Source organism: Mirounga angustirostris, unplaced genomic scaffold (genome assembly GCF_029215605.1).
Source record: "Mirounga angustirostris isolate CCGP_5_RB_7025 unplaced genomic scaffold, mMirAng1.0.hap1 SCAF_5, whole genome shotgun sequence".
Lineage (NCBI taxonomy): Eukaryota > Metazoa > Chordata > Mammalia > Carnivora > Phocidae > Mirounga > Mirounga angustirostris.
Genome location: NW_026991713.1, coordinates 96,170,988 through 96,305,819, shown reverse-complemented (window position 1 = coordinate 96,305,819; position 134,832 = coordinate 96,170,988). Strand labels below are relative to the sequence as shown.

Below are 134,832 nucleotides of genomic sequence, written 5' to 3'. Positions count from 1 at the left end.
CAAATAAAATCTTAAAAAAAAAAAAGAGCAAGACAGAATAATCAGGGAGAAATCAGTCATTTATATCCCATGTACTGTGTCAAATGCTTTCTCTGTACTAACTCAACAGATTTCTCACCGTTCTGAGGTATGGACCCATGTCCCGACTGCCATCAGTGCCTAGAAAGGCCCATTTTACAAAGTGGGAAACTGATGTTGAGAGATTAAGAATCTTTTTTTTTTTTTTAAAGATTTTATTTATTTGATAGAGAGAGACACAGCGAGAGAGGGAACACAAGCAGGGGGAGTGGGAGAGGGAGAAGCAGGCTCCCCGCAGAGCAGGGAGCCCGATGCGGGGCTCGATCCCAGGACCCTGGGATCATGACCTGAGCCGAAGGCAGACGCTTAACCGACTGAGCCACCCAGGTGCCCCGAGAGATTAAGAATCTTTCCCAGTCATAGCTAAGTAGTGGAGCCAGGTCTTGCTCATGCCAGGCTGTATTCACCATTTCATTCCTCTAGATATTCAGTCTCCCACCAAATATCAGCCATGGGGGAAATAATCGGAGTCTTGACCATGTCCCCAGGATGTTGGGCCAAGGGCTGAGGGGATGGCTGTTGTGAATGAGGCCGGGCCCAGTTGGAGAGCTGACCAGAAATGAAATGTCAGCTTTTTTCCTGAGAGTTCCTTTCCTCTCTCTGTCCCCTGGCCCTCACCCAACACCGGTAGACAGCTCTGGAAGTGCCAGGGGGCTGGTTCTTGAGCACCTCACTTGGCGGCGGCTGCGAACTATTTTCCCACAACATATCCTTACTCACAACTAGTCACAGGCCCTAGGAATGAGTGCTGGGCTGAAGGGTGGTCCTCACCCAAGAGCAGGGGTGAAAATTAGTTCATGTGTCTGAAAGCTAGGCTCTACATGGGAGAGCTTGTGAAACACTAGGCTGACTCACCTAGACAGAGATCAGGGCAACCCTTGCCCTGCTCCGGGCCCCACTCAGAACCATACCCATGAGTGCGGGCCCTGTGACTGCAATCCAGGTTGGCAGGTTGGGCATGAACTATAGCCTAAGGTTTTATAGGTTCCCCTACCGGGAACTTCGTAGCTGATGTCCTGGGAAGTGGATGACCTGCCCAAGACCACTTGGCTAGGTTGGCGGCGGAGCCGAGGACCCAGCCTCTGGGCATCCTTTACAGGGCTGGCGTGCTTTCAACGTGGCCTCCTCAGGAGACTGAGGAGAGCTGCTCCCACTCCCAGAGGAAGTAAATACGTGTCTATTTGGACAGAGCCCAGGTGACCCTTGAAACTGAGGGCTGTGTTCACTTTGAGTCCCATTATCTACAGTCAGCAACCCAGGTGGAGATGAATTCTCTCTACGGGCACCCCCTCCGCCCCCCTGCTTTTCAAAAGTTCGCACTACGCCCCTTCACTCTTACAAAAAGACCAACATTAATACCGGTTTTGGCTACCACAAAGAAATATGAAGGGGATTTTTGCTCATACGAGACCGAGTGAAAACAGCTGTCAGCGTTGGGTTTGCAGCAAGTTAGAGAGATGGCGCGCACCCTGAGCCGGAGAGCGGCCCCACCAAGCTCCTGCCCCTGGAACCATCCTCAGCTCCTCTGCATCCAGCCTAGCTTTGAACTGCCTGTGAGCTTTATTTTGTGCATCCCTTCACAATTTCAGAAGAATCTCAAAATTTCAGAAAGATTCCAGAGGTCGTATTTCGGGTCCGGGAATGCTCAAGTACTTTTCCGTGTGAGTTAATGGTAATCGATTCACTTTATGCCATTTCAGCTTACAAAAGTTTTTGCAGGAACACTCTGCTTCTGATAGTGGAGGGAAACCTGTAGCTGTTTGACTTCTGAGATTCCTGGATTCTTTCAGCCACCGGGGCTGATTCCCTTAACCCTGCTCATGCATCTTCACAGCCCTATTGAATGAGATTTGGCACCTGCCCTGAAATACAGAGTCAGTGCCCAGTTATTGCACTCAACTTCATCCCTCTGCTCATTCAGCAACTAGACAGATGTCTGGAATCTGTTTGTTCGCAGAGGACATGGGAAAGGTCCTCCCTTCCTTGAGAAGAGCCAAAGCCTTGAGTTGTGTGTTTTTTAAGTAAGCTCTAGACCCAACATGGGGCCTGAACTCACAGCCCCAAGATTAAGAGTCGCATGCTCTACTGAGCCAGCCAGGCACCCCCATTGTTTTGTTTTTTCACTTTGATTTACCACAAACTGAAAAGAACTGAAGATTTTTATAAAGAAGAACCCACCATCAGACCCTTACACGCATCCACCATCATTAAATAAGTTCCCAAGAACAGAGTGACCCATTTGGCTGGGCCAGGTCAAGCAAGAGTGAACATCTTGAGAAATTTGAGCACCTCATGCCCTTCTAGTACCGCTCAGGTTCCAGATTAGTTTTCTTCTCTGGTCTCCTTCCCTGGGCTCAAATTCTCAACAATTGAGGGTGGAAGAACATTACCGACCCCAGAGTGCCTCCCCCTTAAAGGCCTGGGCCTTCCTGCTCGGTACCACAAGCGTCCCCATCCACAGTCCGGGGGACAAACTCTGCCCAAGGGTCAAGGGGCAGCAAACTCCCCAGGCGCCTAGGAGATATGCCCTACACTGCCCCCGACGTGTGAAGTGACAGCAAAAGCAAGGGAGACAGCCACAAGGCAGCGGCTAACGTTTTCACCCACCAGCCCTAGTCCTGCTGACTTCCGCTGCTGCTTTCCATCTGCCAGGGCTCTAGTCCCACTGTCATTTGAGGTACTGGGCTTGAACTCAAGTTCAGAAGGCCACATGTGGAGACAGAGGGAAGGTAAGAAGGGGACTGGGAGACAGGAGGGTTGAAATTGAACGGGGACAAGATCAAAAGTAAAGCCAGAATCCTCCTTGGTCTTTTTTTTTCCATTCTCCTTTATTCCATAAACACCTAGTTACAAGTTGCACAAATCAAAAAATAAAGGCAGAGAAAGGTATAGGGAAGAGTTCTGTGATGTGCAGGGGTGGGAAGGGAGGAAAGGTTGGGAGCCAGTCCTCTCCCTCCACAAACAGCCCCGGATGAGGGCTATGGCCCCTGCAAGGGGGAATCTGAGGAGGAGGTGGGCAAAGATCCAGGGTAGCTGAGGGATGGAGGAAGCCCCTAAACCCAGAGCTCACCCCGAAAGCCCCTTCAATGCATGACAAGGGTAGAATGGGGACGGGGAGGAGGTTCAAAGATGGAGCAGCAAAATGAAAAATCAAGTTAGCAGATACAGGAGAAGTGGAGTCATCATGGTAGGGGCTTAAAGAAGGAAAAAGTAGGTAAAGGGGGCAGTGAAAGGTTCTCCCTGAGACCCCCAGGGAGAGGTGGGGGCCAGCTTGCTTGTTAATTTAATATTAAATTGGGAGTGGGAGTTGGAGAGGAAAAAGTTATTTCAGGGGATGATTTCTCAGCCTCTCAGCCTGTACCTGGAAGGGGAAGAGAGAAGAGCACAAGTCAAAAGAAAGACAAAATATAAAAGCCAGGAGTCGGGTTTAATCCCCTCTTGCAGTGAGAGCATCCTTCTCTTTCTATACCGAAGAAAACTACCACCGAAGGCAGCATTTGCCGTGCACCTGGACGGCTGCTGCCCCGTGGCAGAGGCCTGGCACAGTATGCTCCTCAACCCCCCTCCGTGCTCCACACCTCGCCTGTTCCTCCCCCTCCATACTTACAAGAGAGGCTGAGGGCCTAGGGCCCTCACCAGTCATAGCGGCGGGACTGTCGGGAGGGGGAGTCCTCGGGTCCCTGTATAGCCAGGCGGGGAGGCCCCTCAGCCCTTCGTCCCCCACCCCCTGAAGCCTCATGCCGTCGAAATTCCAGAGGGCGCTGCTGCCGGAATCGGGATGTCTCCCTTCGCCACTCATCATCAAACGCTGCGGCCTCACCTAAGAGCACAGAGACCAGACGTGACAACTGAAATTGATAGGCTGGCTTCTGGAAGCAGATGCAAGAGTGAGCCACAGCCTTCTAAGATGAAGAGACACGGCAAAGGTTGAAAGGGTTACGTGTGGGGATGTGTTGAGAGAGAGCAGCAATTTCTTTTCTTAGTATTTTGGGGTTCAGTATGGTTCCACTAGCTAATTAGCCAATAGTGATTCCGATATGGAAGCCACCAGCAAGCCTGAGGCATGACTACTGAAGAAAGAAATTAGGAACGGCATACATATTTAGTTAAGGAGCATCATCCCAGGCACACAGTAAGTATTTAATAAATATCTGTTGACTTGGGGGGCAAAAAAAAACAGAGGGAAGAAAAAACTGATCCCGACAGTTGGCCCCTCCTTGGTAAGGACATTGCCAGCACCTGACTTAGCCCCTGAAGCTGACAACAAGGCTCAAGTGAGGTAAGACCAGAGGGCCCACCCCTAACTTTACCAAGAAATATGTACAGAGGTAGGGAGAGAAAGTTTCTATCTCCTAGCTCACAGGAACCGGCCCGGGGGCTACTGGCCCAGGAGTCAGAAAGGGTGATGGAGTGGGAAGGCAGGCTCACTCTCATCCAGGTTGATATAATCCTGCCGCTCCTCCTGGTCCCCTGTGCGGTGGTTTCGGGAGCGCTGGAGGATGTGAGCCCGGTCTCGGATGTGGTGCCCAATGGACATCTGCTCTAGCCCACTGTCTGAGTCCCGTACAGTCCTCCGGGTCTCCCGGATCTGGGATGAGGCAGAACACGGCACACTCAGCCACCCCTTCCAAAGCCCTGGCGACACCAAGCCAGGACAGACAAACCACCCACAACCCAGTCCTGAAAAAGGAAGCCCGGGTTTCTGGGCATGCCATTCCGTTCTGCCTGCTCTGGGAAATGAGAGGCCCTCCAACTCACCCCGCCTGGAGCTGAGCGCATCTCTGATGTCTCCTGGTAGACCTTCGGGGCACCATCTCCCGTGTTGGAGTAGGAGATGACAGTGGAGGATGAAAAGGTCTGGCAATTGCCTCCAGCTGTCATGTGTTCCTGAGGAGGGAAAGGTAGGGCAGGACTGAATGGCCCCTCTGGGGGAGGGGTCCCACACATCCGCTGCCTGCTCCTGTCCACAGCTCTCTCACAAAACGTGGGAACCGAGAGAACATCAGGACTCATCAGTGCCCCCCAGTTCCTCGGAGTCCAACAACAAACAAGAGGGACCTGACGACGTGGAGCCTTAATTGCACACTGAAGAAGATCGCTGCCCGTGCTTGCTACCCAGGCACGAGAGCAGGTAAGGGAACCCAGTGGCCTCTGGGTTCCGCGACTTCATCCAGCTTGAGCCCTTCACCAGCACACTCTTCCCTGCCCCTGCCCCAGAGGACTCAGGACTCAGGTGGCTGCCAGCCACCACGGAGCACAAGACTGCAAGAGCGTATGGGGCAAGAGCCTCACCATGTTCCCAATCATGTCGTTCATCATCCCAAACATGTCCATGAAGCCACCCGACTGCAGCAAAGAGATGGAAGAGAGAGTCAGGAAAGCACCGTCAGTGCTCAGATGGTCTCCTTTAGGTACCCTCTAGACAGACACATGGCTACACGTTCCCTTCCTCTTCTTCCTCCACACGCAGCAACTGCTCGGTCTCTTCATTAGCATGATCAGAATATGGAATGTTCTCTTTGTGTTTCCCTTCCTGTGTTACTATTGCTGCCTTCCTCCTCAGTCTCTACGGCTGCTCTGATCCAATTTTCTTTATCCCGACTGTCCTGTTTCCTCCTATCTTTAGGAAGCACACCCAAGTAATGGATTCCAACCTACAAAAGGGTTGGCCATAAAACTGTAAAAACAACAACAAAAAACTTCTAAAAGCCATCTTTGTTGGCCCTTCAACTGCATCTCCATCCTCAGAAAGACAAACTTTGCCAGGCAATTACATTTTCCTAATAGGTATGGCTCCTAGAATGCAGGAATCAAGAAGTTAGCATCTTTAACCCACACGACTCCTAGCACACAACAGGCCCAGAGCTTTGTGAGCACTATAAAAAGATTCTAGGGTTACCCATAAGGCTATTCCAGAGAGCCACATTTGGAAATAACATCTAAGGGTATACAGTGTGTTTGAGAATGGAAGGACACAGGACATTAGGACTCACCATTCCCAGCATCCCAAAGGGGGAGACAGCCCCAGCCTACAGGAAAACATAAAGAACAAATTAGAGACCACGTCCTATCTCACTACAATCGCAAACCGAGCCCACGGCCTCAGCTTTTTTTCCATCCTCCTCTCAAAAGGGGATCACAGAGCCCTTTTGCCAGACCCCTTCCCCCACTCCTAAAAAAGATCACTCCACTTGCTAAGTTGGCTGAAGTGCAAGAAAAATCAAGGACTTTACTAACCACCCTCCAGCATTTCTTTGGGTCTCAGGCATGTCACAGCACCATTACCTGCATCCTACGGCTGGCGGGCCTGGTTCCAGGCATGTTACCATCTGTGATGCTGAGAAAGGGGTTATACCCAAAGCCACCTGACAACATTCGGTTCATATGCTGCCGATGAATAGCGAAGGGGTCCCTGTGGAGTGAGTATACAGTGTAGACGGCTGAAGGGCCAAGCAGTCAACAACCCCTGCAAACCCCACCCCCCGCCCCCCCACCCCTCCCACCCCCGCGCCGGCAAAACGGAAAAGTCCTAGGGAAACAGTGGCACAGATGCCTAGTTCCTCTCTAAGTCTGAGCTGGAACTGAGTATCCAGCTGGTTCCAGCCAATGCCAGCAATGAGAACCCAGATGTCTGTCTGAACTACTTAAGAGACCTGAAGTGGAGTAGGATGAGCGCTCTAGAACAGGAGGGGGAGGGAATACTCACATCAGGAACATGGGATCCTCGGGCTCCACGTCCCTCATGAAGCGGAACATCCTGATTTTAGCTCCAGGGGGCTCCACACTGTAAAGATGTGGAGGCTCAAATACTCGGAGGTAGCCAGGCTTCTGCACACCCGGCTCAGTGTGGGGTCTCTCAGAACACTGTCCCTTCCAAATGCTGTAACCGACCTCCGCAAACTCCAGTGAGACCCTTCTCCAGGTGGCGTTCGGCACCACCCTCAAGGGAGAGAAGAGCTCTTCAAACCTCTCAAGGAGGGCCGTGGAAAAATTTCCCAAGCTTCGCAGTTTTCTGCCTCTCCCCACTCACAGCCATCCTCTCCCCAGAGCCCTGGCCAGGAGCATCCTCCCTCCCCCTGACGCCACTGTTCCGGATGCGAATCCCGAAGGCTGGCCCTCGCTCCAGCAATGACCCCAGCCACCTCGCCCCCTTCTCACCCCCCAGCCGCCTGCCTGGCCTCCCCCGGGCGGGCCTCACTATCCCCACCGCCCCTGCCCGCCGCTCCCCCGGCCCCCGCCTCCCCGCCGGGCGAGCAGGAGCGGCGGGCCTGGCCCTCTCCCCTCCCCGCATCCCAGGCTCCCAGACCCCGCAGCCCCGCGGGCCCGCTCCCGCCCCGGCCCCGGCCGCCCGTTCTGCTCGAGCCTCACCGGTCCCCGACTCGGGCTCAGCGGCCCATCCGGCCGGTCTCGCCTCTCGGTGCGCTGCAGGATCGGGGGTTGCGGCCCGGGGCGCGGGATTGGTCCGGGCTGGCTCTCCTCGGCCTCCCGCGCCGCCTCCTCCCACGGCTGCCACCTCCGTACCCCCCCCCGTCGGCCCACGGAGCCCGAACCACGGCCAGGCCCGGACGGAAGTGACGTCACGATGGGACAGCCCGCCCCGGGGCCGGGCCCGCGGAGCTCCGCCTACTGGCGGGCGAGAGGAGAGGGCTGGGGCCAGCTCCCGGGGCGGCGGAGCGGGGGGCCGCGGGGCCCTCCGGGGACCAGGGGAGGGAGGCCTCATCGCCAACCTGGATTTGGGCTCTGTGGACAGGAAGAGGCTCCCTGTGAGGGTGCGGGGGAAGAGCAGGGGCGCCCCTTCCTCGGGAGGGACTGGGCGGGGGAGGGCGGTGCGGCACGTTCCCTCGGGGGAAGGAAGAGGACGAGGGGCAGATTCCCATGGGGGGGAGGGGCGGGCTCCCTGTGGGCGACGAGGTGGGGCGGATCCTGGGGGGAACATTAAGCAGATTTTCTACCCGAGCGGCGTTCAGCCCGAGAGGGAGGAAGGGCGGCCGTTCTGCGGGGGAGGCGCTAAGGGCCAGTCCCATCGGGAGGAGGCGCGTTCCATGCAGGGGCGGGGTCCTCGGAATGACGTAGAGGGGGAGGTGACAGTTATGCCCCAGTCTAGCTCTGGCTTCGAGAACTCCGGCGGGGCCGAAGAGATTCCAGGTTGGGAGGGCAGGCCGCCAGGTGGCGCTCTTCGGCCAGGCTGAAACTACAGGTCTTCGGGAACCGGCGTTGGCGAGGTTCCTAGACCCCTCAGTTACCCTGTGTGAAGGGTCGGTCTGGGCAAAAGTTGTCGTTCTGAAATCATTTAGTTTAGTGCCAGTCTCTCCCCTTTGTTTTTTTCTAACTGCTGTGTCCTCAAGAACTCTCAGTCCCACACTGATCTTTCTTGCCTCTAGTCAAGTAGGTAGGTCAAGGGTCTAAAGTCTGGAAGAAGAAAGAGGTGGAGAGCTCCATTAACCAGGATCACCCAGGGGCGGAGCTGAAATCAGACCCAGAAGACCCAACTCCAAGGCCAAATATTGAAACTTTGACATACTAAATGTCTTGCATAAAATCTGGCCCAACTGGCGAGAAGCGCCCTCCCCCAGGGTGTCAGGGGAATTTGGACCGTCTACGATGGACTTTAAACCAGACTCATCCAAACTCTAGCTCTCCCTGGTTCTTTACTCTGGCTGGTAGCCATATTAGTGCTATGTGGAGCCTGGCAATGCCAAAGACTTGTTCCCAATACTTCCCTAGGGGTGAAGGGGGGGGGGTCCCTGGTGACTCAGGAAAAGGTACTGGGGGGAGGGCTTCTCAGGTTTCTTTGGACTTGATCATCATTAAAGAGGGAAAAACAATAGTGGAGACAGAGGGGAACAGATAATTTAGAAGCTGTCATACTGGCAAAACCAAACAAAGATGAAGACAGAATAAAAGAAAATTTGCTTTTCATTGGTAATTCTGGGGAACTTAGTTAAATCTTTTCAATTTATTCTCCAGATCCTCTGTGTCTGGACATCCCACCCTGCAACTGCCCCTTTTCCTCTTGCCTCAAAGGCAGTTTGACATGTGATCAGGTATTCTCTCAGTGAGAGTCCTGTGGCCCAGGCTTAAGTAAGTGTGGTCCCTCACCTTCCAGCTTCTCCATAATGTCCAACCTTCACAGAATTGGATAGGAGATACAACTTAGCTTCTGGCCTCCTCCTTTCTCCATTCCTTGGTGCTCTCTATCTACTGCCTTTAGGTGCCTAGGAACCTTTCTCCCCTTCCTTATAAAACATAAATACCAGATATCAGTCATATTTACCTTTGCCTGATTTTAAATATTTTATTTATTTATTTATTTGACAGAGAGACAACACAAATAGGCAGAGTGCTAGGCAGAGAGAGAGGGAGAAGCAGGCTCCCCGCTGAGCGGGGAGCCCCATGCGGGGCTCGATCCCAGGATCCTGGGATCATGACCTGAGCTGAAGGCAGCCGCTTAACCAACTGAGCCACCCAGGAGCCCCTACCTTTGCCTGATTTTAAATCGGTGTATTACCTCGCCTAGGAGTATTTACAGATTACAACTTAGCTTCTAACTATGAGAGAAAGTCCCAAACCTGGGCTTTGTCTGAGGTTAAAAAGAAATTCTTGAATAGGTGGGGATGAAGAAGGAAGTGCAAGAGGTAATTTTCAGAGTCCCCAGAGACATACCACATAGGCAACCATCTACTCCAAAAATGGAAGGAATGTAATTTTACAAGTAATTTTTATGTCCCCCACAACCAGAGTTTGTGTCTGTCTCCCTTCTCCCTTCCCTTCCCTGTCCCTCCCTCCCATTCCTTCCCTCCCTTTCTCCCTCCCTCTCTCCCTCCCTTCTTTCCTTCCTTCCTTCCTTCCTTCCTTCCTTCCTTCCTTCCTTCTCTGTCCAATGAACTCTGAAGAACAGAAATTTCTGAGTCACTGGAGTGTCCTGTATAAGTTGTAGGAGGGAGAGTGGGCCCTGCCAGGAGTGAGGTTTAAGGAAGGAGGATAGGATTTGGGGAAGGAAGAGAAACAACGTGGTTCTTAACATTCGCTGCTCTATCCGATGGAGTCAAAGTCAGAAGGTCCTTGTGAGAGTAGAGCTGGGCCAGAAAAGGGACCCTCTTTAGATGTGAGGTCATACATTTGGGGCAATCCCAAGACAGTTAGATATTGGAACAGAGTGAGGATGGGGCAATGATGTGCGAGTTAGGGGAGACTGGATTTCCTGCCTGAGCCAAAGTGAATGGGTGTGACTGAGTGTATGTGTGTATGAATACGGGCATATGTCTTAAGGAAGAGAGAAAAAACCTGAAAATTAGTGCTGAGTTGCCCTAGATTGAGTTGTACTGTGGACACCAGGTCAGAGTAAGATTAAAAAGTGACTCAAAAGCATTTTTTTTAAAGATTTTATTTATTTATTTGACAGAGAGGGACACAGCGAGAAAGGGAACACAAGCAGAGGGAGTGGGAGAGGGAGAAGCAGGCTTCCCGCGGAGCAGGGAGCCAGATGTGTGGCTTGATCTCAGGACCCCGGGACCAAGACCTGAGCCGAAGGCAGATGCTTAATGACTGAGCCACCCAGGTGCCCCTCAAGAGCATTTTTTTTTTAAGATTTTATTTATTCACTTGAGACACAGAGATACAGAGAGAGAGAGAGCATGGGGTGGGGTGGGGAGGCAGAGGGAGAGAGAGAAGCAGGCTCCCCGTCGAGCCAGGAGCCTGACGCGGGGCTCGATCCCAGGACCCTGGAACCACGACCTGAGCAGAAGGCAGACGCCCAACCATCTGAGTCACCCAGGCACCCCCCTCAAGAGCATTTTTTAAAAATCAACTTTTCAGCTTGTTTTCATATCCACATCACTCAACAAATATTTATGGAATGCCTACTATGTGTCAGGTAATATTCCTGGCTTTGGAGATACAGTAGTGACATAGACAAAAATAAAGCACGGGAGAAGGGGGACAGAGGAATAGGCTATTGGTTGGGAAGTGGTAGTTGCTTTTTAGGGTGACTAGGGAAATCCTCACTGATCAGATGACATTGCAGCAGAGACCTAACAAGCTCAGGAAAGCTGAGGTGAGAGCATTCTGGGCAGAGGAAACAGTAAGTACAAAGGCCCTGAGGCAGAAGTATGCTTAGTGTGTTCAAGGGACGACACAGAAGCCAATGTGACTAGACTGATGTGAATGAAAGGAAGAACAGTAGTAAGAGACAAGTCACAGTGAAAGAAGGAAGCCAGATCATGTGGGACTTTGTAAGACCTACAGAAGGATCACTCTGGCTGTTGTATGGAGAATAGATTATTGGGGGGACAACAGCAGAAACAGAAAGACCTATTAGCATGCTGTTGCCATAATCCAGGTGAGACCCTGTGATGCCTTAAGAGTAGATTCAAAACAGCAGAGGAAGAGTGGTCAGATTCTAAATGTATTTTGAAGATGGAGTCAACAGAATCGGCTGATGGATGGATGTGGTATGAGGGAGAAGAGTCAAGAATGAGTCCAAGATTTTTTGACCTGGACACCTAAATGAGAAAGAAATGACCATTCTGGAGCACCTGGGTGGCTCAGTTGGTTAACCATCTGCCTTTGCATCAGCCTTCTTGCTCAGCAGGGAGCTTGCTTCTCCCTCTGCCTGCTTCTCTCCCTGCTTGTGCATTCTTTCTCTCTCTGACAAATAAATAAATAAAATCTTAAAAAGAAAAAAAAAGAAAAAGAGGGGCGCCTGGGTGGCTCAGTCGTTAGGCATCTGCCTTTGGCTTGGGTCATGATCCCAGGGTCCTGGGATGGAGCCCCGCATCGGGCTCCCTGCTCGGCGGGAAGCCTGCTTCTCCCTCTCCCACTCCCCCTGCTTGTGTTCCCTCTCTCGCTGTGTCTCTCTCTGTTAAATAAATAAATAAATAAAATCTTAAAAAAAGAAAAAGAGGGGCGCCTGGGTGGCTCAGTCGTTAAGCGTCTGCCTTCGGCTCAGGTCATGATCTCAGGGTCCTGGGATCGAGCCCTGCATCGGGCTCCCTGCTCAGCGGGGAGCCTGCTTCTCCCTCTCCCTCTGCCTGCCACTCCCCCTGCTTGTGCTCTCTCTATCTCTCAGTCAAATAAATAAAATCTTAAAAAAAAAAAAGAAAGAAATGACCATATACAAGTACTGATTTGAGAATATACTGAATATATTGAAATCGTATCTGGCTGTAAGATCCTGATCATGTGGCTACACGGGATAACTGACCCAGATGGTCTTACCTTTAGCAGCTAACCATCTAAAGTAGGAGGAGATGTAGAAATAAGTGAATTCCATACCCACTTTGACCGCAAGGTATTAGTTGTTAGACCATCTTGAGTGGATATGCTAATGTGAATGGTCAGCTTAGAATTTGAAGTTTTAAGTCTTAAGAACTTCCTATTGTCTGATCTTTTCAAGAAGATATCCAGAAGGGGCAAAAGACCTTGTGATTAGCATGGACATTAAGGGCTGAAGTTTGAGCTATACCCGTGTGACAGTTCATGTCAAAATCTACTGAGCTCTTACTCTGTGCCAGCGTAGTGCTAGGGCCTGGGGATAAAAAGGCAAGGAAGGTGTGGTCTCTGCCCAACCAGCTTCACAGCCTAGTGAGGGCGGGCAACATGGAATCGATTATAATCCTGTGATGAAGGCTGCAGTAGAAAGATGTATATTAAAGGGGAAAGGGGCACCTGGGTGGCTCAGTCGTTAAGCATCTGCCTTCGGCTCAGGTCATGATCCCAGGGTCCTGGGATCGAGCCCTGCATTGGGCTCCCTGCTCTGCGGGAAGCCTGCTTCTCCCTCTCCCACTCCCCCTGCTTGTGTTCCCTCTCTCGCTGTGTCTCTCTCTGTCAAATAAATAAAATCTTAAAGAAAAAGAAAAGGGTAAATGTGGTTCAGAAGAGGGCGTGAGTGACTTGGGGGCTGGGGTGGGGAAGCCAGGAGAGCATTCCAAGCAGGAAATGTGATCAATGCAAAGGCACAGAGGTATGCTCCATTTGGGAAGAATTGTAAGGAGTAGAAACATTGATGAAGCAAAACTTTTGAGGGAACAGTGCTGAGAGATAAGGGTATATAGGTTAGGCTTAAAGGGACCAGACCTCGAAGGGCCCTGCTTACTTCTGGACTTCATCCTATAGGCCTGGGGAAGCTATCAAAAGGTTTTATGTAGGGAAATGACAATAGTCTATTTGTATTTTATTTTATTTTTATTTTTTAGTCGATTTGTATTTTAGGTAGAAAGTCAGTTTATGCATTTCAGGAAACATTTTTGAGCTTCTACCATATGCCGGGTGGGGAGGTAAGTGCTGAAGATACACAAATTCTTTTTTTTTTTTTAAGATTTTATTTATTTATTTGAGAGAGAGAGAATGAGAGAGAGCACATGAGAGGGGTTAGGGTCAGAGGGAGAAGCAGACTCCCTGCCGAGCAGAGAGCCCGATGCAGGACTCATCCAGGGACTCCAGGATCATGACCTGAGCTGAAGGCAGTCACTTAACCAACTGAGCCATCCAGGCGCCCAAGATACACAAATTCTTAAATCATGGTTGGAAACTCGAATGAATTAAGTCAGCACGTGATGTTGACCCCTGGAACAGAGACAGGACTGAGTCTGGAGAGAAGGGGAGGCACTCAAGGAATCTTTAGGAAGTCAGATGCAAAGGAGCTGGGGAGGGAAAGAAAAGGTGGTCTTGGGTGACCCTCCTGGCAGGAATGAATGGGTGGAGGATAGTATCTTTAACTGAACTGGAAAGTGAGAGAATCTCAGTTGGATCATGTGGGGTTTGAGGAGCTCCAGAGTATCGAGGGATTGATGACCAGAAGGGAAGGAGTCTCAGCGCTAGAGGTGGAGGATCGTGAGTCCCTGGCGTTAGAAGTTTCTGCTGGCAATGGGACCGAAAACCAGGAAAGTCCATGTGGAATCGCAAAGGGAGACTGTGAAGGGTAAGAACAGGACCCCTGAGACTGGAGTCACCTGGAAGTGTTCAGGCACCACTGTCATTGCCTCCTCCTGGTTCCTGAGTCCTCCCTCCGTCTTTTACCCTCTGGGCAAAAGGAGTCCCTAACTGTCACTCCAGATAACATTTCCCCTAGACTTTTCATTTCTATTCTCTGTCCTCTGCCTCAGGCACCTGGTCTGTTTAACCCTTAAAAGTGTGGGAACCCTGGACAGACTTGCACCTACAGTAAAGTATATGACAAGAGCGGCCCAGATGACCTTCAACACGGCAGCCAGAGCTGCTCTCGCCATTCTATCCACAGAACACTGGGGATGGAGAAGGGCAAGAAGGTGGAAAAAGAAGAGACAGTTTATGGCTGAGGTCTAAAGTGGTGCTGCTGTCCAATATGGTAGCCACTAGCCACAGGTGGCTATTTAAATTTAATTAAAATTAAATGACATTAAGAAATGCAGTTCCTTAGCTGCACTAGTCACATTTCAAGGGTTCAGTAACCACACGTGGCTAGTGGCCACTGTATTGGAACGTGCAGATATAGAACACTTCCATCGTCACAGTAAATTTTATTGGGCAGAGCCAGAAAGCATCTATAGATTGTGATCTTCCTTCCGGACTTTTCTGAAGGCCCGTGAAGGCTTGCTGAAAAGCGTATGCAAGGAGGAGAAATTGAAAGGAGGGCAGTGGCAACTATGCTCGGTCTAAAAATGAAGGAGGTCAGGAAGAGGGTGTGGAGAATTAGAAAGCCAATCGGAACATCTGGAGGAGACGTAGGAGGGTAAAACCAATTCTTTTTGCTGGGGAGAGGATTCCCAGGGAAGTAGGAAAGCCACGTAACTTTTGGTTGTGATGATAGCATAAAAGACAGTGGCCACCACATCAGTAGTTACAAGATTCCAAGTCAGAGGGGGGCTACTCAAAGAGAGGATGTTGAGAGGGCTCTGCGAATGAGGCCAAAATGGTGTGTCAGGGCTACGAAGTCAATGATTTATTGAGCTCTTCCTCTTTGGTGCCCAGCATCGTGGTACTTATTAGGCACAGGAGAAGGAGACAATCAGTAAGGGTGGAGGAACCACGGGAGGCTGTTCCGAGCTGGGAACAATGTATAAGGATTTGTAAAATCAGGAGAGATCCGGGAGGCATTCTAGAAAAGTGTACCCATGGAGACAGTGGGCTGTTTGCCTGGTGGAAAGAGTGCTGGATGCATGTCCCTTTTCAAAGGTTTTTTGTTTGTTTGTTTGTTTTTTAATTTTTAAAGATGTTATTTATTTATTTTTTTGAGGCAGGGGTGGGGGGCGGAGAGAGCACAAGCAGGGGGAGTGGCATGAGGGAGAGGGAGAAGCAGGCTCCCCACTGACCCTGGGATCATGACCTGAGCTGAAGGCCAATGCTTAACTGCCTGAGCCACCCAGGCACCCCTGCCTGTCCCTTTCCAGGCTGTACTTTGAGCTCTCTCCATCTATTCCTTGAGGGTAGGGACCATCTCTTTTTCAGCTTCGTGTCCCCATCATATAGCACAGTGTCTGACACTGAGGAGGAGCTCCCTAAGTTTGTTGAAGTGCAAGAGTTCAAGCTTGGTGCAGAGGGCAAAAAGAAAACTGAGAATGAAAAAAGTTTACCTCTACTTAATACAATGTGACAGGGTAGTGTTCCTGATGGATGTGCCTGAGTGTGGTGAAGAGGCTCTCTTAAGGAACACTCCTGCAGGCAACAAACGCAAACATGATCAAATTTAGGCTGGTTTAGGTCTCTCTCTAGGAGTCCCTCTCCTCTCAACTCTCCACTGACCTGAATTTTGAAAAGATTAAAAAAAAAAAAGAAAATGAAAAATGAAGACTAGAGAATGAGTTATACTGGAAGTGGAATGGGGATAAAAAAGTACAGTGAGGAGTGGGGAGGTTCAACTTTCAGGTTTCTGTCGTCCAGTGCCTCCAAGGATCACCAGGGCTTCCTCAGCACTTAACTTATCAGAAAAACAGGCAAGCTGAAAAAACTCAGGAAGCTGGAGACAAGGAAGAATTCACTTAAGAATGAGATGGCAAGAGCTAGGATTGAACACCTTTCACACAGTAGTGAGTTAAATCTCTAGGATGTCAGGCCAGCAGTCATGGTCTCCAGGGGGCTCATGCCTCCCTCGTTCTCAACTGGCTTCCTTCTTCCCACCTCCAGAAAATGTGTAAGAAGCACCAGGTTTCCCCATTCAACTAGTGGGAGAAATTCTCAGTTGGACTGAGGAGTAATGGAACTCTAGGAATAGGAAAGCCTCTACAAGGTCCCAGAAGTAGTTCTCTGGAAGGAGCACACACAAGCTGGCATCATTTACCACCACTGGCCCCAGAGGCCCAGACAATAACCCTAAGGACTATGGGGTTAGGCTTTCAGCATCCCACTCGCTCCAAATTCATCCCAAGTTCCACTTCTAGCTTCTTTCTCATGAAGCCCAGACGTCAGGAGGCCGGGTCTGTTGTCCAACCAGGCAGGAAAGGATAAGAGATGCTTCTCCCTGTGCAGGAAGGGAATTAGATCCAGGCCTTCTGCTTCCTGGATCTTTTTCCTGTGGTCCCTCGGGACCCTAGTGTCCAAACTCTTAGATTCTCAAGGCACTCCCTTGGGCCTTGGGGCAGGATTCCCATTCTCTGCCTCTCCATCTCCCTGGAATTTTCCACTGCAGCTGCCTCCGCTCCCAGACACCCCTCCCTGGGCAAAATTCCCGGCTCCCTCCGCCTCCCCTTCCTAATCACACCTCATTCCCACCCCCAGCCCAGAGGCCCAGCCCACAGTCCGGCCCACTCCCCACGCTAACCCCGGTGGTCCCAGTTTGAGAAATGGGAGGCCAGGCCCTTATACGAGGGTGACAGGGAGGGTCCCAGGCTCTCTCCAGGGCTGGGAGAAAGGACAGTGGAGGGGCTGGTCCCCTGTGGGGCTGGAGTGGGGGGAGTGGCCCTCCTCAAATCCCCATATAAGGCAGGGCAAGCAGTTAGACTCCTGGATTGGCTGATTCAAATGAGCATTCCACCTGGCAACAGTGTTTCTATTGGCTCTCAGGAAAAATAGGAGGAAGGTGGATGGAGGTTGTTGGTAGCGGTGATTGGGGGGGGAGGGGAGTGGAGGTGACCGGAGTGGGGGGCGGTTACCAGGGCAACAGGGTAAGAGCCCAGCAGGGTGTCCGAGACGGCAGGCGGGGCTCGGAGGTGGAGAAGGGGAAGAGGAAAGGAGGGTGGGAGGGAGAGGAAAGAGACTGACGGGAGGGAGCGAGACAGGAAGACTGGGTGGGGGGTAAAGGAGAGGGGAGAGGGAGAGAAATGAAGCAGGAGAGTACAGAGATGGAGAGGGTCCGAGATCGCTAAAGACATCCCTGAGTGAGTCAGAGAAACAGACTGAGATAGAGATGGAAAGATCTCAGAGAAAGATGATCAGAGTCCGGCAAGGAAAAACCTGGGTGGGGCTCCAAGATTTTTGAAGAGATGCAGACTGAGAAACTGATAGGAAGAGTGGGAAAGAGAAATTGGGAGGTGTGAACACCATAGGACCAAAAGATGGCATATTTAAGCACTCAGATACCAAATGATGATGATTGATCAGTGTGTCTTTCTTGTTAAGAAAATGAAAATGATAAGACAAATAACGATAATGATAGACAAATATGGGAGGGCACACACACCAAGGATATCTTTTTCCAAACCCTAGCCTTCCACTCCATCCACCTTCCTGACCATTAATACACCCAGCTCCTGAAACCCCCAAGCTTCTCAAAATGATCCAAAGATACTGAGACTGCAGGCCAGGAACTGAGGATGAGTGGAACGGGGTGGGGTGGGAACTCCAGACCTTGCAAAGGAGGCAAATACAATCCAGAAAGGCTGGGGAAGATGGCAGCAGAGGAAAGAGAAAAGCAAAGAGAGGGAAAACGTAGAAGATCAATCAGGACCTGAAGAGAAGAATAGGGGGAAATCTTCGAAGGGTATAGGGCCAGGTGTCAGACTCAAATGATACAGGAACAGTGTGGTCCCGGACAGGGGGGAAGGAGATCAGAGATGGGAGGGTTGAAGAGGGGAATGAGAAGTGGAGAAGAGGCAACAGAAGAATGAGAGACGTGAAGGATAAGTGGTTGTGAGGGAGGGGTCTGGGTACAGATGAATGAGCAGGGATGAAGAGAAAAAGACCAGGCAAAGACGAGTGAGATGAGATGGGCGAATAAGAGCGGTCCAAGATGGAAGAGAATGAAGGAGCCTGGAGGGCCTCTGACTCCTCTAGATCTCCAGAAAGATCCAGGAAGGGAGGAACCCAGGCGGGTTCACAAAAGTCAGCCTCGGGCAGGACAGAGGGTGGGTTGCCCTTTTGGCCCTCCCATCCCCTCTTAAGGCCACCCAGAGAAACGAGATGCAAGACGAGAGGGGAAAGCCAGCGTGATGTGGAAGTATCCCCGCCACCCTCTTCCTCTTCTTTAAGCTTTTGGTTTCTCAAATACCTGCCCGGCCTCTCCATCTGCTTTTCCCACCCCATCCCTTGGCAAAATCTCAGGGTTTCTTGGGGGTGGGGGTGGGGAGGGTCAGTAGGATTCTGGCCAGCCCTCCAGTCCGCCCCCAAAAGACAGACTCCACTTTCGCAGATAGTAGGTCGGGATTCGGAGAGGTCCCTCCCCGCAGGAACCCCACCCCTTCCCACCTCCTCGCCCCACTCCCTTCTCCGCGACCGTCAGTCTCTCCATTTCCCCCTCCTGGTCCTGTCCTCCCTCCCGCCTCTCGCGCGCTCCCTCCCCTCGCTTTCATCCTCCTATCCCCACCTCGCCAACCTCCGCTTTCATCCCCCTCCCCTCTCCTCTCCTCCCCGCTCCCGCCAGCCCCACCCCTGGGAAGCCCCTCCCGTCGGGCAGCGCCGCCTTTATAAGCGGGTTCCCTGCCCGGGGGCGGCAGCGGCTGGTCGGCGGCAGCTCTGCTGGTGCGGGGGCGGCAAGCCGAGGACCGAGCGACCGCGGCCGGAGCGCGCCGGCCACCGCCCGCACCGCCCTTCCGCCCGCCCTCCGGACGGCCGCAGCCCTGCGGGTCTCCGCTCCAGACCCACCCCCGCCCCACCCCGCGCGCCTCTGCCGCCTCTTCCAGAGACCCAGCTTGCTGAGCGGCCGCCGCTGCCGCTGTCGCCGCCGCCGCCGCCACCGCGCCAGGTTCCGGCCGCGGCCACCCTCCGCCGTCCAGGGCCCCTCCGTCCCGGCCCCGGGACCCCGGCTCCCCGCCAGCCCCGGCCCCGGCCCCGGCACCATGTCGGAGAAGAGCGTGGAGGCAGCGGCCGAGTTGAGCGCCAAGGTACGGGCGGGGACGGCGGCGGCCCGAACCCGGCGCGACCCCCGGGCTCCGCACCGTCTGGCGCCCCACGCCGCCCCCGACGGCCCCACGCTGCCCCGGCGCCGGGTCCCGGCGGACCCCACTCCGCCCTCCCCACCCCCTCCCTCCCCTGCCCGGCGCTGCCTACCCCGCTTCGCGCGGCTCCCGCCAGCGCCCTCTAGCTTCCTGAGCGCGGCGCGCCGCGGCTCCGGCCTCGCCGCTCTGCCCGCGCCCGGCCCCCGCCGCCGTCCCCACCCCTCCCCGGCTCCGGCTCGCGCGCCTCTACCCCGTCCGCTTCCCGTCGGAGCGCGCCGCGGCTCACTTTACCGTGCCCCTCCCCCGCTCCCTCTCTCCGCGCCCCGTTTCCCCGTCTCTCCTTCCAGTCTGACCTCACCTTTCCTCTGCTAAGCGGTTTGACATCCTCCAGAGTAAACAGGACTCTCCCGGGAGGCTGCTCTGCTCTCGGGCCCCTCCCCTCGAGGCCCAACCTCTCGGACGGCTACTGCCTCCGTCTGTTTTCTCCTTCTCTCCTTTCCTTCCGTCTGTATCCATTTCTTCCCCCATTGGCCTTCAGCTCTCTTTTCTCTCCATAGCCTCCTCCAGCCTCTCCCCCTCACCCCCTACACACACTTAAAGAGTCTTGGATTCCTAAAAATCATGAAGGGGGCGAGAATCGCTTTCGAGAAAGCTGAAGCTCAGCGTTGCATGGCATTGCATCGAGCCGTCCTTGCTCTCATCGGCTCCCTTCCCTGGCCCCATCCCTTTGCCCTTGCTTCTCTTCCAGCCTTCCTCTAATTTCCTTAGGGAACCTGCTGAGTATCGCTTTGGGAAATTAATTCGGCCAGCGTTTGGGGGCTGGGAGCCCGACTTTGGTGGGGGGTGGGGTTGGTTGTTGAGGAGGTCACAGAGGTCTCCTAGAGGCCCCCCGAAGTGAAAGGGGGCCACCAACGGGATTAAAGGCAGTGGCAGAGAGGGGCTATGTGTGAGAGCCGATAAGGTGTGCCGTGGGGCCCTCCGGTGGGCTGTGTGGTGGCATGTGACTTCGCTGAGTAGGTGTCTTTGTATGTCTGAAATCCAGCGAGTGTGTGGGACTGCCCGTGTCAGTTACATGTGTGCATGTGGAGACGGGGATGTTCTGGAGCCATGTTGCTGCTTTGTGAGTGCCGAGAGGCTCCACTGCCCTCTTGTGCGGTCTCGAGAGTGTGTGCCAGAATGCCCAAACACCGGGCCATGTGTCTCCGGATCTCGGGGGCGCTTCTCTGTTGCCGGGCGTGTGAATCGGTGTCAGCCTGTGTCAGCGTGTGGGCCTGTGTTGAGTAAATGAGGCCAGAGAGCTGCTTAGCACAAGACCTTGCTCACATACCCTCCTGGAAAAGGGATCATGGAAGGACAGTGACCAGAAGGACGGGACAGGGGAGGAGAGGGCCCGGCCCCTTGGACTTTGGTCTCTGGTAGGCTCCCTCCCTCCCTGCTCTAGAATTCTCCCTCCCTCCCTCTGTCAGCCTGGATGGGAAACTCAGGCCAGGGCAGCACAGACCTGGTGCTGGGGCCCCCAGAGAGAAGCCGACCAGCTCCTGGCTCTCCAGGCCTGGCATGCAGGGGAAAGCCTACCAGGTGGTAGGAATGCCCTATGGACCATGTGGCCAAGAAATGAGGACAGGGAAGTGGCAGGAAGAAACGGAGCTAGAGTGAGAGAGGCCTGTGTCCTGTGTTCCCCTTAAAGGGAGAAGGGAATTGGGTGTCCTTCCAGGTCAACCATTCTGCACCAACCCCTACTGCTGTCCCTGATCCTGGTCCAGAAAGGACACACCCTCCAGGGTGATCTACTCACACAGAAAACTTCCATCCAGGGCGCCTGGGTGGCTCAGTTGGTTAAGCGACTGCCTTCGGCTCAGGTCATGATCCTGGAGTCCCTGGATCGAGTCCCACATCGGGCTCCCTGCTCGGCAGGGAGTCTGCTTCTCCCTCTGACCCTCCCCCCTCTCATGTGCTCACTCTCTCTCATTCTCTCTCTCTCAAATAAAATCTTTAAAAAAAAAAAAGAAAAAACTTCCATCCACATGGAATCAGATACGCAGAGTTGTCACCAACACCAGATCAGATCACACAGGGACATCCACAGTTGATCGGCGCCTGCCATGGGCGCTTGGGGAGGGGGTTGGGAAGAGGACTGGAATCTAAACTGGAAGAGCCCGTGTGGTGTCCAGAGAGAAGGGACCCAGGAGCATCCCCGTCTGCTATAGCAGAATGGGACATTAAAGGTGTGCCCGCTGGGCTCCTGGGGTGAAGGAGGGAGGGTACTCCAGACAGGTACCTTCTCCATCTACCATCTCATCTCATCCCAGCCCGGACGCAGACCTTGTTTGTCTTCATCTACCATGGCCAGTACCCTCTCCCTTCCATGTTGCCTTTATCCTCCTGTACTGCCATTCCCCCTGGAAGTGGTTACTTCTACCCTTCTACCATGCCAGTGCACACACCACGGGCACACCACACCACCCGCCGGGTGTAGGGAGGAAGAAACTACTCGAACTGGTTTGGAGTAGGTGTGCATCATGCTAGGGTGCTCCCCTGTTCCCGTCGTGTTTGGCCACGTAGGAGCCTGAGGAGTAGGGGGACACACGGACAGAGAAACAAAGGCATTCGAGGAGGCTGAGGGGGAAGCTGGGAGAGATGCCCAGGAGAGAGAGTACTCAGGAAAAGGCCCCAGAGGTAGACAAAAGGCAGAGCAGGGCAGGCAGCGGGAGGGGGCAGGCCAGGAAGGCGGAGGGACCTCAAGAGGGGGTGGGGCATGGGGCTGTGAGCAGATGGAGGGGATTTGCTTTGCTGAGCTGAACTCTTCAGCCCGTGAGGTTTTGGAGAACTTGATGGGAGTGATGAGCAGTGACGTTGGCCGGCCATTCCTCTGTGTTCATCACTTTCCCTCCTCCCTTGAGTCTTGGGGATGGTGTCTGGTCCCAGCCCCCTTGTGGCCTTGTGGACCCTGGGACCTCTCTTCTGCCTCTGAGCTGCTGTAGCCAACTCCTTCCTTCTCACGGTCCTCTTAAGATCACTGCAGAGGGAGAACGGGGCGAGAGGGACCGGCTGCGGCTCATTTGTGGTGACAGGAAGGTGACCTCTTTCTCTCTTGTAGGACCTGAAGGAGAAGAAAGAGAAGGTGGAGGAGAAGGCCAGCCGAAAAGAGCGAAAGAAAGAAGTGGTGGAGGTGCGGAGGGGTCAGGTGGAGGATACTCGGAGTTCCCCTCCACTTACCTGGGGGTGGGGGCGCTGGGTCCTGCCTCCGCTCTGGCCCCTCCCACCCTTCTGGCCCCTCCCACCCTTCGGTCCCGACGCCCCTGCACCCCTGCCATTGGTGGTGGTGGAGGCACGCGACCAGTCTGACGCCGCTCCCTCGCCCCTCACCCCCTCACCCCCGGTCCCCACAGGAGGAAGAGAACGGAGCTGAGGAGGAAGAAGAAGAAACTGCTGAGGACGGAGAGGAGGAGGATGAAGGGGAAGAAGAAGGTGGGGAGGCGCAGGGGAGGCTGGGCTCAAAGGAACAGAGTCAGGGTGGGTTTGAAGACCTGAAGCAGGGCTGAGGGCGACCACAGGGGGTCTGTGCCAGAGCTTCCTGCCCTTCCCCAATGACCCGTTTCTGGCTCCTCAGATGAGGAAGAAGAAGAAGATGAGGACGAAGGGCCCGCGCTGAAGAGAGCTGCTGAAGAGGAGGTTTGGGCTGGGTTGTGGGGCCTGAGGGGCTGTCAGGGATGCAGCAGGGGCTGGGAGTCCTTTGGACTTGGACCTGGATCCCTGTGGTGCACGGGTGGGGGCTGGAGCAGGGCAGGGACAGGGGGAGGTCCCTCTCCCATTTTGCAGCTAACCCCAGCTCTCCTTCCACAGGATGAAGCGGATCCCAAGCGGCAGAAGACAGAAAATGGGGCGTCGGCATGAGCCCCCTGCCAATGGGCTGGGGGTGGGAGGCCCCTCCAGGCCTGGAGGTGGGGGTGAGAACAGACGAGTGCAGCCACTCTTCACCTGGCTCGTGGCTCTGGACCCTGCACCAGAGCTGCCACCCTCTTTGTCCCCAGCCTTTCTCATGTCCGCCTCTCCAGACACTGCCCCTTCTATTCTCACTCTGCCATTGTTCCACCTCTTGACCTGCTCCATCTGAGCTCCCCAGCTGGTCTCCAATCGCTCCTCTCCCTGACCCTGCTCTCTCCCTCCCTCCCCGACCCCTCCTCTGGTAGCCTCTCCTTCCTCACCTCTGCATCCCAGCCTCCTGTCCTGTCCATCCCTACCCTGCCTGATCCCTGGGTCTCCCTCAGATCCCCTTCTCTCAGACAGCGCCAGGCCGGGGTGGGGCCAGGGTTGGGGCCGAGCCCCACAGCTGCCCCCCTCCCTTCTCCTCCCCTTTTTGTATAATTTAATAAAGAAACGGTCGCGCTTCTGTTTTTAACCTGTCTCCTGCTTTCCCGGGGCAGGGGGAGGGGGGTGGCAGATGTCACATTCCATCAGGACCCTTGCCTTCTATGAAAAAGCAGCTGTACCCTTCTACCACCTACCACTCAAGAAGACAAGATCAGCACCCCAGGGGTGGACATGGAGCTCGCAGCTTCTTTGAGAACTAACTTCTTTCCTGGTTTTGGATTCTTGGGGATGCTCACCCCCAGCAGAACACACACACACTTCCCTGCTAGCCCACACCAGGTCTAGACACTGCTGAGCCCAGTGGAAAGCTACCAGCTCTTGTTGTGCTGAACCAGGCAAAGAAGTAGCCTCAGAAACAGGAAGTCCCGCCCTTGAAGTGGGAGAGGGCTGGGAGGCCTGGGTCTCAGCCTCCTGGGACCTGGAGAGAGAGTTGTCTGGCATCAAACGTGTCCACCTGGTAGTGAGGAAGTGAGCACTTGGTCAGGCAGGGGAGAAGTCTGGGGCCTCTTGTGGGTCCCAGGTGTGGTGCAAGTTCTTGGCACCCATGCTCCACCTCTCTGGGCTGGGCTCCTCTGGCTGGGTGGGGTGGGGAGCAAGAGTTCCCTTCTCTCAGACTTCCTTCCCTAGTTCTGTCTCAGTTTTTCTTGAGTTTGATCTCTGTTGCAGGATTTCTGCATTTCTCCATATCCCTTGCTCTGTTAGTTCAAAACCTCTGGATTGGGAGAACCTGCTGAGTACACAGTGATCTTGAACTGGATGGGTGTGTGTGTGTGTGTGACTCATTGACCCCACCATTCTTCGAGAGGACATCCATAACTCACCCAGAGTCTGGACTACAGACACACCTTTTGGCTTCATACTCCATAACTGACCTTGGTCAATTAATCTTTGAGTTGCCTCAGTTTCTTCATCTGTATAATGGGGGATATCAGATTTCATGAGTTACTATCTGTAAAGTATCCAATACAGTCCCTCCACCCCGTATCTTCACTAGTATATAGTGAAGGCTCAATATAATGTAGCTTTTCTTTTTCTGAGGACTTGGGGTGCCCCTCCCCAGACCTACCATTTTTTAGGTCTGCTTTATTCCCAGGAGCCATGGGATGGGTGGGGAGGCAGGCTCATGCTAAATGAAAGTCCTGGGAGGTTAAGGGAATGAGGGAGGAGATGAGTACCAAGGGAAGGGCTTGCCAAGAAAATGTTGAGACTGGAGCAGCAGCTTAGAGGTGGGCAAGCAGGTAGTTCCAGGCAGAAATGGCTTGGAGAGAATGCAGAAGGTCCGCGGGAAGAGGAATAGTCAGAAGGGTGGGGGAGGGTTCGGCGGGGACACCCAGGACCGAGGAAATAAACAAGGGGAGCGCCACCACAGAGGTGGAGGGTAATGCTGCTGGGAATCAACCCCCTCAGACTTTCCACTGCGAAGCGAAACCGTGAGCCTTGGGGTGTGTTGGGGGGGGCAACGGGGAGGGGAAGTGGGGAAGGTGGAGGGAAGGCAGAAGGACAGGGTTGTGGGCCCTGGGAGCAGCAGAACTGCCTCCCAGCTCAAGACAGCCACCTTGCCTCCACTCTACTCTCTGCCACTGCCCTGCCCATTTGCTGGAACCCCCCGACTCCCCCTCCCAAACTCCTGCTGCCTGATCTGGCCGGCTTGCCTCTGGATTCCAGCCCTCTAGTCATTGGTTCTTCCCTCTATCTCCAGGTCTCTGTCCTTGTCCCTCTTCTAGATTCCCTTCCTCCACCCCATATCTTTGCAACACACTCTTTTGTCCATCTGCCCCTCCTTTCTTTCTGACCTCTTCCCTTTGGGGGGCTCAGCGTGGCCCAGGCCTAAGGGAGATGTGGGAGGCTCAGTTCCTGGTTCTTCTGCTTCTGCAACTGCCGTGGGTGGCTCCAGGTAAGACGGGGCTGACCCTCTGGGAGGGCTGCCCTCCAGACCCATGGGTGGGGGAGGGGGTGGTCAGCAGGGATGTCTGGACCTCACAGATGCCAAGTTCCTTAGCTTGGGTGGATTCTTCTAATGCCTTGCTTGGGGCAGTCTTTCTGCCCCCAAAGCCTCTTGTCAGTCTTCCCGTTGGGTGGGGAAGGGACAGAAACCCAAGGTCTTCCTCAGCCCCGTTTCTCCTTCAGGTAACTGAGGCTCCTTCTCTACTCCTAAGTCTTTTAGCTCACGGCCCCTCCCCTTGGCCTCTTTTTTCCTCCCCAGTGGAGGCTCCAGGGTCTGGGACAGAGGTCCGGGTGGTGTGGGCCCAGGAGGGGGCTCCGGTCCAGCTCCCCTGCAGCCCCACAGCCCCTCTCCAGGATGTCAGCCTTCTGCGAACCGCAGGGGTCACTTGGCACCACCTACCAGACAGGTATGCACCCCTAACTTGGGCAACAGGACCCCCACATCCAACAGCAGTGGCATCCAGACTCATAACCCCAGGCCCAAGCTAGCCCTCTGTCTCCTCCCCTGAGCTGTCAGTTCCTCTGAAGCCAGAGGCTCAGCTCCCCCCGCTGCCTTTCCTGTCTTTCCTCCGAAGCCTGCTCCCCTCACACCTGCATCCCTTCTACACCTGCCTCTCCAGAGAGTGGGTGGCGCTGGCCCGACCCGAGGGGAGACGGGGATGAGGACGGTTAGCGGGCCAGAGATCTTCCTTTTGGGTGCCTTTCCTCATCCTCGAAGGGGGGTTGGACCGCCTCTTGCCCCGGGCTTGTTACCCCTCGCATTTCTCAGTGCCGTCCCTCTCTCCTGCCCAGCGGTCCTCCGGCGCCCGCGCCCAGCCTGCGCCCCGCCGCGCCCTCCGCCCGGGGCCCGGGTCCGCGGCGCTACGTGGTGCTGATGCTGGCGGCCGGCGGCCTGCGCAGCGGGAGGCCCCCCCTGCAGCCCCGCGTGCAGCTGGACGAGCGCGGCCTCCAGCGCGGGGACTTCTCGCTGTGGCTGCGCCCGGCCCGACGCGCCGACGCCGGCGAGTACCGCGCGGCCGTGCACCTCCGGGACCGCTCCCTCACCTGCCGCCTCCGTCTGCGCGTGGGCCAGGCCTCCAGTAGGTGGGGGCGGGCCGCTGGGAGCGGGGCTGGAGCCGGGGCGCCGCGGTCCCTGTCGCCCCGGGAGGCAGGAAGGGCCGGGGCAGGGGCTGTGCTTCCCGGGAGGCGCCCTGGGCCCCGCCCGAGAGCCCCCGGAGGGGAGCGGGAGGGGGTGGGGAGCAGAGTGGAAGGGGCGCCCCCAGAGAAGCACGTGTGTGGGGAGAGGACCCTCTGGAGAGACTGTCTCACCCCTGGAGCTCCCCTCCCCCACGCACCTGGGAGTGCCAGGATGGAGGAGGGGAGGCACCCCTGGGTTGGGGGGAGAGTGCAAGGCTAGAGTGACTCATTTCAGACATCTGTAGCTCAGGGGGTGGGCTGAGTGGGGATCCTCAGGCAAGGCGTGGAGAAAGGGAAGGGTCGACCATGTCAACCAAGGATACTGGAGGCCTGGGGGGGGCGGGGGGCGTGTGCAGGGGAGGGAGGCAGGAGATCCCAAAACATCCATTTTAAGCACCTCCAGGTACCAGGCACTGGACTGGTGGGGGTTGGGGAAGGGGGGTTTGCGGGCGGTGGTCGGAGGACGGTTGGGGAGGAGAAGACAAGTGTTGGCGGTGGGGCTAATCAAATCTTCTTTATCCGTGAGCAGTGACTGCCAGCCCCCCAGGGTCCCTCAGGATCTCCGACTGGGTCATTTTGAACTGCTCCTTCAGCCGCCCTGACCTGCCAGCCTCTGTGCACTGGTTCCGGGGCAGAGTCCCTGTTCACGAGTCCCCCCATCACCACATAGCTGGAAGCTTCCTCTTCCTGCCCCAAGTCAGCCCCTCAGACTCTGGGCCCTGGGGTTGCATTCTCACCTACAGAGATGGCTTCAATGTCTCCCTCACGTACAACCTCACCGTTCTGGGTAACTCCTCCAGTCTGCCTTCACCCTTGACCACAACCCCTCTCTGCCCCCCATCACCTCCCCCTGACTTATGGGTCCCCAGACCAGGTCTTCGGCAGCTAGCGCCCACTGTGAATGCTCTGGGCCTCACGGCCCCACTCCCTTTTACCTCGCATTGCAACCTTTCAGCTGCCTTCCCCACTTCTGGCTTTTCCCTGGGCCATCCAGCCTCACTGGGCCACCTTTGGCCTCCTGGTGGCCCGGCCCACATGAGGGGCTCTGAACATCCTCAGTTCATCCACATTACTCTGCTCCCTTGCACTCTTCGGAGCTGGACCACCTCCTTTGCTCTTCTGCCTCCCGTCCCTGCCGCCCCAGTGCTCCAGCCTCTCTGTACCTCCCCCTCTCCACTTCAACTTTGGCTTCTCCTTCTTTCCCAGGTCTGGAGCCCTCAGTGCCTCTGATGGTGTATGCTGGAGCAGGTTCCAGGGTGGACCTACCTTGCCGCCTGCCCCCCGGTGTGGGGACCCAGTCTTCTCTCACTGCCAAGTGGACCCCTCCCGGGGGAGGCCCTGACCTTCTGGTGGCTGGAGACCATGGCAACTTTACCCTCCAACTGGAGGCTGTGAGCCAGGCCCAGGCTGGGGCCTACACTTGCCACATCCATCTGCAGGGAGAGCAGCTCAGCGCAACGGTCACTCTGGCAGTCATCACAGGTCAGCCCCAGGTGGGAAAGGATGAGCTCCCATCGCAGGGGAGCTGGGACAGGGAGGGCAGGCCGGCGGGCCAAGACTGGGCAGATCCGCCTCATGATACAAGGCCACCGTGTGCAAGTTGCAGAGGCTGCCCTGGTGGCCTCCTCTTTTCTCGCCCCCACATAAAGAACCGAAACTGAAAATCTCCCCTGAGTCACTAGGTGAACATTCCACTCTCCTCTAAGGGACTCCCCTGCTCTGAATTGGGAGGAGGGTCTGAGAAGTTAGAAGGAGAGGTGGCAAAAGTTTGAATGGTTCAAAAGAGGTGGACTCTATTTCTAGAATCCTCATCTACTTGGGGACCAGTGCTTGGCTTAAAGTTGCAGGAAGTGGCTTGGATTTGGGAGGAGTTAATAAATCAGTCCCTTGGTCAGCAAATATTTACTGAGCAAGGACTGTTTTTTTTTTTTTTTTTTTTTAAGAGAGTATAAAACAAACACAGAAAAACAACAACAACAACAAAAAGCCAAAACTCAGAAAGCATGTGTTGATGGATTGGTAACTAGGAGCCACAACAGCTCAGCTGTGTCTGTAGTATTCACCTGGGGTCACTAAACAGTAGCACCTCGTAGTAGGTGCTTAATAATGTACATTGGTTGAGTGAATCAGTGAGTACACTGACAGGTCATACATCTCCCAAGGGCCAATGCTGATAGCTCTCCGTCGATGTCATACCCATACCCCAGCCTCACTCCGAACCCCATCCTTTCCTCACACCACGTGTCCTCTTGCTGACTTAGCCTTTCTGTCCGTAACTCCACCTGTATCCCACTCCCCTGAAACTTGGCCTCCTGTTTCCTCCACATCTAGTCAGCCCACAAAGCCTCCCAACTTTGTCCGTCCTAGGTCTTCTTGAGGGTCCGCTGTTTCCGGTTAGTTGTCCAGGCTCTCTGCACGACAGCTCACTGGGAGAGATTGTTGCCCCTGTAGAGAAGGAATTTCTCAAATCACAGGCCTGGGAAGTGCCAGCCTCGGGGTCTAAGGTCCGGTGTCTGTGTTGCCAAATCCTCAGGTGGCTCCACCACTCTGCTCAGCTCAAGACCCTTCACCACTGGTGTCCTCCTACCGGCCCTCTCTCTCACCGTACAGCTTTGAGATGCTCTGTCTGTAGACGGATGGGTCAGTTCACTATTCTCTGAACATTGAGAAAAGGGGGCAGAGTTCATTTAGGGGCCACCTCAAGGCAGGGGGCACTGATGTGAGCCAAGTCATGGAAACAAAAAAAGTGCAAGGTATATTGGGAGGGGGGCAACACACCTGACTGATCTTGGGGTTTCTGAGCATTTGAGTGGGAAGTCGTGTAAAAGAATCCAAGATGGTATTTGTTACGTGATCCTTCCGGGCCAGTTTGAGTTTGAACAGTCCCGGAGGGCAGTAGAGAGCTTGGAGGCTGTTAAGCTGCAGAGGGATCTGCCGGGAGCTTTGTCTTGATAAGATTGATTTGGCCCTGACCCCGAGCTCCTCCCCTCAACCTCACCCAATCAGAGCCCAGGTGAGAGCCTGAGTGCCAGGCGATTGAGACGGGGGGAGTTGAATCTATGGTTTCAAGTAAGGGGGTCGGGCCCCCAAAGATCTCTTCCCTCTGATTTTCTCAGTGACTCCCAAATCCTCTGGGTTACCTGGCAAGCTGAGAAAACTGCTTTGTGAGGTGACCCCGGCGTCGGGACGAGAGCATTTTGTGTGGAGCCCCCTGGATAAGCAGTCTTGGAGAGGTTCCCCGGGACCCTGGCTGGAGATGCAGGAGGCCAGACTCCTTTCTCAGCCCTGGCAGTGCCATGTGTACCAGGGAGAGAGGCTTCTCGGGACAGCGGTGTACCTCACTGAGCCGGCTGGCCCAGGTCTGAGACCCCACACGTTCGGGACCAGTCGTCTTGACCCCACTTTCCAGACCCCTCCCCACCCGCATTCCAGATCTTTTCTTTCTAACCTCCGACTCTTGTCCAGGCCCCAACCCACTTCTGTCATTCATTAGCTAATGATCCTGGATAAGTCCCTCAACTCTGGGCCTCATTGTCTGCGGAATGTACGAGGGTGTGGCAAGATACCCTTCCAGCTATGACCCAGTACCTAATGCTATACTTCTTCTGTAGGTGCCCAGAGCTCTGGGAGGGCCCCAGGTGCCCTGAAAACAGGCCATCTCCCTCTCTTTTCCATCCTTGGTATCCTCTTTCTGCTCCTTTTGATGACTGGAGCCTTTGGTTTTCACCTTTGGAGAAGACAGGTGAGCCGGGGACACCCCTCAGCCCCCACCGGCCACTGGCTTCCCCTCTTTTCAGTTTTCTTTTCTTTTTTTTTAAGATTTTATTTATTTGACAGAGAGAGACACAGAGAGAGAGGAAACACAAGCAGGGGGAGTGGGAGAGGGAAAAGCAGGCTTCCTGCTGAGCAGGGAGCCCGATGCGGGTCTCGATCCCAGGACCCTGGGATCATGACCTGAGCTGAAGGCAGACGCTTAACAACTGAACCACCCAGGCGCCCCTCTTTTCAGTTTTCTGAGTGCTGTCTGGCACCCCTTCCTCAGGGAAGATGACCAAGGCAGACTCCTCATCCTGCCTTGAGAGCCCCCCTCTTCATAAGCCTCTCCAGGGACTCCTTGTGCTTGAAGGACCCAAGGGAGGCTTGAAGGGGCTGAGAAAAGGCCTGGGACCAGAAGGGGAGGGCAGGGGCCTGGAAAAGAATAGACTCATTCAGTATCCTCCTTATTGTCTTTCCCTTCATCCTTCTCCGCACCCACCCTCCATGTCTTCCCACAGTGGCATCCAAGAAGATTCTCTGCCTTGGAGCATGGGACTCACCCACCTCAGGCTCAGAGCAAGATAGCGGAGCCTGAGCCGGAGCTGGAGCCGGAGCCGGAGCCGGAGCCGGAGCCGGAGAAGCTCTGACCTGGAGCTCAGGCAGCCCGCAGATCTCCACAACTCAGCCCAAATAAACTCCCTGTCAGCAGCAAGCCTGAGTCTGGCTCCTTCTGTCCAGGAAAGGTTCCTGTGTCTGCCCAGCCTCTGGGGGCTCCCTTCTCCCACCTCAGCCTTCCAACCTACTTTCCCCAGCCAATCTCTCTTATCTTCCTCTTTTCTGTTCCTGGCCTCTCCGTGATTCTTTCTGCCTTGGTCTTTCTCTTGCTGTCTCTCGCTCTCTCTCTCCCAGGTAGTCGTTTTTCTGAAGCTCCAAAAGCCCTCACCCCTTACCTCTACAGCTCTCTTCTGCGTCCTTTGCTCATGTTATGCTGGCTGCCCTGGTTTCCTTTGTATTTTTGTTCCCCTGGCCCACCCCACCCCACACTTGGCTCCATTTCACATTGTCCTTGGCCCTTTTGCTGCAGTGCGCGCGCGCAGACACACACACACACAGACACACACACACACACACACAGAGGAGCCCTGTCATGTCACGTCCTCCAGGGGATCAGGTCTTGCGACCTTTCTGGGCAGCTGGCTGAGGTTCCTGCTTGCCTCCTCCCCACCCCCACGTTCCCTGGCTCTGGGCAACCTGTGTGGTCCCAGGCACGAGAACACACTGCCACCCAGTGGCCACTGTTTGTCATGCCATGGGAGGTCACTGGGCAGGCGGGGGCAGGCTGGAGGAGACCAACAGCGCAGTGGTCCAGGCGGGCCCAGATCCCTGCGAGCCGGCACCACCTCTGCGGTGTTCACTTTGTGCGGTCCGCGTCTGAGTGTGCACCAAGCAGCGGTCACGTCCCCTGGGCACTCTCCAGGAGAGGGACCGAACCATGCCCGCCCAGGACACAGAGCCCCGGCCCTGGCAAGGTTACGATCCAAGTCTGACAAAGGGGAGCGCTGCGAACAAAGGGCCCCGTGGAGAGAAAAATGGCCAGCAAGACAGCTGGTTGTGGCACAGCTGTGGGAGTCCAGAGACCTGGCTTCGGATCCTATCTCTGCTGATGTGACCAGAGCTGACCTCCTCAGCCTCGGTTTCTTCCTATTAAGTGGAATAATGATAACGACCCATGAAAAGGGGTTGCTATATCAAATGGTCAAAGGGCATTGAAAACTGAGGTGCCCCCGAGTATATGATGTACTTGTCGGGTTCCCCACTTGTGAAGGAGGTAGCCGGCCCGTTCTGGTCACGCCGGGAAGGGTACCCAAGCCCCACAAGCATACCTGCCTCCCTCGTTGTCTGTCTTTGTCTTGGAAAGAACATTCCCCTGAGGCGTGCTCACTGTCCTTCAGCAGAGCACACACACAGCTTTGGCCCCCCGCACCACCACCCCCACCCCCCGGGGAAACTAGACCTCCATCTGTGATACGCGCAGGGCTCTGGACTCAGCTGCACACAGCTCTGCCAGGGAATGTTAACCCTGGACAGGAGGAAACAAAGATTGGACGGGAGTGGGAGTGAGCCTGCAGGAGCAGGAGACGCATGGTGGCAGACACCCTACTTCGTATCCCACCGAGCCTGGGTGCCACGTGCACAGTGACACAAACCAGGAGGCTGAAGACATATCCCTGTGGAGACACAATGGCGCGAGACTTGGGGACAGAGGGGTACCTTTGTTCTGGGCAGAGCCTCAGAGGGCGAGGGGCACCCTCTGAAGCCTGAGTAATGAACCATTTAAAGCAATCTGAGTTTCTGAGCCTTAGGATGGTGGTAACCCTTGCCTTGTCACAGGAGGAGAAACAGTGACAAGGAAAGAGGTGCTGACACTCACCAGAGATCATCACGTTGTAAGGTGAAGTCCTGAAGTTCCTTCAAGAAGCCTCGAAAGCATCATCCCCACCGTTTACTGTGGGCTGGGGACAGCTGCTGAGGAGACCCCTCAGGTCTGCCCTATGACCCTGCTCTCCATAGCAGTAGTGGAAGCCCCCATGTTTTATTTTATTTTATTTTATTTTATTTTTTTGCCTCATGTTTTAATGGGGCAGGGGTTTCCTGGAAAGTTCTGTGGGTGGCAATTTTCCTTTCTACTGGGTAACAACTATGCCCTTTGGGCTTATGAGAGTAGTCATCAAGGATTCACCGTCGTCTATGTGGGGACTTCCCCGTGCTCCTGAACGAAGGGGACAGGGAGGGGACAGAGGCAGAATGAAAGGCCACCTCGTTCCTCTACCCACTAAGAAAGAGAAGAGCAAAGGGTAGAAGGAAGAGGGGGCATGAGGCTTTTGCATACAGGGCTCCTTCTTTCATTCTTACTCCTTCCTCTGTGGGATCTCTCCTAGGGGTGACACATTCCTGCTCCTCCCCCTTCCCCTCCAAAGCCCCATTCCCCATCTGGCAGGATAACCTCCGACCCTTTTACTGTCCTCTTAAGGCCCCCAAAGAGCTAGGTGAATTTATCTTGCATCTCCAAGTTCATTGGCAAACCAGTGTTCCAGGTTGGGGTCCTGGAGGGGAAGGGACACGAAGGAGGCGGGGAGCTCAGGAAACTTCAGTGGGGGCTGGGGTGGTGGATCATCTTAAACCCTTGTTAAAAAGAAAGGAAGTGGGGTGCCTGGGTGGCTCAATAGGTTAAGCTCAAGTCATGATCCCAGTTCCCTTCTCAGCCGGGAGCCTGCTTCTCCTTTCTCTGCTGTTCCCCCTGCTTGTGCTCTCTGGCTCTCTGTCAAATAAATAAGTAAAATAAAAAATAAATAAATAAATAAAAGGAAGGAAGCAAAAAAAAAAAAAAAAGATGCTCTATTAGTTACCTATTGCCACATAACAAGCCACCCCAGAAGTTAGTAATTTAAAACAATAAACATATGATCTCACACCGTCAGGAAGCTAAGAGCAGCTTAGCTGAGTGGTTCTGGTGCAGGGTCTCTTGTGAGGCTGCTAAGATGTGGGCCAGGGCTGTGGTCATCTAAAGGCTTGGCTAGGGTGGAGGATCTGCTTCCAAAAAGGCTCCCTCAGGTGGCTGCTGGTCAGAGGCTGTATTTCCCCCGTGAGTGGGCCTCTTCATAACGCTGCTCGCTGCAGAGCAACTGGCTTCCTCTGGGGGAGAGAGTGGCCAAGAAAAAAGCTACCATGTCTTTATAACCTCATCTAGAAAGGGATACACCATCACTTCTGCCCTAGTCTATTGGTCACACAGACCAACGCTGGTACAACGTGGGAGAGGACAACATAAAGCATGAATTGGAAGTAGCAGGAAGCACTGGGGGCCATCTTGCTTATGACGGCTTGGCTATCGTGGGGGAACAGTGCCTGAGAGAGAGAGAGAGGCCAAATGAGGAGAAGGAGCGTCTCTGAGTTCCTCCATCCCTAGCCTTGCAGTGGGCCTGACAGCCTCTTCTACTGTCTACTGTCCAGAGGTTCTGGAAGCCAAATGAGGTCCAGGGTCTTGCCAAGTCAAGTGTGTCAGGCAAGAGGCCATACTGTGCTCATTCAGACCCGTGGTCACATTTGCCAGTGTGCCCCCCACTTTGACTTGGTCTTCTCATGTCCCCGGACCAGGGCAGACACAAATTTCCCTGCCCCACCATCCCCACCAGGCAGAAGTGTTAGGGTTCAGGCCTGAGTCCCTGCTGTTGCCGCCCACCCCCCTCCAAAGGAGACGAACAAAGAGCTTAGGTGTCCCTGCTCAGGCCCCGCCCCCAGGTGGAGTTAGCCCTTTGAAGGGAATGGCATTGGGCTGAGGATGGCTTCTAGCTGCTGTGGCTGACAGTTTCTCCAAGGGCTGCAGGTGCAAGCCGGCTGAGCCCAGGCCGAGCTCTGAAATTTGTCTGCTCCAACCTCCCACGGGAGGCGGGAAACCCAGGAGCCTCCCCCCGAGTTGCCGAACATGGTCATAGAGCTAGGGACGAGAGGGCTGGGGTGGAGGTGGGTCAGGCCTCCAAGACTCTTGTTTCCCAAACAACAGCCTCGATCACCCCTCCCCCCGCTCCCCCATCTCCAAGCCCTGCCCCCAGCCCCCTTTGCAGAGGGTGTCGGTGCAGCTGCAGAAGGTTCTGGTAAGGAGGCCACCACAAGACTGCACCTGGGGCTTCCAACTCCTTACTCCACAGGCTGCTTTACCCCTTCTCCACCAGCCTGGTCCGTGACACTCCATCAGCAGGTCACCAAGTGGGTTTCACTCTTCTCCCCATCTTTCTCCCACCTTGGGCTCCTTCCCCTCCTCCAGCCTGGAGACAGAATACACACAGCAAAAGTAGCTCTCTACCAGGAAGCAGGAGACTTCTGAAAATCCCCATGTTCCATGCTTACAGGCCTGTGATGGAGCAGTTTCACTTCAGTTTCTTCTTCTGCAGAAGGGGGAACAGTAATACCCACCAAAATGTCTGACATGTGCAAATGTATGTGAAAGTGCTTGGAAAATGGAAAATCACTCAGTCGATGTGAGGGATCATGGTGGCGTGAAGCCTCAGGAAGCCCCAGACGTGCTTGTCACCCTCCTACCCCTGCATCACTGTGGGAGAAGACTTCTCTTAGCTGTCAGCCTGGCCTTCCTTTTTGTTTGTTTGTTTGTTTTTAAGCAATCTCTACACCCAGTGTAGGACTCAAACTCATGACCCTGGGATCAAACTCAATCCCAGGACCAAGAGTCTTGGAGGCCTTCCAACTGAGCCAGTGAGGAGCCCCCATCTTGGTCTTTCTTAATGCAGAGGAGAGGCGGTGGGGGTAGGGGGGCCATCCGGGGCTGGGGCCCCAGCAGCTAAGTTGGAATCCCAGTTCCACCAATATAGTTTACCAGCTCTGTGACTATTAGCAATTTTCTTAAACTCTCCGAGCCTTAGTTTCCTCATCTGTGTGATCTGGAGAAAAGCAGTTATGCCCTCTCATTGTCATGAGGATTACATAAAACCTACAACCATATAAAGCACATAGCAGTCCTAACCGCTCAGCAGAAACTTCCTCTCTCCTCCTGTTATCTTTTCCTGCTTTGGAAACCCCAGAGGGAGAGCCAGGTTCTTGGGGCCTGTTAACTCCTGAGAATCCAACTTCATGGGCGCACAAGGTCACAGACACAAGGGCTGGACAGCATCACACAATCCAGCTGGTCATCGGTTGCAAATTGGTGGCCCTACGCTAGATCCAGCCCTTCGGAATGCTTGGTTTGACTCACTCAAGGTTAGAACAACAACAGAAAAGTAGGTGCCAATATTAAAATTAGGGGATATCATATAAATGTTTGGTTTTCCAGCTTCCCTTGAAAGTTTGGCAGAACAGGCAGGCAAGTCTGAGTTTGCATCCTGGTGCCACCTCTCCTGTCAACGCAGCTGGAGCTGTGCGGTCAGTGGCTGCCCTCATTACAAGACGCCCATACCCTCCAGGTGACCCACCTCAGTCCCCACCCCTCCCTACGTTTACAGCCAGCCTGCTTTCCCACTCATGTTACCTAGCAGGCTCCTGTAGTCATTTGGTTTTGTGATCCTTGGCTTTCCATTCATTCATTCATTCAAAAAGGATTCAACAGGAATTTAAATAAAATAAAATAAAATAGGGGTGCTTGGGTGGCTCAGTCAGTTAAGTGTCTGCTTTCGGCTCAGGTCATGATCTCAGGGTCTTGGGATCGAGCCCCATGTTGGGCTCCCTGCTCAGCGGGCCTGGGGGAGGAAGATGAGCAGTTAAGTGTTTAAAGGGTACAGAGCTTCAGTTGGGGAAGATGAAGAAGTTCTGGAGATGGATGGTGGTGATGGCTGCCTAATAATATGAATGTACTTAATACCACAGAACTCTAGGCTTCAAAATGGTTAAAATGGTAAATGTTATGGTATGCATATTTACCACAACAAATTTAATACCAATAAACATCAATACAATCAATACAATTCTATTTCTTTTTAAGAGAGAGAGTGCACCCGCGTGCCCAAGGGGGGGTTGGGAGTGAGGATGGAGGGAGAGAATCTTAAGCAGGCTCCACACTCAGCATGGAGCCCAACGTGGGGCTCAATCCCAGGACCCTGAGATCATGACCTGAGCCAAAATCATGAGTTAGATGTTTAACCGACTCACCCACCCAGGCGCCTGTCAATATTTTTAATAAAGGATTCAGTACGTAATAAGGGTCTACCAGGCCCAAGGCACTCTGCTGGTTGCTAAGTAAGACAGATGTGGTCACCACTTGAGCCTGCCAGAAAGACACTAAACAATAATTTCATAACTATAACACGTGCTTGCAAGGGAGAAGAAGCATGGGGTACTGGGAGATCCTACCTTATTAAGGAAAGCTTGTTTCAACTGAGTAGCTTGAGAGGAGGGGTCACATGCAGAGAGGATAGCGAAGCAACAAGATCCAGACACACAAATTCTGCTACGAAGTGCGGGGTGGGTCGGGGGGTGCCCCCTCACCTACCTTACCTCTGAAGCACCTGCCTCCAGACTTCTTTTAGGTAAGAAATCACCTTCAGTCTCAGTTAAGCCTCTATCATGTTGAATTTTCTTTCACTTGCAGCAGAACCCAATGCTCCCTGATACACACTACCCAGGGAAGCCTTTCTTGATCTCCCAGTTGAAATAAGGTTCCCTATAATAAGATCCCCAGCACTCTGGGCATCTCTTTTGTAGCATGTGTCCAGTTGTGATGACATTATTAATTGTTTAGTTTCTATGAAACAGGCTGGAGTGGTGACCACATCTAGCTTACTTATTACATCCCCAGCACACACAGAGTGCTTTGGGCCTGGAAAACACTTGAAGAAGGGTGCCTGGCTGGCTCAGTCGGTAGGACCTGCAACTCTTGATCTCGGGGTTGTGGGTTTGAGCCCCACACTGGGTGTAGAGATTACTTAAAAATAAAATCTTAGGGGCGCCTGGGTGGCTCAGTTGGTTAAGTGTCTGCCTTTGGCTCAGGTCATGATCACAGGGTCCTGGGATGGAGCCCCACGTCAGGCTCTCTGTTCAGCGAGAGCCTGCTTTTCTCTGTCCCTGCTGCTCCCCCTGCCTGTACTCTCTCTGTCAAACAAATAAATAAAATCTTAAAAAAAAAAAAAAACAAACACCAGCTTGTTGAATATATGAATGAACGGGCAGAACTGGATTAGTTCAGAGGTTAGAAACTTAAATACCGGGCGCCTGGGTGGCTCAGTTGGTTAAGCGACTGCCTTCGGCTCAGGTCATGATCCTGGAGTCCCGGGATCGAGTCCCGCATCGGGCTCCCTGCTCGGCGGGGAGTCTGCTTCTCCCTCTGACCCTACCCCCTCTCATGTGCTCTCTCTCTCTCATTCTCTCTCTCTCAAATAAATAAATAAAATCTTTAAAAAAAAAAAAAAGAAACTTAAATACCTATTAGGACCGGTGAGGTAATGTAAATGAGAAAAGCAGGCAGGCTATAAACAAGTCTGAGGCAGAGGCTGAAGCCTGAGGAGGACACACACCCTCCCTGTAAGGACAGCCCTTAGAGGTTGCACCGAATACTTGCACTTACATCCATTAACTGAAATTGAGTCATTTAGCCACATCCAGATGCAAGGGAGGCTGGGATTCAGTATACATTAAATCTGGGCAGCCATGAGCTCAGCTAAAAAAGGGACGGTTCTGTTAGTAAGGAAGAAAGAGACAACATTTTGGGGACAATGAAAAGTCTGTGCAGAGAAATAGCGAAGATCTGAAGAAGGAAAAAAACTTTCCTTGATTAGTGGTCCTCAAAGTGTGGCCCGTGGGGGGGAGGGGTCCCTGAGACTCTTTCAGGGAGATTTTGAGGTCAAGCTACTTCCATAAAAATAATAAGACACTATTGGCTTTTGTCACCATGTTGACGTTGCGATGATGTTGCAAAAGCAATCGGGGTTAGACGGCTGCCTTAGCACAAATCAAGGCAGCGGAGCCAAACGGGGCTGTAGTCATTGTGCTCTTCACTGCCAGGCACTTGCAGTGAAAAAAGAATAAAAATATTAATGCCACTTTCACTTAAGAATGCCTTTGATGAAGCAGTAAATATTAATGTTATTAAATCTCAAACGTTGAGTACACTGTGTTATAAAATGAGAAGTAGCATGACTCCTTTCTGCTGCAAATGAATCACAAGGTTGTCTCAAGTGGAAATGCCTGCATCAGTTGTTGGAGTTGCAAGCTCAACTAGTCACTCTTTTCATGGTAGGGGAAGGGCATGGTCACATGGGCACATTTAAATGAGCACTCAGGCTGTTGGTGGAGGATGGCCTAGAGGACGAAAGAATGGGGATGCCAGGAGACAGTGAGGAGGCAGGGCTTTGGTCCCGGCACAGGATGGGGATGGCACCTGGGGTTGGAATGGATGGACCAGTGGTGGTGGGGCAGAGTGGCTTGGATAGACTTCTGAGAGAGTTCAAAGGTAACATCCACAGGAAATGGCAAATAAACACATGGGAGGGGTTGCATGAAGGAGTCAGAGAGTATTCCCAGTTTATTTGGCCTGAGCAGCTGGGAGGTGGCAAAGCCCTCGCTGAGTGGGGGACTTGCAGGAGAAGTAGGTCTGGAGGGTAGTGGTAAGCAGGTGATAAGTGTACTGTGGGACATATTGGGTTTGCTATGTGTGGTGAGCGTCCAAGTGGAGATGTCCAATGGGCAGGAGGATCTACACATCTGGAGCTCGAGAGAGACCTGGGCTAGAGAAATACTTGAGGGTCTGGCCAGAGTTGAAGGGCCAGAGGAAAAGGGTCTGGTCAATTGTCATTCTGGGGGTCACTCTGCAGGCCTCAGCCCAGGCCCTCTCTGCCACACTGGGCCACCCATAGTGCTTCTGGTCCCTCCCCACTGAACAAATGCCCTCAGGACCCTGGCCAGGGGCTGTTTGGGGCCTATCAAATGCCCTCATGTGCCCCCCCCACTTCTCCTTTCCTTGAAGCCCAAACCAGATTGTAGTATCATCAAGGCCGTCTTTTTCTTGTTACACAACAAGAAGTTCAGCGACACTCTGTGCTCCAGCCTAGTTCTGCTCAACTTTTTCCCTTGACTTTGGCATTTTCACTTTGACATCTTTCCCTGAGAGGCAGGGGGTGGGGACCCCAGTCCCAGATGGTGACGTTGGGCGTTGGCCCAGGCCTGGGGTGTAGAGGAGCCTCACCACTGGGCTTCCTGTCTCTTCGTTTACATACATCTCTGCAGAAGTAACAAGCACTCTCCCCAGTGGGCTCCTGGTTGCAGAGCTCCCCGCCCTCACGTAGACACACCTGTGTGAGAAGCAGAGGGGAGGAAAGACACAAGCCTGGAGGTAAGATGGATAGACTCAGCTTCATTCTTTTCCACGGGTCTGGGAAGGGGAGGAGAATGTGGCTGCAGATGCGTTGGAATGTTCTGGACTCCCAGTTCTCTGCCCACAACTCTGGCCACCTTCTCTTGTGTTTCGCACTAAATTAAATGTGAGATTCAAGAGGCCGGGGACTATGGCAAATTTCTCTCCACATCCCCCTGTGCTCAGCTCAGTGCCCGGAGCAGAAGGTACTCCTTAGAGGGGCGTTGAGCTAGATTGCAAGATCAGAGAAGGCACGGAGACTGGAGGCCACCCCGGGCTGAGAAAGGCAGTGGGAGTCAACTAGTCAAGGGCCCGTGGAGGAGAAGATAGGAAGAGGGGAAAGAGGGGAAAAAAGGTAGAAGAAAGGGCGGGAAACGGTTAGAAAGAATAAATACAGATTAAGGATGAAGTATGCCCTTAAAAAAAAAAAAAATGAAAAGAGGAAACAAAAGGAAAAGCAAGAAAATGAGAAGGACAAGTGAAATCTAGTCTAGAAGCAATGCTCCCCAAGTCAATTTTCCCAATGACTCAATTGCCAGAAATTCACCAGAAACCATATTTGCCTGCAGCATTTCATAAGCCTTATGACAGAGGTAAGTTCTTTTACCTATCTTTTCTGTTTATATTTATTTCTACATTTTGATCTACTTTGGGGCATTTTTAGGATTTTTGAACAATATGTCTAAGGGCCCTTCCATTTTAATGAGCTTTAAAATGATTAACGGAATTCTCTGACAGGGTTGAAACTGAACTCTTAGGTATGCAATGCTATAAACATGATAGATACATATTCTTAGGTAAATATGTCATTAGAAACACAGGTTCAAAGAAAGTTTTAGATGTCTCAGCTGCTCTCGAAAAGGGGGCTAGGTGGTTTCAGAAAGGGTTTGCAGGTCCCTCCTGGGCTTGGTGTGGTGTTGGGGGGATGCGGGGGGTGTTACCCCTCAAGATGGAATGCCCTGTACAATCCTGCCTCTTGCCTCCATGCTCTTTGTCTTTTCCCCTCTCCTAAGACCTCCATGGCCTTGTAGCATTGTCCCCCAGGTGTCCTACAGCCTTCCCTTCCAGACATATTTTGGGAGAGGGACCTTTTCGGTACCGTCAGATTCGTCAAACTAGAAAGGCCCCACTATCGCTAATTCAAACATTTGGCTCTGGGTGGGATAGTTCTTCCTGAAATGTCCATTTTCATGGGGCAAATTTTTAGGGGTGCAAGGCTGACAGTAGAACCTGGTGCGGGAGATCATTCCGTTTCGTATTTTGACAAATAATGTCTTGTGCTGTGTTAGATTCTGTGGGCTCATACAAAATGGCCGCCCTCTTAGCCTCGGATGAAGGAGTTCCCAGAGGACAGGGTCAGAGAGAACTCCCGACGTGATTTCCCTCTTTCAGCTGGGGGACACTTGTATAGAAGAGGTCTACCTCGACATAAAAACTCCCCCTCACCAACTGGTTCTAGGCAGAAGCCCTGTAGAGTCTTAGGCCCTGATCTGGGCCATAATGGTGAGATGGCCACAAGGGAGTTCAGTAGACCAAGGGCCTTGCTCATTTTAGACACTCAATAAATGTTAAACGAAATAACTTTGATGAGGGTGGGTGATGGGAAGGGACAGATAGGGGCCTGGGTTTTTAGGGCTCTAAAGTTGAGCTCTGTTCCACACCTTTTGGGAGATACGGGGAAGGGAGGAAGGAGGGCACGGCACCCCCCACGTGGGCGTCTGAGGCAAAGGAGAGGATGGTGGAGGTTGCAGCCACCGAACCACAAGGGTCCCTTAGAGGGTCATGGTCTCTAGGAAGTTTACATGAAACCAGTGAGCAGTAGAGAGAGTGTATGCGGTGGAGGGCACATCCCGCGGTGGGGGGCACATCCCATGGCAGGGCTTGAGGGGCTGCCTGGGGGCTCTGGGGAGAAGATGAAAGTGTCTGTGGGACCACAGACTGTTGCTGTGGTGGGGCTGCGCCCTCTTCCTCTCCCCAGTCTCGCCCCTCATCCCATCTGGGGGGCCAGGGTGAGGGCAACAGGAACCTCAAGAGCTCCGAGAGTTTGTGAGTTTGTGTTGCCATTTTGGTCTCATGGTTCTCTTGGTCTCTTTTGATCTCTCTTTTGGTCTCCTGCTCTGGGCATGGGTGTTGCCTTTCAGAATGTCTTCATCTCTTTCCCTCTGACTCTGCCCGGTTTGTACTACCCTGGGCTTGGCATGGGATCCGGGATTGTGTGAAGTGTAGCTAGCTGTGGCTTTAATGAGCTATTCCGGGTCTCTCCCTCCCATCCTCCCTCACCCTCCCTTGAGGCCTCTGTGTGTTTCCTGGAATCTGTCCTTTTCCCTTGGTCCACCCTGCAGACATCTCCCTTGCACCCACCTTCGGCTCCAAGCTGTGCTCTGCAGGCTCCCTTCACATCAAAGCTGGTTGAAAGCCTGCATTCCTGCCAGAGCCCTGGATGCCTGTTCACTGGCAAGAAGGGGCTAGAGCTTAGTGGCAGCTGGAGGTGGAGATGAAAAAGGAGCAGAGGCAAGGGGCACTCTGGGCAAGACCAACAAAGCCAGAATTGGTTCCTGGCGTCTGAGACCAAGAGGAAGAGAGGTTCAGGTGTGGGGAGTCGAGTATGGGAGCCATCAGTGTGGGGAGGCACAGACACAAACACACAGATGTGAGCGAGAAACCAGGAAAGAGAAAGGCAGAAAGAGAGGGAGAGAGAGAGACAGGGGGCCACGGCCTGGGGGACCAGCAAGCCCTCCCAGCCTCTCTCAAGGGGCTATGGTGTACAGGATGTCACTGTACTGGGGCAGAGCGCCTCTGGGGAGGATGAGGATGTGGGAATCAAAAGCCTGCTCTCTGGGGCGGCAGCGGAAGCCCAAGTCACCAAAGCAAGCAGCAGCTGGAAACCCATAGCCTCCTCCACCGAGCTGAGCCCTGGGTGAGTTGGGACAGTACAAGGAGCTGGAGGTGGGGAAGAAGCCCTCTGCACAGACCTCAGGATCATGGCGTGAGGAAGAAGGAATGACCACCATTCGGGGAAGGGTCAAGAATGTCCCTAGCCTTCCCTCGGCATCTACACTGAATTTGGACCCCAGGGAAGGGATATTCCAAATGGAGGCTCCTTTATTTTCCACTCACCAAGGACATATTGAGTCTGGGACGGGAGGACAGTGGGAACCACTCTCAGATATAAGAGCGGCCATACCCCACTCTCTCCCCTCAGTCTTCCTCTCAGCACCTCCATGCCCCATGCTAACTTGTAAACAACTACACCTGTGACCAGCCTCTGTCCTCCATTTCTGGAAACCTTCTTGATCTCTTCACTTCCTATTTCCCCGGTTAAAAAAAATTCTATCAGGGACATCTGGCTGGCTCAGTCGGAAGATCATGCAACTCTTGATCTCAGGGTCATGAGTTTGAGCTCCACGTTGGGTCTGTAGAGATTACTTAAAAAATAAATAAACTTAAAAAAAAAAATTCTGTCAAGCCCCTACCTTGTGTTAGGCCCTGGGACATTCCTCTTTCAGGCAGATGGAGTGACTGGAGATGGCATGTATATCATATGTAATATATATGATGTATATATCTTCCCCCAAACCTCATTAGGAGGCCCATGTCCCCAGCACATCTGAGGACTACATCCCTATCATGGGCCAGTGCCCAACAGGAAACAGAATCTGCCTTAGATGGTTCAAGAGACTGCAGAAAGGGGGTAATTCCCAGAGGCGTGAAGAGGGAACCAGCCAGCGCATGGAGGGAGTATAGCTGTTGCTGGAAAGTGTGCCCGAGTAGGAAGAGAGTTAGGAAAAATACCCCAGCCTCCTTCCCTGACCCTCCCATCTTGTGGGTGCTTCCACTGGCCAACCCCAACTAGTAGCGGGGCGGGGCGGGTGGTGGCAAGGGAGCTGGGTGGTACGGTCTGCAGAAGTCAGCCTCCTTGTAGAGAGCAGGGCAAGGAGGTTGGAGAATGGCTCAGGGGTGGGAGGGGGTGGGGAGAGGGGGTGGGGGAGCACAAGAGTAGGCAACATGGATTGGGGTGACTTGGCTTCATCTAGGCCAGGGTTAGGTGTGGACACATTCTTAAATGACCCACTTTAGTAACAGAATTAATATGTTGAGTACAGAAAGAAGTCAGTGATTTTCCCTCCTCCATTCAATTCGATTTGGTTTAAGTTAACCAAACACATCCTAAATCTCTTCTCGATGCTCCAGCTGGTGCCAGGCCTACAGTGGTGGCAGAGCTGGCTGGAGCATCATCTTCATCCTGGAGGAGATCAAGCTGTGGGGTGTGGTGGGGGGTGGGGGCCCAAATCAAAGACTGGGCTGGGGGACAGAGAAACAAGTCTGGATGCAGGATCTCTTCTTGCCAAGCTCTGGACCAAGTTCACGCTGACACTGCCCCCCAAGGCAGCCACCCCTCTGAGGCCTACTTCCAGTCTGAGCCTGGAGCTCAAAGATACGAGCCCTGTTCCCATCTGCTTTCCAGACATTATCTGGTGGCCTTCCTCCAGTCCCCACTCCCTCCATGTCATCTGGTCCCCTTCCTAAAGCTCTATACAGACCATGTCCCATTTCTGCTCAAAACTCAGCAGTTCCTGCCAGTTGCCTGCAGAACAAAGCCCTGACCCTCTAGCCTCCCTGTCAAGATTCTCCACCAAGCCTCAGATGCCTTCCCACATCCCACCCCCTCCCTCCCTGAGTCCTCTCCAGACTCCCAGCTGGGATCTCTGCCCTGCCCCCTGACAGGCTGCCTGACTCACTGCTGTGGCATGGTGGGGTGCCCCCCTCCCTGCCCTCCCCCCCTCAGTTTCTGATTCAGCAGGTCTGGGGCGAGGCTTGAGAATTTGCATTTCTAACAAGTTAACAGCTGCTGCTGATCCAGGACCACACTTTGAGAATCGATGCTCTGGGTGCCTGGGTGGCTCAGTCGGTTGGGGATCTGTCTTCGGCTTGGGTCGGGAACTCGGGGTCCTGGGGCCCAGGGTGGAGCCCCGCCTCGGGCTCCTTGCTCATCAGGGAGCCTGCTTCTCCCTCTCCCACTGCCTCTCCTCCCTGCTTGTGCTCTCGTTTTCTCTCAAATGAATAAATACAATCTTTTTTTTTTTTTTAAGATTTTATTTACTTATTTGAGAGAGCGAGAATGAGAGAGAGTACATGAGAGGGGGGAGGGTCAGAGGGAGAAGCAGGCTCCTCGCTGAGCAGGGAGCCCGATGCGGGACTCGATCCCGGGACTCCATCCTGGGACTCCAGGATCATGACCTGAGCCGAAGGCAGTTGCTTAACCAACTGAGCCACCCAGGCGCCCTGAATAAATACAATCTTAAAAAAAAAGAGAGAGAGAGAGAATCGCTGCTCTAACCTCAGGCCGCCCATTGTGCTAGGTTCATTCAGAGCCTTTCTACACCCCCTCCCCTCCCCCCGCCCCAGCCTCCACCATCTCCGGAGCTCACAGAAACCAAACAGCATTTTTCTGCCTTCCCTCAGAGGCCTTACAGGGTTGGTCTGAGAGTGAGCAGGGAGTTAACTCTCTGCTCCTTCTCTCCCTCACCCCACACAGTGTATCTGGCCCCAGGTCCTGGGGATTTGCCCTCAGACATGCCCCTCAGGGCGGTCTCTTTTTCCACATTTCCATAATTCTGACTTGTCTGAGTTTGGGCCTGTCCTCTCTCACCAGGACTGTGGCAACCTTGCTTCCTGGGCTCGGCCTCCTCCAGCTTGCCTTTTACAGAGCCGCTGAGGGAGCCACTCTGCAAACCAAATCATGTCCTTCTTTTTTTTTTTTTTTTAAAGATTTTATTTATTTGACAGAGAGAGACACAGTGCAAGAGGGAACACAAGCAGGGGGAGGGGGAGAGGGAGAAGCAGGCTTCCCGCCGAGCAGGGAGCCCGATGTGGGGCTCGATCCCAGGACCCTGGGATCATGACCTGAGCCGACGGCAGGCGCTTAAGGACGGAGCCAGCCAGGCGCCCCTAAATCATGTCCTTCTTGACATAAAGTCCTTTACTGGCTCCCTGGTGCCTAGGGCCACGGCCCGGCCTCACAGCAGGGCAGTCAAAGACCTTCACGGCCTGGCCTGGCCTGGCCGCCCCTGTCTCAGTCCCCACCAATCTGCCACCTTCTCTGTGAATCCTTCTCTGATTCCACTTTGAGAACCCACTCTGGCCTGGGCACAGCCTTGTGTAGCACGTCCGGATGGATGTCTGCTTAGCAGTCAGCATGTCTAGGTCCCTGGCTCGGCTGTATGGGTGAGATTGCCTATCATCCCCCTGGATCCCTTTGAGCCCCAGGCCCAATAAATGCCTGCTGACTAATGACTGGTATCTCCCTCAGGCCCTGCCCTTTGTGTGGGGGAAGGCCCAGGTCCCTGCCTGCCTCAGCAAGGCCACGATGAGTCGAGGGGCTGCTTTTAGGCACCTGCTCCTGGTGCTGCAGTTGGGTGAGTGCTCAGTCCTTGGGATCCTGGTGGGAGGAGGGGCTGCCTGGGAGATGCAAAAGTGGGGGGATGGCCTTGAGGCCTGACCTCCTTTTCTTCCACCTAGCGATGCTCCCCGCGGTCCCTCTGGGAAGAGAGGTGGTGTTGGCGAAGGTGGGAGACACAGCGGAACTGCCTTGCCATACTGCCCCGGGGAAGAACATAATCTTCAACTGGAAACATTCTTCCATGGTCAAGATTCTGGGGCGTCAGGGCTCCTTCTGGCTTACAGGTAGGGTGGCCCAGCTCCCCATCCAGGGAGGAAGACACCATGGACTGAACATCCCTGGTGTCAGAGCCCGGCTTCTGGTAAACTCTCAGATCCCAGAGGGGTCTGGTTGACAGGCTCAGGTGTGGTCTCCCAGTCCAGGGTTTCCCTGTGTCAACTGCAGGTGGCCCAGGGAGTGGCTTTCGGTGTCTATTATAATTTCAGAATTTTAATGTTCATGGCCTTATTTTAATGGATCTTAGAGAAATAACTATCATATAAAACCTGTAATTTCATGGATATTATTGCTACAGACCCAGGATGATACGTTTTTACTTCCATTAAAAAGCAACACAATGATATTTTTTCTCGCTTTTAAAGTAAAAAGAATTAAGATCTCCATACTTCTTAGGAACGTATTTTGCAGTAAAGGAGTTTTACTGTCACATTGAGGTTTGCCCTTATACTCTTCTTTAAATAATTCTTCTTTCTTGTATGTATGGCCTCTAATATTCAACTTGTTGAACAGAAGCACCATATGAGAAAACCTCATCAGCATGAAATGTGTTTTTGTAAATATGTTTTTATTTTATAAGTTTATTAGATTTACCATTGTTTGTATTTCATTGCTCATTTTTATTTTTATTGGTTTTTTTAAGATTTTATTTTAAAGTAATCTCTACACTCAACGTGGGGCTTGAATTCACAACCCCAAGATCAAGAGTCATACCCTCCACCACTGAGCCCACCAGGTGCCCTTCATTGCTTATTTTTAATAACTTTTTAATTATGAAAAATTTAAACATATATAAAAGTAGAATAATTAGATAATGAACTCCCATGTATCCCACTCAGCTTCAGCAATTATCGATTCATGGTCAATTAATGGTTTCCTTTCATCTACATCCCCAAACCTCCACCACCATATTATTTTATAGCAAATACCAAGCATTGTATTATTTAGTCTGTAAATACTTCGATATGTATCTCTAAAATGTAATGATTCTTTTTTTCTTCCCCTCCTAAAATGTAATGACTCGGTTTTTTTTAAGATTTTATTTATTTATTTGACAGAGAGAGAGAGAGAGAGAGAGCATGAGGAGAAGGGAGGGGTAGAGGGAGAGGAAGAGGCAGGCTCCCCAGCGAACAGGGAGCCCAATGTAGGGCTCGATCCCAGGACCCCGGGATCATGACCTGAACCAAAGGCAGACACCCAACCCACTGAGCCACCCAGGTGCCCCAAATGTAATGACTCTTTAAAAAAACATATCCACAGTATCATTGTCACCCATTAAAAATGAAGAATAATCCCTTAATGATGATAAATATCCAGGCAGTGTTCAAATTTTCCTAATTGCCTCTAATATTATTTTTACATTTGGTTTATATGAATCAGGATCCAGATAAAAATTTAGGCATGGTATTTGGTTGATATGTCCCTTAAATCCCTTTGAATTTACATATTTGCTCCCCCAGATTTTTTTCTCTTACCGCTGATTGGTTGAAGAAACGAGGCAACTGTCCTGTGAAGTTTTACACGTTTGAATAGGAGCTGGCTGCATTCCTATGGTGTCATTTAACATGTTCCTCTGTCCCTTGAATCTCCTATCGATTGGTGGTTAAACCTAGAGACTTGATTAAGTTCACATTTAATTTTTTTTAAAGATTTTATTTATTCATTTGTCAGAGAGAGAGAGAGTGAGCGAGCACAAGCAGGGGGAATGGCAGGCGGAGGGAGAAGCAGTCTCCCTGCAGACCAAGGAGCCCAATGCAGGACTGGATCCCAGGACCCTGGGATCATGACCTGAGCAGATGCTTAACTGACTGAGCCACCCAGGTGTCCCAGTAATTTTTTTACAAGAACACCTCATAGGTGGTGTTTTGTACTACCAATTTCATCACATCAGGAGCTATGAGATGTCTATAACTCTTTTTGTGCTATTAAGATTAATTGATGGGTTCAAGTGTTAGCTGTGATAATTATAAAAACATTATTTTTTGTTTTTAATAGTGCCTTCCATTTATGTCAAATGCTACAGACTCTCTGTTTATTATAGTGATACAAACTTTCCTTTTATTTATTTTTATTATTTATTTTATTATTATTATTTCTAAAGATTTTATTTATTTGAGAGAGAGGGAGCACAGAGAGAGAGGCAGAGAGAGAAGCAGACACCCCACCAAGCAGGGAGCCTGATGTGGGGCTTGATCCCAGGACCCTGAGATCATGACCTGAGCCGAAGACAGAAGCCTGACTGACTGAGCCACTGAGGCACCCATTTATTTTTTATTTTTAGAGAGAGAGAGCATGAACTGGGGGTGGGAGGGGCAAAGGGAAAGGGAGAGGGAGAATCTTAAGCAGGGTCCACACTCAGTGCAGAAGCCCAATGCGACGCTCTATCTCACAACCCTGAGATCATGACCTGGGCCAAAATCAACAGTCAAATACTTAAACTACTGAGCCATCCAGGCGCCCCTAAACTTTCCTTTTAAAATAAATTTATTTAATCTAAAAAAAGTGAATGCATTTAAAGATGTTACATTAATAAGATAGGTAGATTTGGCCAAAATCATGTATAAGATGTGTGAATGGTTGATGTCTGGGGAAATACGGCTTTAGTCCAAGACTCTGACTTTACTAGTGAGGAAACTGAGGCCCAAGGAGAAGTCCCTGCCCCGAGTTTGTGCCCAGTTAGAGGCAGAGCTGGGGCTAGAGCTTTGGTCTTTCAACTTTCAGCCCTAGGCTCTCTTGTAGAAAGTTATCCTCAGTGCAATCAAAACTGAATTGGCCACAGTGCATAGAAAACCATCTTTGTTGAAAATGGATGTCTCCTCTTCTTGCCTCTGTCCAGTGGGAGAGAAGTCCTCCATTTTTGGCAAGGAGGTTCTTGCTGGGGCCCCAGAGTGAAAATTCAGACACCCACCCATGTCCACTCTTCATGTTTGCACATGAAGAAAAAGGGGGATATTGGGCTGGATCTTTATTGACCCAAAGCCATTCCCTAAAATTAACAAAACCCCCAATTCCTGATCTCTTTCTGATAAAGGCACACAAAGCAGAAATCAGCAGGTTAACTGCCCTTTGCCTGCCCATGTCCTTTCCTTCAGACAGCTGTTTAAAGAGGACCCTATGGGGGCGCCTGGGTGGCTCAGTCAGTTAAGCGTCTGTCTTCGACTCAGGTCATGATCTGGAGAACCTGGGATTGAGCCCTGCGTTGGGCTCCCTGCTCAGTGGAGAGCCTGCTTCTCCTTCTCCCTCTGCTCTTCCCCCACGCTCGAGCTCTCTCATTCTATCTTAAATAAATAAGGTCTTTTAAATAAAACAAACAAACAAACAAACAAATAGGACCCTATGATCAAACTAACCTGTGTCCTTTCTTGGCCTGTGGGCTCCTAGTGCCCATTATGTAATTTTCACCCCGGCAGAGCTCAGAACACTCCCACAAATTCTGCAAGTGATTTTTCTTGTCCTAGAATTTTATTCTGCTGAATTGCTTGAAATAAGCAGACTTCCAGCTGAGACTTTCTTTATTTTTATTAATTTTAAAGTTAAAATGATTTGAAAAAGCAACACAGGTACATGGTAAACATTTAAAACCATACAAATGATACCCAGTGTGTTGAAAACAAAATTCAGCTGAGTAAATTTGGAGATCTAACTGGCTTTATTCAGTGATTCATAAATTGGGTAACATCCCAACTAGCAAATAGAAAAGAGCTCTGAAGAGCTGTAGAAAGGAAAGTTTTTTTTTTTTTTAGATTTTATTTATTTATTTGACAGAGAGAGACATGGCGAGAGAGGGAACACAAGCAGGGGGAGTGGGAGAGGGAGAAGCAGGCTTCCTGCCGAGCAGGGAGCCTGATGTGGGGCTCAATCCCAGGACCCTGGGATCATGACCTGAGCCGAAGGCAGATGCTTAACGACTGAGCCACCCAGGTGCCCTAATTTTATTTTTTTAGAAGATTTTATTTATTTGACAGAGAGAGAGTACAAGCAGGGGGAGGGGCAGAGGGAGAAGCAGGCTCCCCACTGAGCAGGGAGCCCGATGCGGGGCTTGATCCCAGGACCCTGAAATCATGACCTGAGCTGAAGGCAGACGCTTAACCGACTGAGCCACCCAGGCATTCCAGAAGTTTTAATAAAGTTCAACTTACCAAATATTGTTTTCATGGGTGGTGCCTTTGGTGTTCCATCTAAAAAAGTCATTGCCATACCCAAGGTAGTCTAGTTTTTCTTCTAGGAGTTTATTATCTTTGTGTTTTACATTTAGATCTATGATCCATTTTGAGTTAATTTTTATGAAAGATATAAGATTTGTTACTGGATTCTTTTTCCTTCTTTCTTTCTTTCATTTGTTCATTCATTCATTCTTTTTTTTCTCTGCATGCAGACATCCTGTTGTTCTGGCACCATTTGTTGAGAAGGGGACTATCTCTATTCCACTGTGTTGCCTTTGTTTCTTTGTAAAAACACAGTCAGCTGTATTCATGTGGGTCTTTCTGGGCTCTCGATTCTGTCCCATTGATCTATTTGTCTATTGTTTTCATCAATACCACGTCTTGATTACTGAGACTTTATAGTAAGTCTCAAAGTCAGGTAGGTAATATCAGTTCTACAACTTTGTTGTTCTCCTTCAGTATTGTGTTGGCTATTCTGGGTCTTATGCCACTTCATATAAACTTTAGAATCAGTTTTTGGGTTTTTTAAAAGATTTTATTTATTTATTTGATAGAGAGAGCACAAGCAGGGGGAGTGGGAGAGGGAGAAGCAGGCTTCCCGCCAAGCAGGGAGCCCGATGCGGGGCTCAATCCCAGGACCCTGGGATCATGACCTGAGCCGAAGGCAGACACTAAATGACTGAGCCACCCAGGCTCCCCGAAAGGAGAGGTTTTTAAAGGCAGAAAAGGGGTGGGGAAAAGGAAGTTTATTAGTAAAGAGTGCATTGTTTCAGGCAAGGCCACCTGCTTGAGGGGACAGAAGGGGTCTGTCAGGCAGATTTCCTCACTAGTGCTGACCAGGTAATTCCAGATTGACTCATTAAAGTTTCTGTTCCTGGGAAAAGCTGAAACTGCAATTAGGTTAGGTATTAAGTCTTGGTTTGCTGATGTGGGGGTTAGCATAACTGACTCCATTTTGGTCCTGTTGGCTCTTGTTTCAAAGTTCCCCTCTTTTGATCATAGCTCACAGCTAAACTGAGCTTGGCATTAGTGCCCCTCCCAGCTACTGCTCTGAAGTTCTTGAAGTTTCTGTTGATTCTTTGTCTGGTACTCACAGGTCATGACTTTTCCCCCCTAATCTCTGTGACATTCACAGGTTATAACTTCAAGTTTACAGTTTTTAAGTTGGTGGTTCTTTTTGTTCCTTTTCTGATGTTCCAGTCTTAGGGAGATCATTTGCTTGGTGGTTAACAGCAGCAAACAGTGTGTTTAAAACCTTTGAGAGGGAGGCACTTGGGTGGCTCAGTCCCTTAAGTTTCTGCCTTCCGCTCAAGTCATAATTCTGGGGTCCTGGGATCGAGCCCCGAGTTGGGTTGGGCTCCTGACTCAGCAGGGAGTCTGCTTCTCCCTCTCCCTCTGCCCCTCCCCTTGCTCATGCCTTCTCTCTCTCCAATAAATAAATAAAACCTTAAAAAAAGAAAATAAAGCCTTTGAGAAGATACAGTGCACCAGGGAGACTAGTGTGATTATTATTAGCAGGAAAATTCCCAATGTTTGGAGTGCACTTTGGAGTCATGATCCCTAAGACCCAAACCAATAAAAATCAAGCAAGTCAAAGAAAGACCCCATTAAAAGAGTCACTTTTTTTTTTTAAGATTTTATTTATTTATTTGACAGAGAGAGACATAGCAAGAGAGGGAACACAAGCAGGGGGAGTGGGAGAGTGAGAAGCAGGTTTCCCACAGAGCAGGGAGCCCGAAGCGGGGCTTGATCCCAGGACCCTGGGATCACAACCTGAGCCGAAGGCAGACGCTTAATGACTGAGCCACCCAGGTGCCCTAAAGGAGTCACCTTTTTAAGCCAAGTGACTTGGTCGGTGAGCTTATGTAACTGAATTTCAACCTCCCTAGAAGTGTTAATCCAGGCTCAGCAGGTGATGTTGGTCATGGCAGACACTTCCTTGCTCAGCTAAGAGAGAATTAAAGTCTGTCTTATTATCAAGAATAACTTTGGCCAGAGAGCCTAAGGATTTTTGTCGGGCAGCTATAATTTTAGCAGTGGATTCTGCAATACTTTCAAGAGTTAAGACGTTCCTGATCATAGCCTCATTTGCATTTAATACTAGCCAGGGGAACACTGGTCTACCAAGCTAATTTTGAATCAGGAATGCCTCCTGGCAATTCCTGTTTGAGTCTGTGGTTCAGGACTGGAAAGGCGACAGTCATGGAGACCAGTAAAATTTAGGGGTCTGTAGACCACACAGGTGGTTTTCTTCTGATTACCCTTGACTGGTGTCCCTTCCCCAGGTTTGGGATTGTTAACCAGAGACAGGGAAATGGACCAGGGGGTCTCTAGCATCATGGACAGATCAAAATTTTTGATGACCAATCTAGCAGTCTGAAGGGTTACCCGCCTTAACAATGACCTGGGAGATCCAGATGATAGTGTTATCTTTCCAAGCCAAAGCCAGAGTAAAGGAAAGAAAGAGAGGAAGAAAGAGTTTCATGTTCAGTTTAAGTATGAAGTCTTGATCCAGCTCCTTGAGTGGAAGCAATTTATCATAACATCAGCTACTTCTCTTCTTAGACAATTTGATTTTCAGGTGTCCAGCTCAAAGATTTTGAGGTGCACAGGGCCAGATGGCAGGTGGCAACTTCCTCAGCTGTAGGACATGTCCCCAAGGCTCAGGTTCCTGAAGTTTGGCTGCCATCTGGGTAGCGAAAAGGACCTGATTTAGTTCCATCCGAGGAAATTCAAAGGCAGTCTTTGTTCTTAGTGATTCCAAATCAAAAGGAGAAAAGAAAATTGGAAATGTTAGTTTGGAGAGTTGCAGCCAGATATTTGAGGGAACTAGAAGAATTCAGGACCCAGACCAGTATACAGGTATATAAGAAAAATTCAAAGACAATTAACAGGATTAGAATCTAATATGGACAAAGGTGCAAACATAATTTTTGTCTCTATAATTATCCCCATTTTTATCAAAGATAATTACAATAAAACTAATTCATCTGCATTAAACTTGGTCTGATTATTTACATAAGTGCAGCAAGAATAGTGATTGACCATATAAGCATTTCTTTCTTTCTTTCTTTTTTTTTTTTTTTAAAGACTGCTTTGCTGGAACATTATGAACAAGGTACCCGGTCAGTTTTTCCAAGGGGCTTTATTGGCTCCATAAAGTCGACCTTATTTCTTCAAAGCTGTCTGGTTATATCTGAATCTATGTTTGTCTCTCTTAAATAGAACATTCCAGTCAAAGCCTTGGTAATATAACCAATGTTTCCATTTGTGTCCTGTTACAAGGAGAATATTGTCTCATTGAACTTGTGTGAATAACTATTTTGTCATAATAAGAATACTCAAGAGTTTTCAAATTTTGGAGGGATTAGGTAGGGAGAAAAAGTAAATGTTTCATCTTTGGTTACAGAGGCATACTTTACTAACTTGTTATAAGTCATAAATGGCTTAAGAGAAAAAGTTTCCTCAATCTGGAAAAATAAAACATTAAAGAACCAGCAATGTTTCAAGCAAGAAGTCATAAAAATTATAATCATCCTCCTCAGCTCATTAAGTCCCATGTTATTAATTCTTGCTTAAATCTAGTTTTTTTTTTCCATTAATTCTGGAAAGTCTTACTTTGTTCATTTTTTTTTAATCTTAAAGTTATCAGAAACCTGTGTTTGCTAGAGTCCTTTCAATGAATCTTTTTTTTTAAAGATTTTATTTATTTATTTGACAGAAAGAGACACGGCGAGAGAGGGAACACAAGTAGGGGGAGTGGGAGAGGGAGAAGCAGGCTTCCCGCCGAGCAGGGAGCCCGATGCGGGGCTTGATCCCAGGACCCTGGGATCATGATCTGAGCTGAAGGCAGACGCTTCGACTGAGCCACCCAGGCGCCCTCAATGAATCTTCTTGATGAAGCACCTTTGTAGGGACTTTTGCAAAAGCATCAGAGTAATACATGAACTGTCTATAAGTGACAAAAGACTTTTAAAAAAATGTGTTAAAGATCTGATGAAAGAAAAAAAAAGATCTGATGAAAGTTCAGTATAATGAAATTGACAAGGAAATCTGGTTATTTCTGTGAAACACAACATTTTATTTCATTTCATTTCATTATTTCATTTCATGTTTTACTTTTTTGAGAGAGAGAGCATGAACAAGGGCAGAGAGGCAGAGGGAGAGGGAGAGAAAGAACCCCAAGCAGGCTCCACACTCAGTGCAGAGCTGGGCTCAATCTGAGATCATGAGCTGAGCTGAAATCAAAAGCCAGACACTCAACTGCCTGAGCCACCCAGGTGCCCCAAAACACAATATTTTAAAATGATAACTGGAGGCTCACTTTAGGACAAAATTATTTTCTTTTTCCTCAACCAAAAAAAGCATTTCCATTTTTCTTTTACCATACTTTTTTTTTTTTTTTTAAGTCACGGGGCCTGAACTCACGACCCTGAGATCAAGACCTGAGCTGAGATCAAGAGTCAGATGCTTAACTGACTGAGCCACCCAGGCGCCCCTACCATACCTTCTTTTACCAAAAACTCACATCCTACTTTCCTTGCATATGGAGAATGTTTTCCTTATTATTTCAAGTAGTTTAAATTACATATATTAGACTTTTTTTAGCCCCTAAAAACCTTTAATTTCTAGTGGAAACTATGAAGTGAGCAATTGCATTAGCATTCTGTGGCTTGGCAGACATATAAATATGTTTTATAACTTCTAGAAACATGCTTTCTTTTTTTAAATAAAGATTTTATTTATTTATTTATTTGAGAGAGAGAGAGAGAGCATAAGCGGGGGGGAGAGAGGGGCAGAGAGAAAGGGAGAGGCAGACTCCCCACTTAGCAGGGAGCCGGATGCGGGGCTTAATCGCAGGACTCTGAGTTCATGACCTGAGCTGAAGGCAGATGCTTAACCGACTGAGCCACCCAGGCACCCCGAAACATATGCTTTCTCATAGTAATTTTTTTAATGTGGCACAAAACATGGTTTACTAACAGATGCAAATATCTTTTGTTCCTCTATAAAAGGAAGCCCAAAGTAGATAAACCTATGTTCAGTAATTAATGTTTCAGTACTTTATATTATTTAGAAATGATCCAGATATTTAGACTATTCATCATTTAACTTAGCAAAACTTTAAGGTTTCAGGTTACTAAAAAGATTTGGGGGAACCATCAAAAATTCACCTAAAAACTTTTATCTCACTTATATCTATTTAATTTACTTGTTCTCAACAATTATTTTTAGATTAATTATACAAATTTCATCATACCAAGTTATTTTTTTCTTGCGGAGAAGTTTTGTAACAGAGATAACAAGAACTTATTTGACTAATAACCCCAGGTAGAATAAAAGTTGTGTGTCTGCATTGTTTTTATTTTTAAAAAAATTTTTAAAGATTTTATTTATTTATTTGAGAGAGAATGAGCGGGGAAAGGGAGAGGGAGAAGCAGACTCCCTGCTGAGCAGGGGAGCCCTCCTCCCCCCACACGGGGCTCTATCCCAGGACTCTGAGACCCTGACCTGAGCTGAAGGCAAACTCTTAACTGACTGAGCCACCCAGGCGCCCCGTCTGCATTGTTTTTAATGTTGATAATTCTAAAGACATATCTAGTTTAATTAAACCAACAAATGTAAACTAGCTTTTAATTACTAAAGATTACCTCAGATCATGTGAACCCGAAAAGTGTTTGGTTTCATTTTTACTACATTTCTTTTTTTTTTTTTTTAAGATTTTATTTACTTGACAGAGAGAGAGAGAGCACAAGTAGGCAGAGGGGCAGGCAGAGGGAGAGGGAGGAGGTTCCCTGCTGAGCAGGGAGCTCGATGCAGGGCTGGATCCCAGAACCCCGGGATCATGACCTGAGCCGAAGGCAGGTGTTTAACCATCTGAGCCACCCAGGCACCCCAAAAATCCTTTTAAATATCTTGTCAGTGTTCACCTGGGACAAACAGTAAATATTCTTGGACTCAAGAGGTAGCCACAAAGAGGGTGCGAAAGATATTTTATTTTCTCTCTCTACTTGGTACTACAGTCAGAGATAGAGAAGAGCTGACTCTGGTAGGAGTTCTCACCTTGAGCTGGATTCTGCCAGTTTTTCCAGGATCCCATCTGTATGCAGCTCGGGTATCTACCAGAATTTGGCAAAGTTTTCCATTAGCTTTAATTTTAGTTTTCCCTTGGCTGCTTGAAGGGAATAACATAGCAGTTTAGCAAAAAATCCCATAGAGTCCCATCAACTCTGGGAGGGGTCCAGATAGGGGCTCTCTTTTGAGGATAGTATGGGTGTGTCTGTAAGGTCACTCGTTTGGCAGACTTTTGTTTACGGTCTTGTAGTCTTTTCAGAGTGGAAAGACAATTCAGGCGGAGGATTACTGGAATGAGTAGTCAAATAAAGAAGGATAGAGGGGAGCAGTGGAGTTACGTCAGTCTTATAGTGTTTTGTTTTAGGTACCGCTGTGTCTTTAATTTTTCATTTGCTTTTTTGCAATGCATCTTTTAATGAAGGTATTTTGGAATTTTGAAACCTTTTTTTTTCCCATCATGATAAGTGTACTCTTTAATCCCCATCCCCTATTTCCCCTGTCTCCCCAACCCTTCCCTTCTGGTAACCATCAGTTTGTTCTCTATAGTTAAGAGCCTACTTCTTGGTTTCTCTCTCTCTCTCTCTCTTTTTTTCTTTGCTTGTTTGTTTTGTTTGTTAAATTCCACATATGAGTGAGATCATATGGTGTTTGCCTTTCTCTAACTGACTTATTTTGCTTAGCATAATACTCTTTAGCTCCATCCATGTTGTTACAAATGGCAAGATTTCGTTCTTTTTTTTGTGGCTCAATAGTATTCCATTATATGTATACCACCTCTTCTTTATCCATTCATCTATGGACACTGGGGCTGCTTCCATATCTTGGCTACTCTAAATAATGCTGCAATAAACATAGGGGTGAATGTATTCCTTTGAGTTAATGTTCTTGTATTTTTTTTTTTAAGTTGTATTTATTTTTTTAGTAATCTCTACACCCAACATGGGGCTCAAACTCATGACCCTGAGATCAAGAGTCACATGCTCTTCTAACTGAGCCAGCCAGGCACCCCGTGTTCTTGTATTTTTTGGGTAAATACCTAGGAGAGCAATTCCTGGGCCATAGGGTAGTTCTATTTTTAATTTTTTGAGAAACCTCCATACTGTTTTCCCCAGTGTCTGCACCAGTTGCATTCCCACTAACAGTGCAAGAGGGTTCCTTTTCCTCCACATCCTCACCAACACTGGTTGTTTCTTGTGTTTTTGATGTTTGACTTAGCCATTCTGGGGAGGGGGGGAGTGATAACACATTGTAGTTTTGATTTGCATTGATTTACATTTCCCTGATGATGAGTGATGTCGAGCATCTTTTCATGTGTCTGTTGGCCAACTGTATGTCTTCTTTGGAGAAATGTCTGTTCATGTCTTTTGCCCATTTTTTAATTGGAGTATTTGGTTTTTGGGTGTTGAGTTGTATCAGTTCTTTATATATTTTGGACACTAATCCTTTATCAGAATATGTCCTTTGTAAATACCTTCTCCCATTCCGCAGGTTGCCTTTTAGTTTTGTTAATTGTTTCTTTGCTGTGCAGAAGCTTTTTATTTTGATGTAGTCTCAATAGTTTATTTTTGCTTTTATTTCCCTTGCCTCAAGAGACGTCTTGTTGCTATGGCCAATGTCAGAGAGATTACTGACTGTGGTTTCTTCAAGGATTTTTACGGTTTCATGGTGGGTGGGAGATGGACTAAATGGGTGATGGGTATTAAGGAGAGCACTTGTTATGATGAGCACTGGGTGTTACACATAAGTGATGAATCACTAAATTCTACTCCTGAAATCAATATTATACTATACATTAACTAACTAGAATTTAAATTAAAATTTGGGGAGGGGAAAGGGTTTTTATGGTTTCAAGTCTCACATTTAGGTCTTTTTTTTTTTTAAGATTTTATTTATTTATTTGTCAGAGAGAGAGCATAAGCAGGGGGAGCTGCAGGCAGAGGGAGAAGCAGGCTCCCCATTGAGCAAGGAGCCTGATGTGGGACTCAACCCTGGGATCATGACCTGAGCCAAAGGCAGGTGCTCAACCGACTGAGCCACCTAATTGATGATATAATTGCAGTTTATTTCTGGGTTTTCTGTTCTATTCCATTGATCTATGTGTCTATTTTTATGTCAGTATCATTCTGTTATAATTACTACCAGTTTGTAATATAACTTGAAATCTGGATTGTGATACCTCCAGTTTTGTTTTTCTCTTTCAGGATTCCTTTGGCTATTTGAGGTCTTTTGTGGTTTCACACAAATTTTAGGATTGTTTGTTCTAGCTCCGTAAAAATTGCTGTTGGCATTTTGATAGGGATTGCCTTAAATCTGTAGATTGCTTTGGGTGGTATAGACATTTTATTTTATTTAAATTTTTTTGTTGTAATTTTATTTAATTTTTCAGTAATCTCTATACCCAACATGGGGCTCAAACTCATGACCCCAAGATCAAGAGTTGCATGCTCTCCCGACGGAGCCAGCCAGGTGCCCTAGTATAGACATTTTAATAATATTTGTTCTTCCAATCTATGAGCATGGAATGTCTTTCCATTTCTTTGCATCATTTGAATTTTATTTCATCAGTGTTTTATAGCTTTCAGAGTACAGGTCTTTCACCTCTTTGGTTAAGTTTATTCCTAGATATTTTATTGGTTTTGGTGCAATTGTAAATGGGATTGCTTTCTTAACTTCATTTTCTGCTGCTTTATTAGTGTATAGGAATGCAATAGATTTCTGTGCATTGATTTTATATCCTACAGTTTTACTGAATTCATTTATCAGTTCTAGTGTTTTTTTGGTGGAGTCTTTAGGGTTTTCTATAGATAGTATCATGTCATCTGTGTATAGTTTTACTTCTTCCTTACCAATTTGGATGCCTTTTATTTCTTTTTGTTGTCTAATTGCTGTGGCTTGGACTTTCAATACTATGTTGAATAAAGGGGGTGAGAGTGAACATCCTATGGTCCAGAAGCCATAAATATTAATGAAAACGACCAAATCTTATTAAAAACAACCTAAGATTAGACAAAGGAGCATGTGTGCTAGAAGGTGACATGCTTAACTTTTTAGAATTTAAGGATCCCATCTTTATCGTTATTTATTTATCTTTTAAGCTGAGCCTTTGGGACTCTTGAGCCTAAAGGGGATGTGATGCTGGGTAGAGAATTGTGTGATCTTTTACAGTGTATCTCAATCTTGAGATTGGTGGGTGACCTAATGTCAATCTAAAACATACCATGACCAACTTATACTGACACGGGAGTCTAGGTTAGGTGGCCACTGCTCTGACAACTTTTAAATGCTCAACCTGTGCCCAACAATTTTGCAGCTACTTCTGAGTAGCAATAGCCTTTATCTACACAAAACAAACCAAACATCTGCATCTTAATATACCAGCAGTAACCAAGAGATATTATTACTGTGGCCTGGCCAAATACACATTGCTGTGTACCACCAGCAATTCCCAAACGTGAAACTGGGGTTTGGAGAAAGGATTGTACTGGCAAACCCCCCAAAATGAGGAATGTGGGCTGATTCCAAAGAGCAGTTCCTATAGTGGAATCTAGGGAAATTCCAAGTAAATGCGGAATTGCAGACTAAATTGCTAGCAGTTCCCAGTTTGGAATCTGGGGATGGAACCAAGGACTGGGTTTTCCAATCAAATGGTGAACTGTGGTCCAAATTACCACCAGTTCCCAACATGGAACTAGTGGTTCCAGACAAATGAGGAACTGACTGGAAAGCTAATTAGATCACGAGCTTGATGCAAAGAGTGCGGAACTCAGAACCAAGAGGGCTTACCCATGGCCCTTGGAAATGGTGAGAAATACAGAGAACTCAAAAGGGTTCACAAGTACCAAGCCTGTGTTTCTCATTGTCCCTGAATGCTGTCAGAAGTTTCCTTCAATCCCACCACTGCTGCCAAATCTGTGAAAAAACAAAATTCAACTCAGTAAATTTGAAGATCTAATTGGCTTTATTCAGTGATTCATGAATTGGGCAGCATCCTATCCAGCAAATAGAAAGGGGTTCCAAGGAGCTGTAGAAAATGAAAGGTTTTAAAGGCAAAGAGGGGGCAGGAAAGTTTATTAGCAAAGAGTGCTCATTTCAGGCAAGGTCACCTTCCTAAGGGGGACAAAAAGGGTATATCAGGCAGACTTCCTCACTAGTGATGACCAGGTAATTCCAGACTGTCTGGTTAAAGATTACATTCCTAGGAGAGTCTTGGTTTGCAGATGTGGGGATTAGCATAAGTGACTCCATTTTGGGCCTATTGTCTCATTTTTAATAAATGATAATAAATCTTCCTGTACTGTTGATCCCGTTTCTCAGTTACCTTCCCCAGAGGCAACTTTTAACCAGTTTTTGTGTTTCCTTCAAGAGATGATCTCTGCATATATGTATACAGTCCCCTCTTTTCTTACATAAAATAATAAATTCATCATATATATGTATGTACATATGTATATGTATATATTGAGTGCTTACAAGTGCCAGGTAATGTTCTACATTAGGCGCTGGGGATATAATACAGTGGAAAACAAAAGAGACATTCAGATAGTGGTTCTAACCTTGCTTTCTTTCTTTTAAATTAGACAGATATTCATATGTGTGTGTTTATATATCTATATCTGTCTATATTTCTACCTCATTTCTTTTCAGTGACTACATAGTTCTTTTTCATAATTATACCATGTTTTATTTATTTATTTTAAAGATTTTATTTATTTATTTGAGACAGAGAGAATGAGAGACAGAGAGCATGAGAGGGAGGAGGGTCAGAGGGAGAAACAGACTCCCTGCCGAGCAGAGAGCCCAATGCAGGACTCGATCCCGGGACTCCAGGATCATGACCTGAGCCGAAGGCAGTCGCTTAACCAACTGAGCCACCCAGGCGCCCTATACCATGTTTTATTTGACTAACCCATATTGTCGCACACTTAGGCTGTTTTCAGTTTATTGCTATCACAAACGGTGAATCAAACTGTGTATCTCTGGACATATATGCAAATGTCTTTGTAAGATAAATTCCTAGAAGTGAAATTGGTGGGCCAGTTCAGCTTCATATTTAGATATCTTTCTGTTATACAAATTTTTCTCCATTGGCATCTGCTATAAGATTTGACTATATATTAATTTGCACCTTCCAATACATTACTTCCTTTATGCAGATTTTATTGGTGTTACTGTTTTTTCTCCAGATTTAAAAAGTATTACATACTCATTACAGAATATTTGGCAAATGCAAAAATGAATAAGGAAGAAAATCAAGTGCATGCGTACTTCCACCATTCAGAGCTATCCTCTGTTAACATTTTGATTTATTTCCTTCCAGGCTTTGTTTAGTGTGGAAAATATACTGTATATATTTTTACATAGATGATATCATGCTGTATTACCTTTTATCTTACTCCCTCGTAACATTTTATCATGTTGAGACAATTAATTATTAGACTAATTTTTAAAAGTAATCTGCCAGGGGCGCCTGGGTGGCTCAGTCATTAAGTGTCTGCCTTCGGCTCAGGTTATGATCCCAGGGTCCTGGGATCGAGCCCCACATTGGGCTCCCTGCTCAGCAGGGAGTCTGCTTCTCCCTCTCCCACTCCCCCTGCTTGTGTTCCCTCTCTTGCTGTCTCTCTCTGTCAAATAAATAAATAAAATCTTAAAAAAATAACAAAATAAAAGTAATCTGCCAAAGTTTAACAAAAACAAAATTATAACTCTTTCATGTAGTAATAGCTACTCTGGAAAATTTACTTGACAGAAATAAAATTGTGAATATTTCATGATATCTGTGCAAGGATGTTGTAAGCGTTGCTTATACTATACAAGAATAAAATTCAACCTCAATATCCGTTAGTGAAGAAAGAATTGAACTATGGTACAAGGATAAAAAATTACTCAGGTAATAAAAAAAATGAGGGCTTTCAGGAAAACGGAGTAGACATATATATATTAGTCATCTTGGGCTGCCATAACAAAATACCATAAACTAGGTGGCTCAAACAATGGAAATTTATGTTTTCATAATACTGTAGGCGAGAAGTTCAAGATTAGGGTATCAACACCGTTGGGTTCTGGAGAGAACTCTCTTCTCTCCAGAGTAGTGTCTTCTTGCTGTGTCCTCACATGGCAGAGACAGAGAAGAAGCAAGCTCTCTGGTGTCTCTTCTTATAAGGGCACAAATTCCAACATGAGGACCTTGTGACCTCATCTAAATCTAAATCTAATTATCTTTCAAAGACTCATCACATTGAGTGTTAGAGCTACAACATATGAATTTGGGGGTGGGACACACAATTCAATCCATAGTAACATACTTCTTGCTAAGCACATTAAGTACAACAGAAAACCCTGGACATTACAGATAGAACTAACATAAGAAGACTCTGAAAGGTGCAGAGTGGTAGAGACCCCAGGGTCTGAGGAACAACATAGTGGTGAGTTTTCTTTTGCCTTGTGTATCCCAGTCTTGGAGCTAAAGAAGTCAGCAACTTGGAAATCTCAATGGACATAGACAAAAATAAGACTCAACAAAAAGCCTGCTCTCTCTAGCCAAAGGACCAGGAAAGGAGCAACCTAGAAAGACAAAATACTTTTAGATAATAACTGCTCTACTCCTGTCAGATACCAGAGGAAAAACAGTGGCTCCTTCCCATGCCAGAAAAGGCTGAGTGGGGAGCCTAAACTTCCACCCTCCTGAGGTTGTAATGAGGTACTCCAATACCCCCACCGGCCCCAGTAGAAACCTGGGCCATTGATTCCCATCAGCCAGTGGCAAGGGTTCTCAACCCCCTGTATTGTCTGTAAAGATCATATAAGAAACCTGGATTTCCACCCCCACCCAGCATTCATGAGGCACCCCTCCTTGCTGGGTGGTTGTCAGAGGAGGTCTAGTGGAGAGTCAAGACTTTCATCATCACTCAGCAATAACAAAGCTCCCACCATAGGGTTTATGGAGACCATGTGAGGAGCTGGAACTTCTACCCCTGTCCAGTTATAAGGAGCATCCCCTTCTAGCAGCAATGGAGAATGAGAGGGGAACCTAGATTTCTATCCCTACCTGGCAGTAGTAAGATGGTGCCACTCTCTTCCCTTGTCAGAGTGATGTCAAAGAAAGCCAGTTAAAATAGAAGGCTTAAATAAGATCCAAAATCTCATTACATAACATTCAAATGTCCAGGTTCCAGTAAAAAAAACATTCATGAAGGGCACCTGGCTGGCTCAGTCAGAGGAGCATGTGACTCTTGATCTCAGGACCATGGATTCAAGTCCTGCATTGGGTGTAGAGATTATTAAAAAAATAAACTTAAAAAAATAAAGCTATTTTAAAAAAATCATTCATGATACCCAAAACCAGGAAGATCTCAAGCTGGATAAAAAAAAGAATCAGTGCATGCCCACACTGAGATGAAAGAGATGTTAGAATTATGTGACAGGAGCACCTGGGTGGCTCATTTGTTGAGCGTCTGCCTTGTGCTCAGGTCATGATCTCCAGGTCTTGAGATCAAGCCCCACATCGGGCTCCCTGCTCAGCGGGGAGCCTGCTTCTCCCTCTCGCTCTGCCTGCTTGTGTTCCCTCTCTCACTGTGTCTCTCTCTCTGTCAAATAAATAAATAAAATCTTAAAAAAAAAAAGAATTGTGTGACAAAGATTTTAAAGAAGCCACAGTAAAAAGTCCTTCAGCAAGCAATTACAAACATACTTGAAACAAATGAACAAAATGGAAAAAACTCAGCAAAAGAGTAAAAGATATAATTTTAAAAAACACACATGGAAATTTTAGAACTGAAAAATATAATAACCAAAGTACAAAGATCAATGGGTGGACTCAACAACAAAATGAAAAGGACAGAGGAAAGAACCAGTGAATTGCAAAATAGAATAATAGAAATTATGCAATCTGAACAACAGAGAGACAGTCAACTGGAAAAAAATGAACAAAGCCTTGGGACCTGTGGGACTATAACAAAAGATCTAATATCTGTATCAATGGAGTCCCAGAAGGAGAGGGGAAAAAATGGGGCTGAAACAATGCTTGAAAAAATAATGCCTGAAAATGTCCCAGATTTGGTAAGATATTAGTTTATAGATTCAAGAAGCTGAGAAAACCTTAAGCAGGATAAACCTAAGGAAATCCATATCAAGACCTATCATAATTAAATTTCTGAGAACTAAAGAACTAAAGAAAAAAATCTTCAAAACAACTAGAGAAAATTGACTATCTTACCCACAGGGTAACATTTTAAATGACAGCAGATTTCTCATCAGAAACCATGCAAGTCTGAAGAAAGTGACATGATATTATTCAAATACTAAAAGAAGAGAACAGTAAACCCAGAATTCTATACCCAGAGAAAATACCCTTGGGAATGAAGAAGTCAAGACACTTTCAGATGAAAGAAAACTAAGAATTTGTTGCCAGCAGACCTACCCCAAAAGAATGGCTCAAAGAAGTTCCTTAAACAGAAAGGAAATAATGAAGAAGGAATCTGAGAATATCAGGAAGAAAGAACAAAGTAAACAAATATATGGATAAATATATTAGGCTTTCCTTTTCCTCTTGAGTTTTCTAAATTACGTTTGACAGTTAAAGCAAAAATGAAAACATTATCTGTGTGTTTCTAAATGTACGTAGGGGAAATATTTAAGACAACTAATTATAAATGGGGACATTAGGGGCCCCTGGGTGGCTCAGTCAGTAGCATCTGCCTTTGGCTCAGGTCGTGGTTTCAGGGTCTTGGGATGGGACCCTGTGTCAGGCTCCCTGTTGGGTGGGGCGTCTGCTTCTCCCTCTCCCTCTGTCCCCCTACTTATGCTCTCTCTCTCTCAAATAAATAAATAAATCTTTAAAATAAAATAAAATAATAAATGGGGAGGTTAAAAGAATGTAAAAGCAGGTAAGGTAAAATGATAACAAAAGTAGACTATGATAGGTTATATATACATATAATATAGTACCTACAGTAATCACTAAAAATATACAAAGAGATACACTCAAAATTACCACAGGTAAAATAAAATGGATTCTAAAACACATTTAAAAATGTTTACATCCCAAAGTATAAAAAAAATATCTATGAGTCCATACTGATATAATAACTGATTGAATAAGTAAATAAATGGGGAAAAGAGACAAATCTCCTATGTAGAAGAATTCCAAATAATTTATGTAGATAATCTCCTCTCAAGGAGGTGGAGCATAACTCCTCACTCTTTAAGTGTGGGTTGTGCATAGTTATTAATTTCCAAAGAGTACAGCATGGAAAGGGGAGTAAGAATAACTTTACAGTGAAGAAAGCTGAAGAATACTAACTTAGCCAGGTGATCAAAATCAACAACACTCATAAGTCATGTGGATAGTATGTACCCTCGATACATAATGAAAATGGCACTTTATCTCTGTGATCTTCCCCCCTCAGACCCATAAACCCAGTCTAATCGAGAGAAAAACGTTAGACTAATCCCCCTCAGTAGAGAGACATTCTACAAAATAACTGACCAGTATTCCTCAAAAATGTCAAAGTCATCAAAAATAAGGAAAGTCTGATAAACTGTCACAGCCATGGAGACCCAAAGGAGACATGACAACTGAGTGTAATATCTCCTAGATGGGATCTTGGAGTGAAAAACGGACATTAGATAAAAACTAAAGAAATCTGAGTAAAGTATGGACTAGTTAATAACAATGTGTTAATATTGATTTATTACTTATAACAAATGTTCAACACTAATATAAGATGTTAATAAGAGGAGAAACTTGGTATAGAGTATATGGAAACTCTACCATTTTCATAATATTTCTGTAAATCTAAAACTATTCTAAAAAAATGTGTTACAAAAAGATGTTTAAGGGGCACCTGGCTGGCTCAGTCAAAAGAGCATGTGATTCTTGATCTCAGGGTCGTCAGTTCAAGCCCCACATTGGGTATAGAGATTACTTAAATAAAAATAAAATTTAGGGCACCTAGGCGGCTCAGTCGTTAAGCGTCTGCCTTCAGCTCAGGTCATGATCCCAGGGTCCTGGGATCGAGTCCCATGTTGGGCTCCCTGTTTGGTGGGAAGCCTGCTTCTCCCTCTCCCACTCCCCCTGCTTGTGTTCCCTCTCTCACTGTGTCTCTCTCTGTCAAATAAATAAATAAAATCTTAAAAAGAAAAGAAAAGAAAAGAAAACAGAACAAGCAGACTTAAGCTCTAACTTATCAATAATTACATTAAATGTCAATGGTCTAAATATTTGACAGAGTAGATTAAAAAGCAAAACCCAACAATATGTTGTCTATAAGAAACTCACTTTAAATATAATGACACAGGAAGGTTGACAAGTAAAAGGATGGAGAAAAGGTATGCTATGCAAGCATTAATCAACAGAAAGCAAGAATGGATATATTAATATCAGATAAAGTCAATGTTAGAGCAAAAAAACTAGCAGAGTCAGATAAGGACATTATATAATAATGACGATGTTAATCCCTCAAGAAGACGTAGTAATCCTAAATAGGTATGCACCAAGCGGGCTGCAAAATACGTGAAGGAAAACTGATAGAACTAAAAGGAAAAATGGACAAATCCACATTGATAGTTAGAGTCTTCAACACCCCTCTCCCAACAGTTGACAAAACAACTACACAGAAAATCAGCAAAGGTATAGAAGAACTCAACAACACCATCAATCAACAGGATCTAATTGACGTTTATAGAACACTCTACCCTACAGCAGCAGAATGCTCATCCTTTTCAAATGTCCACAGAACATATACCAAGATGGTCCATATCTTGAGCCATAAAACAAACCTCAACAAATTTTTAAAATATTTTATTCATTTATTTGAGAGAGAGAGAGCATATGAGTAGGGTGAGGGGCAGAGGGAGAAACAGATTCCCCGCTGAGCAGGGAGCCCAATGTGGGGCTCAATCTTGGGACTCCAGGATCATGACTTGAGCTGAAGGCAGACGCTTAACTGACAGAACCACCCAGGCACCCTAAACCTCAACAAACTTAAAATAATTGAAATTGTGCAGTGTGTTCTTTGACCACATGGAATCAAACCAGAAATCAATAACAGAAATATAACAGGAAAATCTCCATACACTTGAAAACAGCTTTTCAGTATTCTCTGGGTCAACAATGAAGTCTCAAGAGAAAAAGTACATCAGGGGCGCCTGGGTGGCTCAGATGGTTAAGCGTCTGCCTTTGGCTCAGGTCATGATCTCAGGGTCCTGGGATCGAGTCCCGCATCGGGCTCCCTGCTCCTTGGGAACCTGCTTCTCCCTCTGCCTCTCTCTCTCTCTCTCTGTCTCTCATGAATAAATAAATAAAATCTTTAAAAAAGAGAGAGAGAAAAACAGTACATCAAATTGAGCGAAAAAAATTTTTTTTAAGATTTTATTTATTTACTTTTTAGAGAGCAGGGAGGGGGTGGGGAGGGGCAGAGGGAGAGGGAGAGGGAGAGAGAGAGAATCTTAAGTAGGCTCCATGCACAGAGTGGAGCCCAATGCAAGGCTCGATCACACAACCCTGAGATCATGACCTGAGCCAAAATCAAGAGTCAGATGCTTAAGCAACTGAGCCTCTCGGGTGCCCCAAATTGAGTGAAAATTTAAAAAGCATCTAAAAAAAATCTTACAACTTTTATGCTTAATAATGAAAGACTGAATGCTTTCCCTTAAGATCAGGAACAGAGCAAAGATATCTGCTTTACTACCTATATTCAACATAGTACTGCAACCCCTAGCAGGCACAATAAGGCCAGAAAAGGTTACAAAAGAAATACTGATTAGAAAAGAAGAAGTAAAACTGTTCCTATTTGCAAATGACATGATTATTTATTTAGATAATCTTAAAAGATTCTATATTTTTAAAAACCTCTTAGAATCAATTTGTGAGTTTAGTAAGGTTACAGAAGATAAGAGAAACATACAAAAATCTATTGTTTTCATATATCCTAGCAATGAATATGTATATACAGAAATTAAAAAGATAATGCCATTTACAAATGCTCAAAAAAATACTTAGGTAAATGTAACAAACATGCACAAGATTTGTATGCTAAAAACTACACCATACTGATGAAAGTAGTCAAAGAAGATCTAAATAAACAGAGAGACATTCCATGTTTATAAGTGAAGACTCAATTGTAAAGTTGTCAGTTCTCCCCAAATTGATATACATGTTTAACACAATTCCTATCAAAGTCCCAGCAAGACTTTTTTTTGTAAATAAGATTATTCAAAAATGTTTAGGGAAAGCCAAAGAACTCAAAGAACTAAACCAATTTTGAAAAAGGAGAATAAAGTAGGAGAGCTCAGTCTATCTGCTTCCAAGACTTATTATATAATTATTCTAATCAAATTTGTGTGGTATTGGTGGAGGGGTTAGACACATAGATCAATGGAACAAAATAGAGAACCCATAAATAGATGCTCATAAATATGTCCAATGGACTTTTTTTTTTTTTTTTACAATGGTGCATTGAAGGAAAGATAGCCTTTTCAATAAATGGTGCTAGAATAATTGGACATCTGTAGGTAAAAGCGATCATCAGCAACAACAAACCCTTGACCTAATTCTCACACCTTATTTAAAAACTAACTCAAAATGGACTATGAACTTCAATGTAAAATTATAACCCATACGAGAGAATTTTCAGGACCTAGACTGGGCAAAGAGTTCTTAAACTTGATACCAAAAGCACAATCCCTAAAAAGAAACATGCATAAATTGGTCTTCATCAAAATTAAAAACTTTGCTCTGCAGAAGTCTACTAGAAAGAGGAGAAGACAATTTATAAAATGTAAGAAAATTGGGGCATCTGGGTGGTCAGTCGGTTAAGCGACTGCCTTCGGCTCGGGTCATGATCTCAGGGTCCTGGGATCGAGCCCCACATTGGGTTCCCTGCTCAGTGGGAGGCCTTCTTCTCCCTCTCCCACTCCCCCCACTTGTGTTCCCTCTCTCGCTGTGTCTCTCTCTGTCAAATAAATAAATAGAATCTTAAAAAAAAAAAGTAAGAAAATACATGCAAACTACCTATCCAACAAAGGACTAGTACCTAGAATATGTAAACAACTCTCAAAACTCAATACCAACCCCCCCCAAAAAAAACCCCAATCCAATTAGAAAATGGGCAAAAGATATGAACAGATATTTTACCACAGAGGATATAGAGATGGCAAAAAGCCCATGAAAAGATGTTCAACATCATTAGTCATTAGGGAAATGCAAATCAGCACCACAATGAGATATCATTACACACCTATCAGAATGGCCAAAATAAAAAAAAATAGTAACAATACTAAATGCTGGTGAAGATGAAGAGAAACTGGTTTACCCTGGCATTGTTGGTGGGAGTATATAATGGTACAGCCATTCTGGAAAAAAAGTTTGGCAGTTTCTTAAAAACTAAACATGCAACAACCCAGCAAATGCAACTCATAGGCATTTATCCCAGAGAAATGAAATGAAGATTTTTGTTGACCCAGAAGTTTGTATACAATTGTTTACAGCAAATTTACTCATAAAAGCCAACAAGTAGAATCAACTCAAATGTCCTTCAGTGGATGACTGGCTATATCTATACAATGGAATACTTTTCAGCAGTAAAAAGAATGAACTATAGATATATACAGCAACCTGAAAAAAAAAGTCAATCCCAAAAGGTAACATACTGTATAATTTTATTTATATAACATTCTTGAAATGACAGATTATAGAAATGGAGAACAGATTAGTGATTACCAGAGGTTAAGGGAGGGAGGGGTCTGGGAAGGAAGGGTCTGGAAGGAAGGAGATATGGCTAGAAAAGGGTAACATCCTTGTGGTGTTGGAAATGTTCTGTATCTTGACTGTGTCAATGCCAATATCCCAGCTGTGATATTCTACAGTTTTGCAAGCTGTTACCATTGGGGTGACATAGGTAAAGCGTACTCAAGATTTCCCTATTATTTCTTATAGTTATATTGAAATTAAAATTTTGATTTAAAAAATCAAGAGAATAAAAAGATTAGCTCTCATAATTTCAAAATAAAACCAAAAAAATGAAAAGGCTCCACGTATATATGCTTAGAACGATGTCTAGCATATTTTAAGTGGAAAGAGTAAGTGTATGTTAATATAATCCCATTTTTTTAAAGATTATTTGGGATTTTTTTTAAGATTTTACTTTATTTATTTGAGAGAGAGAGAGAGAGCACAAGAGGGGGTAAGGTCAGAGGGAGAAGCAGACTCCCCAGTGAGCAGGGAGCCCAGTGCAGGACTCGATCCTGGGACTCCAGGATCATGACCTGAGCCAAAGGCAGTTGCCCAACTGAGCCACCCAGGCGCCCAAAGATTATGTATTTGACAGATAGAGACACAGCAAGAGAGGGAACACAAGCAGGGGGAGTGGGAGAGGGAGAAGCAGGCTTCCCGCAGAGCAGGGAGCCCGATGCAGGGCTCGATTCCAGGACCCTGGGATCACGACCTGAGCCAAAGGCAGACGCTTAATGACTGAGCCACCCAGGCGCCCCTATAATCCCATTTTAAAGATTTATTTATTTATTTGAGAGAGAGAGAGAAAAAGTGGGGCAAGGGGGCAGAGGGAGAGAATCTTCAAGCAGACTCCCTGTTGAGCGTGGAGCCCAATGTGGGGCTCAGTCCCATGACCCATGTGATCATGACCTGAGCTGAAACCAAGAATCAGATGCTTAACCAACTGAGCCACCCGGGCACCCCAGAATAATCCCATTCTAATTTAAAAATTCAATGTGTGTGAATATATGTTTGCATGAGCAAAGAAAAAAGTATGGAGGAATCCACACCAAACTATTTATAGTAATATTAGAAGGGTAGGCAAAGGAAAAGGGAAGTGCTGAGTCTGTATAAATTCTGTAATTCAAAACTAAAAAGTAAAGACTACTCTAATGCAACTTTTAAAATGTGTTATTATGGGGGCACCTGGGTGGCTCAGTTGATTAAGCAACTGCCTTCAGCTCAGGTCATGATCCTGGAGTCCCGGGATCGAGTCCCGCATCGGGCTCCCTGCTCGGCGGGGAGTCTGCTTCTCCCTCTGATCCTCCGCCTCTCATGCTCTCTGTCTCCCATTCTCTCTCTCAGATAAATAAATAAAAAATCTTTAAAAAAAAATGTGTTATTATGAATATTTTTCATTTCATTAAAAATTGTTTTAATATAATTGCCCCCCAAATAAAAAGATACCTAGGAATAAACCTAACCAAAGTGGTGAAAGACCTGTACTCTGGAAAACATAAAACACCGATAAAGAAATTGTAGATGACACAAAGAAATGGAAAAACATTCCATACTCACGGATGGGAAGAACAAATATTGTTAAGATGTCTATACTACCCAAAGTAATCTGCAGATCTAAGGCAATCCTTATCCAAATACCAACAGCAGGGGTGCCTGGGTGGCTCAGCCATTTAGCGTCTGCCTTCGGCTCAGGGCATGATCCCAGGGTCTGGGATTGAGCCCTTCTCGGGCTCCCTGTTCAGCGGGAAGCCTGCTTCTTCTTCTCCCACTCCCCCTGCTTGTGTTCCCTCTCTCGCTGTCTCTCTCTCTCTGTCAAAAAAGAAATAAAAATCTTTAAAAAAAAGGTACCAACAGCAGTTTTCACAGAACTAGAACAAACAATCCTAAAATTTGTATGGGACCATGAAAGACCTTGACTAGCCAAAGCAACCTTGAAAAAGAAAACCAAAGCCAGAGGCATCACAATTCCAGACTTCAAGTTATATTACAAAGCATTAGTAATCAAAACAGTATGGTACTGGCATAAAAATAGACACATAGATCAATAGAACAGAATAGAAAACCCAGAAATAAACTCACATATGGTCTACTGATCTTTGATAAAGAAGGCAAGAATATCCAGTGGGAAAAAGACAGTCTCTTCAAAAAACGGTGCTGGTAAACTGGATAGCAACATGCAGAAGAATGACACTGGACCTCTTTCTTACGCCATACAGAAAAGTAAACTCAAAATGGCTTGAAGACTTAAATGTGAGACCTGAAACCATAAAAATCCTAGAAGAGAGCACAGGCAGTAACTTCTTTGACATCAGCTGTAGCAAATTCTTTCAAAAATGTCTCCTGGGGCAAGAGAAATAAAAACAAAATTAAACCATTGGGACTACATCAAAATAAAAAGTTTCTGCACAGTGAAGGAAACAATCAACAAAACTAAAAGGCAGCCTATGGAATGGGAGAAGATTTTTGCAAATGACATATCCGATTAAGGGTTAGTATCCAAAATATATAAAGAACTGATACAACTCAACACCCAAAACACAGATAATTCTTTCTTTCTTTTTTTTTAAGATTTATTTATTTATTTGAGAGAGCGAGAATGAGAGAGAGTACATGAGAGGGGGGAGGGTCAGAGGGAGAAGCAGGCTCCTCGCTGAGCAGGGAGCCCGATGCAGGACTTGATCACAGGACTCCAGGATCATGACCTGAGCCGAAGGCAGTCGCTTAACCAACTGAGCCACCCAGGCACCCAACAACACTATTATTTTTGTATCTACATTTTGGTTTGCATTTTTAAATTATTGTATTAAGGATAACATTCTAGAAATGAAATTAAGGACATAAACTTTTAATAATAGATAGTATATGCTGCAAGACTGCTTCCAGAAAGGTCCCATCCGTTTACCCTAAGTCTAGCTGACCATGCCTTTTCTACTAGTACCCTTGCCAGCACTGAATAGTATTACTTAACACTTCTCTTTCTTTCTTTCTTTTTCTTTTTTTGCTAATTTGATAGTTGAAAAATATATCATTGTTTTAGTTTGCATTTTTTTGATTGCCTGTGAGGTTGAAACAATGTGCTCCCTTCTAAAAATTCTCGTCTTTTGTGTCAGTGCTTTTGTTCTGTTTTAGGATTTGATTTTCCTCCAGAACAGCTTGCCTTCTCAACTTCCTGATCTCTGATGAGGGCAGTTTCTCTCTCGTGATTCCCCCAGTTTCTGAACCAGAGAGTCAGGATTTTTTTTTTTCTCTACTTCAATCCCTGGTTTCCCATCAGTCACCCATGATGACCATTCCTTCCTTTGAAAATGTTTCTCTGTTTCATCTTATTAAAATGAAAGTGACAGGCCCAAAATGGTGTCGCTTAGGGTAAGGCCCCAAGTCAGTAAACCAAGACTTAATACCTAAACTAACTGCAGTTTCAACCCCCAGAAATGTGACCTTTAACTAGTCAACATGGGAATTTCCTGGTCAGCACTAGGAAATTTACTGATGGACCCCTTCTCGTTCCCTTAGGAGAGTGATCATGCTTAAAACAATGGAGTCTTTGCTAATAATTTCCTTTTCTCCACTTCCTCTCTACCTTTAATAACCTTTCCTTTTCTGGGGTACCTGAGTGGTTCAGTCAGTTAAGCTTTAGCATCTGACTTCAGCTCAGGTCATGATCTCAGGGTCCTGGGATCCAGCCGAGTCGAGCTCTGCACTCAGGAGGGAGTCTGCTTGTCCCTCTGCCCCTCCCCCCTCCATGCTCTCCCTCTCTTTATCTCTCAAATAAATAAATAAATACCTTAAAACAAGCAAATACTTTCCTTCTCTGTAGCCCTTCAGAGCTCCCCTTTACTTGCTAGATAGGATGCTGCCCAATTCATGAATCCATTAATAAGGCCAATTAGATCCCTACAATTCACTCAGTTGAATTTTTGTTATTTAACAATCTTCTTTGTTCCTGTGAGAATGGCACCGTCATTAGCCATGACCACAGAACTCCCCCACCTGGATTACAGAGGAAGCTTCTGGGCAATTCTCTCTGTTCCTGGTCCCTCCTACTTTGATTTCTCTTCCACCGCTTCTGTATGACTTCCAAAGCAATGCCTTGTACACGTCACCCCTAGTCCATTGGACCGGGCCCAGAAGCCTCTGCTGGACATTCACCACCTGGCCATCACTTCCCACAGCTTCCCAGCTGGAAACCTAGACACCCTTGTGGTTTCCTCATTGCTTTGAGGTGGTTGCTTATACTGCTTTCCTGGAGACTTTCCACTTCCTGGATGTGCTCATTCCTCCCCCTTCATTCTGGCCCGCTGCCTATTCTTCTTTTGAGGCTTGGTGCAACACGGGTCTTCTCCACGATTTATCCCAGACTCACTCCTACTCTTAGACCTTTTGTACCACCTTGCGATCTCTTCTACAAAGTATGTGACAGCCTGCCCAAGTGACAGGGAGGGAAAGGAAAGCAAGGAGGAAGAGTTATTTTAGGGAAAGGGTGACCCACTTCATTTTCAACCAAGTGAGTTTTGGGGGATGGCAGGATTTTCAGATAAAGTTATGCCTTGGGCCATTGGAAATGTGGGCCCAGAACTGAGAGAGGTTGAGGCCGGGAATATCAATTTGGGAGTCATTCACAATGCTGACAGGCGTTGCCCTGGGATTTAGAATGTCTGTGGAAATGGGGAAGAGGACGTGAGACAGAGTCTGGGTAACACTTAAATGCAGTCTTCAGAACAAGAGCCCAAGATGAAGAAAAGGAAATGGTGCTCACGAAGGAGGAGAGGACCAAAAAGGTAGAAAGGGGGGTAGAACCCAAGGGAGCTACTAGTCTAAGAAGCTTGGTAAGTTGTGAAAAGAATGCAACAGGATTTCCGAGCCACAGGGGAGCTACGCAAAGTGCAGAGCCAGGGAAAGAGCCAGAGGGCAGGGACTCCCAGAATCAAGTACAGGGCCCCTGGGGCAGTGCTGAGGGAGAGCCCAGGGTTACAGCTCATCTGGAAAGGTCTCCCGCGGAGGATGAGCCTGGGCAGTGGGGGCAGCAGGAAGTGGGGGAGAATGCTCGCTGGCATGACCCCCAGGCTCCCGCACCCAGGCGAAAACAGGGAGAGGGTCCGTGACTGCTCAGGGGGACGGAAGTGGAGCCCAAGGGATTGAGGGTGGGGTTTTGCTCTCAGCCACCTTCACCTCATCCCACCAAATACGTATTCTAAGTAAAAATTGTGCATTTGCTGTGTAAGATTAGCCTTTAAAACCCTCCCTCTACAGGAATTCTGGGGCTGCCGCCACACCCAGAAAGTGATTAGCTAAAGAGAAGAACTTTCTCCTGGTGATGGTTGTTAGGTATGAAGGGAGGAGACTGGAGGAGGCCACATGGCCCTGCCTGAGGAACTTTCCAGACACAGTACTGCATAGTATACCTAATAGGCCTGGATTTTAATCCTGACTCTGCCACTTACTGGAGTCAAATTCAAAAGGTAGGAAAGGGTATGTAGTGAGAATCCCCCCTCCCACACCTGTCCCGGGGGCAACCAAAGTTACCATGTTTTTCTGTTTACTTCTAGAAATATGTGTTCCTATACACGGCATCTGCAGAGAGATAGATATAGATAGATAAATTTCTCCCTCCTTTGTAGACAAATGGTAGCCTGTCTAATATCTTGCTTTGTTCAGTTAATGATGTTTCTTAGCTATTCTTCCATTCAGTAGATAGCTTCCTTCTCGTACAGCATTCCACTGAAGGGGCAAACTATAATTTACTTGACCTATTCTTTCTTGATGGACAGGTATTTTTGTATGTGCATTTGTAATCGTGGTAGATATTGTAAATTACCTTCCAAAGAAATCGTACTGGTTTATGTTCCTGCCACCAATGCGTAAGTACGAGGCGGGCAACTACAAAGTAGGCCAAACAGGCCAAACAGTACCTACTTCCTGGAATTGTTGTGAAGATCACTTGAGATGATGCGTGTCAAGGATTGGGCACTGTAGGAGTTGGTGCTCTTGAAATAAGGATATTATTTTATTTCTGATTAACAAGATATTGTCCTGGCCAATTACGTGAGTGTGATGGGACCGCCTCACCAGTCTGGGGTTTTCTAACTGGGGGCAGATTCTGCAGGAAGTTAGGGACTGAGATCAGAAGAGTTGTGGGCTTTGCCCTCCCCAGGGATGCCATGCCTTCAGGCTACCCCAACCTCCTCCATATGGTTTCTGCTCCCAGGTGTCTCCAGGCTGAAGCATCGCGTCGAATCGAAAAAAAACCTGTGGGACCAAGGATCCTTTCCTCTGATCATCAAGGATCTTGAAGTAGCAGACTCAGGGGTTTACTTCTGTGAGGTAGAAGGCAAGATGCAAGAGGTGGAGTTGATGGTGTTCAACTGTGAGTAGATGAGGATCCCTCCAACCAACCTGCCTTCCTCCCTGACTCCCGTTCATGCACCAAAGCCCAGCCCTGAGCTTGTGGTCCCTCCACAGTCCCGAGACGGCTCAGATGGGCCCCCACGTCTCCTCAAACCCTCCTCAGGCCTCTGGTTGCTCAGTGGGAAGGGAAGAAACCTGGGGGGTGGGGGGCGGGGAGAGAAGGGCAGGAGCCGGAGGAAGGAGGGAGAGCAGCAGAGGCAGAGAGGAGGGGAGGCGGCAGGAGGAGGAGAGAGGGTAACTCTGCCTCGGGCTGGGTTGCTGGGTTGCTGGGTCTTGGCGGGGGTAATGGAGAGACACTCTTGGTGTCCTGGCTTCTTCCTTCCCCTTGGGGATAGCATGTGTGTGACACGGGCCTGCTCCTCCACAGTGACTGCCAAGTGGGACACCGGCAGTGGCGGCGGCAGCAACATCCGCCTGCTGCAAGGGCAGCAGCTGACCCTGACCGTGGAGGGCCCCTCTGGTAGTAACCGCTCCGTGCAATGGAAAGGTCCAGGGAATAAAAGCAAGAGCAGTGGCCAAAGCCTCTCACTGCCTGGGCTGGAGCCGCAGGAGAGCGGTACCTGGACATGCACTATCTCCCAGAACCAGAAGACAGTGGTGTTCAACATAAACATCTTGGTGCTGGGTAAGAGGGGTGCCTCCCCCCTGCAGTCTCCCCTCTGCCTCAGTGGCAGACAGACCCGCCCTCCGCTCTCACTGCTTGGCTCCTGGGTCCGCTGCAGGCCAACAGAGGGCGGCTGGGGCCAGTCCCCCGGAGCTGAAATCTGTCCCAAGGAAATCCCGGCTCTGACTTAACCACAAGACCTTGGGCCGGTTACCGAATCTCTCCGTGCCTTGGTTTCAGGGATGAAGCTCACTGTGACAGTACCTACCTTGTAGTGTTACTGCGAGAATGAATGTGTATAATGCACGGCACATAGTAAGCCCGAGGCAGGCATTTGCTCTTATCTTACAAAGGCTGATAAATTATGCACCTAAGTAGTGCATGCCAAATGGCCTCTGTGCTCCAGGGATCCTGGGGAGGGAGAGGCCTCCTGGGCTGGGCTGTTCTCTGAGGGCTTCCAGGGGGAGGAGGCGCTGCCTTGGGAACGTGCTGGGGTGGAGAGACTGGAGAGGGAATTTAAGGGCCTGAAGTGGCAACCTAAGGGTTTGGACTCACCTGGTCCCTCCCCTTCCATCTCCTTGCCGCCCCCTGCCCATGCCCACCCTACCCCATACACCCTCATCTTCCTTTCTCCTGACCCAGCTTCTCTCTCTTCCCGCCTCCAGCTTTCCAGAAGGTCTCTAACACAGTCTATACAAAAGAAGGGGAGCAGGTGGAGTTCTCCTTTCCGCTTAACTTCAAAGATGAAAACCTGAGCGGGGAGCTGAGGTGGCGGGCAGAGGGGGCTCCCTCCTCCCTGCTCTGGATCTCCTTCACCTTGGAGAACAAGAAGCTATCTGTGAAAGAGGTCCACCACCCCAAACTCCAGATGAAGACTTTTCTCCCGCTCAGCTTTATCCTGCCCCAGGCTTTGTCTCAGTATGCTGGTTCTGGAACCCTGACCCTGAGGCTTGCCAAGGGGACATTGAAGCAGGAAGTGAATCTTGTGGTGATGAGAGGTGAGGAGGTAGGCCGAGAAGGGGAGGGCGGGGGCGGGAGGTGGAGGGGCGTGGTCCAGGGCTCTGAGGTGGGATTGGCCCCAAAAGGGATGCCTCGGCCCTGGCCCTAGTTTCCTGATGGAGATGATCCAGGGCCTTCTGGTTTGGGGCTGGTTTTGAACTGAGACTGGAATCCACTTGTCCTTCTTTGACACCCATGAGCCAGCCTGGGGTGGGCTCTGCTGAGAATCCCCAAAGGGTGGGGGCGCCTGGGTGGCTCAGTCGTTCAGCGTCTGCCTTCAGCTCGGGTCATGATCCCAGGGTCCTGGGATCAAGCCCCACATCGGGCTCCCTGCTCTGCGGGAAGCCTGCTTCTCCCTCTTCCCCTCCCCCTGCTTGGGTTCCCTCTCTTGCTGTGTCTCTCTCTGTCAAATAAATAAAATCTTAAAAAAAAAAAAAGAATTCCCAAAGGGTGTGAGCTGAGAACCAGGCTCTAATTCTGCCTCCACGCAACCCTCTATGGCCCTGACTAAGCCCCCTACCTCTGTGGGCCTCTTTCTCCTAATGAGGATAACAAAATCTGCTCTTAGTATGATAGCGATAAAGGTAATATCAGGCTCCACACTGAGCTCTTCACTTCCTTATCTCCCCCATTGTCATAACTCCACAAATAATAATGGCTAATACTTGATGCTTCTTCGAACGTGCCAGACTCATTCAAGAGCTTTACATGTATCTGTGAATTTACTGTGTATTTAATTAATGTCTGGGGCTTGGGTTGTCAAGTAACTTGCAGGGACACACAGATAGTAAGCAGTGGGGCTAAGATTCAAGTCCAAAACCCTGGGCCTCAAAAGCTGTGTTTTGTTTATATAACTGCTTGAAAATGTGCTCCAAGAGGCTCAAAGAGGATCATCTGTGTGAAGCATTTTGATTGTTCTACTGAAGCCCCTTAGAGCATGGAGGTGCCAGGAGCTCAAAGATCCAGGCTCCCAGCCTCAGGTTCTTCTCCCCCTGCAGTGACTAAGTCTCAGAACAATTTGACCTGCGAGGTGCTGGGACCCACCTCCCCTGAGCTGACTCTGAGCTTGAATCTGGAAGAGCGGGCTGCCAAGGTCTCAAAGCAGCAGAAGCTGGTATCGGTGGTGGACCCTGAGGGGGGAACATGGCAGTGTCTACTGAGTGACAAGGACAAAGTCCTGCTGGCCTCCAACGTCAAGGGTGAGTGAGCATCCAGGTTCCACGGCCTAACTCCAAGCCCCTCCCTCTTCAGCTGTGGGACCTTCCCTGGGTTGGAGGAGACCACCCAGAGTCCCAGCCTCCCAATTCCTCTGAGAGGGGTGGGTTATTCTCCTGCTGCCTGGACATACATGGGGAATGAGGTAAGGCGAGGTGTGGTTCTTATCTGTAACCCCACAAGTTCCCACCTCCTTGAGGTCTACAGTCCAGGAATGGGGCCTAGCTGACCAAGAGCCGCCTCTCTTGGCTCCTTTCGGAACCTGGACACACACACACTCACACATGCACACACGCATGCCCTGTGCACAGCCTGAAACCGCTGCTTCCAGTTCCCCGGAGTGCCCTGTAGTCTCTAAACCTTAAAGCCCCTGCCCCAGCCTTTCCCGTTCAGCCCTGGTGGCCCGTGAGAGCCCTGTGCACCCTGCCCTGCTCTCCCGGCCCAAGGCTGAACCCCAAGTGTAGCTGGGCAGCAAGGCCTTCCTGGGGCCCTCCAGAATGCCCGGCACCCTGATGGAGGGCAGTGAGCTGAAACATCTCTCTCTCTTGCTTGCAGTTTTGTCCCCAGTGTTCACCAAGGCCTGGCCAAAGCTCTTGGCCATTGTGCTGGGCGGGATCTTAGGCCTTCTGCTTTTCATTGGGCTCTGCATCTTCTGCTGTGTTAAGTGCTGGCACCGCAGGGTGAGTGAGCTGCCCCAGACCTCCCCTTTCACTCCCCACAGGGCATCCGAGCCCCTGGGGCCAGTAGAGCAACAAAGGTATCCCGTATATGTGAGCTGCTTCTGCTCAGGCTCTTTGCCCGCCCGCCCACCCCGTTCCCTCACGGCCGACTGGGCCCTGTCCCAGGCCGCATGCAGAGGGAGAGACTGGAAAGAGCAAAGAGTTAATTCTGGGACAGATGGCCTCAGCCACAGTGACTGCTTCTCCTCTCCCAGCTCTTCCCACTCCCCCCTCCAAGGGACACCCCCTTCTGGAGGCCTGGGACCCTCACGACTCCCTTCCTTCTTCCTGGACAGCGCCAGGCAGAGCGGATGTCTCAGATCAAGAGACTCCTCAGTGAGAAGAAGACCTGCCAGTGCTCCCAGTAAGGAACTGGTGGGGGTGCAGAGAGTGGGAAGGGGAAGAGGAGGGTGGCGAGTGGGGGTGGGGGGGGTGGGAGAACAGAGGGAAGGGAGGTGGGATGGAGGTGAGAAAAACGGGGGCTCAAGGGAGATGGTGGAGGGCAAAGAAGGGTGCAAAGGGATGTCTTAGGAAGTAGGAAGCAGGAAGAGAGTGGAGAGCAGAGGCGAGGCAGCAGCAGGCCTGGAATATTTCTGGATACCACCCTGCAGCTGTGGCCCAGAGGCCGCCACTGCCCAAGAAGGGAGAGTGCGGACTGGGAGACATGGAGCTTCGAGGATGCAAAGGAGTTTGGAAAAGAATAAACTTGCTCTTCTTTGTTCCTCCAGCCGGTTCCAGAAGACATGCAATCTCATTTGAGGCGCAGGTCCAGGGGAGTTCCCGCTTGCAGCCTCCCCAGCTGTCTTTCCCCTGCTTTTCCTGCTGGGCTCCTGGGCCTGTGGACCAGATGAATGTAGAAGACCCCAGCACTTCCGGCCCACTCCTGCTCTCCTTTGTCCACACTTGGCCCTTGGTCCTCCTCTTGCAGAGGCCTACATCATTTCTTCCCCATTTCCTTTGCATCAAGCCTAACCCTATCGATGATTTCTTCCCAGCTCTCTCCCCCACGGCCCACTGGTCCCTGGGGAATCACGTGGGCCCAGCCCTGCCTGGCTTGGAGGGCAAGGCTGGGTGTCGGAAGCATGAAGCACAGGACTGTCATTTTACTGGACGGGACCTTGGGACCAGAGGAGGCAGGGACCAGCCCAAGATCACACAGCTAGAGGAGGGTAGATCCAGATCCAAAGGCTGCTGACTCAGCTGCCTCCATGGCTCCATTTGGCCTGCTCCTCACTCTGAGCTGGCAGGACACACTCACATCGTGACCTGTGTACAAACAGGCAACCCTGGACCCACACCCATGTACAGAGTGCACACTTGTGCACAGACATGATTCCTTATCCAAGCAGTACGTGTCAGTTTATGAGCCAGTTTCACATCCTTTGTCTGTTTAAACCTTAAGAAGATCTTACAGAGCTTAGTAGTGTCAGGACCAAGATTAGCATCTCCAATTTATAGGCCAGAAATGGAACTCAGAGAGGTCAGCTGATTGCCCAAGTCACACAGCTCGTCAGTGCCAGAGGACTAGCCCAGGTCTCCTAACCCCTAGTTCCAGGGCCGTACCCTGAACACAGACACAAGTACCACGCAGATCTCTGTAGCTGATTAGTCACTGCTGCCCAGGACCCACCTCTGCATTCCTAAGAGCACACCACCCCAGGCAGGGCCTGCCTCAGAGAGTTCAGAAACACAGACAGAAGCCTGTTGCCAGAGGACAAAACTGTCAGTCCTCCTAATCAGAGCACAGGCTGGGAGCACGGGCCCTGTGGGAGACAGTGCCCAGTGACCTACCACTCACCCTGTTGCAGAACCTTCTGGAAGGTGAGCTTTGCCAGGGGGAGGGGCTGGGGAAATGGCTGGAGAGGGAACCCTCTGAGGGGACGTCTTGTGAAGGGTGACAGAGCCGGGCTTCAGTCCCCCTGCCCTGTATTTTCCTTCATCCCTCCCCCAAACCATCCAGGATACAAGAAAATTGGGGTTACAAGTAGTCTTCTTCCTCCTCTTCTTGATCCATTTCTCTCAGGATCCCCAGCCTCCTCTGCCTCTCCTTCCTTCCCTTTCTCACCACCTGTCTCAGTCCCTACCCCCTCTCCCTAGTCTTCTCTTTCCAGCTTGCCCCTTCCAGGAGGACTCCCCACTGCTTGCTTGGTATTCCTGCCCACTCGTGCCCCTGCGTCCCTGAGCTGACAGAAAAATACAATAAACTTACTGTAAAGAAGATGATCTTCTTCGTGTGTCCGTGTGTGTATGTGACAGACAGGCAGACAGACAGACTCTTCTCTGGGGACCTGGATCTTCTGGATCAGACCCAGAGGAGAGGTTGCCAGGCTTGCCAGGGGAAGGAGATGAAGTTTCCCCGCGGGGGGGGGGGGGGGGGGGTCGGTTAGGGAAAGGGGGATTCTTTGGGGGCTGATTACCCACCTGCCCACCCCACAGGGCCCTGTGTGTGCTGGGGCCCCAGACTTTGTAATCCTGCGCTGGGGCTGTACCGAGGGCGAGGCTGCAGGGTTGTGTGTGCGGGAGAGAAAAAGGACCAAGAGAAACTGTAATGTGTGCCTGCCAATTGTGTGCATCCCCAACACAAGTGTGAGTTTGTGTTCCAGGAGGAGGAGGAAGCGATATGTGTATGGGGGAGGTGCATTGAGACCTGTGTCCCCCCACCCCCCAGAAGCCCCAGCTTCAGCACAACCTCCAGCACTTGCCCGTCTGAGCTGCACCCCCGGGCGGGGCGCAGCCCTCGCGGATACACACAGTGACACACGCTTCCTCCTCCCCGAACACCACCAGCTGCCTCTCTGAGCTGGTGTTCGTGTGGAAAACCGGGGTGGGGTGGAGGCAGGACACGAACCGTCTCACCAATGAAGCCGGTTCCCCACCAGCGTCCTCGCCCCCTCCCTGCCGGCGCCTTCCCCGCCCCTCCCCCTCCAAGTCGCCGCCGTCCAGTTCCCCGCCCCGCACTCGCCCCCGCGCCCCCCCACCCCAGCCGCTCCCGGCCGGCCCCTGACCCGGGGCTCACGGGAGGCGCGCCTCCGGGAGACGGGGGCTCCCACAGACCTGGGGTGGGGGGCAGAGACTGAGTGAGCGGCGGGCCGAGCCCGGGAGGCTGGGACCGAGGGTGGGGGGGAGGGAGGCCCGGAGGGAAGGAGGGAGGGAAGGAGGAGGGCGGGCGAGCTGGAGCCGGCAGGCGGCGGGAGCCCGGGCGAGCGGCGTCGGGAGTGCGGTCTCCATGGCAGTGCCGGGCGCAGCCAGAGGTAAGACGACCCCGGCCCTGTCCCCCATGCGGCCCCCTCTCCGCCTCCCCCCTTCCCCCCCCAGCCGCCTCCTCTCCCCTTCGGCCAGCCCCTCCTCCCCAGCCACCTGCTGTCACTGCCCCGGAGAACACGGTGGGTGGTGGGAGGGAGGAGCCGCCTGACCTTAACCCGTCACCCCGAAGGGCGAGGGACCCCTGTCCGCGGTGGAGTCCCCCAGATCCCCTCTCCCACCTTCCTCTGATCTTTCTCTGCCCTTCACCTCCTCCTCTGTCCTTCACATCCTTCCTGCCTCCCTCCCTCTCTGACTCCCCATCTCTTTCTTCCACAGCCCACCCGCTGGGCCTGGGTGGGGGTAGGTGGGAAGGGGTGCAAGGCTGTAGGGGAGAGTAGTGGGGGGGGCGCTTCTGACCAATTCCTTCCACCTCCCTCTGGCTGGCCATTGCCATGGCAACTAGGGTGTACTGGGCTCCGGAGGGAACAAAGGTGGGGGTGGACTAGGACCTCTCAGGGAGGGCAAGAATCTGAGGTTCTTCCACAGGAAGTAGACCCTCTCACTGCTGTGCCCCATTTTTACCCTTGTTCCCCCCCCTCCCCAAGCCGTTAGCTCATCCTTCTTGCCTCCACTCAGTTCAGGGCTTCCCCTGATTTCCTCTTAGCCCCCTCCCCAGGGCTCACTGAAGCTCAGCTTCTCGAAATTCAGGATTACCCGCCTTCCCATCAGAGGGAAACTGAGGCTGGGGCAGGAGAGGAAAGAGTGGAGGTCTACCAGTGGGAGTCAGCACCTTATTGAACATGGGGCTTTTCTTCTCAGCCTCCCTGTTTCCTGCTCCCTCCTTCCATACCACCCCTCTTGGCTCTCAAGCCTCCTTTCCAGGGGTCTCTGGAGGTTTCCTTCTATTTTCAGATACTATCACTTTGCCCCCTCTTTCTTTCTCTTCTGCTCAAACTCTCCTCCTTCCCCCTAGTTCCCCATCTTTCCATTTCTGGATGCTTCTGATGTCAGCGGTTTCCCCGCCTTCGGGTTCCCTAGCCCCCCCTCCCCTTGGTCCCAGCCTCCTTTCTCCCATCTTCCCAGATCCCTGGTGAACTAGAGGGGGATCACACGGGCTTGGGGAAATGGGGCTGAGCACCAAGACCCCCTGGGCCCAGGAGCCAGAATGCTGGGGAGGAGCTGAGATAGCATACATATCCCAGTTTACCCTGAACCCTCAAAAAAGAAACAAGTCGTGCACCTGGCAGCAATAGCTCTGAAGAGAGATTCAGGGACATGAAGCTGGGGATCGAATAGTACTGAGCAGGGCACTTAAGAAGGGACCTGGGAATGCAGAGGGAGGAAAAAGGGCTGAAAGGGATAGGAGACAGGAGGTCAGAACACCTTCTTTCCTGACAGTCAAGAAAGCAGGGCTCTTACCTGTGTGGGCTGTGTGACTGTCCTTCTGATTTAAGGCAAGAGAATTTTCTAAATGACCTCATGACCCCTAGTAGTCAGTTATTTCTATAGTTTCAAGAGAAGGGGGTGCGAGAAGTCAGTTGGAGAACAGCCTAGGCCCTACCTTTTGCCCTCCCCCTCCCACATGTCATTTCTCCCTTGCAGTTTGTCCAGGTGGCTGAGCCTCACCCGACACACACACCCCTTGGGGCACCCAGAAGATCCCTGACTGGTCAAGAACCAGAGGAAGAAGAGACCCGGAAGTCCCGGCATGGGGACCAGAGCTCCTCAGCCAGCCTTGTAGTTGGGAAAGCATTCTGCTTGCCTCCCCTATCAACCACAGGGATACTTCGGGAAGGTTCCCACCCAATATGGAGGCTGAGGACCACCTCTGCTGACCCTCAGTCTCCTCCCCTGCCCTCCGCACCGCACCTTAGCTGGGTCAGTCATGCAATGCTGAGCAGTAGGGTAGGCCGCTGGGCGGCCTGCTCCACCACAGGGCAGAGATCGGGCGCATCATGGGTGTGTGTGTGAGTGGGGCTCCTGGGTGAGACCTAGCCCCCACCCCCAGGAGTTCAAGGGGGGTGGGGGGGCCGAGAATATAGGATGGCTCGGGGAGGGGCAGGGGCAGAGGAGGCCTCCCTGCGCTCAAACGCATTGTCCTGGCTGGCCTGTGGGCTCCTGGCACTGCTGGCCAATGCCTGGATCATCCTCAGCATCTCGGCCAAGCAGCAGAAGCACAAGCCGCTGGAGTTGCTGCTCTGCTTCCTGGCGGGCACACACATACTCATGGCGGCCGTGCCCCTCACCACCTTCGCCGTGGTGCAGCTCCGGCGCCAGGCCTCCTCCGACTATGACTGGAACGAGAGCATCTGCAAGGTGTTTGTGTCCACCTACTACACACTGGCCCTGGCCACCTGCTTCACAGTCGCCTCCCTCTCCTACCATCGCATGTGGATGGTGCGTTGGCCCGTCAACTACCGTCTCAGCAACGCCAAGAAGCAGGCGCTGCACGCCGTCATGGGCATCTGGATGGTCAGCTTCATCCTCTCTACGCTGCCCTCCATTGGCTGGCACAACAATGGCGAGCGCTACTACGCCCGCGGCTGCCAGTTCATAGTCTCCAAGATTGGCCTGGGCTTTGGCGTCTGCTTCAGCCTCTTGCTACTTGGGGGCATTGTCATGGGGTTGGTCTGTGTGGCCATCACCTTCTACCAGACGTTGTGGGCCCGGCCCCGGAGGGCTCGGCTGGCCCGGCGAGCGGGGGTGGGGGGCGGGGCCAAGGGGGGTGGGCCAGGGGCGTTGGGTACCCGGCCAGCCTTTGAGGTGCCAGCCATTGTGGTGGAGGATGCCAGAGGGAAGCGGCGGTCCTCGCTGGACGGCTCCGAGTCGGCCAAGACATCCCTGCAGGTCACCAACTTGGTCAGCGCCATCGTCTTTCTCTATGACTCACTCACAGGGGTGCCCATCTTGGTGAGATTGGGGTCCCCCGCCTGCTGTTCCCAATATCCAGGCCCCAGCACAGTCACCTGACCTCCAAGTCCATCCGCCATACAGCAGCTCTGCCATCCACCTTCCTCTCTTCTGCCCACCCCCGCTAGATCTGTGAGCCCCCCACCTCCATCATCCATCTCCTCGTTCCCATTACCCCCAGCCTCGTTGTGTTTTCCAGTTTCTACTACTCAACTCCACCACCCATCCTCCAGCTCCACCATCTATCCTGCGGCTCCACGCTTCGGCCCCCAGCCCTACCATCCAGCAGCCCAGCTCCAGTCTCCATTCCCTAACACTCTTGGGATATACCACAGGGTCTCTGAGCACTCCGGTGGAAAGCCCAGAGAGCTCACCCCACCACCCCCGCTTTTTGCATCCCCATCTAGTCCCGATTCCCAAATTTCTCTCTGTGTTCAACTTTTCTGTACCACGTCTGTTTCTGTCCCTCTGGACCTCAGGGCTTTGTCTCCAGTCCTTGCCCCCGACCTTCCTCTGAATCAGGCCCTTGCCCTCTGTTCGTCCCATCACCACCTCCGACTTTGCCTCTGTCCTGAGCCTCTGTGAACTGGGCCATCCCTTCCTTCTTGCCCAGCCACTGCACTAGAACCCTGGATCCGGGGCCCAGGGGGACCTCTGGGCGCTGGGTCGTGACCCCGCGCCATTCCCCATCCTCCCGCTAGGTGGTGAGCTTCTTCTCCCTTAAGTCGGACTCGGCCCCGCCGTGGATGGTGCTGGCTGTGCTGTGGTGCTCCATGGCACAGACGCTGCTCCTGCCCTCCTTCATCTGGTCCTGCGAGCGCTACCGGGCCGACGTGCGCACGGTGTGGGAGCAGTGCGTGGCCATCATGTCCGAGGAGGAAGGCGACGACGGTCAGAGGAGGGACTGGGCTTTGGCTTTCCCGGGCTTCGGCTCCCTTTTCTGCCGGCCCTTCCCTGTGTGGGGACGGGCTGCCCTGGAGTGCCCCCTGCTGGACGGAACCGGCGCCGCCCGTGGGCTGACTCCCTTTCCCTAATCCCGCACCCCGAGGTACACCCATCGCTTCCTTCTGCGCCGAGGGCTCCCTCCACCCGGCGGCGGCTTCCCTCTGGAAGCCCACACTACCCAGCTCTGCCTCCACTCTCCAGGCCGAATGCCTGAGAAACAGTCCAGAGTCCTAACGCAACCGTCAAGGAAGGCTGTGGAACTAAGGGGACGCTAAGCTCCCTGAGAGAGACCCCCAGCTATAGGGACAGTTCTTGGGGTGGGGTTGCAGCTGTTTCAATAAACATGTCTATATGTATGGAGCACTAGGGACTTAGCAATGAATGCAACAGACGTTAGACACTCTTGCTTTTCCTCTTGGAGCTTACAGGCTCGTGGGAACAGGATTCTCCCGGGAGCTTGTAAAGGGGGCAGGAGGTTTGAAAGGGGGTGGGGGTGGGGAGGGGAGTGGGCATTCCCTGTCTGTAACCACCCTGCCCCTTTTCTCTCCTAGATGGGGGCTGTGATGACTATGCAGACGGCCGAGTGTGCAAAGTGCGCTTTGATGCTAATGGTGCCGCAGGACCAGGGGGCAGGGACCCCTCCCAGGTGAAGCTGCTGCCTGGAAGGCACATGCTCTTTCCCCCTCTTGAGAGGGTCCACTACTTACAGGTATGGGGCTAGGGAGTGCACCTCCTGTTCTGGGTACCCCATTACTACCTGTCTCCAATCTCTGCTGACCATCCTGACTCCCCACTCCCTAGCCCTGGCCTGCAGGGCACCTAAGGGGTAGGTGAAAGAAACGTGTGGCAAGAGAGGCTCCCCTTCAGACCTCTCAGAACCAGGTTTGCCCATCACAGGATGTTTTCCAAAAGTTTAAGGGGGTGGGACCATCTTACCGAGTCCCTACTTCGGTTCCTGCCTCTACCCCTGCTTGCTCCCTATAGCACCTCTGGGTCTGCCGGCTCCTCTCCCCAGGTCCCTCTGTCCCGCCGTCTGTCCCACGATGAGACCAACATCTTCTCTACTCCTCGGGCACCAGGCTCCATCCTGCATAAGTGGTCATCCTCTGATGACATCCGGGTCCTCCCGGCCCAGAGCCGAGCCCTCGGGGGCCCTCCTGAGTACCTGGGACGAAGACAAAGGCTGGAGGATGAGGAGGATGAGGAGGAAGCTGAAGGTGGGGGGCTAGCCAGCCTTCGCCAATTCTTGGAGGGTGGGATGTTGGGGTCAGGTGGGGGACCCCCACGGGGTCCTGGCTTCTTCCGGGAAGAGATCACCACCTTCATTGATGAGACACCTCTGCCTTCTCCGACTGCTTCGCCAGGGCCCTCTCCTCGCCGGCCCAGGCCCCTGGGCCTCTCACCCCGCAGGCTCTCCCTTGGGTCCCCTGACAGCAGAGCCGTTGGACTTCCTTTGGGGTTAAGTGCAGGGAGACGCTGCTCCCTGACAGGAGGTGAAGGGAGTGCAAGACCTTGGGGAGGATCCTGGGGCCCAGGTAACCCCATTTTCCCCCAGCTGACCCTGTGAGCCCAAGTGGGCCTGCGGGACTCAGGGGAGGGGCCCTGAGTAACACCAGTTCTGGCCCTAAGCCTAGGGCAGCTGCCTCCAGACTCCGTGGAGGTGGGCACTGGATCTGGGGCCTGGAGCCCCCTGCTGTCTCCCATCTCAATGACCAGATGCCCTAACTCACCTTCCATCACCCTTAGCAAACCGTATTAAAGCCTGAAGTGTTACCATGGAAACCTCGGTGTCCTGTGTGCTAGGGTGGCAGAGGGTATGGTGGGAGGCTCGGGGGTGGAAAGGCTCATAAAGGACAAAATAGAGCAGGGGCAGTGACCAGAGGCCCAGAAATACACGTGGAAAAAGACAAACTCAAACATGAAGACATACAGAGGGACAGGCTTATAATAAGAGCATCTTGTGGCAACCCTGTCGGGACCCCTCTCACTCCTGAGAGCTTTTTCTGTATCCTTGATTAATAAACTTCTGTCACTTTACACACACACACACACACACACAGAGCATCTTGTGCTGGGCATGGGCATGGGGAGACAATCGAGTTTGCTGCTTTGGGGTGTGAAGGATCTCTGTCCGGATTTGTGGAAGTAGTTTCAGAGTGTGATTCCATGTGCCATGCCCCAACTCTCCTTCCCCCAAATCCACCTAGGCCTCACTTTCTGGGCAGGAAAGGATTTGGGCCTGAGTTGGTGTCACAGGCCCGCATCCCATGCTGCATTCTAAGGCTCATTTTGCAAAAGTGGGTGTGGGTAGATGTGTGGGAGGCATCCACTCTCCTTGTCCTGGACCCAAGAGTGGGGGTGGGGGAGGCACAGAGCGGAGGGGAACAGAGCTACAGTAGTTACTCTGAGACCGGGGGCCCCAGGGGTTGGAGTCAAGGGTCCGAAGAGGCTCCCCATGCTGTTTTCCAAAGCACCAGTCCCGCTCCAGTGCCAGCCGTTTGCCATCTGCTCTTCAGGGCCTGTTTTTCGTCCCACACCGTCCCTCGTCTTAAAGACTGCTGTCTCCACTTTCTGCCAGGCTTCCCGACGTCTCTGGCTCTCGTATTGGCCTCTCCCAGGGCTGAGCCTGGGCCGCATCGGCTCTCCTTGGCTCGCGCTCATTCCTTCTCTCTTCCTCTCCTCCCTCCTCTCCATCTCTCCTTCCTTTCCCCTCCCTCTCCCTTCCCCCTTCCCTCTCTCTCTCTCCCCCTCTCGGCTCCCGCATTCCGCTTCGGCAGCCGGCCGGCGCCCCTGGCACCATGCTCCGGCTCCTCCGGTTGCTGCTGCTGCTGCTGCTGCTGCCCCCGCCGGGGTCCCCCGAGCCCCCGGGCCTGGCCCCGCTGTCCCCGGGGGCGCCCCCGCAGGCCCCGGACTTGCTCTACGCCGACGGGCTGCGCGCCTACGCGGCCGGGGCTTGGGCGCCGGCCGTGGCACTGCTGCGGGAGGCGCTGCGGAGCCAGGCGGCGCTGGGCCGCGCGCGCCACGACTGTGGGGCGCGCTGTGCGGCCGAGCCGGGGGCCGCGCTCCCCGCCGTGCTGCTTGACGCCCCGGGGCCTGACTCCGGGCCGGGCCCGGCGCGAGGGACCTGGGAGCGGCTGCTGCTCCGCGCGGCGCTCCGCCGGGCCGAGTGCCTGACCCAGTGCGGGGCGCAGAGGCTGGGCCCCGGGGGCGCGGCGCGGCTCCGCGTGGGGAGCGCGCTGCGGGACGCCTTCCGCCGCCGGGAGCCCTACAACTACCTGCAGAGGGCCTACTATCAGGTGCGGGAGCCGCCCGGGCCCCTTCGGGGATCCCGCCCCGACCCACGCTGCGCCGCTACTTGGAGCTCGCCGGGAGAGGGCGGAATGTCGGCGCCCGGGACTCCGGGGCGGTGGGGGGGGGAGCGCTCGGGGGCGGTCGGCGAACCTCTCCTTTTGAGTCTGTCCCATCCAAACCACGCCAAATACCCATTGAGGTCGCCGAGGGACAGCCTAAGGGAGATTGGGAGCAAAGCTGGAGCAGGGCTGGATGGGTTCCTGAGGCGGGGTGGAAGGAGATCGGAGATGGAGGGAAGGGGCCTGAAACGTTAGGTCTTACTGAGACCTACGTGGGATGATAGTGAAGCGGAGGGGATGGGGGGAAGCCCGCCGCTGCACAGGAAGCACGGCGCGGGGGGGAATTGAGTGTGAGCCTTTGCAGGGCAGGGCCAAGGCTGAGGAGCCGGGAGGCCGGGCGTGGGGGGGGGGGGGCGGGCAGTGGACGCTGCGCAGCTACCAGTTCGGTAGCTATAGCCTACGTGGCTGCGGGAGGGGGGGGGGGGTGGCCACACACACCTCAGCCCAGGGTCCTAGAGACCAGCGGGTTTTGCTGGTGGCTCAGGGCTCCCCCACTTCCCCACCTCACTTAGCCATCCATTGCACCTTGTCTCCCAAACGGAGGCCCTGAGGTCCCTCTGTCAATACCGCACCCACTCCAAAGTCTTCAGACCCCTCTTCTCTGAGCTCCCCCGGCATACTGGTTTCTAGGGGCGCTGGAGGTTGGGAAGTGGGCAGTTCTGACGGACAAGTCTTCCAGAAAGCCCTGGCGCAGTTCCAGGTGTGTGTGTGTGTGTGTGTGTGTGTGGCCGGGGGGGGCGCGCGAGTGAGCCAGCAGAGGTCCAACACCCCTACCTGAGGGCCCTGACTCCCTCCTCCTTCGTGCTTCTCAGCTGAAGAAGTTGGACCTGGCCGCTGCGGCAGCACACACCTTCTTTGTAGCAAACCCAGCACACCTGCAGATGCGGGAGGACATGGCTAAGTACAGACGCATGTCTCGGGTGCGGCCCCAGAGCTTCCGGGACCTGGAGACACCGCCACACTGGGTGAGACCCCTTGGCCAGATACACAGGGTTCCCTGGACTGGGACCTGTGTGGCTCAGGCATCAGGAGACCTGGGTCCTGTCCTCAGTAAGCCTGGATGGAGAGTCCCTCTCTGGGGCTTGGTTTTCTTCCCGAGGATCACTACACAAGTCCCTTGTTCAACCATTCTGATCCCGAGGCCCACCCTATATTCCCCAAGGTGAAGTGGGACCTGGAGCCCATACCCCAGATGAGACCAACACCCCTCCCCTTCTTTCTGCCTCCCAATCTTGTCTGGCACCCTGCCTCCAGGAGCTCAGGTGACTGCCCACTCCCCTCCCCCATAGGCAGCCTATGACGATGGCCTGGAGCTACTGGGGCGCCAGGAGGCAGGACTGGCACTGCCCAGGCTAGAGGAGGCCCTGCGGGAGAGCCTGGCCCAGATGGAGAGCTGCCGGGCTGGCTGTGAGGGGCCCGAGGAGCAGCAGAGGGAGGAAGAGGAGGAGGAAGGGGCCGGGAGCCAGGGGGGCCTCTATGAGACCATTGCAGGTAATGGGGATGCGGGTAATGGGGATTCCCGGCCCCACAGAGAGGAGCGTCACAAGCTCAATGGGTGACGTGTGTTGTCTGCAGGGCACTGGATTCGGGTCCTGCAGTGCCGGCAGCGCTGTGTAGGGGACACAGCCACGCGTCCTGGACGCAGCTTCCCTGTCCCTGACTTCCTTCCCAGCCAGCTGAGGCGGCTTCACGAGGCTCATGCTCAGGGTCAGTTGGGGAAGGCTGGGCGCTGGGGGTGACGTGGGTTGGAAACAGGGGAAGTAAAGGTTTGTCTCTGATGGTATCCTGAGCCCCATCTCTCCGTCCCTCCTGTCTGTCTCTGGATCTGTAGTTGGTCAGGAGGACTCTCATTTGCTCTCCTTTGGTGCCGTTGTGGAAAGCTCAGGAGATGGGTCCCAGGGCTCCTTCTGCCCTTGCGGCTTCTCACCTTCCTTTAACTCCCTTCTCTCTTCCTCCCCTTTGAACTCTGCCTATCCAGCTCAGGTATGTTTGAGTAAGCTTTGGAAAGAAGCAATGGATGAGTGTGCCTGCCAGTTGGGATGGGGGCTTTGGAGTTGTTTGGCATCGGGAGACCACCTTCTCTGGCTCTGCCCAGGGACCACTGTCTTTCTCAGTCTCCGTGCCCCACCCTGCCCTATTACTGTATCTCCAGTGGGGAATCTGTCCCAGGCTATGGAAAATGTCCTGAGTGTTCTGCTCTTCTACCCGGAGGATGAGCCTGCCAAGAAGGCTCTGAACGAGTACCAGGCCCAGCTGGGAGAGCCGAGACCTGGCCTCAGGCCAAGAGAGGTAACCCTCTGCTCCATACTTACCCTAAATCAAATAGACCTGAGAAGTAACCTGGACTCTGTACCCCCTTTTAGTCACCGCAGGCAACCCCAAGTCCAGCATCTGATTTGTCTCCCCTCCCTGCTCCCCACTGCAGACTCGACTTTCTGAGTCCAGGTGGCAGCCCATCCGCCGTTGCCTTCACCTCACCCCCCTTATGCGCCCTCCTGTGCCACAGTCATATGCGCATAAACCCCCCCCCCCGCCCCCCACCTTGAGCCCAGATGCCCTAAAGCTGTTGAACAGGAAGGCACATGGAAGGGTTTAGGAGCATGCAGGCTGTCCTCTAGAACCGGGGGCTGCCAGGCTCTCCTCCAGCCTTAACTTCCCTGCCCCACTCTACTTCTCCTCGTCTCACCCCTTTCTCCCTGCTCCCACCCTGCCTCAGGACATCCAGCACTTCATCCTTCGATCCTTGGGGGAGAAGAGACAGCTCTACTATGCCATGGAGCACCTGGGGACCAGCTTCAAGGATCCTGTGAGTATCTCCCCTTGTCCCCATCCTGCCGCTCAGTGCTCCCCCAGGAGGAAGAGAACAGTGATGCCCTACATTTGTGTCACTGTGGTTTGCAACAAGGCTTCCCATTTCCCACACCCCTGGGAGGCTTGGAGAAGCGTCTGCAGTGTCTCAGGGACAGAGGCAGGTACCTGTAGGAGAGGGCCACTTTGGGGTCATGCAGGCCTAAGTGTTGGTCTCTTCTCTGCCATAAACAAGCTCTGGACCTTCACTTGCCTCAGCCTCAATTTCCTTACCTGTAAAATGGGCACATCAGATCTATCTCATAGAGTGCTTGACGCCGTATCACTTGCTACATGGTAGAGAAGGCTCTGCTCTTGCTGCTGCTTTGGTTACTGTTCTTTTGTGGTAGTTATGAGGAAACTGAAGGGCAGAGGGTTTGTTCACTGCTAGGACAATAACGTAAGGCATTTTCTCAACCGTCTTGGCACCATTGACATTTTTTACCTGATCATTCTTTGTAGGGGAGAGGAAGGGGGCTTGCCTAGGCATCGTGGGATGTTCAGCAGCTTCCCTGGCCTCTGCCCAGTAGATGTCAATTCTCTGAGTCATGACAATCAAAAATGTTTCCAGACGTCGCCTAATATCCCCTGGGGGGGGGGGTGCAAAATCTCCCTGGTTGAGAACTGCTGGCTCAAAGCGTGGGCTCTAAAGCTAGTTCAGTATGTATGTATGTATGTATGTTAAGTAGGCTCCACACCCAACATGGGGCTGGAACTCGGGACCCCAAAATCAAGAGTCACATGCTGTACAACTGAGCCACGAGGTGCCCCTCTAAAGAATCCCAAATCTGTCGCTTACTAGCTGTGTGATCTTGGGCATGTTACTTTACCTCTCTGTGTCTTAGAGTCTTCAACTGCAAAATGGGCACATTAATACAATGTGTTTCATTAAAACTATCGTGAACATTACATGATGAATCTCCATGCACTCCACTTCAGTGGATGAAGCTGTTAGAAAAGCACCTGACGAATAGTGCTTCGTGAGCAGTTGTTGGTAGAGTTTGGCCCAACTCCTGGGGCTCCCGACAACGAGTCCGGGGCTTGTCCCACCTCTGCCTTCCTCTCTGGAAGCAGGAGGACTTTAATGTAGATCAGAGTCTAATAATGTCAGGGATTTGGGCTGGACTTGGGTGACTGCGCTTTTCCTGACTCTCCCAGGATCCCTGGACCCCAGCAGCTGTCATCCCCGAGGCACTGAGAGAAAAGCTCAGGTAGGAGACGCCCTGTGGTAGGAGGGGCCTGGCTGGAGCTGGAAGGTGGGGGAGGGCATCTTGGGAGGTCCGGGGAAGATGGGTCCGGACTGGCGGGCACATGCACTGAGCATGTCTCTCACCCCTGAGAGAGGATCAAGAGAAGAGGCCTTGGGACCATGAGCCGTCACAGCCAAAGCCCTTGACTCACTGGAAGGGTAGGTTTCTGGGAGAGCAGGAAGCAGGAGCCCCGAGGGCCTGGGGGGCCGCCAGCCACGCGGCTGGGCCTGCCCTCAGGGGGAGCTCAGTCCCCTCTGCCCTGTCCCTTCCCCCGCAGATGTGCTTCTCCTGGAGGGGGTAACCCTGACCCAGGATGCAAGACAGCTGAATGGGTCCGAGCGGGTGGTGTTGGACGGGCTGCTCACCCCGGCCGAGTGTGGGGTGCTGCTGCAGCTGGCCAAGGTAAGAAGACCTGTGAGTAGGTGGCACCGTCGGCTAGTTAGGGACCTCAGGCACAGCCCGCCTGCCCCCTGTTCTGCCCTCTCTGGTTCTCCAGAGGCACTGCCCTTGTCCCCTACCCCGCATGGCGGTGGACACGTCCCGTTTCTCTCAACTTAGCCGGCCTGGGGTGGATGGATACTCTTTACAAAGGAATTTTGCTAGAAATTGGTAGGAAGAACAAACCAAAAAACGTAAAGGCATAAAAAAGGATGAGTGTGCAGGTGAGAATTCCCTGGTTAGCCAAGAGTTTAATTATCGGCTTGGCCAGTGGTGGAGTGGACATAGAGGCTACTTTCCCCATCCGTTGCATCCCCTGCTGGTTTGGGTTGAATGTTCCATATTCACCAGGTGAAGCCCGCCATTTGGGGAAGCTTCCATCTTCATTCTAGGTTAACCTTCCTTCTACACACACTCACTGAGTATCTGCTGCGTACTCAGAACTACTAGGTTCCAGGGAGAGGGAGATGAGCACAGATGTGCATTCAGGAGCTCACTGTACAGAGAAGGAATCAGACGTGGAGACACATCACTAGAGCGAGGGCTAAGTTTGCTACAAGAAGCATGTACCCATCCAAAAAGGAACGCTGAAATGCCAAATCACAGAAGGCTTACCGGGGGGGGGGGGGGAGGAGCATTTGAGGGGGTCATTTGAGCTCAGTCTTTTTTTAAAAATTATTTATTTATTTATTTATTTGAGAGAGAGGGTGCGCACACGCCCATGTGCGGTGCGTGCACACGGCAGGGGAGGGGCAGAGGGAGAAGCAGACTGCCGATTTAGCGGGGAGCTGGCCACAGGCACTTGATCCCAAGACGTGATTCCAGGACCCCAGGATCATGACCTGAGCCCAAGGCAGATGCTTAACCGCCTGAGCCACCCAGGCGCCCCTTGAGCTCAGTCTTAAGGATGAGTTAACAAGGCAGAGAAGGGGAGGAGAGCCAGGCCGTAAGGAAGAAGAATGGGGGGGGGGGGTCTCTGACAACTGCAGTAGAATACAGGAGCTAAGGGCTTGGGCCAGCCCCAACAGTGGTTAGCTGGGTGACCTCATGCAATGTATTTTATTTTATTTTATTTTTTTTAAGATTTTATTTATTCATTTGAGACACAGAGATACAGAGAGAGAGAGGGAGAAAGCATGAGCAGGGAGAGAGGCAGAGGGAGAGGGAGAAGCAGGCTCCTCGCTGAGCCAGGAGCCCGATGTGGGGCTTGATCCCAGAACCCTGGGATCATGACCTGAGCCGAAGGCAGACGCTTAACGATCTGAGCCACCCAGGCGCCCCACGTGCAATGTATTTTAATGTCTCTGAGCCTTGTTTCTTCATCTATAAAATGGGGCTAAATACAGTGGGTTCTTTTAGGGTTGTTGTGAGGACCCTGGTAGTACTTGGTAAGGCTGTTGGAAGAATATAAAAAGCCCTCACGATTAGCTGGCGCTGTGTCATCCGGCTGTATGTTATCCAGAGGAGGTAGAGGGGAGAGAAGCCGGAGGTGGAGGCACGGGCGAGATGGCGAAGGGCCTTCTGTCCCCTGCCAAAGAGTTTGTGGACCGTGGACAACTTATCGGAGAATTTAAGGAGGGGTTAGGTTTTAAGTCCCCATGCATTAGCAGGAGCAGGGTCTGGAGTCACCATCCTGCAGAACCGGTAGATCCCTCTAGAGGCACTGTGGAAATGCACTGGGAGAGGAAAGCAAGGAGGGGAGGCTTCTGGGGTGATGCCGGAGTGCTACTGCCTTAGGTTAGGTCCTCATTTCAAGGAAATGAAGAGAGGCGGACAGATGAGAAATATTTAGAAAGTCAAAGATAGAGAAGTTCAGCACTAAATCTATGTGGGAGACAATGGATGAAAGGATGGAGTCAGGGATAACTCCCAAGTATCAGCCCTTCTTTCTGTTCCTCCATCGCACTGGATTCATTCTGGCCTCAGGACCTTTGCACTGTGGTTTCTGCTGCCTGGAACATTTTTTCCTCTCACATATTCAAGTGGCTTCTTTATATCATTTGCTTTCAATTTAGATGTCACTTCACTCATCAATTAGTTGTCCCCTAACCACTGCCTGGGCACTCTCAAGGTTGTAGCCCTATTTTAATTTTTTAAATACCCTTTATCCCCATCTGAATCGATCTGGTTTGTTTGTTTGTTTGTTTGTTTACTCAAAATATAAACCACATGAGAGCAGGGACCTTTTCATGTTCATGGTTGTATCCTCAGTGCCTAGAATATAGGAAGTGCTCAGTACAGATTTGTTGAATAAATAAATACAAGCATGGAAGGTTAGATGGCTTGGGTGAGTAGGTGGTCTCTCAGAGATAGGGTTTATACACAGGGTAACTGGGTTGGGGTTGCAGAAAGCAGACAAAAGAATAGGTGTCAGGAAAGGGACATCCAAATACCAGGAGACCCCCAGGTAATGAGACTCGTGGAGGTGGTTGGGTAGTTGGGGCTCAGCATCAAGGGTTGTCACATTCTCCAAGAGTGTGTCAAGGGTGTCAGAGAGAGGCACCTCGGCTCTCTCCCCATGTCGAGCCAGCCGGGACCCAGCTGACTCTCAAACTTCCTGCTAGCGCCCTGTTTCTGGAGAGACTCCTCTATCCTTGGCTCATCAGGAACGAATGATCAAGCCCTTCCTGCCCCCTTTCCCCAACGGCCCTTACCCTCTCAGAGGCCCTTTCCCCACTCTAGGAAGCTCTCCAGAGCTCTGGGCACAGCCCCCTCAGCCAGTGGGATTCCAGATCTTTACCAGAGAGTGACAATGTAGACCTGAAGATAGTCGTTCTGTGGGAAGGGGCAGCAGCTCAGGGAAGGGAGCCAGCATGGAACCCTGGGGGCTTCTAGCCTCTTCCGGGGAGTGGGAGGATTGGAGGAAGGTCTTGCAGCCCTGTGGGCAGTGAGGTGGGGGATGGCTGGGACCCGGGGAGTGAGATTCCCCAGCCACCTCTCTCCCTCCATAGGACGCCACTGAGGCCGGAGCCAGGTCTGGCTATCGTGGCCGCCGCTCCCCTCACACCCCCCATGAGCGCTTCGAGGGGCTCACAGTGCTCAAGGCTGCACAGGTAAGAGGAGGCTCCCATGCTCTGGTCTGATGCCCAGAACCAGAGAAGAGGGTACGCAGGAGGCTGGGTGCCCGCGCCTGGGCCTCTCCCGTGGACTGAGAGCACCTGAGTCCCCTGCCTAGAGTTGAGGGCAGTGGGAGGGGAAGTGTTCTGAGACCTCGGGACCTGGGTGATGGTCACGGAGCCAATGGAAGGAGCAGTTTGGGCTGATGGACAGAGCTGGCTGCTGAGACCAAATCCATGGGTGGAGAGCAATGGAAGTAGGGCAGGGGCTGGGGCAGGGCCACCCTTCTGTTGCCCCCTCCTTTCCCACCCTTCCTTTCCCTGCTTGCAGCTGGCTCAGGCTGGGGCCGTGGGCAGTCAGGGGGCTAAGCTGCTTCTGGAGGTGAGTGAGCGCGTGAGGACCTTGACACAGGCCTACTTCTCCCCGGAGCGGCCCCTGCATCTTTCCTTCACCCACCTGGTGTGCCGGAGTGCCATAGAAGGTAACCACCAGGGAGCCTAGCTGTTCCTCCCCAACCCCGGGCCTCTGTTGGGCACTGCACCCCCTCCGCATCCCCAAACCTGGTGGGCTTTCTGACTCCCCTGCCCGGGTGAGGGCTTGGCTCCTCTGTCCAGCCGTGATTCCCCGAAGCTGCAGGGGGAGTGTGGGCTGCAGTGGATGGGCACAGGGTCATGCACCAGGCCCCTATGCTTCCCAGGAGAGCAAGACCAGCGCATGGACCTGAGTCACCCGGTGCATGCAGACAATTGTGTCCTGGACCCCGACACCGGGGAGTGCTGGCGGGAGCCCCCAGCCTACACCTATCGAGACTACAGGTGGGCAGCCCCCCCAGGGGTCAGGTGGGTGGGCCTGGGTTGCGGTCTCACTGCCTGCGCCTTCCTCCCTTTGCAGTGGGCTTCTCTACCTCAACGAAGACTTCCGCGGTGGGGACCTGTTCTTCACAGAGCCCAATGCGCTCACGGTCACAGTAAGCCGGGTGGGGGGCGTGGGGGTGTGGCGGGGACCCCAGCTGTGGGCTCTGAATTCAAAACAGGAGCTTCCCAGAGACAAATGCAGGGAAATGGCTGGGGCCCCCTTAACCCTTTCTTTCCTTTCTGGCTTCCCCTGCCCTCTCTACCATGTGTCTGGGTTTCGGGGGTTCTAGTAAAGGTTGATTACACCTCCCCGGGAGATCTCTTGTGGCCCTTCCAAACCCTGCCTTCAGTGTTTGCCTCACTCCCTCAAGGAGGGTGGATAAAGCGCAGGTCCCCAAGGCCCTAGTCCAGGTAGAAACCAGGGGCTGGAATTGGGCAGAAGGAGAGGGACAGTGATTTTGCGTCATCTGCTGCTCTGTCTTACCCAGTTACCTCCTTCTCTGCTAACTGCCACCAGCTACCGATGATGCATGGCCTCTCTGAGGTAGAAAAATATCCCCAAGATCCTTATCCCCAGTACCCAGAGTCTGGTACTGCATTCATACCCTCCGATTGCTTCACACCTGGGATTCAAAGGTTGAGCAGGAAAAGTCAAGGCCTGGGCAGGGGGTGGGGAGGCCCTCCACGGAGCCCCCTTTCCTTTGGCTCTGACTCCTCTAGCCTCAGTCTGGCATTTGTGCTCCCCAAGTTGAGGCCAACTTCCCATTTCCCCCCAGGATGGTCCCTGAATTAAGGAATGGGAAGTGAGGGGCAGGAGAGCTGAACTCTTTGCGCCCCGGCCTGCCACCTGCCGTAGGGAGTCAGGGCCAAGTGCTCTGAGAGCACCCATCTGTGGCGCTGAACCTGCCCTCACCCCTCAGGCTCAGGTTCGTCCTCGCTGTGGACGCCTCGTGGCCTTCAGCTCCGGTGGGGAGAACCCCCACGGTGTGTGGGCCGTGACGCGGGGACGGCGCTGCGCCCTGGCACTGTGGCACACGTGGGCGCCTGAGCACAGGGAGCAGGTGAGCAGCAGCTGGAGTAGGAAGGGCTGTCTCTCCTGGTGTGTGAAGGATGAGGGGCAGGGGCCGAGACGTCCCAGGGAGGGTCCTTGGGGGCAAGGTGATGCAGGAGGTTGGGCCAGACTCTCCTCTCTACTCCCCAGGAGTGGACAGAAGCCAAAGAGCTGCTGAAGGAGCCGGAGGAGGAGGAGGAGGAGGAGGAAGAAATGCCCAGCAAAGACCCTTCCCCGGAACCCCCCAGCCGCAGGCTTCCGCGGGTCCAGGACAAGGCTGGGAAACCGCCTCGGCTCCGAGAGGAACTGTGAGGGACTGAGCCAGCTCCTTGGGGATGTGGCCCCTTGACTTGTGAAGGGCCGCCTTGATGCCAGGACCCACAGGAAACCCCCATGTGCTGGGAGCAGAACAGTGAGCTGTCTGTCCCTGCACCCCTACTACCTTGGGGACCACAAGGGCTGTCCAGCCCTGGACTCAGAGGACACTGCACAGACTAGCCTAGAGCTCACCAGGCCTGGCTGATGGACCTCCAGCCCGAGGACAGACCGAGGACACGATGCCTCCCTGGAAAGAAATGGCAGGGGAGAGGGCCTGACTGCTTCACGTGTGGAGGATGAGAGGGAGGCTAACCCCAGTGCCCTGTCCCAGCCTGTAATAAAGAACTGAAGATCCCTCAGTCAAGGGCCCAGACAAGGGTATCACGGTTTCTGTGGTGTCTGCAGTGGGCAGTGCCTGTGGCTGGCCTGGGAGGAGACAGGTGTCTTTGGGCCTCCCAGAGGCGGGGCCGCTCAAAGCCTGTGATTTGTCAGGGAACTCCCAGCCACCTGCTCCCCATATGCAAATGGACCCAGACCCAGACAGCTGCTCCCTGGGCCTCCAACTCTAAGCCCCGTCTTCCCTCTCCCAGCTTGGCCAAGACGTAGGGCCGCCTGATCCCTCGGGTTCCAGCCTTCACAACCCCAGCAGGACCCTGTGAGTCATGGGGGCAAGGAGTGGGCCAAATCCCAGATGGAAGCCAGGTCGGGGTTGAGCCCCACTTCCCACCCTTTGTCCACTCAAAGCAGGGGCCACCCTGTCCAGTCTTTTTCTCTGGATCCCCTGTACCTTCCCCGCCCCCAGATCAGACCCAGGGGCAGCTGGTTGGGGTTTGTTGAGAAGAAGGATTATCCAGATCAGTCCCATCTAATCTCAGCTCCTGCCTGTACCCTCCCCATATTCACCTGAACCTCCTTCCCCGCAACCCTGAACTTAGGGACGAAATCTTGGGTGTTGATAATGGGCTACCTCTCACCCTCATATTCTGGCTCCTGGGCTGGTTGCTAGGCACGCCCTGACTGCCACGATCATCAGCATTGGTGGGGGCTGGGGCGGGGGGTGGGGGCACTGGGCTGTGGTTGCTTCTCTTCTGTACCCCTCCCAAACCCCAACCTTTAATCCTCACAGCTTTGCTCTAATCCCAAGGGGCCTGATGCTCTTATCTCTGCCTACAGGGAGACTGGCCAGGGAAGCACCCCCTTCCACCCCTCCTCCCCCCGGGGCTTGTGGGGGGCTGCTCCTCTCTATAGCCCCAAACTCTTGCTCCCACCTAAGCCCCCCCCCACCGCCCCGGGCTGGGCCCAAGTCTGTCTGGAAGCCACACACCTCCCTTCCTGCCCTCTCTCGCTCCCTGCCTCGGCCCCCGCCGTTGCCAGCTGATTTCATTTGCCTGATGTTGTCGTCGTTGGCCCTACCTTCTCTGTCAGTGCCCCCCCCAACCCCCCCGGAGCTGGGGCCAGGCCAGGCCAGCTCCTCTGGCAGCAGAGCCGGGGCAGGTGACGGGCTGGCGTCGCAGCTGAGGGAGTAGAGAGGCGCCTGGGCACCGGAGCTGGAAACCCAGGAGAGGTCCAGTCAGAGTCCAAGTAAGAGGGAGCTGGCGTGGCTCTGCTGCCCGGGGCCGGGGCTGCAGGGAGGGCTCGGGCAGGGCCGGGCTTGGCGCACAGGACTCCGCACGTGGAGGGGCTCGTGGGGAGCTGGTGCGGGCCCCCTCCCCCAGGCATCTCTCTACTTCTTGTAGTGGGCTGCAGGCCTGGAGTCTGGTGCGGGTGTGAGGGACAGGAACATGGCCTGGTGGGGACCCCCTACACCTACCCCATGTTCCTGACAGGAGCCGGAACTACCCCTCAACCTGTCAGCCATGGGGGAGATGGAGCAGCTGCGGCAGGAAGCAGAGCAGCTCAAGAAGCAGATTGCAGTAACCTCACAACTCTCCCACTGGGGGACCCCAGAAAACATGGAACCCAGGACATGAGGGAGTGTGGACCAGGGTGGTGGGTGGGGGCAGGAAGGAGGCCGGCTTTGCTCTTGAGTGAAACCTTAGAGACCCCTGACCTGGCAGGGACCAGAGACTTCCTGAACTTGGATCTCATATTTGAGGTGCCCCCCAAACCCTAGAGCCCCAAGCCCACCTACCTCAGAGGCCCATGCACCCACTACCCCCACCTTGCCCTTATGACCCCCTGATGACTGCTTTGCCCCCCCAGGATGCCCGGAAAGCCTGTGCGGACATTACTCTGGCAGAGGTGAGACCTCCTGTCCCCCCCCCCCCCCCCCCCCGCCGAGGCAGGGCCAGAGGGGAGTGGAGGGGAGTGGAGGGGAGGGGAGCTCCCGGACCAGCAAGAGCCTGGCGCCTGAGCTTTAGTACAGCATGTCCTTGGAATGAGGAACGGCATTAATTAATTCATTCAACAAACATTTAGTGAGATCTGCTGTGGGCCAGGCACCTTATTGGAAGCTAACGATGCAGATGCTGTCTCAGTCCTCAACCGTAAAGTGAGAACGGTTATACCCCCTCATGGTGTGGCGAGGATGAAGAGGGATGGCACTTTGTAAATCATAAAGCCCTTATAGAGCAGTTTCTAGTTTTCTAATAGTGTATGTCATCAATTCTAAAGTCACATCTTTTCACATTTTGACATCTCTGAGATCAAGATGCAGCCCAAAATAGACGATGCCTTACAATTATAATTGGCAGCATTTTTTTTTCTTTCTCAGTGATACTTAAAAGCATGGTGCTTCATAGAGTTGGTGTCATCTTATGTTGGATTAAATACGTTAATAGTTAGAGTGAACATTGAACGCTTGCCGTGAGCCCAACACTGGGCTAAGCTGCTTCAATACATAATTTCATTTAATTTTCACAACAACCCCAGAAGTTGATGCTATAAACCTTGTTTTACAGATGAGCAAACAGGCTCAGAGAGGGTAAGCAACTTGCCCAGGACAACAAAGCAAGTAAATGACAAGTCAAGGCCATTGACTTGAGCCCCAGCCAAAATCGAGAGGCTGGATGGAGTGTAAGGGACATAGGACCGCAAATTTCAGGAGGTGCAGTTCAGGGTCACGGGGCTGCCCCGGGTAGCCAGTGGAAGAGACAGACATGCGGCAGTGTCGTGGGGGGCCGGGCTCCTAGCGGCTCAGGACAGCGGATGTGCCCCTCTCTTCCCAAGTCCGTGTTCAGTGACTTCACACTGGCAGCTTGAAATTGGTCAAGGTGGGAGTATTTCCACGATGGACATCACTCTCCCGCCCCCACCTCCGCCGCTAGCCCGCGCTGGAGAGATGCTTGTTCAACACTTGGCAACGTGCCACTGGCCATGCCCGGTCTCTCCCACCTCAGTTTAAGCCGCCGCAGGGCAGGGACTTATTTCTCTAAGGCTGGGAGCCTGACCCCAGAGCCTGGCACAGAACAGAAACTGGTCCAGATCGGTGGCTGTGATGCTGACATCTAGGCATGTACCCTACTCACCCTGATTTCTAGTGCCCCCTTTTCTGCAGCTGGTGTCGGGCCTCGAGGTCGTGGGAAGAGTCCAGATGCGGACGCGGCGGACGTTAAGGGGACACCTGGCCAAGATCTATGCCATGCACTGGGCCACCGACTCCAAGTGAGGCTTGAGGGGCACCCAGGGGTGGGGGGACAGGCAGGAAGGAGAGGCTTGGGTGACGTGGCGTGCCCTCTCCCCAGGCTGCTGGTAAGTGCCTCGCAAGACGGGAAGCTGATCGTTTGGGACACCTATACCACCAATAAGGTAGCTGCCTCCCCAGCCCTCCCATCACCCTGTGATTCCTTGGGGGCTTTGTGCCTCCCCTCCAATGCCCTCCCCACCTGGGAGCTCAGCTCAGGTCCTGCCTCCCACCCTCCTGCAGGTGCACGCCATCCCGCTGCGCTCCTCCTGGGTCATGACGTGTGCCTATGCCCCATCAGGGAACTTTGTGGCATGTGGGGGGCTGGACAACATGTGCTCCATCTACAGCCTCAAGTCCCGTGAGGGCAATGTCAAGGTCAGCCGGGAGCTCTCTGCTCACACAGGTGAGTGAGAGACCCTCTCTTCCCGTCCCTGTTGTGAGAGGCCCAGGGATGTGGCCCTGCAGCCCGGCCGCTGTCCTCACCCACCCCCAGGTTATCTCTCCTGCTGCCGCTTCCTGGATGACAACAACATCGTGACCAGCTCCGGGGACACCACTTGGTGAGGACTGAACCCTGTGGGTGCCGGGGCTCGGGCGTGGCTCTGTCCTGGGCTTTCCGTGACAGGGTGACAGCCGCCCCTCCTCCCGGCAGTGCTCTGTGGGATATCGAGACTGGGCAGCAGAAGACCGTGTTTGTGGGGCACACAGGGGACTGCATGAGTCTGGCCGTCTCTCCTGACTTCAAACTCTTCATTTCGGGCGCTTGTGACGCCAGCGCTAAGCTCTGGGACGTGCGGGAGGGAACCTGTCGGCAGACTTTCACTGGCCACGAGTCGGACATCAACGCTATCTGCGTGAGCCCCCCTCTGCGCCCCAACTCCCGGGACCTCCTCACCAGCCCCCCCATCCTTCATCCCTTCCCCAGCTCCCTCACCCCCTCTTTGTAACTTTCCTGGTTGGAATGATTTCACCTTACAGAAAGGCTGCGAGAGTAACCCAATCAGCTTCCATCTACCCTTCGCCCATATTCACTGCTGACGTTTTTACCACGTTTGCTTTAGCATTCTCTCTCTGTAGATGGAGGGAGGGACGGATGGAAAGACAGACACATACACCTAGATGTGGACATAGATATGTTTTATTACCTTTTCTTTTCCTCTTTGGAGAGTAAGTTGCAGATATCATGCCTCTTTACCCCTTAAATACTTCAGTGTGTATTTCTTAAAAACAAGGCCATTCTCTAACGTAGTCACAGTATAATTCTTAAAATCAGATTGAACAATGACACAATATAGTCTATAGCCTATATTCACATTTCACCAATTATCTCACGAATGTCCTTAATAGCCGTGTTTTTTTTCTGTCTAGGAACATGCATCACATTTCCTTGCCGTATCTTTTCAGTTTCCTTTAAACTGGAACCTTTTTTCTATCTTTCTTTGTCTTTCGGAGCCTTGACATCTTTGAAGAGTGCCACTCAATTTTCTTTAGGCTTTCCATCCCTTTGAGTTTATCTGACATTTCCTCGTGATGAGATTCAGGTCACGCATATACACTTGGCCCTGCACGTCCACATCCTGATCCAGCCCTGAGCCCGGAGTCAGGGACAGCCGCCGCCCTTCTAGCCATGTGACCCTGGGCAAGCCGCCCGCCCTCCCTCAGCCTCGCAGCGTGCAAATAATGCCTGCCTGCTTGCGGGGTGGCGAGGGGCCGAGCGATGGGTGTCGGGTGGCCAACTGGCATGCAGCTGGCTGGGATAAATGTCAGAAATGAAGAGTGCTGGGGAAGGGCCGGGCAGAGAGCCTGAGGGAAAGCGCTTGTGCTGGAGCCACCAGGGCGGGAGCCAGGGAGAGGGCGGGAGAGGTAGCAGGCACCCGGGGCTGAGTCCTGACCCCCTTGCCACCTGTACTCTCAGTTCTTCCCCAACGGAGAGGCCATCTGCACAGGCTCGGACGACGCCTCCTGCCGCCTGTTTGACCTGCGGGCAGACCAGGAGCTGACTGCCTACTCCCATGAGAGCATCATCTGTGGTATCACATCCGTGGCCTTCTCCCTCAGCGGCCGTCTGCTCTTTGCAGGCTACGACGACTTCAATTGCAACATCTGGGACTCCATGAAGTGCGAGCGTGTGGGTAAGGGCCGGCCAGCAACACCCCCCCCTACCCCGCCACCACCTCGGCTGGAAGGACCTTCCTACTAGCTCCCCTTTTGGGGACCCTCTTTCTACTGCTCCTAATTGCTGGATGACTCTGAGCTCTGCCCCTAGAATCCAGTCCTCCTTGGTTCCCAACCTAGACCATCATCTCTAGTGGCCCTTCTCCACCGCCCAATGCTCTAGCTGCTTCCTGCCAAAGGAGCTCCGGTGTCACCCGAGATCTGGGGATGTCCAGTCTCTTCTGGATTTCCAGGGCCTCTGAAGTGTCAGGGGCATCCACTGGAGAAAAGGGCAATCTCAGGGAACTGTAATAAGCAGAATCAAGGAGATCTAGCGTGACCCCAACCTTGGGACTTAACTAGAACCACCCTGGTCTGAAGCTGAATCAGATAGTGTGGCTTCTCTTGGGAGAGGCCAGGTGCTGAATGAAAATAACACTGGCCAGAGAGTCAGGATCCAAATCTGAATTCTGTTGCTTAGGATCTGAGAGCCCTTGGGCAAGTCACTTCTCTTGGGGCCTCAGTCTCTTCATTTGGAGACTCAGGAATGAGACTAAAGAGCAACCTCCCCATTTTCTAGTGCCCATCAAGGTGCTCCTTGCTTTTTTCATAGCACACCGACACTGCCGACCTTTCCTGTCCCTCCTGGCCCCCCACCCCGCCCTCCACAGAGATTGGCCTCAAGAGAAACCCTGCCCCTTAGGGTAATCCTCGTTGAGTCCCCACCAGAGGCTGAGTCCATGGCCAATCTAACCTAGGATTCCTGCAGATGCACATGCGCTCTCTGCCAAAGCAGCACAGGCAAACAGGCTGACTCCTCTCTCTCTTCCTCAGGCATCCTTTCTGGCCATGACAACAGGGTCAGCTGCCTGGGAGTCACAGCTGATGGGATGGCTGTGGCCACTGGCTCCTGGGACAGCTTCCTCAAAGTCTGGAACTAAGGAGGCTGGAGGAGGGGAGGTAAAAGGCCATGAAGACACTCAGTTGCCCCCTCCCCTGCCCAATTTTCTTTTAAGATTTCTTTTAAGGTTTTCTTCTTCTACACCCCAGCTGCCACTCCCACCCAGCTTTGTCCTTTGAGGGCAGCAGGGAAAACGGGGGTATGCCTATGGGAGGCAGCAGCAGGGACAAAGGGGCAAAGAACTGCCCCATCTCCTTCCATAGCCTCCCCTCTCCATCGTCCTGCAGCTTCTTCCTCACTGGGCAAGGACAACTGACCTCTCCCCTAGCCCTTGGCAGGCCTACCAGGCTTCCAGTCTGAGGCCCCAGGCCCTGGAATTCCTCCCCCAGAGCCACTACCTTTGTCCAGACCTGGGTGGCAGAGGGTGCTCCATCCTGTGACTATGGCTCTGGCACCACTAGGATCCTGGCCCCTTTCTTCATGATTTCTCCCCTTTCTACCTTCTTTATTTCCCTCCTAAAGGACCTGCAATAAAGTGTAGTGCCCCGGTATGTCTGTGATGTTTGGCTTCTGCCCCACTTCTATTCCAAAAAGACACAGGCCCAACTTAAGTAATAAGATATTACAGGTGCAGTGATAAAGGCTGGGTACCAAACAGCTTGGGGGCAGAAAGTAGGGTGGAGATGAAAGCCTAGGCCTCATGGAGAAGGCCTGAGACAGATCAGAAGATATTCACCAGGTGGCCAGCAGGGCATATGCCCCATCTGCGTATGTATGCGTATGTATAGGAAGGTTATGTTGAGAAAGAATCAGATTACAGAAGACCTTGAATACCAGCGGAGACTTTATCCTAAGGGCAATGGGGAACCACTGAAGAGTTCTGAGCGGCGGAGTCACATGGTCAGTTGTGCTTCTCAGAAAAGTCACCCTAGTGGCGGGTGTAGGTTGATGAAATGGTGGGAAGGGAGACTGGAAGGAAACAAGGTAGGAGGGAGATGGCAAGAAATCAAGAGCGGGAGGGACGCCTGGGTGGCTCAGTTGGTTAAGCGACTGCCTTCGGCTTGGGTCATGATCCCAGGGTCCTGGGATCGAGTCCCGCACTGGGCTCCTTGCTCAGCGGGAGCCTGCTTCTCTCTCTGCCTGCCGCTCCCCAAGCTTGTGTGCTCACTTGCTCTCTCTGACAAATAAATAAAATCTTAAAAAAAAAAAAAAAAAAATCAAGAGCGGTAGGACAGGGAGCCAAGGAAAGGGATGGGGAAGAGATGAAAGATATAGAATCACCAGAATTTAGTGCTAGGGTATGGGATATTAAAAGGGAGGCATTCAAGATAATGCCCAAAGTTCAGGTTTGGATAACAGGGGGTATAATCAGGGATAGAGAATATGGGATGAGGAATAGCTCTGGGGGAAAGAGCAGAAATTCAACTTTAGATAAACTGACTCTGTAGTGCCTACAGGGCAGCTGGATAAAGGTCAGGGCTAGTTGGAGGGACCTGGAAGTTACCAGAATATAAGTGAATGATAGCTAAAGCCCTAGAAGTGAACACCTAGGGAGAGCAAGAGAACGCCAAGGACAGACCTCTGGGGAACCCCAGGATTTAAGGGAAGCATGTGAAAGAGGCTTGGAGGACAGGGAACCCAAGTTCCTCAGGCTGCTTTTCTACATACAGAAGCCCACTGCAAGGTTTAGGTAGAACACTTGAAAACATCATTTAAAACCATGTTCTTTAATATACAAGAAACACATGAGACACAAAGACAGCCCAAGAAAGCGCTCAGTCCCCGAGCTGGGAGTTTAGAGGGGCGTTGAAGACAACAAGCCTTTCCAGTCTCCCAGGGAAAGATGGGGTTGAGGGGACGCAACATCACTAGGCCCCGGGTGAAGCCAGTGCTGGGGCCATACTCGGCCTAGTTCTCCACCAAGTTTGGAAAGTGCTGATTTTCCTTGTCCTGATCCTGGCCCTGCTCCCACACTCGGCCTCCAGTTTTCAGAAGTCGTCCAGTTCCCAGAACGGCCCCTTCCTTTAGCTCCCTAGCATTGTCACTCAGGGGAGAAGGCCGCTTACCCTGCCAAAAGCAGTGTGTGAGTTGGAGCAGGGAGGGACGTTGTTCAAGAGAGTGAAGATTGGGTAAAAAGGCTTCCCACCCTCTACCCTGGATTTCTTAGTAACGGTTTTCACCCTGTCTCCCGTTACCTGTCGTGGTGTCAGAGTTCCAGGGGAGTTGTCATCCTGTAGGATTGCGAGGGGAGATCTCCCTAGTACCTTGCCATTTGCTTTCCGTCTATTGTGCTTAGAACCTAGGGTGGGTAAGGAGATAAAGCCAAAAGCCAAAATTAGGGGCTTACAGTTTATTCCTCCTACACTCATCTGTGGACATTATCCCGATTTCTCTTCCCTCTACCTTGCCCTTAGATTCTGTACCTGAAGATCGGGGAGTCTCAGGGTCTCTCAAGGGCTTGTCCGAGCCCTGGCTGGCCATGGGGGTTTCTGAGGGTTGTCCTGCTTCCTCCTTGGAGAACACCTGCTTGGAGGGGAGCTCAGTCTGCCTCCAGGGTGGCATCTGGTCTTCAAGGGAAAACTGGGTGCCCAGAGGCAAGTCCAATTCAGAAGATGAAGTTGCCTCTAAGGGCAGAACAGGCTCTGGGGGCAGATTCGATCTGGGGGCTTCGGTCTCAAATACTTCACTCAGCTGTTTCACCAGTGGGCTTGGGGGTTCTAGAGGGGAGAAGTCAAGTGAGATAGTGACGCAATGATACAAACCATTCAGCAAAGAGGAAAAGATACAGGAACTTTAGGATTCATGCCCTGGTGGGTGAGGGATTGGGAAGAGAGAAATCAAGGTGAGAGGAGAAATGTTGAGATAAGAGTGAGATTGGTTCAAAGCAAGAGGATGGAGGCTCCTTTAAGAAGGAGCTCTCAGAAGATGGCTTCATTGGCCTAACCCACGGACGCTAGGTGACAGCCTTACCAAAATTCCCTGGGCCCACCATTTACCTCCGCTGCTGGTCTTCATAGGTGTCCGTGCAATGCCAAGGGTAGGAGAGCGGGGATCTGAGTCTTGGGCCTGATTGGGACCCTCCAGCGGCTCCCCTGCTGGTACGTTTGGCTGTGGAGAGCTCTCCACCTGGTAGAACCAAAGGCTACAACAAGTCTGGACCCTGACTCTTTCTTCCGTCCCAGGTCTCTAGCCCCAGGTGGATATTCCAGGCAGGCACTGCCAACGCCCCTCAGGCATTCCGCCTACCCCATCCGGATTAAGAAAGTGGAAAACAAGGCCTCAAATAGAAAGAGGAGGAGGGCGTGAGGGCTTTCTCAGAATCAGGTTAGGCAGAAGCCCAAGAATTCCGACTCTGCCTCCCCCACCCCGGCCCGGAGTACCTGGATGGGAGTGCGCAGGATGCCGGCACTAGGTGAACGGGGGTCCGCCACTCGGGCCAGAAGCTTGTTGTGCGGCGGAGGCCGCGCCGGAGTGACTGGGAAGCTCTTGGCTGAGCCCATCTCAACCAGGGAGAATAAGGTGGGGCAGAGCCCGGCCCGGGGCGAGGGGGGGACGCCTGTGAGAAATGACTCAGGTCTCAGCCATTGCCGCGACCACGTCTGACCTCTGACTGCAGACCACCCGATCTTCCCGGTTCCCAGTCGAGGAGCCGTCCGGCCGCTGGGCCAGAGGCCTCTGTGGAGATAATGACTGGTGCAGCTGACAGGCCAGCTCGTTCCGGGCCCGCTGGTCCCTCTAACTTACTCAGTAATTAATTCAAATCACTTACCAGGCCCCGATTCCTCTCTTGGGTGCACAGCAGCTCGAGCCTCAACTCCCGACGCCGAGTTTCAAACCTCCCGCCACGCCCCCTGCTTTGACCCTATTGGTGGAGCCGACGCAGGGTCCTATAGGCCTCCTTGTGAGACCCGCCTCCAGTGCAGGAAGCCATTGGGCTGGGACGACGTCTATCATGAGGACCATTGGGCCAATGAGCAGCGGCTCGGCTTGTCCAGGGCTGACGCCGCCCCGATAAGGGGACTTTTGTCCCGCAACGGGTTCCGAGTTGTCCGTCGTGACTTTGAGGAGTGCCAGTCTTCGCTTTTACGACCTTCAGTTTCTAAGCCAAATGATCTTATTAAAAAAATAGAGTCGTGAAATTTTACGCGATTTTGTACAGATCCAGCTGGAGACGAAGTTGTGAAGGTTTTTCTGAGGCGACAGAGATAGTAGTGCTTATTGGTTGACGGAGTTATCAATCACTCGACACCAACCCTCTCAAACTCCGCCTCATTGGACAGCCCCTTTTCAAATACCAAGAGTACAACTGGCCTTCTATTTTCCGATTGGACAGGACCCAGGAAAGTTTCTGGGATTGATTGGTTTAAACAACCGTCAGTTTCTGCTCTTTGATAGAAGGCACGCGAAGGGACTGTAGGGCTCCCAGAGTCCGAGCATCCAAAACTCGGGGACCCACCTCGCTGCTCTACATGCGCTCTGCCCTTGGGAGCGTGGGATTGGTTCTTTCGACCATCGGTTGCATTAGAAGGGCTTTTCATTGGCGTTAGCCAAGAGTAGGGCAGAGGGCGGAGCACTAGTAGGCAGGCTGCGTCCAACTGCCATTCTCGCGCGTCCTCCCTTTAGCGCATGCACCTAACGAGTAGCGCTCATTGGACGGCAAGCCTAGGGGGTGGGGGACTGGGAACGGTGGGAGCCGCTGTGTGGAGGAGCTGCTGCCGGTGTCATGGCGGAGCTGAGTGAGGAGGCGCTGCTGTCAGTATTACCGACGATCCGGGTTCCTAAGGCTGGAGACCGGGTCCACAAAGACGAGTGCGCCTTCTCCTTCGACACACCGGTAAGCCCATTCCCCACGCCCGCAGCGAGCACGACTTCCTTCCATCGCCCTGGTCATTCTGCCGGGGCCTGCAAGGCTTGGGCTACCGCCTCCCTGCGATGCACCATGGGACTTGTAGTCTTCCACGCTCCTCCCTGCCGTTGCATTCAGTTAGCTGGAGCTGTCGTATGACTACCGCCCCCGGAAGGCACCGCGCCCGCCTCACCCGTTCCCCGTCTCGTGGAGCACTGTGGGGATCGTAGTCTCTCTCTCCCCTCATTGCCGTTCCAAGGCAGAGGCGTATCCCGATCGTCGGACTACATCCCCCAAGTGGACCCCTGCGAAAGCCTGGGAGTTGGCCTTGCCTGCCGCGCACGGCTCTCCGGGTTTTGTAGTCTCGTGCCGGAGGGATGGGGCGACCCCGCACTGTTCGGGGCCGGTGTTAGGGTTGGAGGGTGGGGACTGCAGTTCGTAGGCGCCTAGTAGTCTGGAAGGGACCGTGAAGAAGGCCAGTTCTGAGAAGGGCCAAGTTAGAGAGACTCCACCCATGGTTAATGTGGACAGGGGGCGGGGAGGTGGGTCATTGGTGGTAGGGAGGAGAGGAAAGAAGGGAGGAAAGCTCTAGTCTTTTCTCCTTTGAGGTGACCTGTGACTGCAGCCCCCTCTCTTTTTCCCGCCCATCACAGAGAGCAGAGGGAACCCTTTTAAAAGTATTCCCAGAGAGACGGTGTCTTTCGTGAAGGATACTAAGACCCCTTTCCCATCCCGGTCCCACCCTTGACTAGTTAGACAAAGCCTCCACCCACACCATGCTTCACGTTTTGCAGGCTCCACCCGGAACCTCTCTTCCTGCAGTTCTGCCTTCCTGTGTCACCCTCAAGCGGAGACTAGCCTTTGGCCTGGCCAGAGTCTTAACTGAGAGGGCAGCAGCCTGGTTGGGATCCGCCCCCCTCTCTACCCCTCCCGACCAGCGGCCGCTGGGCCCTGCCCAGGGTATTCAGCCAGAACAGCTCATGGCTGGGAAAACTGCAAGTCAGAGTGGAAAGGCTTCATTAATGCATCGCCAGTGCTGAGTATAGCAGCATGATCTAAGGCCCATTTCAGGATCATCACTGTGATTTGTGGTTTGCTTGGTTTGCTAGGCTTTGATCTGAGCCTCAGACAATGTGCTGCTTCTCTGGAGTCTGGCTTTGGCAGAGCTGAAAGAGGATGGCTCAGAGCAGAGCTCCAGGGTTCCCAAGCCTTGGGGAAACCAGCGTTTATTTCCAACAGAGGAGTTCGGTTACCGCGGAGCTCCCACATGCCACCCAGTTCATCAAGTGCAGGGCTTGGTGAAGCACTGTCTTCCTCAGGAGGGAAAGGTTTTTCTTAATTACCAACAGACGGTAGAAGTCAGTGGCTCCCTCTTCACATTCCTGTCTGTCTCTCCTTGGTAACTGCTTCGAATAATCCAAATGGTGTTTTTGTAAGCTTGTTATACTTTCCTTCTCTCATCCCAAGTCAGGAGATCTCCAGTGTGGCTTAGTTGCTTTCTTAACCAACTACCAGCGTGTTTGATTATCTTCAAATTGGGTTCATGGTGGAAGAGAGCTTATTTGACTTCCCTGATGAAAAATGTTCCATTTGCTCATCAACATTGTAATCCACACTGTTCTAGGGAATGGTACAGAGCAATCTATGGGACCAAGGACTAACTGCCTTAGACAGTGCCCTATTTTTCATATCACAGCAGAGAATTTGTCAAGGCCACTGAGACGTTTATTCAAGGAAGAAGATGCCTGTCGTTGCTTGGATCTGAGGGAAGACTCTTGTTTTCTCCACTTATCTCCTCCACCTTATCCATCACTATTCACAAAGGCACTGGCAGACTTGTTCTGTTTTAGAGAAGCTCATCCTCCCTCCTTAGCCGTGATTAAGGGTGGACCCTTGTCTTTCCCTGTTTTCTTCCTGGGTTATATGTATTTTAGCTGTCTTAGCAGGTGTTGCTAGATTATTCTACAGAGGGAATGGCTTTGAGGTTGGCAGTTGATGGACGTCAGTGGGGATTTAGTTATTGGTCAGAAGGGAGGCAGCAGGGTAGTGGCTGGAGAATGCTGGTCTTCATGTCTCTGTCAAACTAGGCCCAGGTATAGCAGTGAGCCCCAGCCCCAGGTATAGCAGTGTTTTGTTTGTTTGTTTGTTTGTTTTTAAGATTATTTATTTATTTGACAGAGACACAGCGAGAGAGGGAACACAAGCAGGGGGAGTGGGAAAGGAGAAGCAGGCTTCCCACGGAGCAGGGAGCCCGATGCGGGGCTCAATCCCAGGACCCTGGGATCCTGACCTGAGCCGAAGGCAGACACTTAACCGACTGAGCCACCCAGGAGCCCCCAGACAAGGCATTGTTACCCTGGAGCCAGGCTTTAGCAGGAAAGGAGGGAGAAGCCTCAGCGTGGACCAAGGTTTGACGACCTAGTAGGGTGTGGTAAAGGAAAAGTCTGGGCTTGCTGGCAAGCTCAGGAGCTGGGTGTATTGTTCAAGTTTTAGAATCTCGGCTCCTCCAGTCCGGAAAGTTTTCTGAGTCCTGGAGATGAGGCAGGGTTTGTCATTGTGTCCCTGGTTTAGGTTCTGTGTCTGACATGCAGGCCTTTCTTCTCCAAGGAAAGGACCCCTTTTCCCTCTGAATATAATCACTGGCACTGGAAGTCCATGGTATTTGATTCCCATTTACCTCAAGGAGAGAGGTAAAGGGGGGTGCCTGGATGACTCAGTCTGCCTTTGGCTCAGGTCATGATCCCGGAGTCCTGGGATCGAGTCCTTTGTTGGGCTACCTGCTCAGTGGGGAGCCTGCCCTCTCTCTCCCACTCCCTCTGCTTGTGTGCTCGCACTCTCTCTCTCTCAAGTAAATAAAATCTTAAAAAAAAGAGATAAAGGGAGTTCTCTATAATTGATTGGAAGGCTCCAAAGCCCAAAGAAGGAACAAGAAGGAAGAGGAGTGGTGACTGACAGGTGTTGCTCAGCCCCTGGTATCCTTGGTTGTTATCAAAGTCATAGGAGAATGGGGAAAATTTTTGCCATGTACTGGGTCCTAAAAGGCTAAATGACTGCCAAGAGCCACATGGTGTTGAAGAACAGAGCTTTTCTTTTGGAAACCAGCAGTGTCTGGCCCTAGGTCTTGGTTTCCCCACCAGGCTTCATCCTCCCTGTGTTTTCTCCCCTGCTTCTTCTTGTACTGCAGGAGTCTGAGGGTGGCCTCTACATCTGCATGAACACATTCCTGGGCTTTGGGAAACAGTATGTGGAGAGACATTTCAACAAGACAGGCCAGCGAGTCTACCTGCACCTTCGGAGGACCCGGCGCCCGGTAGGGACAGGGCTGGGGCAGGGCCTGGGGATATTCAGGCACAGGCCCCTGGGCCTCCATTTTGAATCTGTCTCTTCTGTTCTGACCTCCGATTGGCCTCAATTTCCCCCTCACCTATTTCTGTTGGTATCATTAGAACTCAGCACCCATTTTTTTTAGCTCCGTTCCCTTCTAAGATTAACCCACTCTGTCCTATCTGTCCTCCCCATTTGCTGATCCCGGCCCTTCCTGCGTCATTGCAGAAAGAGGAGGACACCACTACAAGCACGGGAGACCCCCCCCGCAAGAAGCCCACCCGGCTGGCTATTGGTGAGCACCATCACAGTCCTGTTCTTCCTGAGCTGGTCTTCCCCGCTCTTAGACGTTCTAGGAAAGCCCCAAAAGAATGGGCCTGATCAGTGGCCCACAGTGAGATGCTGTATCAGAGGAGGGACATTTACCTGTGGTGGTTGTCCTACCCTCCCTCCTCTTCCCTGTTTCACCAGGCATGGAAGGCGGGTTTGACTTCAGCGAGGAGAAGTTTGAATATGATGAGGATGTGAAGATTGTTATTTTGCCGGATTACCTGGAGATTGCCCGGGATGGGTTGGGGGGACTGCCTGACATCGTCAGAGATCGGGTACGAATACTTTCCCACCCTACCAGGGTCTCTAGGGCAAGTGGGGCCCGAGCAGTGATGTCTTGGGCAAGCCCCGGGAGAGCTGGAGACTGAGGGGCTAGAGGGGCAGGGGACAGGGGAGGGCTGGGTACCGTCTCTGACCCTCTGCTTCCCCCAGGTGACCAGTGCGGTGGAGGCCCTACTGTCGGCTGACTCAGCCTTCCGCAAGCAGGAGGTGCAGGCCTGGGATGGGGAAGTACGGCAGGTGTCTAAGCATGCCTTCAACCTCAAGCAGCTGGACAACCCTTCTCGAATCCCTCCCTGGTGAGGCCTGGCCCTTCCACCTTGGGGTACAACCCCCAGAACAGGGGGTTCTGGTGGGGAGAGGGTCAGGAGCAGGCTAAGGAGGGGGACTAGGGAAGATGAACTCAGCAAAGGGATGTCTAGAGGAGAGGAGAAGAGAGAGCTCTTGGACTGGCAGGGGGCCAATCCCATGACCCCTGACCCCTATCTCAGCTGACTTTCTTCTTCCTGGGTTAGTGGCTGGAAGTGTTCCAAGTGTGACATGAGAGAGAACCTGTGGCTCAACCTGACAGATGGCTCCATTCTCTGCGGCCGACGCTACTTCGATGGCAGTGGGGGCAACAACCATGCTGTGGAGCATTACAGGGAGACGGGCTACCCGTTAGCTGTCAAGCTGGGCACCATCACACCCGACGGAGCTGGTACTCCCTCCCCTCCCCTCCTCCAGCTCCCTCCATGCTGAAGTGTGTCTGAACTGTTACTCACTGTGTATGACCCAAGTAACACGTCAGTACATTCTCTTGATAAACAATGAAAATACCGCAGATGAGACTAAATCTTCAGTTAACCCCCGAAATCCAGTCCCTTTTTTAGAGGTTACATAACCAGCATTATCTGTTTAGCGAGTATCCTTCCAAACCCATCGGACCCTAGCACCTTACCCTGCGTGGTAGAGTCACAAGTAACTCCAGCCCTCGCGCTCTTTCACCCCATCTTCCCAGCCAGCCAGTCTCCGAAGGGCCCATGACTTCGCTGCTACTCAGGGCAGCCAAGAGGGTTACCTTTACGGGCTCATCCTTCTGTCCCACCAGCGCCCCCTCGGGGCAGGGAGTGGGATTGGTGGCCAGGCCGGGCCAGAGCCACCCCTTCTGACCCTGCTCCTGCCTCCTGCCCTAGACGTGTACTCCTATGACGAGGATGACATGGTCCTGGACCCCAGCCTGGCTGAGCACCTGTCCCACTTTGGCATCGACATGCTAAAGATGCAGAAGGTGAGGTCCCCTCCAGCTTCAGATTCTCCTCATCCCCACCCACCGGGCGCTTCCCGCCTGAGGCTGAAGCAGCGTGTCCACAGCAGCTGCCACAGTTATCCCAGTCCCCGAGACATTTGCGCTTCCTTTGAAAAACCTTCTAGAATAATTTATTCATTCACTGAATACTGCTGAGTACCTACTATGTGCTAGTCACGGTGTGACTAAGACAGAGACTTACAGTCTAGATGGAAAGGGACATTTATCATGTGCTCAGGTAAATGAGTGAATAACCACAAACCGATGGGTGCTGTGAGAGAGATATAGAGGGGCGTCTGGGTGGCTCAGTGGGTTAAGCGTCTGACTTCTGATCTCAGCTCAGGTCTTGATGTCAGAGTTGTGAGTTCAAGCCCCGTGTTGGGCTCCACGCCCAGCGTGGAGCCTACTCAATAAAAAAAAGGGAGAGACAGAGACAGGTGCTGCAGGAGTGGTATACAGCAGGAGGACCTGGCTGGTCGAGGGGATGAAGGAAGTGATGCTTGAGTGCAGAGCTGAGGGGTGAGAAGGAATGAGAAAAACACTTCAAGCAGAGGGAATCGCATTCATTTCTTCTTGTCACCAGAGCGGAGGCCTGATGGCTCACAGGCCTCGGGGACGATCACTCGTGGCCTTCCAGGACTGGGACTGGGGATATCCAGTGTGTCTCCCGTGTGAGAGTCCGTAATTGAACACATTCGAAGCTCCAGCTGGGGACTGTCCTGGACCCTGTGAGGGATCGGTGTGAAAAATCCAGGACTGAGTTTCCCACTGTGTCTGAAGTGCCCCTTCCCTTGCAGACGGACAAGACGATGACAGAGCTGGAGATCGATATGAACCAGCGGATTGGCGAATGGGAGCTGATCCAGGAGTCAGGTGTGCCACTGAAGCCCCTGTTCGGGCCTGGCTACACGGGCATCCGGAACCTGGGTAACAGCTGCTACCTCAACTCGGTGGTCCAGGTGCTCTTCAGCATCCCCGACTTCCAGAGGAAGTGAGTGGCACCCCCTCCCCGTGACTGGACCCCTGACCCCACAGCTCTGCCGGTAGCCAGCCTTTTGGCACAGTCCTCCTTCAGCCACCGTCAGGACTTCTGTGTTCTGGCTCGGTCTTCGTTCCTGTGACGCCGTGGCTGGCGTACTCCCATCAGTTAGAGCAGCCCCGGTTCCCCGGCCCCATGGGCCCCAGCGAGGGCAGAACACTGAACCCCAGGGCACTCCCTGGCCTCCTGACTGACTCAGCGGGGGAGGAGGTGCTCTTCACTTCAGGCCAGTGACAGCAGATGAGGACCTACCGTGGCCATGTAGCCCTTGGAGGGGAGGGGAAAGCCTGGGACACCAGGAGAGAGAAAAGGCCCATTCTGAGCAGAAAGGAGTCTGCCTTCTAACTGAGAATGACTCCATGCATATGTGGAAACTTAACAACATGTTGACCCATTCCGTCCCACAGAATGGGAACTGTCCTTGCCCTTCTCCCAGGCTGCCTTCTCCCCTCCCCTGGCTCGCTCCTGGGAAGGAGGCCGGGAGAGAAGGCAGCGGAGTGCACCACATGCTGGCATAGTTGAGAAGGGGAGGAAGGACAGGTGGCCGGGAAGAAATGGGAAGGAATGGGACTTCGTGGTTGAACCACGTAACTCCCCACTCTGGAGGGAGTCCGTTCCCTGAGCAAGTGGATAATACTCCCTCCCCTTTCCCTTGGATCCCAGGCCATCGCGCCTTCAATTATGCTTCCCTTGGCTCTTAGGTATGTGGATAAGCTGGAGAAGATCTTCCAGAATGCCCCGACGGACCCTACCCAGGACTTCAGCACCCAGGTGTATGTAGCCAGATCCCGTGTACAAAGCTTCTCGAGAGCCTCGCAGCCTGTATGCCTTCTCTTCTCCATGATCGCCTGGAGAGGGCAGCAGCGTAGGATGTTTGCCTCGGGCCCTGCTGTCTGCCTTGAGTTGGGCTCCTGGGGGCTCTGCGGTTTTTCACACTGTAGAGAGTTGCCTAAGGGCTGTAAGCAGGGGTTGAGTTGGGGCGGAAAAGGCACAGAGAGAGGTCAGATGATCATTAGTGGGCTGAAGCTAAATGGTTCTCTTGGATGTTAACGCAGGGCCAAACTGGGCCATGGCCTGCTCTCGGGAGAATATTCCAAGCCAGCACCGGAATCAGGCGATGGGGAGCAGGTGTCAGAACAGAAGGTGAGTCTGGGACGCTATCCCTTTCAGGCTCTGGAATTAAGGGGAGACAGGTCTGGGAGATGTCTAAACAAGGCCCCTTGGTGGCCTCTTGAGCCCCAGCTGAATCGCTGCCCTGGCTCTCTGCCTAGGAAGTTCAAGATGGCATTGCCCCTCGGATGTTCAAGGCCCTCATTGGCAAGGGTCACCCTGAGTTCTCCACCAACCGGCAGCAGGATGCCCAAGAGTTCTTTCTTCACCTCATCAACATGGTGGAGGTAAGGGCTGGGCAGACGGCAAGGAGGGCACTCCGCACTCCCTCCATCTGCCTGCAGCTCTCGCCCTTCTCCCCCCTGCCCATTCCGTCCGGTCAGCCCCAACCAGCCCCGCCGCTGGGCCCCGGGGGTCTGCGTGCACTGGGCCTTCCCTGAGGAGAAAGCTAAGCAGTGATCCTTATACCTGATGGGCTTGCAGCCCAATGAAGGGTACACCCAGAGCAAATGAGATGAAGATGCTTATTGCCTATAGAGAAAAATACCAACACGTTCCCCCACGGTCTCCCAGTGCCGTGATGGCACCGGGGCTGGGGGGGGGAGTTGATTAGGGAAGGATCTACTCTTGCACCCGCATGCCTCCTAGGGGCAGACTCCCTTCCTCTCCTCTCTCTCCCTGACCCCCTAGTGGCCCTTTCAGGCCCCCATCCCCTTTCCTGGCCGTGCCGATCTCCCCACGCTGCCTCTTTCCCACAGAGGAATTGTCGGAGCTCTGAAAACCCTAACGAGGTGTTCCGCTTCTTGGTGGAGGAAAAGATCAAGTGCCTGGCCACAGAGAAGGTGAAGTACACCCAGCGAGTGGACTACATCATGCAGCTGCCTGTGCGCATGGACGCAGCCCTTAACAAAGGCAGGTTGCTCTCGGCGAGGCCTGGGTGCAGGGGGACTGTGAGGCCTAGGCGGGGTGCTAGGACACCTTATGGGAGCAGAGCCCACAGTGTGCCCTGCTCCCCCAGCCAGAGTTCTGGAGCGGGGGCCATCTCGGGGAGGTAGGGTCACCCTTGCTTGTCAGCGCTGTGCTGAGGACGAGAGGCGAGATCATACGTGGGTGTGTGTCACAGGGGTTTGGAGGGGGCGGGGCAGCTGACGTAGTCAACGGCCATCGGGCCAGCCTGGCAAGACTAAGGAGGGCAAGGGGCAGTGGCCTCTGAAGGCCTCACCCACCAATTCTGCCACCAGAGGAGCTTCTGGAGTATGAGGAGAAGAGGCGGCAAGCCGAGGAGGAGAAGTTACCACTACCGGAGCTGGTCCGGGCCCAGGTGCCCTTCAGCTCCTGCCTGGAGGCCTATGGGGCCCCGGAGCAGGTGGACGACTTCTGGAGCACGGCCCTGCAGGCCAAATCAGTAGCTGTCAAGTAAGTCCTGTTGGTCTGCGCCTCAGGCTTCGGGCCGCTCTCAGGGTGACCCCAAAGATACTCTCTGCCTCGTTCTCAGTCTTTCGGCCCTTCGTGTTTGGAGTCTCAGGGCCATGTCCGTTGGGGCTGCTCATCATCTGGCCCCGAGGGAAGGGAGAGTTCCCAACAGCAGTCGACGTGGATGATTGCCACATTCCCTTGTCCTGCCCCGATCACCCCATCTCCTCCTGTGGGACAGGGTCACGTTTTCGTGCAGCTTCTGTCCACTCGTGCCCTCAATCTTGGCAGAACAAAGGCACATAGTCTCCGTTTTGGACAGAATTTGGATTTCTAGCAAACGGCCTGAGTTTGGGCCTCATTCTGTCGTTGGCATAAGCTTGAGATCTGAAAGAGTACTTGGTCTCAAGGGATTTCAGCCATTTCCCCTCCTCCCCCACCTTTGACAGGACCCCGGCTTCTGCCGCTCCTTGTCTGCAGATGCTCTGATGCCTGCCCAGGGCAAGATAAGAATATGGAGTATCTTCTGGGCTATCAGGTCTTCTACCCACGAGAGGCTGAACCCCAGGGTGGGGGTCTCAGGCGAGGAGAACTTTGGGATTCTTTGGGTACCAGGACATTCTCTCTTCCCTAGGACCACACGATTTGCCTCTTTCCCTGACTACCTGGTCATCCAGATCAAGAAGTTCACCTTCGGCTTAGACTGGGTGCCCAAGAAACTGGGTATGGTGGCTGGGACGAGTGAGGGAGGTTACGCAGAAAATGCGAGAAAAAGAAGGGGCCTTACCGTGTGTAAACTAGTGATTCTCCACCTTTTCTCCAAAGGAGGAAAACATAACCCTAAATGTTTCAAAATGAGCCGAGTTTGAAAAGCACGGACTAAAAATATTAAGACACTTGATTTTACAGTGATGATTACAACCAAAAGCGGTTTTCATAGTTTTACTTTTGTACTTGGTAAGAGGTTCTCATTTAGATAATCTTGAAACGGTTCTCGTGAGTCTTACAGCCCCTGATGACTTTGAGAACTCCTGATTTCACTTCGTGTCCTAGATAAGTCGAGACCCACAGAGGTATGAGATCATTGTGTTGTACAAGTTGGAGGCCCCCGTCCTTGTCCGTAGTGCACCTGAGGCAGATCTAGGACTAGAATCCAGGCCTCCTGATTCCCAGGCCCACCATTACATTACACGGGGACCCCTGCGATTGGTACCGCTCTGAGCAGCTCCTTATTCCAGAGCAGTGCCAAGGTGTGGGGCAGGGCCTTGAGGATCCCCAAGTGCTTTCTCAGGGAGGGCCCCAGGGAGCTGGGGAGGTGACCCTTTTCCCACCGTTCCAATTACAGATGTGTCCATTGAGATGCCAGAGGAGCTAGACATCTCCCAGTTGAGGGGTACAGGGCTGCAGCCTGGGGAGGAGGAGCTGCCTGACATTGCCCCACCCCTGGTCACTCCGGATGAGCCCAAAGGTAGCCTTGGTTTCTATGGCAACGAAGACGAAGACTCCTTCTGCTCCCCTCACTTCTCCTCTCCGACATGTTAGTGACTCTTCTTCCTGCCTGTCTCTCTCCTTTGCTGATGGGGGTCTTCTCTGCCTGCCTCCCCTTGACCCTGTCCTTCGTGTTTCTCCTGTCCTCCCTTTCAAATTTCCCCTGCCCTCCTGATGGACGTGAGGGCCGACTAGGGCACTCCCCGCCACTTTCTCTGTGTGGATGGCAGTAGCCCTGGCCGCTTGCTTCTCTGCCCTTGTCACCTCAGTGCATGGGGGTGGGGAGAGGCAGCATACTCCAGAAACGGGGCCCATTCTGTGAGAATGGGCGAGGAGGGGATCCACGGGAGAGCTTTAGCCTCAGTTCTGTGTCTGTAGTCCTGCGGCCCCCACATTATGGCGTGTCGCCATTTTAGTTCTGGAGTAAGGTGCCAGGCCTTGGAAAGGAAATGCATGGAACCAGGGTTGGGGGGGGGTGTTGGGAGAGGGCCAGAGGGCTGAACTGTGGGAGGCAGAAGGAGCAGATAGTGGCCCAAGGAGTTGGGTCACCGTGCCCTCACTTCTCCCCCCACAGCACCCATGTTGGACGAATCGGTCATCATCCAGCTGGTGGAGATGGGCTTCCCTATGGATGCCTGCCGCAAGGCTGTCTACTACACGGGCAACAGTGGGGCTGAGGCCGCCATGAACTGGGTCATGTCACACATGGACGACCCAGGTAGGCTGGGGTGGGCGGCAGGGTGGAACGGGGCCCCTGTCCTCCCACACACACTTCAACCCCTTCACCCCCGCAGATTTTGCAAACCCCCTCATCCTGCCTGGCTCCAGCGGGCCTGGCTCCACGAGTGCAGCAGCTGACCCCCCACCGGAGGACTGCGTGAGCACCATCGTTTCCATGGGCTTCTCCCGGGACCAGGCCCTGAAAGCTCTTCGGGCCACGGTATGGGCTGCCCCTGGCTGAGGACCGGGGGCCGGTGGGGAAGAACCGGGTGGGGGTGAGGGTCCATCCTTTGTGAGCCAGACCCAGGACGACTGGTGTGGGACGGCCGAGGCTCGGGCTCCACCCTTTTATGGCTGTGTTGAAGGAGTGGAGGCCTTCACTGGTGGTCTTTCTGGCCCTGAACTTGTTGGAAAGAGTAATGTTTCCCTCCTCTCCAAGAACAATAGCTTAGAAAGGGCCGTGGACTGGATCTTCAGTCACATCGATGACCTGGATGCAGAAGCCGCCATGGACATCTCGGAGGGCCGCTCAGCTGCCGACTCCATCTCCGAGTCTGTGCCAGTAGGACCTAAAGTCCGGGATGGGCCTGGAAGTGAGTGTCCCTGGGAAACAGGATGGGCCGGCGGAATCTAGCCAGTCTGCTACCAGCTCCTCATTCCAAGGCAGCTCTGCTTCCCTCAGGGGGCAGAGGGGGCAGAAGCTTCTTTCCACTGGCGTGGCTTTGGAAGGTGGGCTGCTAGGAGGCCGAGACAGACTTGTGACCCAGTTGCTGCCCCCCAGTCCCTGAGATTGGTGTCCTGAGTTTGGGCTGTTAGATGCATCTTTGCACTGGCGCTCAGGGATCCCTCTCTTTGTCTTCTCTAGAGTATCAGCTCTTTGCCTTCATCAGTCACATGGGCACCTCTACCATGTGTGGTCACTATGTCTGCCACATCAAGAAGGAAGGCAGGTGAGGGGCTGGCAGGGTACGTTCTGAACCGGGGAGTGCTGGTGGGGATGAGTGGGGGCATCCTGGGAGTCCTTAGAATATTTGCGGGAGAAGGTAAAGGCCTGCTGGATGGGGGCGCGTAGAGACAGCAGAAAGTGATAGAACGCCTGACAGCAGGGATCGGCAAACGACAGACAGCCCAAGGCCACCTGCTTTTCTAAGTAAAGTTTCAACGAGCATAACCACACTTACTCATATATGTATCGTCCGTGGCTGTTTTCACGCTGCAACAGGAAAGTTGAGTAATTGTGTCAGAGACCGGATGGCCTGCAAAACCTAAACTACTTACTGCCTGGCCCTTTCCAGAAAAAGTTTGCGGACCGGGGCCTGACAGGAATGGGTGGGGGTGGCCGTAGAGGGACTGGAGGATTTGAAGACTCGAGCAGGGAATGGGATTGGGATGCTCCCTTGAGGCAGGTAGCAGCTAGCCTGTAGGTGTGGGGGCCCAGGCTGAGAACATTGGGAACCTTTGGCCCGGAATCACCGGGATCAACTCCAGGGGCTATGTCAGAGACTAAGTTGATGCAAAGTGGTTGCCCAGTCTGTTCTTCCTTCTCTACCCTGCCCCTCCCCTCTTCCCCAGATGGGTGATCTACAATGACCAGAAAGTGTGTGCCTCCGAGAAGCCACCTAAGGACCTGGGCTACATCTACTTCTACCAGAGAGTGGCCAGCTAAGAGCCTGCCCTGACCCCTTACCGCTGAGGACAGGGGACGGACCATCTGGCATGAGGGACAGGGGCTGAGGGATGGACTTCAGCCACCCCCTCCCCTGCTCTGTACCCTTTTTCTTTTTGTCCTCAGCAGCAGGGAAGAGGCTAGAGGCCATAGGAGAATGGCCAAGCAAAGCGGGGGACACTCGAGAGACTTTGGGGATAGAGCAGGAAGGGGATGGGAGGGGCTGGCCACCTGTCTGTGAGGAGACATTGTTGCTTTCCCCGCCCCTTGAACCCACAGTGCTCTGCTTCTCTGTGTAATCCTGCCGGCCCCTGGTGTGGAGGGGGGCTTGTTTGTGTGTGCGTGCGGGTGTAGCTTTGTGCGGCCTCTTCCACAGGAGGGGGCGTCCGGGCCTCCCCTCCCTCTTTGTGTTTGCTCCCTGTGTGGTCAGGCAAGGAGGGCTGTGAGGGAAATGGGGATCCCCCTCGCCCTCCAGCCTGTCTTTCCCCCACCCTGTCTCTTCCCTGCCCTTCTCTGGAAAATGCCAAAATACACGATGTGAATAAAAGTACAATGGCTAAGTCGTGTCCTGTTTGGTACCCTGAGGGAGACTGATCTTGCCTGGGGCTAGCAGGAGAGCGGCCTCTGCCCCTTGCCTGTCTCTGCCCCCTCCCTGGGCAGTTCTCTACTTTCACCAGTTGTAGAGCTCTTGGGAAATGGGCTGTGAGATGAGGTGGGGCCAGCACTGGGGCAGTAGAAAAAAGCTGAAGGGTGGGGGCTGTCAGACCAGGGGCAGTGGAGTAGGGTGACACAGAGCAAAGATGGGGGTGGAGAACTCTGTCTTCCCTGCAGCAGTCGCCCCGGAGGGGTCCCAAGGGGGTATTTCCCAACTGTCTCGGGTGCCCTAGGCCCTGCAGCCACCCTCTCGGGTGGGCCAGCTGGAGCGGAGAGTGGGACACCCCGGGGCGGGGGGCGTGCGGGGGGTCCGAACTGCCTGCACAGTTCGAGCCAGTGCGGGCCGTCCTCCCCCTCTGAACCCTGCGACCGGCCCGTAACTGTAGGACCGCCCTCCCCCGGTAGGTCAAAGGTGCCCGCCCGGCAGTCAGGGATGCAGCTGCTCCGACGGGGGAAGGGAGGTCCTTTTCTCAGCTGGAGATGCCCCCTCAGAGCTCCCTCGGTCCCGTGCCATCTCAGGCCACGCAGTCGGAGCCCAAGCTCCCCTTGGAAGTACCCCTGGCCCTCTGGGGGTCTGTGGTCGTGAAGTGGGGCTCCCCTGAGTGCGGGTTCTCGCCCCCTCCCAAAAGCCAGGCCATGGGGCCGAAGCGCCTGAGTCCTGGACGCCCCTGGAACGTTGCTACAATCGGGGGGGTCACGTCAGAGCATTGCTGCAGCGGCGGCGGGCGTGAGCGCCGGGCGGGGCTGCCAGGCGGGCGGCGGGCGGGGCTGCCAGGCGGGGGGCCGGGCTAACCATGGCCGAGGGCGGGGAGGAGGCGGAGTTCTGCCTCACCGCGCTCTACATAAGCGGCCAGTGGCAGCGGCTGCGCGGTGCGTCTGACCTTCAGTGTGTCGGCTCCAGCGCCATGGCGCCCTCCAGGAAGTTCTTCGTCGGGGGAAACTGGAAGATGAACGGGCGGAAGAAGAACCTGGGGGAACTCATCACCACTCTGAACGCGGCCAAGGTGCCGGCCGACACCGGTAAGCCCTCGCGGGGCCGGGGCCGGGGCCGCGGCCGGGGGTGGGGGGAGGTCGGGCGTGGCGGCGCCCTCTCCCGAGCCCTCTTAGCCGGGCGTCCGCGCGGACCTGGATGCAGGGCTGGGCACGAGGGCTGCTGGGGCTCGGGACTTTGACCCCGCCGCGCCGGGGCCTCGCAGCCGCAATACCCGGGGTGTGTCGGGGGGGGAAGGCGGGGCCACATGTAATGGTGCCCTCCGGCCATGGGGCGGGGGAGGATTTCTTGGGTCACCGTGGGCGAAGATGGCCCCGGGGCACGGACCGGGGCCGCACCCGACAGGAGCCGGGCATGGGAGCGGAGCCCCTGCGGACGATCACGGGAGGCCGGCGACAGCCCCGGCGTGTGGGGGAGGAGGCTGAGCCTGCGTGCGGGGATCCAGCTACCTGCCCCCTCGGCCGTCTGCTCCGTGCGCCGCCGCACGTAGCCCGCGACTCCTCCCCGCGCCTCGCTGGGCGGGCCGAGTCCCCCAGCCGGGCGGCGGTGGTCTCCTGAGCTCCCCGGCTCTATCCTTTACCGTCGCCGGCCCGGATGGCGCCTGCCTTCCGACGAAGGGGCTGAGCAGGTGTCAAACAAGATGGTCTATTGGGGAATGAGGAGCTGCAGGCTGGAAACGGGAAAGCGCAAGGCTTCGTTGAGCTGATCAGCTCCCTGCCACCCACAGGCAAAGAGTGCTGTCCTCTCCCCTTAACCCTCCCACCCCCCTAAATCACAGAAACACCGGCCTGATCCAAAGAGGCCCTGGTTTATTCCCCCAAAGACCCCAATACAAACCCCAGGAGTTGGCTCCTTCTGCTTTTGCTAAAAAGCCTTGCCTGGGGGTGGTAGGAATGGGCTATTTTAGAAAGGGAGGCGTTGTTGGCTCCAAGAGAATGCTGAGTCTAGGAGGTGCCCAGGCCCAGAATAGCCTGGGGAAATCAGAACCACAACTGTTAAAGAGCAGAGGGCAGGGCGAGGGCCATGGCCTCCCAGGGACACTTGGAAGGCTCAAGGAGTTGGGTACAGGCCCAGCCTGGGCTGGGAAGTGGACAAAGATGATCTTGCTGGAGTGAAAAGGGGTGGAAGGCAGAACTGAGAAATCAGGTGAAGGCGAGGGGACTCCAGAACACTGGAGGGAGTCTGGAGAATGACTTCCTTGTGACCTCATCCCCTTGCGCCATCATGTCTCCTCTCCAGAAGTGGTTTGTGCACCCCCCACCGCCTACATCGACTTTGCCCGGCAGAAGCTGGATGCCAAGATTGCTGTGGCCGCGCAGAACTGCTACAAAGTGACGAATGGGGCCTTTACTGGGGAGATCAGGTGAGATGCAGGCAGGAGGGGTGCGCGTGGGGACCCTGCCCTCGCTTCCCTCATTGAGGGGAAAGTCACAGGGTGGGCTCTCTGCTGAAGCCTGGCTTTCTCTCATCCTTTAGCCCTGGCATGATCAAAGACTGTGGAGCCACATGGGTAGTCCTGGGGCACTCAGAAAGAAGGCATGTCTTTGGAGAGTCAGATGAGGTTAGTAACCAGGAGGGGAGGTAAATGCTGCCTTACTCCAAGAGGGGTGGCTCACCAAATCTGTTCGTCCACAGCTGATTGGACAGAAAGTGGCCCATGCCCTGGCAGAGGGACTTGGAGTAATCGCCTGCATTGGGGAGAAGCTAGATGAGAGGGAAGCTGGCATCACTGAGAAGGTTGTTTTCGAGCAAACCAAGGTCATCGCAGGTAACTCTGGAGAAGGGGACCTTTGAGCCTGGCCAGGGCTACGGGGGCACAGAGGGTGGGGTCAGATGCCCTGCGGCCTGACTTGATCCCCATCCTGTGCTGATACAGGAAAGGAAGGGGGAGGGGGAGGACCCTTGCATCCTTCATATCACATCTGTTCCTGCCCAGATGGTATAGATGCCACTTGGAGTTCCTCCCACAGCCACCAGGGGGCATTAGGCCACCATCGTTCTTCATTCCGTGGGCAATGGGCTGGCTAGCTCCTCCTAGTTCACCATTCATCTGTGATCTGTCCCACAGATAATGTGAAGGACTGGAGCAAGGTTGTCCTGGCCTATGAGCCTGTATGGGCCATTGGGACTGGCAAGACTGCAACACCCCAACAGGTAACCGAGCCCAGGAGCTCTGCCTCTCCCCTACCTGCCTCGGTAGGACTGGACTGCAACACAGATCATCTGAGCCAACCCCTAATTTTAAAGACCGGAGCCCCCAGGGCACCTGTCTGGCTCAGTAGGTAGAGCATGTGACTCTTGATCTTGGGGTCGGGAGTCCGAGCCCCATGTTGGGTGTAGAGATTACTTTAAGATAAAAAATAAAATACCTAAAAATAATAATAATAATATAGTGGTCAGCCTGCAGCGGGGCGAGGGCCATGGCCACGCCCACCACGGCGTGGGTCCCCTTCTGTTCCCGGGGCCAGCTGATCACCCAGGCATGCAGTGACCTATAATCAGTGACCCCCCTGATTGTAGCAACGTTCCAGGGGCGTCTGGGGGCTCAGGCGCTTCGGCCTCATTGCCTGGCTTTGGGAGGGGGCGAGAACCCGCACTCAGGGGAGCCCCATGCACAAGGAGAGTGACTTGTCCAAGGACATCCATTCCAGGGTCTAGATGGGACTGGAGCTATGGTATTCTGACTCAGATCTCAGGGTTCTTGCCCCAAAACCACACTGCCTCTCTTCACTGGGGCCCAGGGTCTTTTAGCCTTTGAGTGAGAGAGGCAGGAAAAGGCTTACTTCATCTGGCTTCTTCTAGGCCCAGGAAGTACACGAGAAGCTCCGGGGATGGCTTAAGTCCAACGTCTCTGACGCGGTGGCTCAGAGCACCCGTATCATTTATGGAGGTAAGTGGGTTTGGCTCCCGCCTGAGATAGGGGTGGACTCGGCCCTCCTATCCCATCCCTGCCCATTTCCTCTCTCTTCTCCCTTCCCAGGTTCTGTGACTGGAGCAACCTGCAAGGAGCTGGCAAGCCAGCCTGATGTGGATGGCTTCCTCGTGGGCGGGGCTTCTCTCAAGCCCGAGTTTGTGGAGATCATCAATGCCAAACAATAAGCCCGTCCATCTCCCCTGTTCTTCCTAAGTCAGGGACTAGTAGCTCAGAAGCTCAGTAACTGTGTTCCCCTCCACCCCCTACCCCGCACTTGCTTCTGATGGTGTCACCTGCCCCCTTTGTGGCCGAAGTATACGTCTTCCTCACCGTTTACACCTTGCCCTGTAATGTTGGGACCAGGTCCATCCCTTCTCTACAGAACTGTAATGGTCAGAACGAAACATGTCACCAAGGTGGCTTCTCCTTGGCTGAGAGGCAGAAGGGGTGGAATTTGCTCGTGAGCCCCCTCAGCGTCCCCAGTGAGGGCAGGAGAGAAGCCATCCTCTTCTCCCATCTCACTCCCTGAGGCCGGGGGCTGAGAGAAAACCCTGTCCTCCCCTCAGAGGCCAGAGGGGCTGCTTTCTCCCATGGTACCAGCGCCCATGTGTGGTGTGTGTGTGTGAGCAATCCCGCGTGTGGGGGGAAATAAACACCTGGCACTGAGCCTTGTGGCGTGTCCTTCTTCGCTGTACTTGCCCATATCCTCTTTGTCCTTTTTGAGGCAGCCCCAGGACACTTGTACAGAAAAATAGCACAAACAGGTTTCTACAATAGCACATCTCTTAACTGTTTTTACTTGAAAAAATGTCTTGCGTACCAGGCGGCCATAGCCTCGAATAGGGGCTCCCTCCTGCCCCCCACTCTGGGCGGCTCGGGGGCTGTTGGATCCCCAGAGCCTGGGTTGGGGTAGGGGCCCCGCCTCACTGGCTTTAAGCAGCTGGTCCAGGCTGGCGGTGGCTCCTCCCCAGCCCCCAGGGGAGCGGTGGCCTTGAGGCCCCAGCACCATCTGCCTTCACAGGAGTCACTGGTAGAGCAGGTAACGCTTCATGGCGGGGGGCAAGGGGAGAGCAGACACCTGGCCAAGCCGGGTATCCCCCAGGGTGTGGCGCACACACAGGCGGCTCAGGTGCAGAAGGGAGTGTGGCTCCGCTGGCGGGGAGAGAAGGAGGGGAAGGTAAGTTGGGGTGCAGCCACCAGCCAGACCTCCTCACACTACAGGGTCCTGCCCGAGTTCCCTTCTGCTTTCCTGCTCTGAGTCTTGGTTGAGGGGGAGATCTAAGGCACCCTGAAGCTCTGCACCTGTTCTTGCAGTGGGAGGCGTCACAGATTGCACACATCCCCAGTCCGCTGTGGGTGAAGCTCTAGCTAAGGCTCCCCACTAAGCAACAGGCCAAGGAAGCTTGGACTATGGCAGAGCTAGTCCAGGCTTTGATTCCATAGAGCCTTGGAGCTGGGGGGCTGATGAGGTGAAAGGAATGATGGTGCTCCTCATTCAAATAGCTCACCACGGAGGAGGGAAGGAGAGGTACCCACCCTCTGCTGAAGACTGCAACTGCAGGGCACAGTGAAGTTCCATCAGTCCGGAGCCCTGGCCCCATCCTTTCTAGAAGAGGCCCCACCCGAAGGCCCTGCCTCCTTGCCTACTCTCCTTCCAGATGCCCAGGGCCTCAAAGGCCCCTTCCTGGGGTCCAAGGACGGAAGTAGCACAGACAGGTCAGAGCCCAGGGGATCTGGTCCACACCCTGGGTGCTTGGCACTGCCCATCCTCTTCCTACACCTCGCCCAGTACCCATTTAACCCTGTGCCATCTCTTGCTCCAGGAGCTGATACCTGCTGTAAAAGCCCTCATCCCTGGAGTGCCTCCCTCTAAGTAGCAAATGGCTTTTCCGAGCCTCACTCTCGTCTCCACTGCTGCTGGGAAGATAGTTAAGTAACAGCTGTGAAGCCCTTTCGCCGTTCCCCGCACTGAATAGAAGTAGGAGGCAGGTGACCTGAAGGCCCATTCCCTCTGCTCTTATAAGGTGTCGAGCGAGCTTCCATCCCAAACCACAGCCACCAGTAACAGAACATTCTCCCCACACCTGCCCCACGGCTCACCTCTCCTTCCGCCCAGGTAGCTGATGCGGACCTGGCACTGGCCCCAGACAGCGCTTACTGCCGGATACAGGGTCCTGCCCTTCAGTCCGCGGAAGGCTGGCCCCAGGTAGGTGCCCCCAATAGCGTAGCCTAGAGTTCCCTCCTCCATGTCCAGAACCACCAGCAGCCTCTCCGGCACCTCCAGCTGCTCACCATGAGGTCTGGCTGGATACTGGGGGGCCCCGGGCCCCTTGCTCTGATGATACAGCTTCCCCCGCCCAATGTCCCAGCCCCACGACTCGCTGTTGCTGCCCAGCAGCGCCGCATAGTGGTCAGCCTGCAGCGGGGCGAGGGCCGTGGCCACGCCCACCACGGCGTGGGTCCCCCTCTGTTCCCGGGGCCAGCTGATCTCCCAGGCGTGCAGGCCCCTCGAGTAGCCTTTCTTACCCCGGGCCCCGTCAGTGCTCTGGGCCACGGGCCGCCGCTCAAAGCATAACCCCCCTTCCTTGACCTCGATGTTCTCTGAGCAGTCCTTGGGGTTCCAGCCGTGCCGCTGTTGGGCTCCCAGATCAGGACGGGGAGCAGACAGTAGCTCCTCCAAGCCCTCGGGACAAGAGAGGTCAGGGTACAGGGTCTGTGGGGTGGGGGTGCTGCTGCTGCCCCCTGCCAGGGCCGTCTGGCCCATGGAGGTGAGGAGCTGAAGGAATCCCCGAGTCTTGCTGGGGCGCCTCTCTTCTCAAAGTTGAGCTCCGGCTCGGGATTGACCTAGAGAGGAGTTGGGAGAAAAGAGGGTTTCAAGTGCGGGATCCTGGCGGCGGGTCCTCGCCCAGGCGCCCCCATCCTTTCACGCATGTTTGCCCACCACTTCTCCCCTCCCCTCCCTCTTGGCTCCCCGAAAGCTCTTAGGCCCATCACCTTGCCCTCGCCCATCTGTCCCGGTCTCCCGAGACTCTCACGAGTTCGCCCCCTTTGGACCTCTCCAGGGCCATCCCCTTTCCCCACCCCGTGCCCCGTCACCGCTCCCGAACCTCGCTTGGCTTCCCAGGCCCGGAGGTCACCGGCCCTCAGCAGGAGCTCAGCCGAGGGTAGCCGAGCCGCGCCGGGCGCAGACTGCCGGCAGCTTCCGCCTCCAGCACCTCCCCCGGTCTCGCCCCGCCCCGGGCCCCGCCCCCACGGGGGCCCGCCGGGGCGGTTAACCCTCTCGTCGCCGCCCTAGGTCGCGCCCCGCCCCGTGGCCACGCCCCCACGGGGGGCTCCTCGCGGGCGGTTAACACCCCAGTCCGATCGCTGCTGTGGAGGGCACGCCCCGCCCCGAAGACCCGCCCCCCTAGAGCCCATTCCCGGACGGTTAACCTGTGGCCCCCGACTCGAGGTCTCAGCCCCGCGTGGGGGCCCTCCCGGCTGGTTAACCCTTCTTGACGGCCACGGAGTCTGCACCGGGCTGTTGAGGCTCAGAATGAACTCTTTGGTAGTATCACCTCTTTGGGATCCCAGGAAGTGTGTTCTCCATCGTCAAGACCTTTGAGCCGCTTGGGCAACCAACCCCTGAGCTCCTAGAGACGAAGGGCATGGGGTCAAGGAGGGGCTTCCACTGTGCTGAAATCTATCTCTATGTCCCTTTGATTCTGGGCGACTGTTTCTGGACTGGTCTCTTTCTGCCCCACTTGTGAGTCGGTCTGTTCTATGCCTGAGGTTCTGAACTCTGTTTTTGGAGGTAGGTGTCCTGAGGCTCCATGCTGTGCTAGTCTTCATCTTGGGTGTCAGTCCATTCCCGAGCCGTTGGTCTCATATGGTGGAGTACAGTGGTTAGACTTTGGTTGTGAGTGAAGCTCTATGACCTTGGGGGAGGGTTCGACAAACTTCTCTAAACCTGTTTTCTCTCTTTTTTTTTAAGAGTTATTTATTTATTTTAGAGAGAGACGGGGAGAGGGGCAAAGGGTGAGGGAGAGAACCTCAACCCTGCTGAGCACAGACACTGCCCCCGGACTGGGGGCTCCAACCTAGGACCCTGAGATGATGACCTGAGCCAAAATCAAGAGTCAGACGCTCAACCCACTGAGCCACTCAGGCGCCCCAAACCCATTTTCTTTTATGTAAAATGGGAATAATGATGGTACTTAACTCATAGGATTGTTGTGGAATTGAAATAATCTAGGTAAAGCACTTAGCACAGAGTCTGGTACCTATTATACAATCACTAAGCATAACTATTATTGTTAACATTTACTAGGTGTCCGTTCTATAGAAAGGCAATGTAATATAGTGATGAAGGATGTCAAATGTGGAGCCAGGCTAACTGGGTGTGAATACCTGAAGGCCAGTATGCGTGTGACCTTGAGCAAATTACTTAACTTCCCCAATACCTGTTTCTTCCTCTTTAAAGTGGAGATACTGTTGGGACCTACTGCATAGGATATAGTGAGGATTCAGTGAGGTTATATACACGTGAACTCAGAGCAGTTTCGGGTTCAAATTTAATCATTTGTGCTAACCACGGATGATACAACAGTGAATCCCCAAGGAGGTTACGAGGACATTTATAAAACAGTTTATCATGTAGTAGATGAAATTATGGAGAGATAAAGAAAGTCTTATGGGAGTCAAAAGGATGGGACTCCTAACCAGGGATCAAGCAGTTAGGCAGG

General features: G+C 52.3%; 10 protein-coding genes across 20 annotated transcripts; 6 read left to right on the top strand and 4 right to left on the bottom strand.

Moving 5' to 3' along the window:
- Positions 1–2,885: 2,885 nt before the first annotated feature.
- On the bottom strand, positions 2,886–7,653 carry MLF2 (myeloid leukemia factor 2). Of its 3 annotated transcripts, XM_045873960.3 has the most exons (9): positions 7,447–7,650; positions 6,785–6,862; positions 6,364–6,490; positions 6,072–6,107; positions 5,371–5,424; positions 4,837–4,965; positions 4,507–4,666; positions 3,686–3,898; positions 2,886–3,439 (listed from the first exon to the last, which is right to left on the bottom strand). In XM_045873960.3, exons 2-8 carry the CDS (start codon positions 6,832–6,834, stop codon positions 3,711–3,713), a joined length of 744 nt encoding a protein of 247 aa, XP_045729916.1. In that variant the 5' UTR covers positions 6,835–6,862; positions 7,447–7,650; the 3' UTR covers positions 2,886–3,439; positions 3,686–3,710. The 3 variants fall into 3 exon arrangements, with proteins under 3 accessions (XP_045729916.1, XP_054363185.1, XP_045729917.2); XM_054507210.2 differs by lacking the exon at positions 5,371–5,424 and having other exon boundaries at positions 7,447–7,651; XM_045873961.3 differs by lacking the exon at positions 2,886–3,439 and having other exon boundaries at positions 3,880–3,980; positions 7,447–7,653.
- A 10,871-nt stretch (positions 7,654–18,524) lies between these two features.
- On the bottom strand, positions 18,525–23,471 carry LOC135364466 (uncharacterized). Its single transcript, XM_064591640.1, has 5 exons — positions 23,205–23,471; positions 22,972–23,033; positions 22,751–22,829; positions 22,459–22,530; positions 18,525–19,307 (listed from the first exon to the last, which is right to left on the bottom strand). Exons 1-5 carry the CDS (start codon positions 23,469–23,471, stop codon positions 18,525–18,527), a joined length of 1,263 nt encoding a protein of 420 aa, XP_064447710.1.
- Positions 23,472–23,753: 282 nt separating this feature from the next.
- On the top strand, positions 23,754–83,259 carry LOC123844020 (T-cell surface glycoprotein CD4). 6 transcript variants are annotated; one of them, XM_064591638.1, is made up of 11 exons: positions 23,754–25,626; positions 25,936–26,083; positions 26,469–26,755; positions 27,382–27,639; positions 28,059–28,334; positions 77,307–77,465; positions 77,874–78,131; positions 78,776–79,108; positions 80,108–80,308; positions 80,880–81,004; positions 81,772–83,259. In XM_064591638.1, exons 1-11 carry the CDS (start codon positions 25,569–25,571, stop codon positions 81,892–81,894), a joined length of 2,226 nt encoding a protein of 741 aa, XP_064447708.1. In that variant the 5' UTR covers positions 23,754–25,568; the 3' UTR covers positions 81,895–83,259. The 6 variants fall into 6 exon arrangements, with proteins under 6 accessions (XP_064447708.1, XP_064447707.1, XP_045729912.1 ...); XM_045873953.3 differs by lacking the exons at positions 23,754–25,626; positions 25,936–26,083; positions 26,469–26,755; positions 27,382–27,639; positions 28,059–28,334 and adding exons at positions 40,250–40,437; positions 46,769–46,874; positions 46,978–47,142; positions 81,340–81,407; XM_064591637.1 differs by lacking the exon at positions 77,874–78,131 and having other exon boundaries at positions 23,754–26,083.
- Positions 83,260–83,831: 572 nt separating this feature from the next.
- GPR162 (G protein-coupled receptor 162) lies at positions 83,832–89,917 on the top strand. Its single transcript, XM_045871096.3, has 5 exons — positions 83,832–84,294; positions 85,889–87,196; positions 87,898–88,087; positions 88,693–88,850; positions 89,157–89,917. Exons 2-5 carry the CDS (start codon positions 86,330–86,332, stop codon positions 89,706–89,708), a joined length of 1,767 nt encoding a protein of 588 aa, XP_045727052.1. The 5' UTR covers positions 83,832–84,294; positions 85,889–86,329; the 3' UTR covers positions 89,709–89,917.
- A 916-nt stretch (positions 89,918–90,833) lies between these two features.
- Positions 90,834–101,725, top strand: P3H3 (prolyl 3-hydroxylase 3). Of its 2 annotated transcripts, XM_045873952.3 has the most exons (15): positions 90,858–91,437; positions 92,364–92,516; positions 92,841–93,042; positions 93,127–93,258; positions 93,704–93,840; positions 94,268–94,357; positions 95,557–95,609; positions 95,739–95,806; positions 95,926–96,050; positions 99,038–99,139; positions 99,474–99,624; positions 99,841–99,958; positions 100,035–100,110; positions 100,918–101,058; positions 101,199–101,725. In XM_045873952.3, exons 1-15 carry the CDS (start codon positions 90,940–90,942, stop codon positions 101,358–101,360), a joined length of 2,208 nt encoding a protein of 735 aa, XP_045729908.1. In that variant the 5' UTR covers positions 90,858–90,939; the 3' UTR covers positions 101,361–101,725. The 2 variants fall into 2 exon arrangements, with proteins under 2 accessions (XP_064447706.1, XP_045729908.1); XM_064591636.1 differs by lacking the exon at positions 100,918–101,058 and having other exon boundaries at positions 90,834–91,437.
- A 150-nt stretch (positions 101,726–101,875) lies between these two features.
- On the top strand, positions 101,876–108,619 carry GNB3 (G protein subunit beta 3). Of its 2 annotated transcripts, XM_045873949.3 has the most exons (10): positions 101,876–102,947; positions 103,193–103,279; positions 103,569–103,607; positions 104,863–104,969; positions 105,050–105,113; positions 105,232–105,394; positions 105,485–105,551; positions 105,644–105,845; positions 106,907–107,123; positions 107,980–108,619. In XM_045873949.3, exons 2-10 carry the CDS (start codon positions 103,223–103,225, stop codon positions 108,084–108,086), a joined length of 1,023 nt encoding a protein of 340 aa, XP_045729905.1. In that variant the 5' UTR covers positions 101,876–102,947; positions 103,193–103,222; the 3' UTR covers positions 108,087–108,619. The 2 variants fall into 2 exon arrangements, with proteins under 2 accessions (XP_045729905.1, XP_045729903.1); XM_045873947.3 differs by having other exon boundaries at positions 103,193–103,607.
- A 1,138-nt stretch (positions 108,620–109,757) lies between these two features.
- CDCA3 (cell division cycle associated 3) lies at positions 109,758–112,254 on the bottom strand. The gene is made up of 6 exons (XM_045873951.3): positions 111,816–112,254; positions 111,427–111,602; positions 111,043–111,172; positions 110,470–110,763; positions 110,242–110,345; positions 109,758–110,113 (listed from the first exon to the last, which is right to left on the bottom strand). Exons 2-6 carry the CDS (start codon positions 111,544–111,546, stop codon positions 109,955–109,957), a joined length of 807 nt encoding a protein of 268 aa, XP_045729907.1. The 5' UTR covers positions 111,547–111,602; positions 111,816–112,254; the 3' UTR covers positions 109,758–109,954.
- A 191-nt stretch (positions 112,255–112,445) lies between these two features.
- USP5 (ubiquitin specific peptidase 5) lies at positions 112,446–126,109 on the top strand. 2 transcript variants are annotated; one of them, XM_045873945.3, is made up of 20 exons: positions 112,446–112,880; positions 116,077–116,202; positions 116,445–116,511; positions 116,688–116,821; positions 116,979–117,124; positions 117,341–117,525; positions 118,001–118,095; positions 118,911–119,104; positions 119,854–119,925; positions 120,208–120,295; positions 120,424–120,549; positions 121,021–121,174; positions 121,504–121,678; positions 122,310–122,398; positions 123,021–123,212; positions 123,738–123,881; positions 123,958–124,103; positions 124,323–124,476; positions 124,749–124,833; positions 125,456–126,109. In XM_045873945.3, exons 1-20 carry the CDS (start codon positions 112,770–112,772, stop codon positions 125,547–125,549), a joined length of 2,577 nt encoding a protein of 858 aa, XP_045729901.1. In that variant the 5' UTR covers positions 112,446–112,769; the 3' UTR covers positions 125,550–126,109. The 2 variants fall into 2 exon arrangements, with proteins under 2 accessions (XP_045729901.1, XP_045729902.1); XM_045873946.3 differs by having other exon boundaries at positions 112,448–112,880; positions 123,021–123,143.
- An 873-nt stretch (positions 126,110–126,982) lies between these two features.
- Positions 126,983–130,774, top strand: TPI1 (triosephosphate isomerase 1). Its single transcript, XM_045873944.1, has 7 exons — positions 126,983–127,223; positions 128,434–128,557; positions 128,671–128,755; positions 128,830–128,962; positions 129,263–129,348; positions 129,997–130,084; positions 130,175–130,774. Exons 1-7 carry the CDS (start codon positions 126,998–127,000, stop codon positions 130,291–130,293), a joined length of 861 nt encoding a protein of 286 aa, XP_045729900.1. The 5' UTR covers positions 126,983–126,997; the 3' UTR covers positions 130,294–130,774.
- An 89-nt stretch (positions 130,775–130,863) lies between these two features.
- On the bottom strand, positions 130,864–133,346 carry SPSB2 (splA/ryanodine receptor domain and SOCS box containing 2). Its single transcript, XM_045873943.3, has 3 exons — positions 133,216–133,346; positions 132,209–132,952; positions 130,864–131,260 (listed from the first exon to the last, which is right to left on the bottom strand). Exons 2-3 carry the CDS (start codon positions 132,870–132,872, stop codon positions 131,133–131,135), a joined length of 792 nt encoding a protein of 263 aa, XP_045729899.1. The 5' UTR covers positions 132,873–132,952; positions 133,216–133,346; the 3' UTR covers positions 130,864–131,132.
- Positions 133,347–134,832: the final 1,486 nt, after the last annotated feature.

What these genes read in the sequence shown, in the direction of transcription:
- MLF2 (XM_045873960.3), bottom strand. Translation starts at nt 6,834, where the DNA reads ATGTTCCGCTTCATGAGGGACGTGGAGCCCGAGGATCCCATGTTCCTG. An exon ending in GAGGATCCCATGTTCCTGAT is followed by an intron (nt 6,491 to 6,784) that starts GTGAGTATTCCC and finishes CTCACTCCACAG; the next exon opens with GGACCCCTTCGCTATTCATC. An exon ending in ACGACATGATTGGGAACATG is followed by an intron (nt 4,966 to 5,370) that starts GTGAGGCTCTTG and finishes TTCCCTCCTCAG; the next exon opens with GAACACATGACAGCTGGAGG.
- LOC135364466 (XM_064591640.1), bottom strand. Translation starts at nt 23,471, where the DNA reads ATGGAGCAGGTCAAGAGGTGGAACAATGGCAGAGTGAGAATAGAAGGG. An exon ending in ATCTTCTTCTTCTTCCTCAT is followed by an intron (nt 22,830 to 22,971) that starts CTGAGGAGCCAG and finishes GCGCCTCCCCAC; the next exon opens with CTTCTTCTTCCCCTTCATCC. An exon ending in TCAGCTCCGTTCTCTTCCTC is followed by an intron (nt 22,531 to 22,750) that starts CTGTGGGGACCG and finishes ACCCCTCCGCAC; the next exon opens with CTCCACCACTTCTTTCTTTC.
- LOC123844020 (XM_064591637.1), top strand. Translation starts at nt 25,569, where the DNA reads ATGTGGGAGGCTCAGTTCCTGGTTCTTCTGCTTCTGCAACTGCCGTGG. An exon ending in CACTCTGGCAGTCATCACAG is followed by an intron (nt 28,335 to 77,306) that starts GTCAGCCCCAGG and finishes TTCTGCTCCCAG; the next exon opens with GTGTCTCCAGGCTGAAGCAT. An exon ending in GAATCTTGTGGTGATGAGAG is followed by an intron (nt 79,109 to 80,107) that starts GTGAGGAGGTAG and finishes CTCCCCCTGCAG; the next exon opens with TGACTAAGTCTCAGAACAAT.
- GPR162 (XM_045871096.3), top strand. Translation starts at nt 86,330, where the DNA reads ATGGCTCGGGGAGGGGCAGGGGCAGAGGAGGCCTCCCTGCGCTCAAAC. An exon ending in TCACAGGGGTGCCCATCTTG is followed by an intron (nt 87,197 to 87,897) that starts GTGAGATTGGGG and finishes TCCTCCCGCTAG; the next exon opens with GTGGTGAGCTTCTTCTCCCT. An exon ending in CGAGGAGGAAGGCGACGACG is followed by an intron (nt 88,088 to 88,692) that starts GTCAGAGGAGGG and finishes TTTCTCTCCTAG; the next exon opens with ATGGGGGCTGTGATGACTAT.
- P3H3 (XM_045873952.3), top strand. Translation starts at nt 90,940, where the DNA reads ATGCTCCGGCTCCTCCGGTTGCTGCTGCTGCTGCTGCTGCTGCCCCCG. An exon ending in TGCAGAGGGCCTACTATCAG is followed by an intron (nt 91,438 to 92,363) that starts GTGCGGGAGCCG and finishes CGTGCTTCTCAG; the next exon opens with CTGAAGAAGTTGGACCTGGC. An exon ending in TGCTGCTGCAGCTGGCCAAG is followed by an intron (nt 96,051 to 99,037) that starts GTAAGAAGACCT and finishes CTCCCTCCATAG; the next exon opens with GACGCCACTGAGGCCGGAGC.
- GNB3 (XM_045873947.3), top strand. Translation starts at nt 103,509, where the DNA reads ATGCACCCACTACCCCCACCTTGCCCTTATGACCCCCTGATGACTGCT. An exon ending in CGGACATTACTCTGGCAGAG is followed by an intron (nt 103,608 to 104,862) that starts GTGAGACCTCCT and finishes CCTTTTCTGCAG; the next exon opens with CTGGTGTCGGGCCTCGAGGT. An exon ending in GGAGCTCTCTGCTCACACAG is followed by an intron (nt 105,395 to 105,484) that starts GTGAGTGAGAGA and finishes ACCCACCCCCAG; the next exon opens with GTTATCTCTCCTGCTGCCGC.
- CDCA3 (XM_045873951.3), bottom strand. Translation starts at nt 111,546, where the DNA reads ATGGGCTCAGCCAAGAGCTTCCCAGTCACTCCGGCGCGGCCTCCGCCG. An exon ending in TGAGACTCCCCGATCTTCAG is followed by an intron (nt 110,346 to 110,469) that starts GTACAGAATCTA and finishes TACCCACCCTAG; the next exon opens with GTTCTAAGCACAATAGACGG. An exon ending in GAACTCTGACACCACGACAG is followed by an intron (nt 110,114 to 110,241) that starts GTAACGGGAGAC and finishes TGCTTTTGGCAG; the next exon opens with GGTAAGCGGCCTTCTCCCCT.
- USP5 (XM_045873945.3), top strand. Translation starts at nt 112,770, where the DNA reads ATGGCGGAGCTGAGTGAGGAGGCGCTGCTGTCAGTATTACCGACGATC. An exon ending in CATCACACCCGACGGAGCTG is followed by an intron (nt 117,526 to 118,000) that starts GTACTCCCTCCC and finishes CTCCTGCCCTAG; the next exon opens with ACGTGTACTCCTATGACGAG. An exon ending in AGTCCGGGATGGGCCTGGAA is followed by an intron (nt 124,477 to 124,748) that starts GTGAGTGTCCCT and finishes TGTCTTCTCTAG; the next exon opens with AGTATCAGCTCTTTGCCTTC.
- TPI1 (XM_045873944.1), top strand. Translation starts at nt 126,998, where the DNA reads ATGGCCGAGGGCGGGGAGGAGGCGGAGTTCTGCCTCACCGCGCTCTAC. An exon ending in CAAGGTGCCGGCCGACACCG is followed by an intron (nt 127,224 to 128,433) that starts GTAAGCCCTCGC and finishes TCTCCTCTCCAG; the next exon opens with AAGTGGTTTGTGCACCCCCC. An exon ending in AGACTGCAACACCCCAACAG is followed by an intron (nt 129,349 to 129,996) that starts GTAACCGAGCCC and finishes GGCTTCTTCTAG; the next exon opens with GCCCAGGAAGTACACGAGAA.
- SPSB2 (XM_045873943.3), bottom strand. Translation starts at nt 132,872, where the DNA reads ATGGGCCAGACGGCCCTGGCAGGGGGCAGCAGCAGCACCCCCACCCCA. An exon ending in CTACCTGGGCGGAAGGAGAG is followed by an intron (nt 131,261 to 132,208) that starts GTGAGCCGTGGG and finishes TCTCCCCGCCAG; the next exon opens with CGGAGCCACACTCCCTTCTG.